The sequence below is a fragment of the Chlorocebus sabaeus genome, chromosome 11 (assembly GCF_047675955.1).
Source record: "Chlorocebus sabaeus isolate Y175 chromosome 11, mChlSab1.0.hap1, whole genome shotgun sequence".
NCBI lineage: Eukaryota > Metazoa > Chordata > Mammalia > Primates > Cercopithecidae > Chlorocebus > Chlorocebus sabaeus.
Window position 1 is genome coordinate 65,448,563 of NC_132914.1, and position 140,002 is coordinate 65,588,564.

The window sequence follows — 140,002 nt, forward strand, 5'->3', positions numbered from 1 at the left end:
ACAGGCAGATAATAAATAAACATAGTGGATATAAGTTATATGCCTTAAGTACGTTATAGACAGTTGGAAAATAATAGATGTTTTGAAAAAATAGACTAGAGTAAGAGAGGTGGAGGTGCTGAGATAGGAGAAGATTGTAAATAGATGGTCATACAAGGCCTCAATGCAAAGGGAACATTTAAGTAACATTATGAATGGAGTAAGGAAGCAAGCAATGGAGTTACCTGCTTCAGCCAAAAGCAATTGTCACTGCAATAGGCTAAGGCAAACAGCATGCTTAGCAGGTTCGCTGCAGCTAGAAAGGTTGTGTGGGTTGTCCTAGAGGAAGGGAAGAGGATGGGGAGGATATCAGGCCAGGAAAGAAATGGATGGAGATCATGCAGAGCCTTTTAGGCTGTTGGTAGGACTTTAGCTTCTACTCATGTTATATGGGAATTTTGAGTAGAGGAGTTCTATTATTTGACTCATATTCTTTAAAAAAGAAAATAGGACTCAAACATCCATTAATGAATGAATGGACAAACCAGTTGTGGTGTATATATATATTTATATATATGAAGATTTTTCAACCATTTTTTAAATGAAGTACTGATACAGGCTATAACATGGATAAATCCTGAAAACAGTATACTAAGTGAAGAACACTAGCCTCAATAGGTCACATATGTGATTCCACTTGTATGAAATATCCAGAATAAATGAGTACACAGAGACAGATAACAGGAAGATGGTTGCCCAGGGCTGGGAGGAGTGCAGAATGGGGAGTAACTGCTTAATGGTATGGGATTTTCTTTGAGGGTAGTGAAAATATTTTGGAACTAGATAAAGGTGATGGTTGCACAACATCATGAATGTACTAAATACCAATGAATTGTTCACTTTCAAATGGTTAATTTTATGTTATGTGAATTTCACCTCAACTGTCAAAAAAGGAAGAGGAGAGGAGGAAGGGAAGGAGGGAAGGAAGAAAGAAGGAAAGAGAGAGCAAGCAAGCAAGCAAGAAAGAAAGAAAACAAAAGAAAAGAAGAGCCCCGCCACAGATGCAGCAGTAGAGAAAGAAGCCACATCTGAGTCAGATCTCTACCAAGTCTTATCTGGTACTTCGCTTCTTCTATAATCCAGAAGAATACTTTTTCAACTATGTTGTCAATGTAAGCTTTTTAGTAGCTCTAGAAAAACATGCTTAAGAAGCAGAGACTCATACCTCATCCAGCTTTTAAAACATATTTAGATCCATTTAAATGCTTTTTGAAAAGGTGAAATCATGACCTAGTCACTTGTTTGTTGAACCAGAAATTAGTGGAATTAAGAGCCACCTTGAATGTCATGAGTGACAACTTAATATTCCACAGGCAGTTGGGGGGAGACAATTTTTGTTTACTAAAATACAGGCATAACCAAAGATTTCCTATTACATTTGAGAATGTTGTTAGCTCTTAAAGCAGCTGGCAATGCTCCATTTTAGAGGAAACATCTGAGCTGCAGGGAAGTCTCATCATACGCCCAGTGGCACACAGCTCAAAAGTGGCAGAGGATTCCAATCCATGTTCATGGAACTCCAAAGCCCATGTGTTTCCCACTGTCTGTGCAGCCTCCCACCACACTAGAGCAGTTCCCAAGGAATGTCTGAGGCTGTGGTAGACACTACAGAAAATAAGAGATGGGACAGTAACCTAAGAAAAAAGGAAGAAATTGAAATAGGAAATACCTAAGGAATAGTAAAACGTAAATGTTTATGATATTTTAAAGCTCTTGCATATACATTGTAACAATATCTAATTTTATATAGTACTTCCCAAAGCCACCTCTTTACTTGGTCTTCCCAATACTGCTATCAGAAGTAGAGAGGATCTTGTTTTCTCCAGTTTATAGGTGGGAAACCTGATACTGACATAGGTTATGTGACCTGCCTGAAGGCACAAAGCCAGGAAGTAGCAAACCTGGGCCTTGACCCTTGTCTTTGAACAACAAACCCAGTGGTATTCCCATAGTACCATCTTGCCTCTGGATTAATAAATAAACATTACATATGTATCATTCTGAAATATCCTTATAGGTAGTGTGAGAATAAACCTACCTTTGAGGAACATTCTGTATGCTCTAATAGCTCTCTAATATGCTCTAATAACTAGAAGCTACTCTTCATAGCTCTATAAGTTTGGGGTTATTTTAGCATTTTCAGATTTGACAAACTGGCATTATACATACTGGCTACTCCTTCTCTGACAATGAAAAGTACGTCATCTACATAGTCTGCAAAGAACATGGTACCCTAACTATATTTCAAAAATAAGTCAGAAGCAGATTGCCCATCATCGCCCCCACCAAAGGTGATGGAAAATAGATTCTCTGCTGTTTTCATCTTCACTCTTCGCCCAGCAAAAGCAAAAGGAGAAAAGAATGCACAGTGCACAGATTCTCTCAAGTTTTATCAAAGCACAGGCGACATCAAAATAACCTTTCCGTTTCATTTTCTAAGTACATCAACAAGAAGGTTCACAGTAATGACATCAAGAATTGAGGCGATGTTTACAAGTCACAATTGTGAGAGCTCTAGAAATAGATGTATCTTTTCTGCCAAAACATATTAATTATTGCTTCAGCTCTTTGACCTGTGTCCCTGAGGCAGTCAACATGAGCATGTGATAGACTCTGCTTGAGCTGAGCAATGAATTTGAGTTTGGACTTTAAGGGCACCAGGAATGCTATTTCTCCCTTAAGCATCCCCCTCCAACCCAGAGTGAAAGCCAATGTCCCTTCTGCAGCCTGAGGACCTATCCTATCTTGCCTATGCTCCTTACCCCTAACCCTCCCCGCTCCCCAACCTCTATTCCTGTTCCTCCCCCTGGCTCACCTAGTCCAGCATAATAGGCTCCTCACTGTTTCTCAAACCCATGGAGCAGGCCTGTGTCTCAGAGCCTTTGCACCTGCTGCTCCCTCTGTGTGAAATGCTTTTCTGTATAGATAGCTGGCTCTTTCAACTCTTTCAAGTCCTTGCTGAAATATCACCTTCCCAGCAAGGTTTTTCCTGGATGCCTGTTATAGGCCAAAGGAGGCATGGGGGGCATGTGTTGTCCTCCATGCCCTCAAATTCTTATGTTGAGGTCCTAACCCTCAGCATCTCAGAATGTGACTGTGACTAGACTTGAAGATAGGATCTTTAAAGAGGTGATAAAGTTAAAAATAAGGTCACTAGGGTGTGCCCTAGTGCAGTATGATGGGAGTCCTTATAAGAAGAGGAGATGAGGACACAGGTAGAGAGGGAAGACCAACTGAAGACACAAGGAGGGGCCATCTACAAGCCAAGTAGAGATGACTCAGAAGGAACCAACCCTGCCGACACCGTGATGTCAGACTTCTAGCCTCCAGAACTGTGAGAAGAAAACTTCTGTTATTTTAACCACCCAGTGCATGGGGCTTTGTGGTGGCAGCCCTAGCAAACTAATACAATGCCCTAATTAGGATTCACCCCACTCCCACTCCCTCTATCTCTTTTTTCTGTTTTATTTTTTCCAAAGCCCTTATCATTATCTAACATATGATATATTTCATTTGTGCGTTTTGTTTGCTATTTAACTCCCTTTGCTAAAATCTAAGCTCTATCAGAGCAAGCGTTTTTGTCTGCTTGTTCATTGCTGTTACCTCAGTTCCAAACAGTGACTGGTCCATGGTATGTGCCCAATAAATACCGTCGGGTTACCGGAGACACCTCCCTTCCATCACCACAGAATGCCCTGTGGGACGAAACAGACTATAGGGCTGTTGGGGCTATAAGGAGGAGGAAGAAGAAATATGGGAACGTTTGGCATAAAATGATAAACTCTGCTTTGGAAGGGCTTCTCTGGAAGCTTTTTCTTGATCCACTTCTGAGATTGGGCAGCCACAAGCAGCTCTTTATCTCCTAATTTTGCCTTAGACATCTACAGAGCCCACAATGGGCATCCCCTCCCTTGCCTTCATCATTGTTTCCTGTCTCTCCTCTGCATTTCAAACCAAAGCAGAGGGTAGGAGGGCAGATGAGCTGAGCGTCTGGGCTAGATAGGAGCCTCTAGTGCAGCCCTGCATTGGCTGACTTTTTTTTCTCTCTCTCTCTTTCTCTGTATCTTTTCTCTCATAACTTCCTACACACCATCTGTTCTCTTAACCGCAGTTAAATATGTCTGGGTTTCTTTGTATTACAGACCTAGGTGCTCTCTGATGGTGGGAATCCACTAATAAGAGGTGTCCAGTTCTAGCAAACTTCCAGCTCGTGTCTTCCATGGGTTGTGGCCTGAATCAATGCATTTATTAATTCTTTCAAAATGCAAAATAAAAATTATGTGTTGAGCCTCTACTAGGTGCCAAAAGATATCTTGTCTACACCCCTTACCCCCATCCCTTGCCGCCCCCCCCCCCCCCCCACAAATTCTTACCCTCATGGAGCTTAGATTCATATAGGAAATTGGCTCAGCCCAGGTTCCCCAGAAAATAGAGCATAAGGATAAGTTTGTGTGCTGAAGCTCTATTAGGGAAGAGTGAGAGTGAACAAAAAGAGAAATAAGGTCAACCAGGATGGGGAGCAAGTTCATGGCAATGCATGAGTTAGCTAGCCAGTGCTTTATGAAGAGAGACAGCCAGCCTCTCGGCCATGTAGGACGTCTCCACAAAGGCTATGCAGAAGCTTGCCTTGGGTCAGACCAGGGGAAGGAGAGAGGGGAAAGAAAGTTAGATGCCAGCTTCCTCGCCTGCTCCAGGAGGAGTTAACTTCTTCAACCTCTGGATGGTACCTGGTCTCTTTAGCAGCCAAGGGGAAGGTAAATTCCACAACCTGTTCCATGGCACTTTATCCAACTCCAGAGTGGAAGAAAGAGCCAGAGTTGATCACTGCAGTGGCAACAGTGGAGCAATAGAGACCAAGAGAATCCGAGATGGTTCCCATGATGATACAGAGATTTATTGTCCATTGTAATAAAGAAAAACTTACTGTTATCAAAAATGGCTAACAGCAATGTGGGTTCATCAATATAACAAACATATCACTCTGGTGGGAGATGTTGATCGTGGGGGAGTCTATGCATCCATGGGGCAGAGGGTATATATGGGAAATCTCTGTGCCTTCTGTTCAGTTTTGCTGTAAACCTAACACTGCCCTATTTTTAAAATGGCTAACAAGATAAAATGCTACGATAGTCACGATTTTATTAGATTGTTCTGCAATAACCACTGTGGTTGATATGGAAATTTAATGCAATTTTTGTTAACTCAGGGTCACACCCAATGCTGAATACATCTGCCATCTGCCACTCATAACAGATCTTAATAGTTGCCCACAAAACCAATGTCTTTTAATCTTGGTCACGGAATTTTGTTTGGGTGTCAGTGTGTCTAGTGCCAGGAGATGAACTGTGGGTGATCTAAGCCTGAAGTCAGCAAATGATGACCCAAATCTGGCCCGAAGCTGGTTTGTGTAAGGCTCATGAGCTAAGAAGGGTATTTACACTTTTAAGGGGCTGAGAAGAAGGAGAAGGATGAAGGAAGATAAGGCAGAAGGAGAAGGAGTAGGAAGAGAAGAAGGGGTAGGGGAAAAGAAGAGGAGGAGAAGGAGGAAGAAGAGAAAGACAAGGAGGGGAAGAAGAAGAAATATACAACAGAGACCATATGTGGCCCACAAAGCCTAAAATGTTTACTCTTTTTCTCTTTACAAAAAAGAATTTTGTCCATTCCTTATCTAAGTTAATGATTGTCATGAACATATGAGACATATCTGACCAAGCAGATTATGAGGGGATTTCTGCCTATAGGGCAGGTCCATTTGGAGGGAGGGCAAATCGGCATCTCCCTGGGCTCTCCACCTCGGGCAAGGGAGAGGAACTTGGTGGTGGTGCACCTTATTTTTCACATCTGAACATCATTAGAATTCCATTTAAACAATTATCCTTCCAGCCAAGATGGAAGTGATTTAATTTCTCCATGAGGATTGGTGTACTTCTCATTTTAAGGACAAGGAATTTTCCATTCAAAGGTTCTGGGGTGGTGAAGAGCAGATCACATGCACTCTGTAGACAAGCCCCATTGGAACAACCTTCTGAAGATGAGAGCCTGGAGAGTTTGGCAAAACCATGAGAAGAAAGCTCAAGATGATTCTACTATGGCTTTAAACCACAGGATTCCTAGCAGCCTTCACACGGCAGCAATTATCAACAAAAGCAATCCAAGTAGGTTGTGGTTGGGCCTCCTACAGTTTGAGTGTTCCCTTTGAGGGAACACCTCTTGTCTGGCTGTGTCAGAAACAACTTAATTGCTGTGTATTTAGTCTTTTGAATGGATTTCACTCCATACCATCAGTGGCACAAGCTTTCCCATCGTTCTTGTGAGCACCTGGTGGTGGGAAGTTTTTGGGAGTATCAGCTGCCTAAACTCACCAAAGAGAAAGTGGAAGTACACAGCGTTGATGCAATTGTTTTATCAGCCTGTAGCAGGTTGCAGGTTAGGGGCTGAGGCCTGGTATGAAGTCCAAATCCTGTTAGCCCACCGAGCTCCCTTTGCATAAGTCCCATGAAGATTGAGTTTCCAGGGACTAGAAATAGAAAACCGAAGAGAATTCATGTTACCAGCTGCTGGCCATTTCCCACTGTATTGCCCACACAAAAGCTGTGCTCCAGCCACATGGACCTGTGGCCCTCACCTGAGCACTCTGTCTACTTTCACATCCCCAACTCTTTGCTCATCTCGGTCCTGGGGTCCAGAAAGCCATTCAGTCATTTGTGCATCCATCTCAGGCATTTACTGGGCACCTATAAAGCACCAGGCATTTTCAGGTTGTGGGCGTTTAAATGTAGGCAACAGTCTCTGTCCTTGAAAATTCTCAAGATAGACACATGACAAGGGATTAAACTACAGTGTGATAAATGCTAAGAGAGATGTAAATTATACCTTGGGAGCCCTGAAGATGGAGCAATTAGCTATGGCTGGATTGCAAAGGGGAAGAAAAAAGGGAAATTTCAGAGAGTTGTCATTTGAACCCATTTAAATCCTCTTGTCCTCCAAAAGATCAGCTTAAATGCAACCTTTGGTGCCTTCCTGGTGATGATTGTCATCTTGTTGGTGCCTTACCTGTAGCACATGTCAGCTCACTTGTGCTCTAGGCTGTTGCATACCTGTCTTCCTCGCAAGACAACTGCACACTCCTTCAAGGCAGCATCCAAATAAATCTGACCTTGTGTTTTCAAAGCCCATCCCACAGGATCTTGCATACCCTATGATCTAAAAAATCATTTAGGAACTAAATTGAATTGAAATTTCTAAGGATTTCATTGAGACAAGCAGCAATGTAAGAGTTCTAAAATTCCTGGGCAGTTACTGTGCTTAAAAATAGCATCTGCAGCGACGGCAAGATGAAAATGTCACAGATGGAAGAACAGCTCACAAAAGCACCTCACAGCATGTGAATTTCCAAAAGAAACAGTGCCTACTGGTAAGGACTCAGCTGGTCAATTTCTAGGTGTTATAGAGATTAAGCTCCACACACATGGCTAACATAAGATTCAAGATCACAGAATGAACCCAGATGGTTAAGTCCCATCAAAACAATGAAGGGACTGTGACTAATAGAAACACATCAGGTCACCCTGAATATTTTTAGTAGCTGCAACAAGAAAAGAGGGGGAAGATGGGCCACACACAAGAGAATCAGCCAAAATGCAAGGTTAAGGGGAGTCAGAATTATTCCAGTGAAAGAATCTCTCATCCTGTAGCTTGCATAGTAGCCCAAGTTAAACAAAGGTTCCTGTGAATGTCCCTGGATGCTGCAGAGAAGGAAGAGCCAACACAGAAAGGAGCAAGGGCACTCCTGGGACTGAGGGGGAGAAGCGAATTCTAGGCTCCTGTAGGCGATAGTGCACATTGGCTTCAGCACCTCTACTTCTTTGTGGAGAAAACTGTTGGAGAAACAGGAAAACAAAATATTAAACATTATTTAAATTTTAGAAATCAAAATACTATTGTTTCCAAGTTTGTTTTGTTACGGGATCAAAAATTTACACACAACTCAGACATACCCAAAATTGGTTTTATTTATTGCCCATAAATGATTTCACCTAAATTCCCAGACTCCATCCTGCTGCTGCGTGGGAGTTGGGGAGGGGCGGGAAATGGAAGGGGGAAGAAGAGTAAATAGGGCAGAGTCCCAGTAGAAAATGTATGCTACATTCAAACTGGGGAATGGATAAGAGTTTAATAATAGATTGATTTTTTTAAGGCATTGTGTTAGTGTGTTTGTGCTGCTATAACAAAATACCACAGACTAGATAATTTATAAAAAGAACAGACATTTAGTTCTCACAGTTCTGGAGGCTGGGAAGTCCAAGATCAGGGTGCCAGCAGATTTGGTGTCTGGTGAGGGCTGGCTCTCTCTGCTTCCAAGATGGTGCCTTGTTGTTCATTCTCCAGAGGAGATGAATGCTGTGTCCTCACAGGGTGAAGGTGGAGTGGAAAAAAGAGGGCCTAACGCTGTGCGGAATTTCTTTTAAAAGGCCCTGAATCCCACTCGTGAGGGAGAACCCCTCATGACTTAATCACCTCCTAAAGGCCCCCACATCTTAATACTATTGTGTTGGAGATAAAGTTTCAACATGAATCTTGGAGGGAACACAAACATTCAAACCATAACAGGTGTGGAAAGAGCTCAAGGAAATCAACAAGAAATAGTGCAATTCCCTGAGATGAACAATAGCTAGCTGGCCGTTGAGGTCAGCGTTGAGAGCAGTTTTCAGAACTAAGAAAGATATCTATATGGAAAAGAGCTGTCTACAAGAGCTGAGGCTTTTGGTAGAAGTACATAGCCAACCAGCATGGCAGCCTGGCAGGAGAGCTCCAGGGTCGTAGATACTCTGACCTTATCCCCCCCACCTCCCAGCCCACCCTTCAATCTCCTGGTACTTCTTCCATTAGCCAAATGCAATCAAAAGCCCAAGAGCATGCATGTATATGAACCAATCCGTCTATGTCAGCCTCTTTGGGCACCGAGTAGAATGGAAAAGTACAGAATAAGGATCTGGAGGGCCACATGGACACCTTGCATCTCTTGTGTCTTCAGCATCCACTCATATCTTTATCTGGGTGAAAAATGTGTATTGGCAGCATAGGAAACATATAGAATCTCATCAGCTACCATATCATTAAAGGATGATGTCATTGTGGTCATGTTCCCACCTGAAAACAAAAATATTAACCACTGCAAGTACTCTTCAAATAAAAGGGAGGAAAGGAGAGGAGAAGACAAACAATGAACAGAAATCCTATCTGCTACAGTTCCTGCTTTTATAGCAATTCGCAAGACCCAAGTTAACAAGTGTGGATTCTTTCTGCCACCACCGCTTTATTTTTCCCTTATCCTCTGCCTGTACCTCAGTTGAATGGGGTCCTTTGCCTAGTAAAGTGACTTAAACCCTCATTCCCATAGAAACGGAACGCTTAATGATTCTGTCTCTTCTGAGTTGATGCGATTTTCCAGTGAAAGTTCTCCTGAACAAGGGACTATTACAAGAAAATCCAGTGAATCTCCTTGGTTCAGGCAGAAGATAAATCCACTGAGGCTGTGTTTGCCTCCGAGACAAGAGGACTTCAGCCTCCAACCCTTGGTATTACTTCATTCTTCTCATCTAAGGGTCTTCACTCAAATCTTAAAAACTTCCTTTCAGAACAAAATCATCTGTCTTTCCTTCAATTCCTACATGGAGCACTTTCTGCTAGTGACTAATATAGTATAAATGAAGAACCAGAAGAAACACTAAAGAATTACTTTTCCTGTTAGTGAATGTGATCCATACATACATAACTCCTATTTCCCAGGCAACCCATGCTGAGTGTCACAGTAAGAGTAACATGCCAGATTTCTCTGGCTCTGCTCCCTTCCACTCCAATGCAATCATTGCTTCTTTCCTAGACTCTCATCCTGGCCTTGCCTCCTTACTTCTCCTAGATTTACTCTGCATTATCAACCAGAGTGATCTTTACAAAACATGAGTCATACCAAGCCTTTCCCATGCTTGAAACCATCTGGTGGCTTTTCCTCAGCCTTAGAACAAAATCTAAAGTCCTGCTCTCGCTTGCAAAGATGCACATACCTGGTGTTAGTCAAATCTTGGGCTCATCTTCAGCTTTGCTCTTCACCCAGGCTTCTCCAGTCCCAACCTTCTTGCTACTTCTTGAATATGCCAAACTTGCCTCATCTCAAGGTGATATCCCCAGATATTGCACATGGCCTATGTCCCCACGTCATTTAGATATCTGCCCTCCAAGAGGCCTTCCCTGATTTCCTTATCTAAATTAATCCCTATTAAATTAATCTACCCCCACGCCCTACTTTGTTTTTCTTCGTAGCAGATATCCATGCTTGTTATTATACTATATGTCCTCTGTTACATTTACATTAGAATGCAAGTTCCATGAGGACAGGGGCTCTGTGTGTATGATGTTTACCACCACATCCTATGGCATCAAGTTAACACCCAATAAGTACATACTGAAAATTAAATCAATGGCCAAAGTAAGTAAATAACTAATTTCATGTGTGCTAAGTACAACAAAGAAAAATGAAGTGGGGTAATGGGAGGGGAGGGGAGGGTGTGGAGGGTGGTGAAGAGGCTGTGTTTGATAGGGTGGCCAGTGTAGATCTTTCTGAGGCAGTAACATTTGAGGAGTACCTGAATGAAGGGAGGGAATGATCATGAAATATTACTGGGAAGATTGCTCTGGGCTTAGGAAAACAGCCAGTGCAAAGACTTCTAGTCAGGAGCTAGACTGGTGCGTGTGAGGACCAGCCGGTGGGCCTTGTGACTGCAGCAGATTGCTCAGGGGAAGGGTGATAGCAGATGAGATTGCAGAGGTGGGGTGATGATATGAACTTTTAGTTTCATTCTCACTGTGAAGGGAAGCCCTTAGGGGAAGCCAGGATGTGCCCAATCTACTGTTTTTAATTTGTAAGTTTACTTTGGCTCCTGAGTTAAAAACAGACAGTAGGAGGAACTTTAGAAACTGCAATACTACAGTAATTTAGAGGAGAGATGATCGTGGCATTGATGGGCTTTAGCCAGAATGAGAAGTGAACAGATTCAGCCATTATTTTGGAATTAGAGGAAACAGGACTTCTGACCCATTTAATGTGCAGGGTTAGGGAAGGAAAAAACAAGGTCGACTCTAGCTACTTCTGAATTATATCTGAATACAAAGTCAGTTTCTTACCTTCCAATTTTAGGGGTAAATATTCTTCCACTTATGGTTCAGTTTCCAGAAGACTGGCCAAAAACAAGTATGCTATCAACTTTTGCTCTAGTCATTACACAGAGACTCATCTGGAAAAGGAAAGACTCCTTAACCTCAGCTAATCACAGAAAAAAAAAAATTATAATTCCATCATCCCTGAAAGGGAACATCGGTGCCTCTCAGCATTTGGAACCTGCTGTGGGTGAGCAGCGACTATCTGAGGTCTGCAGTGCAGGTGGTAAAATTTAACTTACCAAGACAGTTGTAGGTAAAGAAAGGCAGATTTATTAGAGAAAGTATGATAATACGTTGCAAGAGTGCAATGGGCAAGTTAGTAAAAGGGGCTAACTGCCGGAAAACAAAGGCTTGCTGGGGATTTTGTAGACTGGTACGTGGGCTGAAGAGTGCTGCGTGCTGTGCTGATAACGCCAAGGCTGCAGGGAGCTAACTCGCTGGTGTCTGGTGATAAACTGGGCACAGGAGGGCTTTATGTCCTGGACCACAAAGAAAAGCAGACTTTACAGCTTATCTACTTTCTCTTTTTGCTTTCCATCTGTCCCACCAGCCTAACTCCTTTTCCCTAATTAGGACTCCACATTCCCCCGCTAACAGAGCAAGAATGACAGATCTTTGGCATGTGGGTGAAGGTCTCATCTTCCAACTGCTTCCTGCTGACCAGAAGTGGAGAGTTGGCCTTACCTAGGATTGCTGGTCAGTTAGGAGGTTCTATGGGTCTAAATCCCTGAGTTGAAACTTAAATTGGGCAGGGTTGCTGTGAGACTATGGGGAAACTGCATCTGCAGCCTAAAATTTCGTTCTGCTGCATCCAAAGGAGAGTCATGGAATTCTTTTAGGAGCTGATATCCCTCTCTGCAACAACATTTTGGTTTGAGATTGTTATATTCTAGAAGACACAACATGAGATATTGCATTAAAAATACGTGGTGCAAGTAAATAAACTAATATGAACATTATCATAGGGGGAAGAAGTTGGGCAACCCATGGCCAAACCCAGTTGAAGAAGTTTTGAAATAGTTGTGCCAAAAATATATGTGTATATATATATAGAGAGAGAGAGGAACTCTTTTTTGAAGGCCCTCTGATACTTTGATATTCTCTTTATCTTTTTTAAACTTTCTTCTACTTGACCTGAAGTATTGATGTAAAAGCAACAGGTTTCATTTCACAGTGCGCAAGTGCCTCCTGGCTTGGTGGTAAGCACATCTAAAGCATGTTGATTCTGTAGGACAACCCCTGACAATGAAATTAGGACCTGTTGCTGGGCCTCAGTGGCTGTGACTTCGGGTTTCCAAGATTGCTGGACTAAGATGGTGAGTGTATTGGTCTGTTTTCCTGCTTCTGATAAAGACATACCTGAGACTGGGCAATTAACAAAAGAAAGAGGTTTATTGGACTCACAGTTCCATGTGGCTGGGGAGGCCTCATAATCATGTCAGAAGGTGAAAGCCATGCCTCACATGGCAGCAGACAAGAGAAGAGAGCTTTTGTAGGGAAACTCCCCCTTTTAAAACCATCAGATCTTGTGAGACTTATTCTACTATCATGAGAACAGCCCCCAAGACTCAATTACCTCCCACTGGGTCCCTCCCACAACATGTGGGAATTCAAGATGAGATTTTGGTAGGGACATAGCCAAACCATATCAGTGAGATTACAAATGCTGTGTACCAGCATGAGTATACCTGCAAACCAAGAGTCCACTGGCTATAGAATATTCTAGACCATTTCTCTCCATAATGTGGTTATCAGTGGCAAGGATGCCAAATGGTGGGAGGTTAAGTTCCACTTTTGTTTTCTTTCTTTGATGACCTTTAGAGGGCTCCACTTAGGAAGAACACCAAATTTGAAATTTGGCCAGAGGTTATGAAGTTCGAGGAGTTATATATATGCTCTGCAGGTATGGCTGCAGCTGTACTGCAGGTGCCCATCCACTTAATGGATGTTTCTAGGCAAGGCTAGAAACATGTTGGATACACATAAAAAGAAGAACCCAATTCCTTCTAATGAAACTCCCAAGGAGGGACTTTGCAACCAGGCATAGGTGTGATTAGTTTGGATTCCAGTATAATTTGCATAAATAGGGGGATTTCATGGTCCCCGGGGATTAAATGTGAACGGGCAGTGACTGAAAAAGTAGTTATCCACACATAAGGAAGTAAAAGTTTGACTTGTTTGTTGTGTAAATATGGGGTCTGACAGATAAGATTTCTAAATATTAATTGATTAAGGGAAAATCTAGGAAAAGCCATATTAGTGAGGTTAAGAAGTTGTCCAGTTTCAACCCCTATTCCTCTATATTCCATCCCAGTTGCTAAGCTATTTATAGGCTTAAAGGAATCGTTTTAAATTTTGCTGGCATTAACTTGGTTGTTTTCCCACCACAGAAAAAAACCTGTGGAGGTCCACGGTGAACTCGTCAGTCATCATACGGCTCCCATTCCTGGTGTGTCTCTTTATAGTTGAGGGTGTAATTACAATGGGCTGTGTTAAAGCCCCTAGGAAAGGACCAGGCCCTTACAAGTTTCTGATGCAAAGGCTCACTTTACAGGCCATTTCTGGTACCTTCCCTATTCACTCGGTCACAGTGGATAATTGCCATGAGAGATCAATTGGCCTAGGTCCCCCTCCTAAACCTGTGTTTTTGGTGTGCGTGTACATAGTGTAGTCAAATCCAGAGTATCAAGTATTGGGCTTGTGTGTTAGCCATTTCTTCTATAGATAGTGGGACGGCTAGGAATGCAATGTTATTCTCAAGTATCTGCCTATGTGGGCATATCTAGCAGTTATTACAGTGTGTTATGTTAGTAACCTGAGATATTACTGGGTAGAGTGTGTGCCTGGTTGCAGCCATTGAGGCAATAGTTAGTCATGATAAAAAAAAAACAGAGCCATATTTAAGGAAAGTGACAATATATGGTAAACTTAGAAAAGAAGAAGGGCTGCAAAGAGTATAAGAAAAACAGCTAAATGAATACCTAGTATCTTAGCACATCAATGTTGTGGTTCACGGGTAAATAACATTACTAGGACAAGTATAAAGAAACTTCGGGCCCGACACCTGTAATCCCAGCACTTTGGGAGGCTGAGGCAGGCCAATCACTTGAGGTCAGGAGTTCAAGACCAGCTTGGCCAACATGGTGAAACCCCATTTCTATTAAAAATACAAAAATTAGCCGGGCATGGTGGCAAGTGACTGTAGTCCCAGCTACTCAGGAGGCTGAGGTGGGAGAATCGCTTGAACCCGGGAGGCAGAGGTTGCAGTGAACCCAGATTGCACCACTGTGCTCCAGGCTAGGTGACAGAGCAAGACTCCGTCTCAAAAAAGAAAAAAAGAAAAAAGAAATTTCATCTGGGTAGTAGTTTTGGAGGTCTCCCTGCAAACAGCAATTTTGTACTATTTCCCTTATAAAAGCATTAATATCAAGAGCATGAAGCTGCTCAAGGGAGGCAGATGGATAATCACTGAGAGCTTGTAGTAAAATTGAATAAAAAGAGCTGCTTTAAGAACAACATTTAAAAGAGGTATTGGATTTATTTTCATTAACTTTTAGGGAGGTTAAAAATTCTAGGCTGCTTGGTTTAACAAAACCTCTTTTACCTTTTTTCTTTAAATGAGTTTTCAATGTTTATATTCTAGTTAGACCACAAATAATGAGTCTTATCTCAGCACTAGCAGCTTAGTCACAGCAGATTTAAAGCAGGCAGAAAAAAGAGGGGAAGACAGAGCTTCAGAAGACTCTAGTGAATTCTATAGTGCAGATTGACCATTTGAGCTCTGAAGCTTTCCTGTTGTAATTTGCCCATTAGTTTAAAATGTGCACAGAAACGGGCCATAATATGTAACCAGCTGGAGATTTAAAGAGAATGACAAAATCAGGGGTTAGGATGTTAGAAACTGTCTTTCCCTTTTAAGGCTAGACCCCTAGAATGAACAGAAAAAGAGAAAAAGAAAAGCAAAGAATGCAGAGGAAAAGGTTAAGCTTTACAAGCGGGCTTGTGAGCCTGTGGTGCAGGGCCAGCACCTCTACCACTTTCACTTGTCTTCCATCGGGGAAAGCCTTAGCACCCCAGACCTACACGGTATGAGATGAACTTCTCCCACTTCCACCAGTCACCAGTTAAGGTGACCTGTTCCAGCCAGAGCAGGGAGCCCCTTCAGCTTAAGGCCATTAGAAGTTGAGATTTTGTTCCAGGGGCCTTCGGCTCTCAGGGCAATCCCGTTTCCAGTGGCAGAGCTTGTGGCAGAGGGGGCAAGCCGTGTGGGGCTTTTTTCCTTTTATTTCATTGGAGCAGTTCGCCTTTCTTCTTGCCTGCCCTTCTGCCCCAGTGGTGGTGATCTGGAGGAGAGTGCTTAGGGCAACTCGGAGGGGGCTGGGGACTTATACAGCAGCCAACAGTTAAGCCTGCCTCTTCTCTCTGTCTTTTTCTTTATTCTTAGCTTTGTTTTCTTTATTCTGCTTTTGGTTATAAAGACTAAGGAGGCTAATTGGAGGATTTTCTGCATAGGAGCCATGCTGTATTACACAAGAAAATTAGACGCTTCTTTTTGAGAGTCTGAGGGTTAAGTTTGTTCTAATGCTTTAGAATGCAGCCTAGACGTGAGTGAAAGAATAGATGGGGTTATCCCATGGTAGGACTGGAAAACACACCACTCAGGGCCTCATGAACTGCATTTTTAGAGTCCCGAGTACTCACCACTGCATCACGGAACCTCACACTGAACTGCATTTTCTCTTGTGGCATCCCACCAAGATGAAAAGGGTCCACCTGCACCCACTAAGGGACTTGGGTGCACTTTCTAAAGGGGCATCCTACCTATTAGTAAAGACTTTTCAGCCACTCGGGGGCCTTAGCTGGATAATTAGTCCAGACACGAGGAAGGTAAAGGAAGAACTTGACCTGGCGCCAGCCCAGGGAAGGGAAGACTCACTGTTCTGAGGCTGAGTTTGCCTGATTCAGCCATGTCGGAACAGAATGGCTGGCTGACTCCATGGGGGAATTCAGAATCAGAAAGAGAGGGTCTGAGTCACCCAAAACATGTGCGAATTCGCTCTGAATGAGCCTCCACTACCAGTCATGCCACACTTAGGGATTAGGGACTTCTGAGCAGAGAAGAGAGGAAAAAGCCTTCCTGCCTAATGGGAGAGGCAGCTAACCCTGTTCACCCTCTGACGTTTAGGCAACACCAGAGAACAGCCCTGGCCAGTTACCATCAATTGCCAGAGAGGTACTAGAAGCTGGCTGCTGAAAGACTGAAAAGAGAAAACAAACTTAGGTGCCTCTCGAACGGTCATGGCAGTTAGATGCTTCCACGGGGACACCTTTCAGCCCACCAGAGTATAGCTGTGGCCAGAGACCTACAATTATCTCTGTGCTTAAATGCTATCCACTGAGGGTTCCAAGTTGGGAAAGAGAGAGAGGCGAGAGGGTTCCCTATGAGGAGAGAGAGCCCCCGTATGGAGAGAGATCCCCATAAGGAGAGAGAGCACCCCATACGGGCCACCAAAATGTTGTGGGTGAGTGACAACTATCTGAGGCTGGTGGCACAGGTGGTAAAAGAGTTTACCAAGACCGTTGTGGGTAAAGAAAGGCAGATTTACTAGAGAAAGTATGAAAATATGTTGCAAGAGTGCAACGGGCAAGTTAGCAAAAGAGGGGCTGACTGCCAGGAATAGACAAAGGCTTGCTGGGAATTTATTCTATGTGCTCCCCTCTCACCACCAGGCTGGACCTAATCCTGCAGGAACTTGGCCAACAACTGGCAAGTGACCTGCAAAGTTGGTTCCTGATTGGTTGGAGAAGAAAATACCTTAGCAGATGACGACTTACTTCCTATCATTGACTTTGACCTTGTATGAAAAGACCTACACAATCTTTCAAAGCCCTTCCCCCAGGAACGGCTCTTCATTGCTGGCATCCTTTGTCCATTCTTCTTGGTAGAACAAATCCAACCTTTATCTCTACCTCTTCTCTCTCTTCTCTGTAGCATTGTACAAATTTTGAAGATGAAACCCTTTCCCTCTCTCTGTGTGTTTCATAGTATCTTGCCCATCTTCCACCTATGAGACTTCCCTATCAGTGCTAAATTTACTAGTAGGAAAGACTCCCCAAAACACAGCTTTCCTGTTCCTTTAGTGTCTCACTTTCAGGGAGACTGGAGAGTGCACCTTTCAGTAGGCTTGAACTAGAAATAAAACAGCTTATCCATAGCAATAGAGGCGACATGTATTTCTCTCCAGCATAATCACTCCTTTCTTTTATCCATAAATGGCTTATGATAAGTTCTTTTCAATTTCTTACCTTTTTTCTTTTCAAAGGTACATGCTGAGTCAACCTAATAAACCAATATAGGCACTATAGCAGAGAGCCTTGAAATCAGATAGACCTGGCTCAATAAGGGTCAACTACTTATAGTTATAAAATGTTTCTTAACGTGTCTCTAATGCAGCTTTCTCATTTGTAAAATTGGAATAATACTAGTAGCTACCTCATTTTCTTAGAGTCAAGAATAAAGTTATGGGAATGGTAACATGACAATGATGATGATGATGATGATAGTAAAGGAGAAAAATCACAAAGCCACGAGACTTAGGATATTCAAGTGTTTATTGAGGTCAAATAAACATGTTATAGTTCTATAATTATTGTCATAAATATCAATATTAGCCTTACACTCAAGTAGCAATATCAAATAATGTTTCTATAAATAAATTCATATTAATAAAATGATATAAATAAGATGCATTCTTATAATAATAATAATAATAAATACATTTATAAATATGAAGTACTAATTATGGAAACATGAAATTATTTAGGGATTTTTTCCCCTAAAGGAATGGGAAGTAATCTTCTTTACGGAAAAAGACAATTGTTTAAAAAATAAATTATTTTCTGTGTCTAGAACACCAGTTACAATAAAATGTTATCAATAAATGTCTATACTTAGAAAGTCTACCTTCTGATCTTACAAACAAAAGTGGCATTGGTTTCCTTTGTAACTAAAGCAGGGGTTCATTTGGAATCCACCAATCATGATGGAGTTTGGCTTCCCATCTTCTTTTTGGTTAAAAAAAAAATTGCTTTGGGGGATCTAACTGTTATTTCTAGCAGGGAAAAAGGGTTAGTTATTCATTTTTCAGCTTTGTTCTGGTCAAATGCAGGCATTTCTCAGAGACATAAACAGCAAATCCAGTTCTCCAATTGCTTTGATCTCTCCACTCTCTCCAAGCTGTGAAAATAAGAATGCAAAAGTATTTGAACATTTATGCCACGTTTTCTAAAGTGAACAAATTAGAAATTGCAAGATTAGGTTGATGGAGACAGAAACCGAGTTTTAAGCATTTGTAAAACATTCATCGTAATACCCCTTTAGCAAGAGTATTGTATGATTTGCCAAAGAGCTTAAAATGACAGCTCTCTGGACTGAGAGGCCACCAGCAGGCATCAACTTCAGGTGCACCTCACACTAATGAAGCTGTTTAAAAGCTGGGCAGAGGGTTGACCACCCCTTCTTAACCAGTGCGAGCAGACTGAAGTGAGGCTGGGATCTGGGGGATCCTGAGTGCCACCCATTATGCCTTGGCCTGTTTTGCAACTCCAAAACTATCTATGACAGATGGCTTATAAAGAGCTTGTCCAACCCACAACCCACGGGCTGCACGTGGCCCAGGACAGTTTTGAATGCACCATAACACAAATTCATAAACTTTCTAAAAACATTATGAGATGTATGCATGGACTTTTTTTTTTTTTTTAGCTCATCAGCTATTGTTAGTGTTAGTGGATTTTATGTGTGTCCCAAGACAATTCTTTCAAGGTGGCCCAAGGAAGCCAAATGATTGGACACTCCTGATTTAAAACATCTCAGCTCAGAAGACTTCAAACCATATATTTACCAATACATTGAGGCTTTTTCTGTTTCCACCTTTTTGACAAAATGTCAAATAGGTCTTTTCCACTTGCTTTAGTTAATAGAAAACCAGATACAGGTCCTAACATTCATTCTTTCTCCCTCTAAGTCAAATGCAGATGAGGCTCCCAAACTTAATCGAAGAGGAAACCCAAATTCAAGTGAAAAGCATTCCCTGTTGAAATTCCTCTAATCTATCATATTTGCATTATTTCAAGAAAAACCTTGTCACCATTATCCTCCATACAGTACATTGTTCTTTCTTTTCCTGCTTTCTTCTGCCCTTTCACCTTTCCATACTTCTTTTGACATAAAGCCAAAAAGATATTCTTTTCTATCTCAAAGACTCCAAGACTATAAAGAATTTTAAAGTTTATCTTCCCCTACTGTCTGTCATGCGTTTTACTACCAGCCTGTGCTCTGCTTTTACCCCCAGCAAGAGGGAATTAATGCCTCCCTAGACCACCCTATTTCAGACAGCTCTGGCAGTTTCTCCTCCTGTTGATCTTTCTCTGAACAACATTCCTCTCCCGCCTGTGCTTTCTGAAGGTACCAGCAAAAAAGCATAATCACTCTCCCATGTGGCAAATCATTGCAAATAGGAAATTGATTCTTTCAAAATGGATTAAAGGCCTTGAAAATCACCCAGATCACCATGAGATTTTCCTCTCTCACACTACACTTTTCTAAAGACAACAAGCAAGCTGAAATCAGGAATTTTTTAAGCAAGATGTGTAAAGCACATCTTGTCTGTGACATGCTAACATTCAGCCCTCCATGTCTAGATAATAGTTCCATAACAACAGAACTGAGCTTCACAATATAAAACTACAAAGCCTTCAATTATCAAGGAAGAAACAGTTACGTTCATTAAATGATGCTCAGAAAGAAATGCTTTTTTAAAAAGTCAAGAGGAAAAAAGGGGGAATTAAGGTTAAGCTTATTACTGAAAATTCCATCAACTGGAGCCTTCATGTTTCTGAGTATTTACTTGTACCTGCTTGTAAAAGCACCACTTTCACTGCTCCTAATCATTCCTCCGGTTTTGGGGTGAGTCACTATTGTTAGTCTAAGCCTTCCATTGTTGTTCTTTTCACCAAATAGGCCACATGATGGTATCATTCACTATAGAAATGTACACCAGTCCACCGTGGATAAATGCTCACTAGGGGTTTATTGAGGGAATGAAGGAAGAAACTAGAATGGAAGGTCTTGAAGGGAGAGAAGAAGAAAAAAAGGCTTACCAATTCAGACTTCCATTTAACTATAATAAATCTCTTACTAACATTTTTAGTCTATTTGAACCTGTATAAAAGAGATCAGGTGTTATCTGCTCTTGATTTTAAACTAAAATCAATAGTTGTTAGATATTATGATAATTAAAAATAAGCATCGATTACTCCAGAAATTAGCCTTATATGCAAGTCCAGCTCTTTCGTTGTTCTGAGTTTATTCCTCCAAGTTTCAAAGCAATGCATGAATGCCTTCAAAAATGACTTCAAATAAATTTGCCCATAGACATTTTTCTGTTTTTAAACAAGTGCTTCTTCAGATTACATGAGTCAATAGGAATCTGAAATTTCCCTAAGAATTAATGAAACTAATCTGTATCACTGCCGGGAAAAGTGTTAGCTTGGGATTCGGGAGACCTGTATTCAGCCCTGTCTCTGCCACTTGCCTTCCCCAGAACGTGAGGTAATGTGACTGGACAACCTAAGATTCCAGCCAGTTCTAGAATTCTACAATTTGCAAAATTTGGAAACTGACTTCTAGATATATAGATATCTCTACATACACAGACACCAAAGTAATCACCCTGGTGGTAGGAGAATCAAGTGAAAAATCACAAAGTGGTGGGAAGAAAGAAAGGAAAGAAAAACAGCATTTGTCTCTCCTGTTGCATGACTTAGCATTGACAGTTATCAGTCCTACCTTTTTCACTGTGTCCTTCAGCTTTTGCACATTCTTCTGGATATGCAGGTCATCACCTTCAATGTGCTATAAAACAAAAACAAGAATAACTATCTTAAAGTTGTGCTGAAACTTCATGAACCTCCACACCCATGGAGGTACGGTACAATTCACCTGGAATTAAAACTCTTAGTAATTTTGCCCACAATGACCTAGATTTCAACGGTGACCTAGATTTCCTGAGCTCTTGAATTCCCTTGGACACCAGAATCCAGTCACTTCCCTTACAAGAGACCTCTCTTCATCTTTGGGAAATCCTACTGAGGTTTGTGTTTGTGGAAACAGCGGAGTGGTTTATGCAAATTCTGTAAGGAATAAAACCTCAATCATACCTCCACAAAACAGCATGCTCAGAACAAGAAATGTACATAAAACATCTCATGTGAAAATTAAGCCCTCTTCAGTAAGTCCTAGGGCCTTTTACTGGGCCCACTCCACTCAAACTTTTTTTCATAGTTTCATATGTTCAGCAGCATCAAGTTCACACGCCTCCAATTTTGTCACTTCCCATGACATCAACAGGGCAACAGTCTGCTGACGCACCGCTGACATTAAGCCTTCCCATTTCCCACTTTCTCTTCTACTTTCTCTCCATGCCATCCTCTCCCCTCAACAACTTAGACTCAGTGGATCCATTTCCACATCTAGATGTCTTTCCCAACACTTTTCTCATCTTACGCAACCTGAGTTGCCTTTTTTCCAGAGACAAACCAATGCAGCTTCTATACACTTAAGTTCCAGACCCCCTTCACCACTATAAACTCAAGATGTGACTCAATCAAAGCAAAAACAAACACTCTGTGATCCTAAATGACTCCTGATAATACTGCTGCCAAGACGCTTCTTCTTGCTAGCTTAGGGGTAGAGGGGAGAAGAGAGAGTTGGGGTAAAGGGGTCTCTGTGGAAGAAGGAGGGAAGGAGGGGTAGGTGGACATAGGATGAGAGCTGAACTTACACATGTGCTTAGACTGTTGCTGAGCCTGGCCAGGAAGGGCACCACCTCCTGCATATAAGGCTGGAACCTATCCGATTGAGGGAGCAGCACTTCTTCAAGGGTGAAGTTCAGCACCTGCTTCATCAGATAGCAGCGCTCACTCATCTACAGGTGTAAGGGAAACAGCAAGGGTCATAAGGGATAAGACCTAAATCATCATTACCACCAATCCAAGTACCCATGGACGGCACACGGCCCTGTTCGTCACAACTGTAGCTTACACTGACTCCGCGGAACAGTTTTTCCCCAATGAGACGAACGTCTGTGTTGTTATCAGCCAAGCTAGCCTGGAAGAGAAGAAAAGACTAAGTGCCTGGACATTGAGCAGATAGAAAAAAAATCTGTATGTAGACATGTGCCCCATCCCCTCTCCCCAGAGCAACCCCATAAGGACTAGAAACAGAATTCAGATGTGTGCATAAGTTTAGAACAATGCACAAAGGCATAAAGGAAAAAAAAAATCATCAGATGGGTTACTGAATGGCCGAGTTTAACTAAAACATGAATGGAAAAATTCATCACATGTATCATAAAGGCCAAAATGGAAGGAAGGAGTTCAAGTTAAAAAAAAAAAAAAAAAAAAAGGCCAGATTCCCAAAGAGTCTCTAAAAAAACAGAAAATTTATCTGCCAGCAGAGATAAACAATAGGTTCCTAAAGCTCTTAGAGGTGCTCTGAAGAAAAGTTTAAGAATTTGGGTTCCAAGTAGATCCAATGAGAAAGCGCAGGATTGAGATGCATACCTCCTTAGCCAGCATGAAGGTGCGGTTGGTGATATAGGGCTGCTGGAAGTTGGACTTGTCAAGCCTGCAGTGGGAGCTGATGGGCGCAGCTGCTCCTCCCTGCACCCAGAGGGCCAAGAGAAGGAGGCAGCTGGTGGCCAGAGTCCCCATAAGGAAAGGGCTCACAGATTTCTGCAGGGCGGCCATTGCAGACAACTCTTACTCGAGCAATTGGTGACTGGGGACGGAGAACCTGGTCGAAAACAACGTGAAGGAACAAAATTAGTCAAGAAGTATTTCATCAAACTAACCAATTGTACCAAGTTTGCCGAAACGCTTACCTGTTCTGAAGATTCTGCTTGTGATGGGGAAGGTAGAAGCGGCTGCTTTTATAGCCCCCAGGATACCGACTTTTTTTTAATTGTGCAAAATGTGACATCAGCAATTATCTAATTTCCAGTACTGTCTTCTGAGAACGACCTAACCACCACAGGAGCCCACAAAACACCACCTCTATTCTTCCCACCTTGAGATGTAAGTGTTTCCCTAAAACGTCACTATTAGAGCCCAGAGGTATTTTACAGACAAATCCCAGAAATTTTCTAAACCCTACATATTTTTCAAAGAAAACAATTGTTTTGTCTTAGTAGAGTTCAGATTTAGTATAAAATTTTTTGATCTCCTATAGTGGCTGAGTAAGCATTTTGGTCACGGACTCATTTTCCTACCCGCTTTATAGATTCTTATCTCATTGGTGATGATCAGAAAAAAAGGACCCGTGTCCTATATCCTCTGCTTTAAAGTAAATGGTAATGACAGCTTACAGATCATTCCATTATTAAAATAATTTTATCTCATTTGTAAACGTGCTGAATTCTAAACCAGACTTCTGTTTCAAAAATAACAGTCTTGGCTAATCTAGTTATTGTTTTCTTCCCTTTCTGGGACTATTTTTAAGTGATCCTAACAAGGCAGAAGCAAATATATCTTAAAATTGTATTAATTGAATTACAATTAATGTCCACTTAAGTTTGTAAATACTAATGCTGAACAATCTGGTCACCATTTTTCTTAACATGTAAACTTTTTTTAAAAGAAAAGAATACCATGGATATAGTTCATCTTAAAATTTTACCTAATTCTAAACTTCACACAGGTCTCAACATAGTATTTCCAAATAACCTTATAACAATTATATAAGTGTGTATATATGTATATATTGTATATGTATATGTATATATTGTATATATATGTGTATATATATTGTGTATATATACACAATATATATTTATATATGTAGTGTGTGTGTGTATATATGTATATATATATGCACACATACATGGATGTCTGAGGAAGGGAATATAGGAATATAGAGGTTCCACATTACCTTTAAATTATTTAAAAATACACCTAAAACTAGACTGGAAATTCTCCCGCAGAGCAAGAGAAGGAAGCAAGTGCAACTATCAGAATGCAAGTACCTATTGATGAGGGAAGGAATGTGAATTAGTGCAAATTTGTATGATCAGATTTTTCTCCTCACAACTAGTTAAGATCAGGAGTGTTGAAGAACTGGGAGAAGGGACGTAAATAATTGTAAAACCTAGACCACTTTTTGTGATGGCACAGACCTCAAGGTGCCATTGGGAAGAGTCGGAACCACCTGAGGACACTGAGCATTTGTGAAGGTGGCCAGAGGAGAAAGAAGCAAAAAGGAAGATTAGTGAGAGTAAATAACACCACATGATCACATTTGCATGTGGAATCTAAAACACTTGAACTCATAGAAAGAAAGAATAGAATGGTGGTTGCCAGGGGCTGGGTGGGCAAGGGGCAGCAAGCTGGGGAGATGTTACCCAAAGGATACAACATTTCAGTTAAAGAAGAGGAATAAGTTGAAGAGCTCTATTGTCCATTGTGGCAACAATAGTTAAGAACAATATATGTTATGCTTAAAAATCACAAAAAGCATAGATTGTAAATGTTCTCATTAAAAAAAAAAAAATTCCAAGTATGTGAGGTAATGCATATATGTTAATTCGCTCACTTTAGCCATTCCACAATGTATGCATATATCAAAACATACATGAAATCAACCTAAGTATCCACAATGGATAAAGAAAATGTGGTATATATACACAATGGTATAGTATTAAGCCATAAAAGAAATGAAATCCTGTCATTTGCAATAACATGGATGAACCTGAAGGACATCATGTTAAGTGAAATAAATCAGATGCAGAAAAACAAATACTGCATGATCTCACTCATATGTGGAATCTAAAAAAAAAAAAAAGAAAGAAAAAGTTGATATAGAAGCAGAGAATATAACAGTGGTTACCAGAGACTGGGGAAGTAAGTGGGGAAAGCGGGATGGGGAGAGGATGGTCAACGGGTACAAAGACACAATTAGGAGGAATAATTTCGGTGTTCTATTACACAGTAGAATGACTATATTTAACAGGAAAATATTGTATTTTTCAAAATAGCTTTTGAAGATTCTCACCACAAAGTAATGATAAATGCATGAGGTGATGGATACTAACCTAATTGTGTCATTATACAGCATACACTTATATCAAAACATCAAATTATACTCCATAAATATGTACAATTGTAATGTGTCAATTTAAAAAATAAGTAATTTTTAAAACATCATATTGTGTAACATAAATACTGTATATACAATTCTTATTTGTCAAATAAAAATGAGATAATTTTTGTTAAACTGAAAAAAAAATAGGTATGTTCCAAATGTTTCCTTGGGTTGACCATGAGCCCGAGAAAAGATGATGAAATTCTTCCTTATTCAATTTCCTATTATATAGGGCCACTTTTGCCCAGAACTCTGTATAATTCTATTAGCACTAGATTTAAGCTATTCATGGATTAAATAGGCTTTTGTTGGTTTGCCTGGGAAACTGACCAGCATACATAATTTTGTTTCCACGGGAAAATAAGTTTTGACATTGTTGAATTACGTGATTTCAAGGGAAGAGTCTCTGTGTCTTTCGTCTTTGTAACTCCAACACTTAGAACAGTGCTACACACATAGGAAGGACTCAATAAAAGCATATGACTGCCTTTATGATATTTCTAAAGTTGGTGTTTGACCCAGTCCTGCTTACCAGCTTATTGTTCCTGAATGGAAAATAAATCACTGTGAAACAGAAAGAGAATGCCAGAAAATTGCAAAGCCGTCCTTAAGAGCAGCAGCGTGCCTCTTATTCATTGTATGTCCCTGATGGACCAAGCATCAATAAGTTAGTGTTAATGGAGCCTAGATCTTAAGTTTCAGTGAGTTTAACTAAAACTCACTAAAGGGAAAATCTGCTCTGGTGTTGTATGGGGGTTTCTGAACAGTCATACTAGGAGTCTCAGAAATATTTGCTGTTAGAAGAGATTGTGAGGCTGGGCGCGGGGCTCCTGCCTATAATCCCAGCACTTTGGGAGGCTGAGGCGGGCAGATCTCCTGAGGTCAGGAGTTTGAGACCAGTCTGGTCAACATGGTGAAACCCCGTCTCTACTAAAAATACAAAAATTAGCCAGGCATGTTGGTGCGCCTGTAGTCCCAGCTACTCCGGAGGCTGAGGTGGGAGAATCGCTTGAACCCGGGAGACTGAGGTTGCAGTGAGACAAGATCGCCCCACTGCGCTATAATCTGGGTAATGAAGCAAGATTCTGTCTCAAAAAAAAAAAAAAAGAAGAAGAGATTGTGGATATAACAAAAAGGTGCTCCTGTGAAAACAATAACCAAAGACATATGTATGCTAAATATTTTCAGATTATAATGGGCCTTTTCTGTAGTCATTTCCTTGTGAATTTTCAAGTCTCTCCCAAAGCCACTGCAGATGAAAAGCGACCCCAATGCGCACCTCCCAGGTCCCAGACAGACCATACACGTGGTTGATTTGGAATATGTGACAATTTACTTGATCTAATGCCAAGAAGGACTAATCAGAATCCTCAACCAGAAGCTGGCTTTGACTGCCTCATTCACTATACTGTGCCTAGCACCTAGAATAGTGCCTGGCATATAGCGGCAAAATAAATATTCATTGACCACATACATAAAATAATTTCCAAACTCATTGACTCGTGCTTGAAAATCCATGACTGGAAATGCATTCTTTAAGACACAAATCTCCCTAGAAGAAAGAAGACTTTTGGTATCACGGGTAAAAAGATTTGTACTCATCATATTCCTCAGCCCAATGCACATGATCATTGTTCCATACAAGTTCTGTGTGTGTGTGTGTGTGTGTGTGCACGTGCGTGGGTGTGATCCTGCCCTCATCTTCTCCTTCCCTCCCCACTGAACACTTACCGCCATCTCTACCATTGCCATAGGTCGTGGCTCTAATGTTTCACATGTATTTCTGAATATCGACGCATCCCTGTGCAAAAAGAAGTATTGTTTAGTGTGTGTAGGCATTTTTATTTTATAGGAATGGCTCTCTTTCTTACCTTTTTACTGAGCGTGATGGTCTTACCATCCGTCTATGTTTCTGCGTGTAGCCTCTGCTCGCAACGTGACATTCCAGAGTGCATACCCACCACAATTTGTGTATTCATTCTCCAATGGTGGGTACCTGAACTGCCTCCAATTGCCCAGACCACAGACATTATAGCTCTGAACACCCTCATCCAAGTCATTTTTATGGTATTTTTGAGAGTATTTTTGACATAATTTTTGAAGTATGTCCTCTAGGTCATAAGGATAAGTTTATTAGTATTTACTAAATATTGCCAGATTGCTCTCCAGAAAGACAGTGTTAATCTACTCTCACACCAGCAAATAAAGCTTCCTCTGCTTCCTTAAATCCCCCTCCACACTTGGTATTATCCAGCTTTAACTTGGCCAGGCTTTGGAGGTTTAAAATGGTATCTATCTCATTACTGTTTTAATTTGCATTTTTTTCATATACTTGTAGCCACTCGGGTTTCCACCTTTTATACATCGGTTACTTACATTAGTCACTCATTTTTCTAGTGGACGTTGCTCTTTTTCTGTTGTTGATTTGTAAGAGTTCCCTGTATATTTTTGGTTGTAGTCAAAACAAACTCTCCTCCTTTTTTTTTTTTTTTTTGAGACGGAGTTTTGCTCTGTCACCCAGGCTGGAGTGCAGTGCTGCAATCTCGGCTCACTGCAACCTCCATCTCCTGGGTTCAAACGACTCTCCCGCCTCAGCCTGCCAAGTAGCTGGGATTACAGGCATCAGCCACCATGCCCGGCTAATTTTTTAGTAGAGATGGGGTTTCATTTTACTGGCCAGGCTGGTCTCGAATTCCTGACCTCAAGTGATCCATCCACCTCAGCCTCCCAAAGTGCTGGATTACAGGCATGAGCTACCACACCAGGCCTCCTCCCAATTTTTTATCTGTCTATTCACTTGGTTTATTTGGCCTTTGTTGAACAGCAAAACTTAATTTGGATGTCATCTAAGACATTATTTATAATTATATGATTTGTACTTTTCAAGGTTTGTTTGGAAAGCCTCTCTCCCTCCCAAGGTCACAAAGACATTCTTCTATCTCGTCTTCTATTTATTCTATGGCTTAACCTTTCACAATCAGGTCTTTAATGCATTTTTGTATATGATGAAAGGTAAGAAATTCAATTTTATTCTTCTCCACATAGTGAGCCAGTTTTCCCAAGATAGTCCACTAAACCATGAGTCTTTTATCATATGTGAATTTCCCATACATAGAAATACTATATCTGAGTCCTCTTTTTTGTTCCATTGGTTTATTTATTTTTCTTTTTGTTCTTAAGCCAGTTTCACATGATTATATTACTGAAGAGTGTCTTTATAACTGAACAGGATATTTTACCTTCTTTGCTCTACTTTTTCAGGGCTGACTTAGCTATTCGTGGACTTTTCATATATATTTTATATAAAGCTTATGATAAATTCGTCAAGTTCCTGGAAAAATACAGCAGAAATTTTTACTAGGTTTTTATTTAACATAAAGACCAGTTTAAGGAGAATTAACATCTTTATAATGTGAACTCATTACATCCAAAAGCATCAACGATGTCTCTGCCAAAGACCTTCTTTTATACCCTTTTGATAGTCTTTCAAAATTTTTTCCACTGAGGTCTTGTGCATGAGATTTAATTCCTAGTTACTTTATGGGAGAAGTAAGATGCGAAGCTGTTATTAGTCACATTTACCTTGGTGTGAATAAGTACCAAGCTGGCTTGGAGAAAGGGACTATTCAATTACTCATCTCCTGAGAACACGAAGAGTAAGTGATTCACAGCCAGCTAGGAGAAGAGGTTAGAGGTACAGCAAAGAACAAAAGCTAAAGACTGGGGTTTTCAAACATAAACTGCATTTACTTCCCACTTCTGCTCTAAGGTAACCCTGGTGGTGCCCAGAATAACTTCCTACCAGTCCCACCTCACCTGCCACAATCTGCCCACAAAGACACTTGTCAACCATAGCCACCTTTCCCTTCTTCCTGGAGACCGAGTCTTCTCAGTCAGTATTATATCTCATCTTAAAGAGAAGACTCTATCCACAGGAAGGTGTCATAATGTAAACGAGGGTGTTTTTCTCCCTACTAATGCTAAGTACTGAAATCAACTTAAAAGACAGAAGAAAGCAACATTTATGGAAATTCTTCACTACTCTAATGCAAACAGAATTTGATATTAGCTTCCTAACATCTGCCATCTACTGTCATCGATTTTTTGAAGGCCACAGGTACATCCCAATCTCTCTTTTCATTTTTTGTTTTGACAAGTAAACAGGTGTGAAGAGTCATAACCCACACTTGCTTCTGTCACCAGAAATTCAAAACACAATTAATTTACTAGTATCAGTGAATATTTTATCCCAGTTCTCTAATCAGTTTTAGAGTTATTAACATTTTTCACAATCATTTTGCAGAGGCTACATATTATTTTAAAACATAACTTTTGAAAATTCATATTCAAAACTCTGTGATTCTTGGTGGTGTCTTACCAGATCCGCTCAGCCTTTGATGAGAACATTGTGGGCCAAGTAAACTAAACATTTTCTACCCCTTCACGACCCTGTTAAACTTTTAAAAATATGAATCACAGGGTATGCATTTGTTCAGTCTTAGCAGATACTGCAGAACAGTTTTCTAAAATGGTTTTTCCAATTTATACTCTTTAGAGTAGCATATGAGAGTTTCATTTTCTATAAATGCTTGCCAACAATTGGTATTGCCTGTCCAAACACAGTTCCAAAGCCTAGGTGATTTGGTTTTAAAATATCACAAATGTCAATCCTGAGAGAATGCCTCTTTTTCCTTTTCTTTGTCACTGTTCTAATTCAGCAGCTGCATTTGTACTATAAATAGGGTAAATTATCCCACATTTGGGCTAGTTGGACAAGATGTCACTCTGAATTAGGACAGATCTGACATGTAGCCTGTTGCAAAAGAGGTGCAATCTTGTTATTACTTTCATATTCTTACAATCAAGTAAATGAAGATAATAATATTTCAACCTGCTTAACAAATATCTGTTTTGTTGCTGCTGGAATATTTTGCCAAATAAGGAATCTTGGCTCCACATTTCTTACTTTTAAAAAAAATACAAAAATAGTCAGCATTAATTATATTGTAGTAACCTCAGGATTAATCTGAAATGGACTTGCTTTTAAAAGAAAAGATTAAAAGTACATAAATGCTGATTAGAGAATTAGAATTTAAACTGTACTCATATTAGTTAATTAACATGCCTTTAGAGAAAGTAAAAGTACTCAAATGAGTTGGCAGGGGCAAGCAATTAAATATAAGAACCAAATAGAAATAGTGCTTAGAATATTTGACAGGCTGGAAAAGGAAAGAGTTACAATGCATAATATAGTCATAGACAAGAGGAATCATCCATTAAAGGCACAGTTTGTGAACGCATGAGTATGACAGGAAATACCTGAGTGAGGTCTGCCTAGGAAACAGAGCAGAGACAAAAAGCTACACACAAGGTGCTGCACGAGAGAAAGGGGGCAATGTGCTTTATTCCTTCATTTTCTCATTCATTCATTCACTGTAACATCAGCTCCATAAAAGCAAAGAGTTTGTATACCCTGAACAGTCCTTGGCACATCATAGACCCTCAGTAAGTTCTAGTTGGATAACTGAATGAATTATAAGCACAGATGACCAAATGATTGTTTCAGCAAATATCTCTGACTATTCCATTTACTAAGCTCCTACCATTCAGCAGGCATGGAATATAGTAAGTGTTCAGGAAACACCAGCTATTAAGCACAAGCAGCTTCTTCATGAACAACATACGTAGCAACTGAGAGAAAGACATGGAAATAGTAATGAGCAAACCACAAGTCAGGAAATAGAGATTCTGCAACTTAACTAGATGTTTTACCTTGCACAAGTCAAATCTGTTGAATAAATTAATGAGTCTTGTTCTTGACTTAAAATCTTAGCATGAGTCTCTCTTTGCCTTCATCCTGTATGGTCAAACTGTCCTAAACCCTCTTGCTTCTTCCTTTGAAATATCTCTTTATGTAGAATCTTTTCCTCTTTCAATCAATAAACATCTACTGAACTCTATTTTTTGGAGCCACTACGAGTGAGTTGTTGTCAAAAATAATCCCAGAAAGATATTTGTAATACAACTAATAAAGGACTCAAATCCAGAATTTATGAAGAGTTCTTGCAAATCCATAAGAAAAAGACCACCCAGGAGGAAAAAAAAATGGACAAAAGCTTGAACAGGCACTTTGCAAAAGTGACCCAATAAACACATGAAAAGCGTTTGACTTTACTAGGCAAAGGGAAATGCAAAATTAAAACCACACACCCACCAGAATGACTAAAATGAAAAAGACAGACAATACCAATTGTTGGCAAGCATTTAGAGCAAATGAAACTGTCATATGCTACTCTAAAGAGTATAAATTAGAAAAATCATTTTAGAAAATTGTTCTGCATTATCTACTAAGACTGAACAAACACATACCCTGTGATTCAGCTATTCAGTTTCTAGCCACATACCCAACAGAAATGAGCTTGTTTACCAAGAGACATGTACGGAAATATGCGTGACAGCATTATTCATAATTGCCCCACACTGAAAACTTCAGAATGGATGAAGTGTAATATAGTTATATGTTGGAATACTATACAGTAATAACAGTATACATTATATTGCTACATGTAACTACAAAGGAATAAATCCCACGAAAAAATGCCAAACAAAAGAAACCAAATATAGAAAAATACAAGTAATATCATTTCCTTCATATACAATTCAAAAAACAGGCAAAACTGTTGTATTACATTGGAAGTCAGAAAAGTAGTTACTTTAAGGGGTGCTGAGATGCTGGAATGGGACTTTAGGGATGCTGGTAATGTTTTTCTCTATGTGGCTGATTATATGGGTGTGTTTATATGGTGAAAATTTATTGAATTATGCATTTATGATTTATTCACTTTTCCATATGTATTTTGTAATTTACTGAAAAGGTTCTTAAAGTCATTATTCCTCAGAATCAGTTAAATCTTTTCAATTCTCACCCTATCCCCATTTTCTCAAATTTGGGTAATAACTTTCAAGTCTTCCTTCCTCTGCTCAGTTCTGTACCTCCCAGGAGGTGGCCGCATTGGCCTTTGCTATCTGTTCAGTCCTCTCCTCTTAGTTTATGGACAAAACCCAGGGCATACTTGCTGATTCCTAGAACTGACCATTCACCTTCTAGATTTAATCTCTGTCCTTCTTTAATGTTAACAAGCATGACAGTTCCTACTTTTCTATTCTGAATGCTCAATACAATAAAGATTGTCGAATATCTGCCATGGGCCTAGTACTGTCTTTGGCTTTGGGGGATATAAAATGACTGAGACATAGCCCTGTCCTCAAGGAACTTCAGAATACAATTCATACTGTAACAGTTTCCATTCAAATGCTATGTCTCAGGAACTGGGCTGGACACTAGGGATGCAAGATGAAAAAGACATGTTTCTTGCTCTTGGAACACTCAGAGTGTAGTAGAGTTGACAATTATTCAAAGAGGAAAAATAACAATTCTATGTAGTATTTATTGTCCCACAAATAAGAATTAACTTTAAATGAACAAAGCATCTTTACAATGAAATTACAATCACTGCAACAGAGATGGTTGATACTGAAAACTCATTCAAGACTTTAAGAAGGATGCTGGATTTGAATAACATTTTAAATATTATTAGTACTTGGGCCAGTTGAAAGAATGGAAGAAGGACTTTCCAAGAAGAGGAAGCAGCAGAAAAATAAAACTTGAAAATGGGACTAGTTCAAGATAAAGAAATGACTCCTTGGATGAGAATGGAATGTACATGTTGTGAAGTGATGACAAAGAAGGGAAGGGAGGGAGGATGGAAACAGCTTATGAGCTTCTTTGAATACCAGCCAGATAGTCTACACTTGATATGAAGGGCAATAGAGACCTGTTGTGGGCAGTTGACCGTGGAAGGAACCTGCAAAAAGCAACAATCTAAGCAGAGAGCGAGAGAGTAATGAATTGGGGAGGCAGAAATTGGCATCAGTGAGACCTGTTAGGAGGCTGCTGACACCAGTGGTGGGGGTAATTTAGTACCATTAGTGAGATAAGATGCAATGATAACAATGATCAGTAATCCAAAAACACTTGAGCCACCAGTGGCTAAGATTTAGACTGAAAGCTAGTTTAAGACTATGACAAAATATTTTCTCAAAACTTTCATTCAGGCAATTCAGTAGGAAAACAAAGTCAACCAATTTTAAACGTTTTAAGGACTAGTGATTCTTAAAGAGTGGTCCCATACAGTACTGGTGATCAGTCAGAAAGATCTGGCAAATAATTGGCATATCCAGAATGGAAAGCTGGCACATGGAGGTCCCCGAGAAAGGTGCAGCCACTTAGGAGAAAAAGACAAATGGAATAAGAACTGCCTACTTTGAGGGAAATTTAAGCCATATTCAAAGACCTCAGGCAGAATCACCTAACTGCTGTTGCCACTGCAGTTGCCCAAATGCTTCTCAATGACTTTCTCCTCTTCATTGATTCATGGGCCCAAGAGAAATGAAGCAGTGGCCCAAAGGTCCTATCCTGTCCCCAGGTGTGACTGCTCCTGCCCTATTCCAGTTGAAATAATAGGCAGGGGAACCAACTGAAGCAGAGGTCAAATACTACTTCCCCTACAAGGGGTAGAGTAGGGATGAGAATGGGAGTGTGGGGTGGGTGACTGTGGGGTAGAGTGTAAGGTGTCTGTGAAGAGACAAAGGGAGTTGGTGGCACATCGATCTTTGCTTTCATACAGACAGCTGAGGCACCTAATCAAGAAAACTGCTAGTGAAAATAAAACAATAAGTGGGTTGGCCAAGATTTTTGCTTTCAGCTAGTTATTTTGATGACTTCTCGACACAGCCTGAGCAAAATCATGCGTTGAGTAAGACCAAAAATTTTCTATTCCTCATCAGAAACTCAGACAACAAGGGAGGTCAGTGAGTAATGAGAACTCATTTCTTTGGCTTCAGTGCCTGATCCTCGCACCTCCATACACTGCCTACAGAGAGAGGAACATGGAAAGGTGATTTATGCTGAATTTTACAAGGTAAGACTTTATCCAAAAAGCTCAAGGAAATGACCAGAGATGTTCTTGCTTGGGGAAGATTTTCGGCATGATCTCTCTCTCTCTCTCTCTCTCTCTAATAGCCCACCATTAGTCTCTTCTCCCAATTCCCAATCCTCCAGCCTCACTAGAATGTCTCTTTTCAGGTTCTCTATGAGTTGAGTAAAAATTCTTCATGCTTGGCATCATCTTGGTCTCTGAATCTGGTTTGTTCTTATCACCACTTAAAACTTTTCAGGCTCTTGTCAGCCGGTTATGAAAACATACTCCTGCTGAGCTTTCTGGAACTGCATCAGTTCTTCAGTACTGAAAAAAAGAGACAGAAGTTAGGTGATGTCATTATACTTTCTGTTGGAAGAAAATGAGATGGTTTACCTATGGGCACAGCTATGACTGGCTGCATCGCACACTTTCTAGTCTTCCCTACCTTTTCTCCACTATAACCAAGGTCGATTATCTGCATTCTAAATAACTATTACCCGCAATTAGGACTGCCTTGAAGCCAGCCGCAGTGGCTCACGTCTGTAATCCCAGCACTTTGGAAGGCCAAGGTGGGCGGATTGCTTGAACTCAGGAGATCAAGACCAGCCTGGGCAACATGGTGAGACCCTATCTCTACAAAAAATACAAAAAAATTAACTGAGTGTGATGGCTCACTCCTGTAGTCCCAGCTACTCAGGAGGCTGGGGTGGGAGGATTGCTTGAGCCCAGAATGCAGAGGTGGCAGTGAGCCAAGATCACACCCCTACACTCCAGCCTGGGCGACAGAGCGAGACCCTGTCTTGGAAAAAATAATAATAATAAGACAGAAAAACAACAACAAAACTACCTTGGAGCAAGCATGCCTTGGGGACCTTCATCTCTTCCTTTCTACCTTCTTTCACTCACCCTTGTCTCTCTCTTTCTTCTCTCACCCTCCACCTTCTACCCCAGTCTGTTTTATATTCACACTGTCAGAAACCATAAAACTAATACATCCATAATTTTCAAGCTGTTCCCCTAGATTTTATCTCATTTCATCTTCATAGTAACCCATCAAACGCTGTTATTCCAATTCTACCGATAAGAAATATGAGACTCAGAAAGATGAAATAACTTTCTCCAAGTCACTTGGCCATAAAATGACAAATCCAGGACGAATACAGGCCTTTTTCCATTCACCATGCTATCTCAGAGTGAAGTGTCAAGCTAAATGCATCTCTACTTGCTGGATTTTGGCTATTAGGGATCCAGGCAAGGGATATACTTAGTCATTAAAGGAGACTTTTCTGGGCCGGGCGCAGTGGCTCACTCCCGTAATCCGAGCACTTTGGGAGGCCGAGGCAGGCAGATCACTTGAGGTCAGGAGTTGGAGACCAGCCTGGGCAACATGGTGAAACTCCATCTCTACTAAAAATACAAAAATTTGCTGGTCATGGTGGCAGGTGCCTGTAATCCCAGCTACTTGGGAGGCTGAGGAAGGAGAATCGCTTGAACCCAGGAGATGGAGGTTGCAGTGAACCAAGATCATGCTACCACACTCCAGCCTAGGCAATGGAGAGAGACTCCATCTCAAAAAAAAAAAAAAAAAAAAAAAAGACTTTGCTGGAATCCATAAAACTATACCACTTCCTAACTAAAGCACATAGGACCTTGTGCTTGCTCCTATTGTGGTCATGTAAATCTGAATTAAAATACCCGGGATACTTTTCTATCTCCCGGACTAGATGGCCAGTTCCATTAGGGCAGGAAACAAGAACAGGTCAGATTTTCCTGGCTTCTTTCTGTAATTCCAGTAAATACCACTGTTTCTCTCTCTCTTTCTCTCTCTCTCTCTCTTACTTTCTCTCTCTCTCTCTCTCTCTCTCTCACACACACACACACACACACACAACACCAATTTATATTTGACCTGGGGATGGCCTGGAGTAAAATAAAAAGAATAGGAAGTAAGAATAGGGCTACCCTACAAAACTTCCCATAAATTACATGATTATTCAAGCAGAACATAGGGAGGAGGCATATAGAAAATATCCCCCTCACTTTAGAAACCGAGGTTGGGAGAATTATTGAAAGGGTGTCAAGAAAGAAGAAAGAGAGTACATGTGGGACCAAGGGAAAAGGAGGGGCAAACTGCCCACTTCCTCATGTTGTGAAGGATAAAGCCTGCCCTCATGACCCCGGCAGCCTCTTTGTACCTTATTCTTTAGGCTAAAGTCAGGACTGGGAGACCCACTCAAGGAAGGCTGGGTCATGAAGGCGGATGCTCTGTGTCTCAAGAGAGTTGTCCAGTTCTCCCTACCACAGCTGGCATAGACGCCTCAGGGTGACCCAATGACAACGACTACCAACTTCACCACCGAGCAGCTCCATCCAGCTCAGTTGCAGGTCCATCTTGAGGGCACTCTAGATGCAAAACCATGCCCATCTTCTTTATTAGACCTGTTCTCCTCTTGTTTCACCAGCCCTGGTTGCCCTTATTTGACCCCCAAGCTATCCAGGGTCTCCAATGTTTCTTCCATGGAGGCACAACCTCCAAAGAAGCACTCCATGCTCTGAATCATACTTCCTGCCCAAACTTATAAAATATTTACCTGGCCTGTGTTGCAACTACCCAAGGTGGCACCAGATCACTGAGACTATAATGGCCAACTAATGCATGAGTAGGCATTAATCACTAGAAAAGCTTAAATGCAGACAGGTATTTCTGCAAGATCCTTTAACATCTTAGCCCAAAAAAATAACTAATAAAAATGTAGACAAAATGACTGTAAAGATTTTGGATAAGGCTGGGCGCGGTGGCTCACATCTGTAATCCCAGCACTTTGGGAGGCTGAGGCAGGCAGATCACGAGGTCAAGAGATCGAGACCATCCTGGCCAACATGCTGAAATCCCGTCTCTACTAAAAATACAAAAAATTAGCTGGGAGTGGTGGTGCGCACCCGTAGTCCCAGCTATTCTCCTGAAGCAGGAGAATCGTTTGAACCCGGGAGGTGGAGGTTGCAGTGAGCCAAGATCGTGCCATTGCACTCCAGCCTGGGCAACAGAGTAAGACTCTGTCTCAAAAAAAAAAAAAAAAAAAGATTTTGGATAAGTGTCTCTTAGCAACTTCCTGTGCCTCTAACACATATGCATTAGGCTTAACCCTATCCTGACCCTCTGACTTTCTCATGCCATTAAAATTTCTGTAACGTCTTTGGAAATATTTGTGGTTAATTGTATTCATTGCTATTGAGAAAGAGCAGAAAGTGTTCTTGATATTTTCGTATATGACCCAAGAATAGTAAATTGCAGTAAAATTGCAGCAGGTTGATTTCTGAGACGTTACTACTTACTTACTGCCAGGTATCCATGAGCTCCCCCGAGATGTCCAGAAAACCTCTTTCAGAGACCCTCTCCGAAAGCATGTTCTAATGTCGTATTCACCTATGGGATTCCCCTGTATCGCCCTGGTGGTTTAGTATTCTCGACAATGACTTATAAACTGAGGAGGATTGGGGGAAAGAAGTGGACGCTAGCATCACTTTACCTCAAGAGCCACAAAGGCTTCCTTCTTTCATTTCTTTGTACCCACAGATGGAACCTAAACTTTACCTTGATCTTTTGAGATAACCCACCTTCCTAGATGTCTCCATTTATTACACTGTATTGCTAGGCAACTTATTTCATAATTTATGAGGGAAACCACAGTTAATCTGGCGAAAACTTTATTCATCATGATAAATTAAAAGATCTGACTTTCTAAATGGAAGTTCTGTTCAAAAATCCTGATCTATAGGCAAAGAACCTTCCCATGAATTTACCAAAAGCCACCTCTCCCTACAAGTTAGTCTCTCAAAAGAACATTTATTGGGTTTTAACTGTGTACCCAGTCCTGTGCTCATCCTCGGTATGTAGGAGGAAAGAAACAGGGAAAAGCTCCTCATCTTGTAATCAAATTAATGGTGACAAACACAAAGGAGTGGCAATTAGGGAGAATTAAAGTGACAAACAGTGTTGACAACAATTATAATAGAGATTCGGAGCAGGGGAGAAACATGCATGTGTGCAAATTTCTTGTTAGAAACCCTTCTTTGTTTCAAAATCTTCCTTTTTCTATTTTTATTACACAAGAGAAATAATTTTGCTCTTCAGGGTCCCAAATGAAGCTAAAGAGTTATCATTGCCCATTCACAATTTCTGCTCTGAGAGATGGTAATAAAAGGAATAAGAATAAATGTAATAATATTTTGGTTAATGGTTGGTTACACTTTGGAATAACAACCCTTCTGGCTGGCAGAGATTCAGACAAAAACACAGGCACCCCCAGAGATCCAAGCACCAAACAATGAGTGAACAAGCCACGATCGTTTAAAATTGGAGAATTCATTTTGGCAGAGAATGGATGCAGTACTAAGAAAGAACTGTACACTACTTGGAGCTGTCAACAGAGAATTAATAAAAAGTGAAAACCTGTTGACTGGTGACGGTAGTAAAACTGCATGCATTTGTCAAAACTCATAGAACTGCACTCCTAAAAAGGGTGAATTTTACCATAGCAAATTAAACCTCAATAAACCTGATGAATAGGAGGAAGGAAAGATTTGACTAGAATTGTTCTTTTGTGTCTTAAAATATCCATCTAATTGTGAATGAAAAATCAAAATGGGCCCTATCAGAGAAGGTATTTATCCTCAATTTTTCCAGTTTCAAGATAACAGTTTCCTCCTAATTAGAACTGCTGAGCAATGGAATGAAAGGGACTGTCTTATAAGGGAACAGACTTCCTGCACTAGAATTTGACTATTGCTTCTATAGAACTTACTCTGCTGGGTGACTTACACAGTGCATTTGTTATCCTCACCATAATCCTGGAAGGGGGGTATTTTAGAGATGAGGAAACTGAGACGGTGAGGGTGTGTGTGACTGCCATGCGATAATGGAACAGGATGTCTTCATGCACTTAGGAGCTATTGACTGAGTTCCTGCCAGGTGTCGATTACTCTGCTGGCTATGGCAGTTACAACTGCAAAAGATTTGGCCCTGTCCTCACAGAGAATATAATCCATGTAACGGCCAAAAAAATAAAAAATAAAAATCCCAAAAGGCCATCATCCTACACTGTGTCAAATGCTATGACTGGGAACACAAGGAAGCACGCAGAAGGGGTACTTACCCGAGGGTAGGCAGATATGAATGGCTTTCTGGAAAAAGCGGCATCTAAGCTGAGACCTGATGGATAAATGAGGAGTTAATGAGGTGGCCAGCATTGGAAGTGAGGTGGGGTGACAGGGAAGGGTGAGGAGGTGTGAGTTGTGAGTAGAAGAGATAACATATGGGAAGGCCTGGAGTTAAGAAGGAAAATGGTATGTTCCAACGACTGAGGAGAGTTCTGTATGACCACAGTGTAACAGGAAGAGTGGCGAGAAATCTTCTCCAGACGTACTCATGGCTCACTCCCTCACCTACTTCAAGAGTTAGCTGCAAGGCTCCTTCTCGGTGAGGCCTCCTCTAATTACCCTGGAAACAGCCAGCACCACCCACATATACCTTCCCTATTTTCTTTTCTTATTAGTTATCTGTCACTGTATAACAAATTGTCCCAAAACTCAGCAGATTAAAACAATGAATGTTTGTCATCTCATATCATTTCTAAGAATTCTGGCTCAGGGTCACCCATGACATTGTAGTCAAGAGTTGGCCAAGGATGCAGTCATCTGCAGGCTTGACAGGGGCTGGGGAATCCACTTCCGAGAAGGTTCACTTAGATGGCTGCTGTCTGCGGCCTCAATTCCTCGTCACATAGGCTGTCTCTAAAGGCTGTTCACAACGTGGCAGCCAACATCTCCCAGAGAGTGTAATCTAAGAGAGAGAAGGGGAAGGCACAGTGCCTTCTGAGGCCTGGCTCCAGAGTCACACATCGTTGCTTCTGATTTATTTCATTTATTTGAAGTGAGCCACTAAGTCCAGTCCAAACTAGAGGGAAAAGGAATTAGGCTCAACCTCTTGGAGGGAGGAGTATCAAAGAGTGTGTGCCTGTATTTAAAATCACTACATTTTCCATGCTTTATTTTTCCTCGTGGCATTCATTACTACCTGACACAACATCTTTTATTTATTTGTTAATTGTGTTTTTGTTTGTTTGTTTGTTTGTTTTTGAGACGGAATCTCCCTCTGTTGCTCAGGCTGGAATGCAGTGGCACAATCTGAGCTCACTGCAACCTCTGCCTCCTGGGTTGAAGCAATTCTCCTGCCTCAGCCTCCCAAGTAGCTGAGACTACAGGCATGTGCCACCATGCCCGGCTAATTTTTTTTGTATATTTAGTAGAGACGGGGTTTCACCATGTTAACCAGGCTAGTCACAAACTCCTGACTTCAGGCAATCCACCCGCCTCGGCCTCCCAAAGTGCTGGGATTACAGGCATGAGCCACTGTGCCCGGCCTGTTTACTGTGTTTCTTAGACCACTGGAACATAAGCTCCAAGAGGATTTTGTCTGTTTCATTTATTGTTGTGTATTTTCAATTCCTAAAATAGTGCCTGGTACACTGGAAGCACTCAGTAAATATTTGATGCATGAGTTGATAAAGGAATTAGTAAGCAAATTGATGAATACTTAAAAACAAAATTGGAGATGTAAGTAGAGGCCAGACTGCGCAAGGCCTCCTGAAGCACGTCAAGGAGTTTGAACTTTGCCCTGTGAGCGTGGGAAGCTGTCAGAAAGTTTTAAGCAGGAGTCTGGCATGTCTTGGATGTTGCAGAGGGATTCTTGCATCAATTGGGCATTTGAACTCCTTTCCTCTGATGTCCTTTCTGACTCAGAGTGTGGCCCCTATGGTAGTGGCACAAGCCTACATCAGCTTCACTGCCGGAGGCATTCCCCATAGCAACTCCCAGAGTCTCACCCTTTGTCGAAGTAGCCTCACAACCTGGAAATTACTAGCTGCAAGTAACTGACAAATTTTAGCTTTTGGGAAATCATTACTCACGGAATTATAAAGGTCTAAGATTTTACAGTGTAATCATATTATTATAGAATAACTTATCCCCCCACATTTAAACAAAAGATACACGCTAAACTTGACTACTTCTGAGGATGGTGCAGAGATCTCTTTTTAAAAAATTGGTAACATTTGCTTGGACAAGGGACCAAGCTAGAAAACCTTCTCCCAGTGTCACAGGAAAGCAAAATGATGGCAGTAACAATAGTTAAGCAAATTGTTAATTTATTGGTTAAGACAGCATTTCCACTCTGAAGATGCAGAAAAGCAAAACAGCCCCCAGGATAAAGCTATAAATAAAATTTTTCCTGGAGTTTTCTGCACTTTTTTTGCATAGCAAAACCAGAAATAAGTAATGTTAAAAGTGAGGCTCCACTATAATCATGATTTCCAGAAAAAAACAAACAAAAAAAAACACTATTAAACAGCCAGGTGCCTATTCTTTCCATTTTTTCTCAGCTATGCTAACTGGATTATTCTTGTTTTACAAAAATGAGGTCATGCTATGCATATTATTTTGTAGTTGTCTTTTTGTGTTTTATTTTTCAAGTTTCTACTTAAACCAACATATGCTTTAAAATAAAAAGTCCTACTTAAACCTGCTTTCAACCATGTTTTAAACAATTGTACCACAAAGAAGAAACATTTTCTTTCCTTGGTGGCTTCGGATTGTCACCAGATGTCACTGGGCATTCAAGTCCTCTGACCCTATAGTTAACTTTGCCTGGAGGAAAGAAGAATACCTAGAAATTAAAACATAAGTCAAAAAGATATAGCACAGTTTTTTTCCCTGGGAAAAAAAAAAAAATCAGTGATCTAGGAACATTTTGCATCATGCATTATGCAAACATTATGCAAAAGGTAATTTGTTACCTAACTTTAAGCAATGTGCAATTGTCTTAACTGCTATGGATGGTTGTTGCTGAAACTCAGAGGATGAAAGAAAGCATGGCTAAGCTTAGATATGTCTCTGAAGGCATAGGAAAGGGAGAACATCTCTAAGATCCCAGTAATTTGTTTCTTCCTGGGAATGCAGCCCTTGATGGCATCAGAAGATGCCATCACTTGTGATCCTGTCCAATGGTCAATGGTATGACTTGCGATCCTGTCCATTGGTCAATCAAATATTACCAGGTCAGCAATGTCCATGGTTAACACCTTCAAAATTGTGAGTTCATACAGTCATTCAACAAACATCTGTACCTTACCCCCTCCATGCTGGCCCCTAGGCCATGCTCTGAGTATTATACACAGTTCCTGCCTTTAAGGTGTTTAAAGTGCACAGTGTGCAAAGTTAGAGGCAGACTTCTCTGAAAGTAGAGGACACAATCCAAACTAGAAATTCTCTGAGCCAAGTCATAAAGAAAATATACAATTCGGCCAGGTGCAGTGGCTCATGCCTGTAATCCCAGCGCTTTGGGAGGCCGAGGCAGGCGGATCACCTGAGGTCAGGAGTTTGAGACCAGCCTGGTCAACATGGCGAAATCTCATCTCTACCAAAAATATGAAATATTAGCCAGGCATGGTGGCTTGTACCTGTAGTCCCAGCTACTTGGGAGGCTGAGACATGAGAATCACTTGAACCCAGAAGGCGGAGGTTGCAGTGTGCCAACATCATGCCACTGCACTCCAGCCTGGGTGACAGAGTGAGACTCCATCCCCCCCCAAAAAAAAAAAAAAAGAAAAGAAAGAAAAAAATGTATATACAATTCACCCAGCCCAAAAAGAAAGAACATACACAAATCTCCCTTTGAAGATCTGTGAATAGTTAGATGACGCTGAAAGACTTATATGAAAGGGAGAAGTAGAGAGAGAGACAAAGCTAGAGAGAAAAGCATGAAGGGTTCTGTAATGCTTATGAGTTTACACTATCCTACTGGCCATGGCAAGACACTGAAGGATTATGATGGAATGAACTGGGGAGATCCCATTTGTTCCTTATAAGCAGCACTCTGATGATAATAAGGAGAATCATTTTGGCAAGATTGGAGGTAGAGAAACAAGTTAGGAGCTGGGTGCACTGATGGGAAGATAGTGATCTGATATGGCCAATTGGAGTGGGGAGAAAAGTGATGGGTACAAAATGTATTAATAGGATAGCTCTAGGGTAAATAGAATTTAAAGATAGACACTATGTGAAGATAGAAGCGTGGCGAAATTGACAATTCCAAATTTTCTTGCTTGAACAGCAGACAGATGGAGTTTCATTCATTGTGCATCCAGAAGTAGTGCAAATTAGAGAAACATAATTAATTTGGCTTGGACCATTCTGGTACAAAGGTCTAACCAGATATTAGGATAGGCAGCTGAGTAGAGGCAATTGAGCCATAATATTGATTAGAAACTCATGATCTTATTGACCTTTATATAAGTAATAAGCAAAAATTAGTTTGCCCAGAGAAAAGGTGTCACATCTAAAGAGAAGAATCTACATAGAGAAAGACATTTAAGCAGTAAATGTGGTAAGGTGACACTGCAATAGAAGTTTCTACAGAGTATAGTGGGAACAGAAAAGACTGTGTGGCCTGCTCTACTTGGGAAGCTCTAGAAGTTTTATTAAAGCCAGTTTTTGTTAAGCTGAGTATAGTAAGTTCAGTAGGCGCTCATAGACAAGGAAAGAAAGATCATGATGAGCAGAGGGCATAGCTAAAGAATGGCATGGAAATGTGAAGCAGCACAAAATGTTTGGGAAACCCGCATGTAGTTTTAAACTGCTAGAGGGTAGGATACACAGAGAGGTAAGAAAAAATTTGTCAACACATGAAATTAATGAAGTGGCCAGAGACTAAATCATAAAGGCTCCTGTGTTCTAGTGCTTAGGAGTTAGGGTTTTATCACCTGTGATCTCAGTTCCTTTGATGGAAAATGGGTATAACTGTGTTCATCTGCAGCCTGAGGATTACAGATAGTATGTGTCAAGTCTCTAGCATGATGCCTGGGACACAGGCCCATGAAGTCAATGTCAGCTATTACACTGCTATTAAATAGAACTCTCATTTGGGCCCCAATGTGGAAGATGGATTGAAGGTGTAGAAATGGGGGTACAATACTGACTGTAGGTAGAGGACTTGAGAAACCAGTTCATCACTCTAGGCCACAACCATGGGGCCCGATCTAAGGAGTAGCCATGGGAGCAGAAAGGAAGAGAGTGAGCTGAGAGACATTAAGGAGCTGGAGTCAACCACCTGGGAGCGAGGGGGAGTGGGGAAGGAATCAGAGAAGTCACGAAGGATTCTCCATGATCTGGCCTACCTACTTGGGTGGTATCATTTATTAAACTGGGACTATTCAAGAAAGAACACATCAATGAGGTAGTAAGCATAGTTTGGGATTTTTTTTTTCTTGTTTTTTTGAGACGGAGTTTTGCTCTTGTTGTCCAGGCTGGAGTGCGGTGGTGTGATCTCGGCTCACTGCAATCTCCACCTCCTGGGTTCAAGTGATTCTCTTGCCTTAGCCTCCTGAGTAGCTGGGATTACAGGCGTGCGCCACCCCACCCAGATAATTTTTTGTATTTTTAGTAGAGATGGGGTTTCATCATGTTGGCCAAGATGGTCTCGAACTCCTAGTTTGGGATTTTTATTTGGGACCAGGAATATGGAATACACATATACAGCAGTTGGATATGCATGTCTGGAGTCCTTTCTAGGAGAGAAGGGGGTAGTCTTGGAGAATTCACCAGATGAGAAGAGCAATGGGACCAAGAGAGACCCAAGGAATGCCAACATTTAAGGAATAGTAAAGAAAGAGAAGTTGGATTTAAAAATACATTGATTTTCATTATTCATGGCAGTTAAGTTCTCTGAAGCCACTGTGAACCCTGAATTAGAAAACGCTGAACCATTTCTTATAGGGGAAATACACGGTTAGGTTCCTGCAAGCCTCTGGTCATGACATTTTCACCAACTTTTCAGTGGTAACCTTGTTTTATGTGTGTTTCTGTTTAAAAATAACGTATTTCATCTACATTGTCAATTTATTAATGTTGAACTCATGCCCAAAGTTTATCTAACACTTATTTTCTTCATAAGGCATAGTACAGCTTTCTTGTGCTTGGAAACACTAAACAGCACTTCAGTACTAGGCCTGGGGCTATTTTAAACAGTAAAGTCATCAACAAAAAGCACAAATGTGTGAAAAATGCGCACTACATAGGCCACAATAAGGAAACTTCTTCATAGTATGGGAACTGAAACAGGAAAGCAAAGCATCACCTTGGTCAGCCTCAGCTGAGGGCATGCCCATTGGGAAGCTCAAATTTTGTGCTCCTCTGCACACATTTGTGAGTGGCCTCAAAAACCCTATCAGGATCACTTTTGGAGTTACAAATAAATTTTAGCATAGGCAAATTTGCAAAGACAGATTCCATAAGTCATAAATGTTGACTACATGTATATTCAGGGAAAGGAAGGGTCATTCTTGAGAGAAATCAGTGCTGAAAGAGACGATCAGTCTAAGAAGAAAACAAATAATAGTGTCACCTTCCACCTAGAGCTTAAGTAAAACGTAAACTAGAAGACTCCATTGGATGTTGTGAATAGAAGGTTAATTGCTGACATTTGTTAGAGGACTGCCATGGGAGGGTTTGAAGCAAGAGCTTAAGTAAAATGTAGACTGGAAGAACCCATTGGGTGTTGTGAATAGAAGGTTAATTGCTGACATTTGTTAGAGGACTGCCATGGGAGGGTTTGAAGCAAGAGTTCAGTTGCTGAATTGGAGAATAATTGGGGGGTAAAGAAATGGAGGGAGAAGAGGCACTTGTTTTCGGATGCTTTGTGGTGCTATTCAGAGGGGAATACATTCAACATTGAAATGAAAGCTCTATGAGGATAGGGGTTTTCTTCTACATTCATTGCTGCTTTCTTAGTACCTAGAACAGTTCCTGGAACACAGCAGGTGCCCAACACATACTATTACCAATGGGCCTGATCTGACAGAGCTAGGAGGGGCTTTTAAGATCATATTCCCCACCCTTAACAACGAAAACTGAAATGAATGAGGTTGAGCAATTTGTCTATAGCCACACAGCTGGCTAGTGGCAAAACTATGCTAGAAACCCAAGGCTCCTCACTTTTACTTCAGTGTACTTTTTTAATTTATGATGGGACCAAAGATGAGATAAATGGAAATGGAGCAAAAATATGTTGCTGCACCATTACAACAGCGATTGCCACATATGGACAGGCTGGATAGGCTTCTGAAGTGAAGAAAGCAAAATGAAAAGCCATGTGTGTACTGTGACACCATTTTTGTAAAATAAGAATAATCTGACCTGGTGCTGTGGCTCATGCCTATAGTCCCAGCACTTTGGGAGGCCGAGACAGGTGGATCATCTGAGGTCAGGAGGTCGAGACCAGCTTGGCCAACCTAGTGAAACCTCGTCACTACTAAAAATACAAAAATTAGCCAGGCATGGTGGCAGGTGCCTGTAATCCCAGCTACTCAGGAGGCTGAGGCAGGAGAATCGCTTGAACCCAGGAGGTGGAGGCTGCAGTGACCCAAGATTGTGCCACTGCACTCCACCTGTAGTGAGGGGGTTTCACTAGGTTGGCCAGGCTGGTTTTGACAGAGCCGGACTGTCAAAAAGGAAGAAGAAGAGGAAGAAAAAGAAGAGGAAGAAGAGGAGGAGAAGAAGAGGAGAAGAAGAAGAAGAAAAAGAAGAAGAAGAAGAAGAAGAAGAAGAAGAAGAAGAAGAAGAAGAAGAAGAAGAAGAAGAAGAAGAAGAAGGAGGAGGAGGAGGAGGAGGAGGAGGAGGAGGAGGAGGAGGAGGAGGAGAGAGGAGGAGGAGGAAGAAGAGGAAGAAGAGGAAGAGGAAGAAGAAGAAGAAGAGGAGGAGGAGGAGAAGGAGGAGGAGGAGGAAGAGGAAGAGGAATCTAGCTGGCATACCTATTGAAAAAAATTGAGGATCACTAGACTATTAAAGTGGTTTTCTCTGCAGGTAGAAATACAAGGCACCTTCACTTTTTACAATACACATTTCTTCAGTGTTTAAATTTTATTTAATATATATATTACTTTTGTTGAGAAAAATAAATTTTAAAAACACTTTAAGTGTTTCTAGAGAAAATTCCATTACTGTTAGAACTGGATTGTACAATGTTGGCTATGCAGGAAATTAGCGGATCCTTGGCCAACATGTAGAACAAGTTTTGTGAGGTCGCCTGCCACACCCCGGAACAGCCATTGAAGGTTCCTTCAAACATCAGAGCAATCTAGAAGGAGAATAGGAGAAGATACAATTGCTACTGTAACGTAGGAGAAAGGGAAGGTGATGGGAAGAAAGAATGAGACATTCCCACTGTGAGAGGCTGAGGTGTGCTAAAAACAAACCGCAGAGAATCGAGGGATTGATAACAAAGGCTCCTACTGAGAAAGAAAATGACTCAGAGATTTGTAGTATCAAGAATAGAGGTTTCCTGCCCACTCCTACTCCCACCTCCTTGCCCAGCTCACAGTCACCCAAGCACGCACGCACAGCTCTGCCATGCTCCTGTGTGCAGTTTGCAAGGTATTAAAGCCTCAGAGCCAACTCCATCAGGGCTGCTTGAGGATTCACAGAAATAGTTAAGCCAGCAGCGGGCTCATAATAAGTTACTATCATGGTAGTTGAGTCAAAAGGCAACCTCAGTTTGCATACACCTTGGGGAAAGTCACAGAATTATTTTATGCTACATATACATTTTCTTTTAATTAAACATTTTTCTATAGCGTTATTGGAAGTGCAAATCTTTGAGTGTACAATTGTCCCGCTTGAAGACAATCCAGAGAGCTTCTCACATGGTGGTTATGTTTTTTGAGAACACAGTTTAGGGGGATAAAAGATGGTTTAGGGGGCTTATTAGCCAAAGTCAGAGCTCTAAATTCATAGTATCTCTTTTAAAGTCAGTGAGCAAAACTCCAAGATAGGCATCGAGCATAACGTTTTCAATTTAGATATCATTTGGTAGCAATTAGACATTCCCAGCATTAGTTTCTCAGTGCTCCTCCAATGAGGCTCCTTCCCTGGGATCATTTCAAGCATCCAAGTAGAAGAGAAGGCCTCCACCCCTCTCACTCCCAAACTCACACTCTCTTCATGCCTCCTGGCAAATTCGGGGGTGAAAAGGAGCATTGTGTATCATCCAGCTCCAAGCACGTAAGGGCCCTCTGCTGCTTCCCTTGCAAAGTGATTCATGGTAGAGATACCTAGTCCTACTATATATTGATGTGTAAAAATGTGAAACTGTTCTACTCAAGATAATTGACAGGGGACACTTTCTCATTGAAAGCACTAAAGGATTTTCTCTCTTCCCTAAAAGAAATATCACAAGGTCCCAAATATTATTGAGGCTATAAAGACTTAATAATTAAAGCAGAGTGTCACTGCTAAACGAATTCACAAATAGACCAATGGAAAAGATGCAGAGTCAGAATGATAAGCAAATGCCTATGGGGATTTGGTATATGATAAAGGCAGCATCTCAAATCAGTCAAGATAATTTTTAAATAAAACAGTGGTGGGGCGATTGGGTAGTCAGGGGCAAAAGGACAAAGTTAGATCCATAACTAACATAATACTCATCAGAATAAATTCCAAATAATTCAAAGATTTAAACATGAGGGGGAAAGGAATTGTCAAAATATGATAAAACGCAGACAAATCCCTTTGTAACATCAGTGTAGGGAAGGCCTTTCTAACTATGGCTGAAAATCCAGAGATCATGAGAGAGCAATGATGCTTAACTACATAAACAAACAAAAGCCCTCTGAGCGCAGAAGAGTAGTAATAATAATAACACGCCAAGGCAAAGTCAAAAGATAAGTGGCAAACCCGCAAAAATATTTGTAACTCATCTCAGGCATAGGCTCCTCTGCACATATTTTTTACAGAAAGGAAATATACCCTTAAGCAAATGAAAATATTCTCAACCTCAGTCATAAAAAAAAAAAAAAAAAAAAAAAAAAAAAAAAAAAAAAAAAAAAAACCAACTATTAAGTCAGATCTGCTCTAGGAAACCATTTCTCGCCTATCAGATTGGCAAAAATCCAGTGTGACAACACACTCTATTGTCAGGGCAGTGAAGGAGACTCTCTTATCTAATGCTAGTGGCAAAGTCCTGTGAAGGACAATTTGGCAACAACCATCTAAAGCGCATTTACTCTTCGACCCAGCAATCCCCCTTCTGGGAGTTGATCCTATAGATACCACTGCATAAGCAAATTCATTGCAATGTTTTTTGTAATTACAAGACTGCAAAAAACCAAAATGCCCATTCATGGAGGCTGGTTAGATACGCTGTAGGACAGGTACATAAGGAATACTATGCAGATGTAAAGAGTAAAAAGTGCATGTTCTCTATGTATTGTTAAAATACTTAGAGTGAAAAAGGTGAGGACAGAGTGCAGCTTTTGTGTAAAAAAAAAGAATAAGCATGTATTTATATTTGCATTTAAGAAGGATGAGAGGAATACGCAAGAAACTAATAAAAATGCCTACTAATTTAGAGGGAGAATCAGGGTGAATGGGGACAAGGGTAGAAATAAAATATGTTTTTATATGTAATTGCTTTATATTGTTTTGATTTTGAACTATATATGTATATATTATTTATTGAATGAATGAATTTAAAGTTTAAAGAACTGTAATGTTGGCATAGAATAAGATATAAAGACTGAAAAACACCCCATGCTGTTGCCTTCTCCTTTCATTGTAACATGTAAATCACATCCTCAGGTAAGGATTTGTCCAAGCCTTGCAGAACTATGCTTTCCTAGGGACGTTTTTTGAGCTGCTCTTTTTCCCGCTGAAGGAAGGTTTATTACATGACAGATGGACAGGAGCCTCTACTTGCAGAATGGCACAGGAATAGGAGCTCTACCTGCTCAGACACGGGAATGAGATCACAGGCAGACTTCATATTTGAAGGGAAGGCAGGACATGAGAGCACTGGCCTGTGGTTGGAGATAAACAGTCATTATAATCCCTTACCCAAGACAGAGAATCTAGAATATACTGTGCAGGAGAGCTGAAGAAAGCAGGACTCTATAGTCAGGGGACTAAAGCTTGCAGATTCAGTCTGCCTGTGTATGGGCTACGTTTTCTATGAGAAGCAATATACCACGGTGCTCAAGACCAGCAATATACCTGGTCTCCAAGGTCAGTTAGGCATGGCTTGTAGCCCCAACTACACCATTTATGAAGGATGCGGACTTGGCGAAGTTACTCAGTTTCTGTAAACCTCAGTTTCCTCAACTGTAAAATACAGATAATAATAGGCAAAATTACATAAGATTATCCACATTCAGGCATTTGGTATAATGTCTGACACACAGTAAGTACCTAGTAAATAGGAACCATTCATTTGATTTGTCCTGTACTAAAGGGGGGCCTGTTCATTATCTCATCAAGGCTGTACATCATTGCAAGGTTTTGTTATTGTTTGTTTGTTTGAGATGGGGCCTCACCATGTTGCCCAGGCTGGTCTCAAACTCCTGGGCTCAAGCAATCCTCTTGCCTTGGTGTCCTGTTGTATTTTGAAGGAGGGATCTCAGATACTTGCACTATCTACCTCTTATTTTATTTTCCATTTCAACTCATATTTTAAGTTAAAGAGTAAAACCCCCATTTTCATAGCTCCTGATGGAGCCATGTGAGTGAAGGTGTGCATGTGAGTGAGGCTAGTCTCCCAAGGGAACCTACTCTTCCTATGCAAACCTGGAGGGGGACCCTGCACAGCAGGAAACAGGCCACTTACAGCAATTTAATCCCGGGTGGGAGAAAATGTAAACTAAGGTTGGACATCTTTGATTGAACTCAGCACATCCTTTACAACCAGTTAAATCATCAGACTTCAGAAAATCTTTTCAATGTGGGTGCCAAATAGCCAGTTTGCCTTTAGCTGTTTTGTAATCACCTTGGTTCCTCAATTTTCTCATCTCATTGTTCGTGATAACAGTAATATCTGTACCTGAGGGAAGATTCCGTAAATACTTTACTTGGTGACTAAGAAATGAGCCACTACCAGAGAAATCATTTCACTGCCACATCAGTGCCGGGGTGTTTAGCTGTTATTTTCTCAGATATTGTAAGCTCTAAGAGGCTGATGCTTATCTGAGAATCCAATTTAAGGAAATTGCGCATACTTAACTCTAGTGGTGTTTCTATGACCATTTCACAATTTTACAAGGAGGAATCAAATTTAGTAAGAACTTTATTGGAATCAATACATTTGATTGGCCTAGTTTCACAAGCACCTTGGCAATGTTACATTCTCAAAAATCAGCCGCATGTGAAATCAGTGTGCATGCAAGGATGTTTATTAAGTACTTAGTGAAACTCGCTAAATTATGAGAGAAGATGGGGGAGGCTGCTAAGACTTGGAAAGGCCAGATGGAAAAAGCATAGACTGAAATAGAGTAGCTTCATAGTTACACACTGAGGCCCAGAAGTAGATGAATCTCATTTTAAATTTCTCCTCTGCCCCCTACTAATTTTGTGAACCTCAGAAAATTTCTGAACTTCTCACCTCAGGGTCCTGCTCTGAAGAATAAGGAAAATCGTAGTAATGAGAAGTAATGAGGTCATTTGTGCATCTCAGAGGTAAAGAGATCATTTATGAAGGGCATTTAGTACAACACTTAATATATTATGAGCACCCAAAACTACAGATATTATTTATAAAGCTGCCACATGTAGCCTGATAAATATGTTAAATAGAAATAATAATTGTTTTATTTCCTGTGGTTATTGTGGTACTGAGTTAATGTATATAAACAGACTAGAAGTGAGATATTCATAAGAGCTAAGTAAGTGTAAGGAGTATGATAACAAAGAATCCTCCTCCTCTTATTACTATAATTATTATCCAGTACTTCTTTAGGGAAGAAGAAAAATTAGCCTGGAATTGAAGTTTTAATTTAATCAATAGCTTGAGCCACCTCAATTGCTGATATTTTACCACTTTTTACTTGTAAAAACCTAGCAATTTCTTTCTCTCTCTCTCTCTTTTTTTTTTTTTTTGAGACAGTCTTGCTCTGTCACCCAGGCTGGACTACAGTGGCTTGATCTCGGCTCACTGCAACCTCCACCTCCCAGTTTCAAAAGATTCTTGTGCGTCAGCCTCCTGAGTAGCTGGGATTACAGGCGTGAGCCATCACTTCTAGCTAACTTTTGTATTTTTAGTAGAGATGGGGTTTCACCGTGTTGGCCAGGCTGTTCTCGAACTCCTGACCTCAAGTGTCCGCCCACCTTGGCCTCCCAAAGTACTGGGATTACAGGTGTGAGCCACTACACCCAGCCAAAAATGGCAATTTCTTATGGTTCAATTTAATAATTGCGTTTAATGTTCATTTAATTTAAACCTGCTGTCTCAAAGAAGCAAGTGCAACTTTTCTCAGTACAACTTAATTTCATATGTGACGTCTTAAGGTTGTACTTTTAAGGACTAGCCCCTTAGACTGGGTATTTTCATCTAGGTCGCCACTTTTTTTTTTTTTTTTCTTTTTCAAGTCAGGATCTCACTCTGTTGCCCAGACTAGAGTACTGTGGAGCGCCATCACAGCTCACTGTAGCCTTGACCTCTTGGGCTCAAGTGATCCTCCTACCTCAGCCTGCCTAGTAGATAGGGTAGTTGGAACTACAAGTACATACCACCATGGACAGCTAATTTTTTTCATTATTTGTAGAGATGGGGTCTCCAGAGATTGCCTAGGCTGGTCTTGAACCCCTGGACTTCAAGCAGTTCTTCCACCTTGGCCTCCCAAAGTCCCAGAATCACAGGTGTGAGCCACCGCATTTGGTCTTAGGTCACCACTTTTGACATTTACGTAGCTGCCACCAGGTGCATGGTGGTGCCCCAGCCTCAGGTTCCGTGGGACAGCCAGCTGAGCTCTCCCAGCCGTGCCCAAAATACAGTTTCATTAACTATCTAGTGAAATTATTTTTACCAAACTCTAATTGCTTAGTAAAAACAAAGTAATATGCAATTTAGACTAAGGTATTTTTTATAAATAAAAATAAATACGTGGGTCCACTGTGACACCATTCTTATACTGACATAGTTGAATGGCTGTCTTTGCGTATTTAGAATAAACTTGACATTCTTTATTCTTCTCTAATGAAAACCCTTTCATTTTTCATTTATACCTCAAATGTCAAAAAAATTGTATGAGGCTCCTCATAGATCTAGAGTCAGAATCTCTCGCTGTCAGTTGAACTTTGGCATGTGACTCTCAGCTGGCTACTATTTCAGAGGAAGCTGGAGGTGTCCCCTTATTCACCTCTCCAAAACAGTAGAGGTGAATGTAACATGGCTTTGAAGGCAAAAGACCTGAGTTTGGATTTCAGCTTATCCTCAACTTTCTTACTGGCAGAAGAAAGACAGTACTCACAAGATCATTCAAAAGCTTGAATTAAATAATGTAGACTCTTCATAGATCGAGAGTCAGAATCTCTTGTTTTCAGTCGAACTTTGGCATCTAACTAACTCTCAGCTGGTCACTGATTTGAGAGGAAGCTGGAGGTGCCCCTCATCCGCTTATTACTGATGACTATTACCTCCCTTCTAGTAATAGCTAATGTGTAGTGAGTGTTTGCTGTGTACAGGTGGCTATGTAAGAATCCTATGTGGACCTGCTTGTTTAATTCTTATGTGAGGAATTCAACAGAGGCTTAGAAAAGCCCAGTAACTTGCCTAAGACGACATAGTACCTGTCAAAGCAGAGATCTGAATCCAGTCAAAGCCCACAGCCCGTGTGTTTAATCACTGCACTTCTCATAGAGATGCTTTTCTGAAAAAAATCACAAGCTGATGAACACTTTGTATTTTCACTTATCAAATGTATAGAACTTGTACAACTAAGGGGCTTGGAGAACTGGTTCTTGCAGAGACACCCCAGATGGTATTACAACTTTCTGAAGAGCTAAAGCAGTGCCCACAAAGTGCAGACTACAAGCTCGGGTGTACCAGAAACACAGTTTTATTTATTTTTCACTGTAATACTTCTCTTCAAAGTCTCATTTAGGTGGGTGGTAGAATGGGGCCAACTTCAGGCACTTGTCATCAGGAATCTTTCTAACTTTTGCATTATCTCTATGGCTGCCACTACTTTTCTGCCCACCAGAGTGGGCACAGTATATTCTAGATTCTCTGTCTTGGGTAAGGGATTATAATGACTGTTTATCTCCAACCACATGCCAGTGCTCTCATGTCCTGCCTTCCCTTCAAATATGAAGTCTGCCTGTGATCTCATTCCCGTGTCTGAGCAGGTAGAGCTCCTATTCCTGTGCCATTCTGCAAGTAGAGGCTCCTGTCCATCTGTCATGTAATAAACCTTCCTTCAGCGGGAAAAAGAGCAGCTCAACAAACGTCCCTAGGAAAGCATAGTTCTGCAAGGCTTGGACAAATCCTTACCTGAGGATGTGATTTACATGTTACAATGAAAGGAGAAGGCAACAGCATGGGGTGTTTTTCAGTCTTTATATCTTATTCTATGTCAACATTATAGTTCTTTAAAATTTAAATTTAAATTTTTTTGTAGAGACGGTGTTTCACCATGTTGCCCGGGCTGGCTGTGAACTCCTGGGCTCAAGAAATCCATCCACATCGACCTCTCAAAGTGCTGGGATTACAGGCATGAGCCACAGCCCCTAGCCCCACCTGTTCATTCTCTCATCCACTGAGATGTGCACCTTCCTGAATGATCTTTGACTGTCCATGCACACAGGCATGGCTCCATTTTAATCACTTTTGAGCCTCTCTCCAAAGTACAGAACAAATTGAAGTGGTCTCCCATAACCCTCTACGGCCATGGGAAATTCTGGATGCGTCGTACAACCTTTCTGCCAAGATAGGTCACAGGCCACATGGCCATTTCTACTTTTTGCCAGACATAGGGCAAGGAGGAGGCAGATTTCCAAAAGTTTGCCATCTTTCTGGACTGCACCAGGGAAGTAAGACAGAGGTCCCAAACCAGTGGTGTGAGGGGCAAATGCTTAACAATCAGCTCTCCAAAGAGAAAAGTTCTGATTTGTAGCAGTTGCCAATTTCTGCAGTGTAAATATTCCCACCATGGCCAATTTCAAGCAAGCAACATGAGAGCACCAAATGAGGAGCTGGAAAGAAATGCCCCAGTGAGTCCTGAGGGTGAAGCTGTCTCCAACACACCATTGCCCCAAACGAACCAAAATGTCTACAGTCCTCACTCAGCCAACCCAGGGCTCCATTTAGGAGAGTCTCAGGGAATAGGCCCTCCTTAGGAACACACCAATATTTACCCCTTCACTTTCCCATTTTCATTCCCAGCTGGAAGCTGGAAACATTGGCTTTGCCTGCCCACGTTGTCATTCAATTTTTATCTTTCAAAAACAAAACCAAAAGCCAGGCTCTACTTCTCCCTTTATGCAGTGACAACCGTCTGCTTGTAATGACTTACGTACTATAATAGACAATCATGGCTTCTTGCCTAGTGCTGAACTGAGAGAGAAAAAATAGTTTAACAGAAAATATCAGATTTGGGAAAAAGAGGTGGGAAGAATCTATATTCACTACATCAAAATAGTATCTCACTACATTACAGAGAATTCACTCCCTCTCCCATCTCCCAAAGCCCCTGCCAGCACTGTTGGCCAAGGATTAGACCACTTGTTTCCAGTCCTCGCCCAATTCCTTAGGAGGTGAAGACCCAGCATGTGCTTCAGTGAATGCCTCAAGAGTGGATGGAGGGCTCAGACCAAAAGATACAAACGTACTGTAGTGCCTGTTCGGGTTGACCCTCCTGGCCCTTAGGCCACTGCCCTAACTACCCATGTTTCACTTGCTAGTTACGTTTTTTTAAACACCAAGTTGAAATAATTTCTATCCCTTTCAGATCTCTCACCTCCCACAAAATAGAGCTATGTGTAGGAAATAAGATAGGAAAGAGCAATCATAGTTAGCAATTATTGAGCTCTAACTACATGCCAGTGTTATGTACTTCAATGCATAAGATGATTTATTCTCACAAAAATCATTTCAGAAAATGTATAATTATTATTCCTATTTACTCAGCAACTGGAGCTCAGAGTTTGGCAACTTGCCCAGGATCACAGAGCTAACGAGTGGCAGAACATGCTCTTGTCTGACCCAATAGTATAAGTTTCATTTAAAATTAACATTTGTGGGCCGGGTGTGGTGGTTCACACCTGTAAGCCCATCACTTTGGGAGGCTGAGGTGGGCAGATCACCTGAGACAGTTCAGCCTGGCCAACATGACGAAACCCCATCTCTACTAAAAAAATACAAAAACTAGCCTGGCTTGGTGCCACACCCCTGTAATCCCAGCTACTTGGGTGACTGTGAGGCAAAAGAGTCACTTGAACTCGGGAGGCAGAGGTTTCAGTGAGCCAAGATAGCACCACTGCACTCCAGCCTGGGTGACAGAGCAAGACTCCGTCCAAAAAAAAAAAAAAAAATTAACATTTGTGGCTGATTTTTTTTTTCTAGCTCATTGGTGGTCTTGTTAAGATTATTAACAAAAATCTATTGTACAGAGACTTGTGGACATTGAATCATTTACTCAGAAAAATATGGTGAGTGAATATATTCTAAACACATCTGAGTTGGTGTCATGCCATGTCTAGATTTGAGATGCCCTACAAAGGCCAAGGAAAAGGTGAATTCTGGAGTCCTAAAGTAACCAGTGCCTTAGACACAAAAGGGAATGTGCTCCATGCTTGTTATGGAAAACCGGAAGGGCAAAGACAAGGCAAATATTCTTTAAAGCAGGTTGGTTTGGCAGAAGGAAAAATTCGTTACGTTTTTATCTTTTAGTGCACACAAAGGAACAGCGGTAAATGACACAATGGTAGTGTGTTGGTGTTGTCATTAACACACATGGGAACATGTACTCATGCACACACGGAAGCCACGCAACTCATATATTTTACTGTGGCTTAGATGGGCTTTTTTTTTTATTAGCAACTAGGAAATAGAGTTTACTGAAGGGAACCTAGCATGGGAAAAAGTAAGACTCGCTGGCTATGCTGTTGTTCAGAGAGAAGAGGAAATGGAAATTACTTGTCACAGAAAATCTAAAATTTCCTGAAGTATCAATAGAAGCTAATCCTTCTCCTTATATGGAATTAAATAAAAAAAACTGGTTGTCTAGTAAATTATTTTGTAATTTGTGACTGTGACTTTTTAAGATTAAACAGATTTCTACTTAGATACTAAGATTAATGTGTTGTACATAGCAGAAAATGTCTGGAATTTTTGTGGGCAGTTTTAATTAGTGAATGAAAATAATCACTAAATCTGTATAATAAGGAGGGTCATCAGATATTTTTCTAGAAGACTCTAATAAAAAATATTCACCATTTCCAAGTTTTATTTTTATTAAGTAGTGACTGAAGAACTATATATATTTATATATTGATCTATGTCTCTACTATTCTGTATTTTTATATGTCTTCAATTATTAAAATAAATTGAATACAATTTTTTGAGTCCCCACATTTTGATTCTGACAAAAGAAACTGACATGTTTAGTGTATTGATCCATAATGTTTTTAAAGTCTTGGCAACAACGATTCATGGTAATTTATCTATTTTATTTATTATTTACTTATTTATTTTTGAGACGGAGTCTTGTCCTGTCGCCCAGGCTGGAGTACAGTGGTGCTATCTCGGCTCACTGCAACCTCCACCTCCCAGGTTCAAACAATTCTCCTGCCTCAGCCTCTCGAGTAGCTGGGATTACAGGTCCCCACCACCACACCCAGCTAATTTTTGTATTTTTAGTAGAGATGGGGTTTCATCATGTTGGCCAGGCTGGTCTCGAACTCCTGATCTCGTGATCCACCCACCTAGGCCTCCCAAAGTGCTGGGATTACAGGTGTGAGCCACCGCATCTGGCCAGTAATTGATTTAAATGATCATGCTAGGGTATTTGTTAGTGCCAGGTATATGTTTTCAAATTAGTAAAGCACTTCGGATGTTTCATCTTTGCAACATTACAAGTTAAACTTTATAATATTACTCGTTCCTTGTGGAACCAAAATTTAGTATTGCCATACAACCTATTTTCAATTTTCTTTCGGTTTCCCCAGAACCTTAACTGTTTTGACCTGAATAATTTTTTGACAGGAACCTGAATACTAAGGTACTCACTGTGGGCAAAATTTTCCTGGGATGCCCAAACTGACTATTGTTGAAGTTATGAGTGTAAAGCGCCTACATCTTCCCATAATGTGTGGCATTTGGGTTAGTTTATATTTTCTTCTTAAAATTACAAAACTGAGTTTTATTTAATTCATCTTATTCAAAAAAAACTGGCAGCAAACATAGGAAATCTTTGATATTGGGCACGCATTCATTCAGGGACCAACCTTGACTATCTTTCCTTTCATCAGTAATCATCGTGGGTACTTTATCTCTGCATTTCCTGACTCAAACCTGATAACATCTCCAATTCATGGTTACGCTAATATCGTCTGCAAATATCAGGTAATTAGTTCCACCTTCTAGAGTCGCTGAGTCACAACACTGTAGTCAGACTTTTTTCGCTTTACCACATAACGGAAATAGACAAATCATTTCGGCACCCCTACCTGAAACTGCCTCTGGGTAAGCTGAATGTAGGTCACAACTGATAGGTCTGTGATGAGAGGCCACGATTTCAGGGTACCCTGTCACCTGCTTGTTAGATTTAACCTTAGCCTCTCTAAAACAAGGCTTTTTTTCTTGTTGTTTTAATGAAAATTTGCCAACACAATAAAACTAAACATTTTGAAGTAACATTTAAATAGCATATATGAAAACTTTACAGACCTTATGCCATTTAATCTGAAAACTAAATTGGTGAGTTATCCCCATCTGCAAGATGAGGAATACAAGCTCAAAATTCAATTGGCTTGCTCAAGGTGGAGTTAGGATTAGAACATAGGCTACTACAACCCCAAAGCCAGTTGTTCCCAAACTACCTATGAGAATCATCTGGAAGATGACACATATAGATTTCTAGGCCGTCTCTGCATAGTCTCCCTCTGTAAGTCTATTGTTATTTGTGGCTTGTTTTTATTTTCTAGATGGACTTCAGCCAAGGAAAGAAACTAAACCAAACCATTTTTATAAGCCAAGGAATGCGTAAGTGGTATAATAAATATTAAAGCCATTTATCTTGAGCTGGTTTTCTGAAGTAGATTGTTTTCTCTGTCAGGCAAGTGATATGGAAAGAATAGAAGAGACTAAGGTAGTAACTAGTGGTGGGCTTGTAAACCACCTCGCAGTAAATGGGAGAAGCCCTAATTCATGGCATCGGTTGATTTCAGTGGTGTAAATACTCCCACCATGGCCAATTTCAAACTAGTGATAACTTTAACAACTTGCTCACAACATTCTTGAAAATTTAATGATTGGCCATGAGTCAGCTCCAGCATAATACTGGCATGTAGACTGTAAAGGGGAGAAACTGAACAATTTCCCAGCATTATCTAAATTGTCCATTACGTGGTTTGAATTGGTATAAACTCCCCAAACATTACCCTACCTGTTGGCCTCATGCTCTGATTTCCAAAGGTGGCTTAGTGTCCCCCAAATCCTCATTTCTCAATTTCCAGATATGCTTTATATGGATATAGGGCAGAATGAAACCACGGATGGAGACTAGCGGGTAGAGCACTTCGTAGAAGAGAAATGGATGCCATCTTTAAGATGACTGTTCCTTTGCTCTTACCTGCCACGTGGCAGGAGTCGCAGGATGGGGAGCTGCCTCCTGTATGAGAGCTGTAGGGTGGGAATGAAACATGACATAGGATTTAAAGAAGCTTGGCTCTAAGCCTGACAGCAAAGGGCTGGGTCTTTCTGTGCCTCCACTTGCCATAGTAGAAAGACACATATGGTTAGATTGCAGAGTCAACATTAGCAAGAAAGTTCATCAGCACGGAGCTGAAGAGATCAGTAGCCTGCTTTTAGTCCATGAGTTAAGCTCATGGGGCAAGTTGGCTTCTCAGAGACCCCATGTGACCAGACCCATTGGTGCACAACCCTAGCTAGTCCAATGACACAGACTGTTGTTTGGCCTGGAGTAGTCTCTGTCAGCAGAATCACCTTGGGAAACTGAGTGATGGTGGTTTGACAGACTGGGCTCTGAGCACCCTAACATGACTACCACCATCAGATGTAAAAGTACCAAAAACATATTCCAAAACCATTCTGGGATCATCTACCACTTTACATTATTTGTTCCTTTGGTAAACTTCTAGAAGTCAGGATATTTTCTGGATGTCTGATATGTGCATGCACAATTATAACAAAAATATATAATCCATCCTTGAGCTCCCTAAGTAGCCAACCTCACCGCTGCTCTACATAAGAACAAGCTTGTTTTGAATATTAATTTGCTTTCATTCTGGTTGAATCCATTTGTACAAAAATTCAATGCTCACATACTCTCTTTCCCGACTAGAAAAGGTAGACCTTTATCTTCCAAGAAGGCAAAGTGGAAAATTAACTCGCAAATGAATCAACCAGAGAGAGAACTGAATCACAGAGGGACGTGCAATTTTAGCATACACACTTCAAAGGAGTTAGTGTGGGTGGATTTCGAGTAAGGAGACCTAGATTTAATTCACCAGCCTTGAGATCTTGGGCCAGTTATTTCAGCTAAGTCTGTTTTCCCATCTGTAAAATGAGGATATTTATACTAAATCTCTCGGCAACATTTCCTCCTATGCACCAAGCATATTTATCATGTTATTTATCCTTAATCGTCAAAACCATCCTTCAAGGGTTAACTTGAAGTTCAGAATTCCATGGGGATCCAGAGATGAGACCAGAAGTTAACGTGCGAAACCTCCCATGTATGTGTTTTGGTGCATTTTTACAAGGGCTCTCAAACATGGATACACTGAGAATCTCAATACCTGGGGTGAAGACCGGGAGGGGCAGGGAAAAGAGCAGGTAGGTATATGCACTTTAGAAAAACTTCCCATTGCAGTTCTGCAGTTGGCTCCCCAGTGTGGCTTGTGAGATATTAATTTAGACAAAAAGATCAAGCTACCAGTTTATATTTATTTGGGTATATACTGTATACTCAAACCAGCAGTTATATTCAAGGTGAATAAAAATTGAATTACCTGGATATTCTGCAGAGAAATAAAAGCACATATCTACACAAAGATTTGCACACCAATACTGATAGCAGTTTTATTCATTACAATCCCAAACTGAAAACAACCCCAAAGTCCACCAGCAAGTGAATAAGTTAAGAGGCAACATGCACACCAAAACATGGATGACTCTCAAAAATATTATGCTGAATAAAAGTCAGGCATAAAGGATGGCTCCATTTATATAAAATTCCTGTAAACTAATTTATACCAACGGAAAGCAGATTATTGGTTGCCTTGGGGACCAGGGGTGGAAGGACAGACTGACTGCAAAAGAACATGAAGAAACTTTTGGGGTGATAATGTATCATGATTGTGGTGTTAGTTTCACAGATGTGTACATCTATTCAAACTCATTAAGCTCTAATTTTTTTTAACAATTGCAGTTTATTATAAAGTATGCCTTAATAAAACTAATAAAAATTTGAATTCGCAATCCCAGCTCCTGAATACTAGCAAATCTCAAGAGGCAGTTATCATGTAACAAAGACTACTCACCAACTCAAATGCATGTCTTCTGAGTTGCCCTTAGTGTGAGCAATAAAACTCTACTGGGCCCTCAACACTGTTCTCTCCCCTGGGCCACTGAATAGGGTTTTTAACAGAAGCAATCAATAACTGCAGAGCTAAATTGTTGCATGGAGACTGGGGTCATGACCTTGTCCCCATGAGAACTATATCCTAATCCATCTAACACCTGATAGATCAAGTTCATGTGGTTTGATCACTCTAATGGGTATACCCAGATTTTACGTCTATAGCTTAGATAAAATAGACTGAGTTATGCAAAATCCCCTGCAAGCTAGCTCTAATTTCGAACTTCTTTACCATACATCAGTGGTCAGCCATTGAAAACTCTGTCCTAACCAATTAATCAACCTTTGAGGAAGAGGACAATGATATATCTATCATCTAGAGAGATAAGTTCCAAACCTATTTTACAATTAACATGCCTCAGTGCACATATGTATAGAAGCCAATTTGTGTTCTAAAGTCCAGTTATACTCTAATTTCAAACTTTTATTTTCATATTTAATGCCTTAGTAGCCTTTAATGAACAAACTAGTTTAAAGGTCAGTGGAAGATAGGCAAATATTCGTACGCCTACAGTTCTTTAAAACCTCATGATAATGTAGGATCTTTAACAAACTTATTGTGAACCAATGATTTGCAAATGCACTTTTGACCAAATTATCACTTTAGAACAGATTGTTCACTTGTTTTCTAATCAATAAGCATGAATATTCTGTATATTTTAGCTTCAGTACTTTCTATGTATTATGTAAAAATTTTACGTAACATAGTTGTAAAATCCGTATTTTTAGAAACTTAAATTTATCATGATTTGCAGGATAAACAGTAAGACAACAGGACATGTCCTGTGAGTGAAGAAATACAGTAAAAAAGTTTTGTGTTAAATTTCTGTAAATGAGTCTGCCTTGGAAATTCTTTGTCCTACATTTGTGTGAAAATATCATAGACTTGGCTCCATTCCATTCTGACAGCTGCAAAACAAGTATATCTTTTCATTAACCTGTTATGAGTAGAATTCTTCTAAAAGATAATTATTTGTTCCATGTAATAACTTTCTGGAGAAGCCAAACACACTTGATCAATTTTTATTTCAAAATGTCTACCGAGTTTTAATTCTCCATTATACAGGTAATTTTTCAAAATCTAGACATTATTCAAATGTAAGCCAAAGTCCTTACACAAATAGAATATACTCAAAGATCAAAAATATACATATATTTCAGCCAACTTTGTTACATAAGAAAAATATATACAGCTGGTGTTTTCAAAGTACAATTATCTTAACACTGCAAACACATATAGAAGGAACTAAAATAAAAAGAAACACTACAGCAAAGGTTAAAGGAACAACAAATTCATTTTACAACATCATCAATTATAAAGATATATATATCAAATCTTAGGGAAATACATACTTCACACTGGGATCTTAACTTTTACTTCACTTTGTTTATCTTTTTAGAATATTCTCTGGATAGGTGAAAATCTATCCATGACATCTATTACAAAAGTTACAACATGTAAAGAATTCAATAATCTATGTCTTTGTACTCTGGGATAGATGTAAAAAGAATTCGTTAAAAGTTAAATTTGTATAAGCCTATGTTAAAAATTTCCAAGTAAACCGTTCTATTGGAAATTAAATATTTCAAACTAGAAAATGTTAGGAAAAATTTCAAATACTCAAAAGTTTTAACACAGTAAGCAATAAAGAAAAATTATACCAATGTTTCCTTAGATAAAGGCAACTCAACTAGGTTTATGTTTTACCCCAGAAATCCTCCTTCCTTTTCTTAGCTCGTGCCAGAGTCTGAAAAGCCCGGAGACTAGAAGCTGCAGAGCGAGCAGAAATCTCAGACAATCTGTCCTCATCTGCAATGAAAAAATCCCAAGATTATATTCAGTGTCAAAAATATCTATTAAATAAATATTATGTTTTATATAACAGAAAATTAAAAGCATCAAACTGTATCAATGTCAAGTCAGTCAGAAAAAAAAGCAATCTACTGAAATGTAAGATATTAATATTCTCATGATACCTGACAGTAGTTTTACAGGTTTATCATGAATAGAAATCAAACCTTTTAATGTTAAAATTTAACGTTAAATTTTTTTCCTTCCTGAAATCCTGTCATTAACAAAGCACATGGCCTATGATTTCAGTATTACTTGAAAATAATTCATCATAATACCGTTTTATCCTACTTTAAAAAGCACAGCTATTCAGAGCAAAAAGCTTTTCTAAACTTTTTAAAAACAAAATGCCATACCTTAACATGGTATTTACATCACATTTCTAAAATAATCTCACTAAATGTAGAAATAATGTTTGACTTTAATATGCTACCCTTCATTAGTACTGAAATTCCTCATTCTGAGTAAGCAAGTGTTTTATAAGGTTATATATAGACACTATTCTTCCATTAGAAAGAAAACAGGACTGGATTCAAAGTTGCCAGACATTTGCATTTCAAAACATACAACTTGATTTCTAGCTCAATGAATTATAACAAAAAGTCCTAAACCTGCTAAACGCAAAGTCTTTAATATATGACACAGAGTATGAAATTTAAATTTACTTCCAATTCAAAATTTATAAGTTCAATAATTCCATACTACTTAGGATGAATTAAAATAGTGATTCAATTATTCATATTGAATTCAAGTTCCTCCTGCCACTATTATAAGCAAATAAATGTCAGAATAAAAACTACAAAAGGCCAAGCGTGGTGGCTCATGTCTGTAATCCCAGCACTTTGGGAGGCCAAGGCAGGCGATCACGAGGTCAGGAGTTTGAGACCATCCTGGCCAACATGGTGAAAACCCATCTCTAGTAAAAATACAAAAATTAGCCACGTGTGGTGACAGGTGCCTGTAATCCCAGCTACTTGGGAGGGCTGAGGCAGGAGAATTGCTTGAACCTGGGAGGCAGAGTGAGCCGAGATCGCGCCACGCACTCCAGCCTGGCGACAGAGCGAGACTCTGTCTCAAAAAAAAAAAACAAAACAAAACTACAAAGAAGAAAAATGTCAATTTTCTCTAATCATGTATTTGTTTGACCATTGAAAATTGACAAAAATATATAAGCTTTTTTTTTTTGAGATGGAGTCTCGCTCTGTCGCCCAGGCTGGAGTGCAGCGGCGCGATCTCAGCTCACTGCAAGTTCCGCCTCCTGGGTTCACACCATTTTCCTGCCTCAGCCTCCCAAGTAGCTGGGACTACAGGCGCCCGCCACCACGCCCGGCTAATTTTTTTGTATTTTTTAGTAGAGACAGGGTTTCACCATGTTAGCCAGGATGGTCTTGATCTCCTGACCTCGTGATCTACCCGCCTCGGCCTCCCAAGGCATTTTTTTAAAAGATGGATGTAACGCTACCCCAAATTCCTGAGCCCCCAGCTAGACAAGGTGGAAAAAGAGAAAGAACACTGACCTCAGCTGTGACGCTGGGCACAATGTTTTCCCTAGAACAATATTTTACCAGTTTACTCTCAGCTTATTCATTTGTAAATGGGGGTAATTTCACCCCCTCCCCCGCACAGGGTTTCAAGGATCTAAGGAAAAATCTGTGGAAGTACTTCATAAGCTGTATCATAGACTAGAACTCAAACTTTTATGTTATGTGACTATTGAAATACCTTCATCATTAAAGGCTTCATGCTGAGGTAACTGCGAATTGTTCATCCTTGCTTTTCCCACTTAAAAAAAAAAGGCAGAAGAAATTATCCTTCAAAAGCCACTGAACAGCTTATCTCAATTATATTCTACACTGTTAGCAAAAGTAGGCTGTCAGAAATTTTATTAATTTTCAAACCTACATGTGAGTAAAGGTTGAAGAAATTACCATAAAAGGGCCATTCATAATTCATTCTGCACTTAGCAAGCATGTAAACAAACTATGGATAACTTCCTAATATTCTTTCCAATGATAATATTGATCTATTCTAACTTTAAAGAAATGTAGTAGGCTTCTGATTAGAGATGGTAAACTAAATACACACATTTACAAGAACAACAAACTCATAGGACAAAGAGAATGGGAGCAAATAAGACACCAAGAAACTTTTTGGAACACGGAAAGCAAATGGAAGGGCAGTGAGTGTATGTATAACTATACCCAAGTAAGTGGAATTTTAAGCCAGCAGAAGAGTGAAACCAAGAAACAACCAACTTGTTCCCCGATGGCTCTGGGTTTGGGAGTATTGAGTACCACTGAAAGTTGGAGTGAAGGGAAGACTGAACTAGGAAACTGACTAAAAATCCTTTTACAAAAATAGTTAATATGCTAGGTCCTCCTTTAAACTTGCACAGCTGGGTAGTTCCCTCTTTCCCAAAAGAGACACAGAAGATTCGTCTCTAAAAGTTTACCAGAGCTACTTTGACTAAAGGATACCAGGTTCAACTGTGGGCAGGGGTACTATAGTCAAAACAGGCATTATATATATCATTTACCTCTTCAAAGAGATAAAATATTCCATTCATGAAATAAGAATGGGATGCTGTATAAAAGGAATATGCAATGTTTAAAAATTCTTAGAAATTAAAAAAAGTAAAAATCTTTTTAAAAAACTAACAGATGGCACGTGGAGAGTCAAAGAGCAGACCCAGTTAACCCATCCCCTGCCTGGCTGTACCCCTCCACAGCTTAACACAAAGGACATAAACTTTGGGGAGTTTTATAACCCTGCCCAGGTGTGAGAAACCAGAATACCTCCCCTGGGCAACATAGGGCAAGCTCAAATACCACTGCTACTACTGCAGCTGGTGCTCTTTCGCAAGCAGCACCTCCTGTTTAGAGGCCAACTGACACAGGCCATTATACCATCTCTAGGTAGAATAATGCTGTGCCCAGAATGGAGAAAACCAGGGCCTGACCTCAGCTATCAAGACTGCCTGCAACACCCTAGCTAACCAGTGGTCCTGAATCTGTCTCCATGACAGGTTCACTACTATTATAACCAACACGCAAGAAAGCCAGCACCCTAAGCCTATCTACAACCAAGGAATCTCAGGAGTTCCAGATCTTTCCACTGGTGGGAAGTTTCTTTCAGCAGAGACACAACTACACTGCTAGGCTCAGTAGGGAGTCTACCCCATCACCCCAACAGTCAGACAGCCTTAGTGCTCATGAAGGGTCTTGGAGAAGGAGTCTTCTTTCCCCTTGTCCACCACCGCAGACACAGCTGGGGCTTCTCCCACAGGACTCGGTATTGGGTGTGCCTATAGACAGCCTTCCTGGAACACTTTAGGGTGACTGCTCGCCTACAGGAGAAGCACTCCCCAGATGCAGGCTTGCATGAGAGGAAGAGTCACAATTCCTATCCACTTGGAACATCAACATTCCTACAGACAAAAAGAGGTGCCTGTCTGATCTGAATTGCTGGGACACTGGGACATGAGTGAGGCTACGAGGTGGGTCGCTTTCCTGCTGGCCTGGCAGGGAAGCTGAGGTGGCTCTCACCCTTCACCCTGATAAGACCTCCTTGCATCTGAGTGCTCCACCAGCCACCTTCGTCAAGGCTGGAACCGGTGCCCACCAGTGGGTATTGCATTCACCCACCTGCCTCAGCTACAATAAGTTCCTACCCAGGGACACCTCCCCTAATGGCCTGAAGCCTGAACTATCAACTCAGTAAAGAAAATACTGGAGAAAAATTAAATAAAGAAAGAAGTACAAACCACAGGGGAATGAGATAAGCTTCAAGAGATCTCTGCCATTCCAGCCCCACAGGAGACAGTGAACTCGCCCACACACTGAGTACACAGCTACTACAACCAGCATCTGAGGAAGCCATCATACAAAGACTCTCTATAACCAAAGAACTTACAAAGACTCTTTACCCGTAAAAGCACCAAGAACCAAATTAAACTATAACAAATTATAACCATTAAAGTCACATTCTTAAGAGGGGAAAAAATTTTTTAAAAAACACACATAGTCAAATAAAAAATAAATTTGAGGACAATTAGAATAGTGCACCCAAAAAAGGAACCAGAAAGTAATTCTAGTAATATGACAAAACAGGGTTCTGTAGTACCCTCAAAAGATCACACTCGCCCTCCAGTAATTGATTCAAACCAAGATGAAATCTTTGAAATACCAGATAACAAATTCAGAAGGTTGATTATTAAGCTACCCAAGGAGCTACCAGAGAAAGGTGAAAACCAACATAAATAAATTTTTAAAAAGTCAGGATATGAATGAAAAATTTTCCAGAGAGATATCATAAAGAAAACCCAATCAGAACATCTGAAAATAAAAAACACACTTAGAGAAATACAAAATGCAGTGGAAAGTTTCAAAAATAGACTAGAACAAGTAGAAGATAGCTACATGCCAGGTCCAAGGGGGAAAAAAAGCAGAAAAAATAATTTCAGAGTTCAAAGACAGGGCTTTCAAATTAACCCAATCAAACAAAAATAAAGAAAAAAGAATCAAATGAAATGAACAAAGTCTCCAAGAAATATGGGATTATGTAAACAACCAAACTTAAGAATAAATGGTGATACTGAGGGAGAAGAAAAGGCTAAAATTTGGAAAATTCATTTGAGAGAATAATTGAGGACAACTTCCCTGGCCTTGCTAGAGATTTAAATATCCAAATATAAGAAGCTCAATGAACTCTTAGGAACTTCACTGCAAAAAGATCACCACCAAGGCACATATTTATCAGGTCATCTAAAGTCAACATGAAGGAAAGAATTCTAACAGTTGTGAGGCAAAAAGCATCAGGCAACTTACAAAAGAAAAACTATCAGACTAACAACAGACTTCTCAGCAGAAACCTTACAAGGCAGAAGGCATTGGGGTCCTATCTTTAGCCTCCTTAAACAGAATACCTATCAGTCAAGAATTTTGTTAGTTTGGCAAAACTAAGTTTCATAAATGAAGGAGAAATAAAGTATTTTTCAGACAAACAAATGCGGAGGAATTTGTCACTACCAGACCAGCACTACAAGAAATGCTAAGCAGGAGTTCTAAATTTTGAAACAAAAGCTTGACATGCAACAAAACAGAACCTCCTGAAAGCTTAAAACTCACAGGGCCTATAAAACAATACAACGGAAAAAACAAAGTATCTAAGTAACAACTAACATAGTGAATAGAACAGAACCTCACATCTCAGTATTAACATGAACGTAAATAGCCTAAATGCTCCACTTAAAAGATATGGAATGGCAGAGTGGATTAAAAACCACAAACCAAATATCTAACGCACAAAGATTCATATAAACTCAAGGTAAAGGGGTAGGAAAAGATACTCCATGCAAATGGAAACCAAAAGCAAGCAGGAGTCTTATATCAGGCAAAACAGACTTTAAAGCAACAACTATCTAAAAAAAGACAAAGGTCATCATATAACGATAAAAAGGTCAATCCTATAAGAAGATATTACAGTCAGTCCTAAATTTATATGCACCTAACACTGAAGTTCCCACGTTCATAAAACAATTACTACTAGACCTAAGAAATGAAGTAGACAGCAACACAATAATAGAGAGGGACTTCAATACTCCACTGACAGCACTAGACAGATCATTAAGACAGAAAGTCAACAAAGAAACAATGGACTTAAACAATACTGTAGAACAAATGGACTTAACAGATATTTACAAAACATTCTACCCAACAATTGTAGAATATACATTCTTCTCATCATTTCACATGGAACATTTTCCAGAATAGACCACATGACAGGCCACAAAACTAGTCTCAATAAATTTAAGAAAATCATACCAACTATCTTCTCAGACCATAGTGGAATGAAACTAGAAATCAACTCCAAAAGGAACCCTCAAAACTATACAAATACATGGAAATTAAATAATCTGCTCTTGAATAATTTGGGGGTTAACAATGAAATCAAGATGGAAATTCAAAAATTCTTTGAAATGAATAACAGTGACACAAGTTATCAAAACCTCTGGGATACAGCAAAAGCAATGCTAAGTGGAAAGTTTATAGCATTAAATGCCTACCTTAAAAAGTCTGAAAGAGCACAAAGTGACAACCTAGTATCACACGTCAAGGAACTAGAGAAACAGGAACAAACACCATGAAATACTAATCCACCATTAAAAGGAATGGAATAATGTCTTTTGCAGCAATTAAGATGGAGGTGGAGGTCATTATTCTAAATGAAGTAACTCAGGAATGAAAAACTAAATACTGCATGTTCTCACTTATAAGTGGGAGCTAAGCTATAAGGACACAAAGACATAGAAAGTGATATAACAGACTGTGGGGACTTGGGGTGAGGGGAGGGATAAAAGTCTACATATTGGGTACAGTGTACACTGCTTGGGTAACAGTTGCATTAAAATCCAGAATTCACCACTACAGAATACATCCATGTAACCAAAACTACCTGTACCCCAAAAGCAATTGAAATAAAAATTTTTTAAAGCAGAAAAGATAGAAGATAAAAATTAGTAACCTTTCAAATTTAAAGACAGAGATGGAAAATAGGAGAGGTAAGATAAAAAATAAAATCATGTCCAATATCTGAATAGGAGCCCTAGAAAGAGGAAACAGAGAAAGGAGAGAATTTTTTTTTTTTTTGCCTCCCAGACTTAAGCAATTCTCATGCCTCAGCCTCCCAAGGAGCTGGAATTACAGGCATGCACCATCACACCCAGCTAATTTTTTTGTAGTAGAGACAGGGTTTCATCATGTCACCCAGGTTGGTCTCAAATTCCTGGCCTCAAGTGATCCGCCTGCCTTGGCTTCCCAAAGTGCTGGGATTACAAACGTTAGCCACTGTGCCTGGCCAGGAAAGGAAATTTTTGACTGAATAATTCAAGAAAATGTTCCAGAAGTAAGAATTTTCCAGATTGAAAGGTCTATGGAGTACCAGAAAAATGATTTTAAAAAAATACTCTCTCAGAGGCACATCACAAAATTTCAGAACATTAGATATGAAGAGAAGATCTCAAAAGCTGCCAGAAAGAAAACACCAAATATAGAAGATCTGGAATAAAAGCAGCATCTGACTTCTTAACATTAACGATGACAGCTAGAAAAGAGCTGAGCAATGCCTACTAAAACTGAAGGAAAGTCATTTCTGACCGTGAATTCTACACCCAGGCAACATTTGGCAATGTCTGGAGACATTTTTGGTTGTCACATCCAGAGAAGAGGTGCTACTGGCATCTATCTAGTGGATTCCCTCTGTGTATGAATAAGAACTTGAGAGATATCTCACACATATACAACAGCAAAAAGTGAACTTAGGTGCAGCACAATTGGTCCCAAAGAGGGATTTTTCCTATTTAAAGAAATCTTATTAATACATTAACCAAAAATACTAAATAACTGATTTATTAATATAAAGTGCATTCTTAGCCTTTGTACCTATCAGTATAACATTTTATTTTAAAAGACAAAAAATTAAAACCAAAATAATTACCATTGTGCTGAAACTCTGGATCTCTAAGAGAGCCCTGAATTCGACGAGAGGGATGCCAGTAGGATGGAACATGCGGTGGAGAAGGCGACTGTCCAGGGGGATTTGTTGGGTATTCTGGGATTTTTGAAACTGGAAGAGTTGCCTCAGTAAATCTGGGGATATTGTCTTCAGAATCTTCCCGCAAAGGCAGAGGATCAACTGTTTTTATACCAGCAGCTGGAGAAGTCAGTAGGGATACAGCGCGACTTTCTTTCTAAACGACAAAAAAGAAAAAAAAAAAAAAGATGCCTATGTGTAGATATGTAAATAAATGAGCCAAACATTTAAATGCAAAAAAAATAACCAAAAAGCAGAAGGAAAAATATGAGAGAATTTATGCAACCTCTATATGGGGAAAATATGATACAGACGAACAGACTTGGCTATATAAACAAAATACGTAGACGTTTTATAAATTAAAAGAAAAACGCAGAACTTGGAAAAATATACAACTTTTATGATTGACAATGAATTATCATTGCTACATAAGTATTTCTTTAAAAGCAGCAAGAAAAATATAAACCCAATTAAAAGTAGAAAAAGGGTATGAATAAGCAATTCATATACTGTACACACAAATCACAAACAGCAAACATATTCTGCCTTACTAAATATCAACTATGAAATGAAAGCATTGAGATATTAATTTTTCACGTACCAAATTTCAAAAATTAATTTTTAAAAGAACAATGATACCAGAGCTGACAAGGATGTAGAGAAATTGGCAATCTCATAGACTGCTATTGGGAGTACAATCTTTCTGGGGGGGCTGGCAAAACATAGCAGAAGCCTTACAATTTTGTGTTCTTTGACTACACAATAATACTTGGGGAGTAGTCACAAACACAAAATAATATAAAGAAAAATGTAGCTATGGATGGATTTCTTTACAGTATTTCTTCAAACAGATTAAGAAATAACAATAGAAATCTGAATAAAAATTAGATTTTAACAATAAGCATCCGGTTTTTAAAAACTATGGTGTAACTATAGATTGCACACCTCCATAAAAATAAGATTATGAATATTTCATGATGTGAAAATATGTTCACAACAGCACTAAAAATAGATTATAAAACCTTTCTACAGTATGATAAATAAATAACCAAATATTCTAACACATATATACCTAAATACCTCAAAAATTTAACAGTGGATGTCCCTGAACAGTACATTGAGATACTTACCTACTTTTTTAGTTTGGTCACTATTTGCTGTTTTCCACAATGACTATGTATCACTCTTCTAAAAGTCACTAACAATTTTACTTTTTAAAAAAAGGCAGCTAGCTGGACACAATGGCTCACACCTGTAATCCTAGCAATTTGGGAGGCCAAGGTAAGAGGATCATTTCAGGCCACGAGTTCAAGATCAGCCTGGCCAACAGGGTGAAACTCATCTCTACTAAGAATACAAAAATTAGCCAGGTATGGTGGCGCACACCTGTAATCCCAGATACTTGGGTGGCTGAGGCACAAGAATTGCTTGAGCTGGTGAGGCAGAGATTGCAGTGAGCCATGATCGCATCACTGTATTAAACAGAGAGAGACTATCTCAAAAAATAAAAATAAAAATAGTCCAGATGCAGTGGCTCATGCCTGTAATCCTAGCACTTTGGGAGGCTGAGATGGGAGGATCACTTTAGGCCAGGAGTTTAAGACAAGCCTGGTTAACATAGCAAGACCCCATCTCTATTTATTTTTTTAAAAAAATTAAATTAAATTAAATTAAAAGCAAAAGAAGGCAAACCAGTAAAATCAAATACAGTTCCAAACTTTCCTGATTATTTCTTGTAATTGTTGCCTTCACTTATTATCTTTGATTCTATCAATGTAACATTCAAAACATTGCTTTCTAAACTTAGATATCGTTGTCTGTGATTGTAGAGCTTATGGCTTCAAAGTGGCCTAGGGCTGCTGGTCTCAACTAATAAACATATTTCAAATCAATATCTAGGATAAAACCACAAATCTTCCACTTGCTTTCTTTTTCAAACAAGAATCACTTAGGACAATACAAATAATTCCAAAGACAAATTGTTCTTTTTTTTTTTTTCCTTTTTCTATATATATGAACAAAATTTGTGATCTTTGTCAAATTGGTTTTACGATTGCTGAAAATACCTGAAAGAAACCTGTAAAATAAAAGACATGGGGTTCCCAGGTTTAACATAACTGATTCTGTGATCTGTTTTTGAGCCTAAAGCCTCAAAAGGCCAATAGGTCTCACGGCTGTACTCAGCCCTGTGTACGGCAGTTCTCCACTGAGGAGCCACAGTGATTGGATTTACCCTGTGAAGCATATCCTATTTGCTTTGTTGCTTCTGATATTCCAGAGGTTTCCCAGTGACATCAGAGTAACATCCAAGAGAATAAACCCCACTTGATAGTGATGAATTATCTTTTTGATGTGCTGCTGGATTCAGTTTGATTGGATTTTGTTGAGGATTTTTATGTCTACGTTCATCAGGAATATTGGTCTACAGTTTTCTTTTTGTTGTTGTTGTTGTGGCCTTGCCAGATTTTGTTACCAAGATGATACTGGTTTCATAGAATGTGTTAAGGAGAAATCCTTTCTCCTTGATTTTGGGGAATAGTTTTAGCACATAAACAGAATTAAAAACAAAAACCATATGATCATCTCAATACATGTGGAAAAAGCATCTGACAAAGTCCAATATCCCTTCATGATAAAAATCCTCAACAAACTAGGCAATGAAGGAACATACCTCTCAAAATAATAAAGCCATCTATGAAAAACCCACAGCCAGTATCATACTAAATAGGCAAAAGCTGGAAGCATCCCCCCTAAGAACAAGACAAGGATGCCCACTCTCACCACCTCTACTCAACATAGTACTGAAAGTCCTACCCAGAGCAATCGGGCAATAAAAAGAAACAAAAGGCATCTAAATAGAAAAAGAGGAAGTCAAATTATCTCTGTTCACTCACGGTATGATTCTAAACCTAAAGAAACCCTAACAATCCCTCCAAAAGACCTGATAAATGACTTCAGTAAAGTTTCAGGATACAAATATTAACGTGCAAAAATCAGTAGCATTTCTACACACCAATAATTCAAGCTGAGAACAAAATCAAGGATACAGGCCTGCTACAATGGCCCCCCAAAAATAAAGTACCTAGGAGCACAGCTAACCAAGGAGGTTATCTCCTTGAGTTCATCTCCACATGAACTACAAAACATTGCCGAATGAAATTATAGATGACATAAACAAATGGATAACCATTCCATGCTCATGGATTGGAAGAATCGATATTGTTAAAATTGCCACACTGTCCCAAAGTAACTTACAGATTCAATGCAATTCCTATCAAATTACCAATGTCATTTTTCACAGAATTAGAGAAAGCAGTTCTAAAATTCATATGGAAGCAAAAAAAAGGGCCCAAAGCAATCCTAAGGAAAAAACAAAACAAAACAAAACAAAGCTGGAGGCATTACATTACTTGACTTCAAACTATACTATAAGGTTACAGTAACCAAAACATCACGGTACTAGTAAACAAACAGACACATAGACTAATGGAACAGAAAAGAGAACTCAGAAATAAAGCTATACACCTACAGCTATCTGATCTTTAACAAAGATGACCAAAAAAATGAACAATGGAAAAAGGACGCCCTATTCAATAAATAGTGCTGGGAAAACTGGCTGGCCGTATGTAGAAGAATGAAATTGGACCCCTACCTCTCACCATATATAAAAATTAACTCAGGATGGATTAAAGACTTAAATGTAAGACCTCAAAGTACAAAAATCCTAGAAGAAACCCTAGAAAAATCTCTTCTGGACATTGGCTAAGGCAAGGAATTTATGACTAAGTACTCAAAAACAAATGTAACAAAAACAAATTGGCAATTGGGACTTAATTAAACTACAGAGCATTTGCACAGCAAAAGAAACTATCAACAGAGTAAACAGACATCTTACAGAATGGGAGAAAATAAGTGCAAACTATATATCTGACAAAGGACTAATATCCAGAATCTACAAGGAATTTAACAAGAAAAAAACAACTCCATTAAAAAGTGGGCAAAGGACATGAACAGACACTTCTTAAGACAAAGCAGCCAACAAACATGAAAAAATGCTCAACATCACTAATCACCAGAGAGTTGTAAATCAAAACCATGAGATATCACCTCACACCAGTCAGAATGGTTATTATCAAAAAGTCAAAAAACAACAGATGTTGGCAAGGCTGCAGAGAAAAGGAAATGCAACCCCTGTGGAAAGCAATATGAAAATTTCTCAAACAACTAAAACTAGAACTACCATTCAACCCAGCAATCTCACTACTGGGTATCTACCCAAAGGAAATCATTCTGTGAAAAAGATCTGCACTTATAGGTTTATTCCAGCACTATTCACATTAGCAAACTCATGGAATCAGCCTAGGTGCCCATCAACAGTGGATTGGGTAAAGAAAATGTGGTACATATACACACCATAGAATACTGTGCAACCATAAAAAAGAATGAAATCATGTCCACTGCAACAACATGGATGCAGCTGGAGGTCATTATTCTAAGTGAATTAACACAGAAACATAAAGTCAAATACTAAGCATTCTAATTTGTAAGTGGGAGCTAAACAATAGGTACACACAACATAAAGATGGAAACAGACACTAGGAACTACAAAAGCGGGAAGAGAGGGAAGGGTACAAGGGCTGAAAACCTACCTATTGGGTACAAGGTTCACTATTTGGGTGATGGGTTCAATACAGCCCAAACCCCAGCATTATACAATATATCAATGTAACAAACCTGCACATGAACCCTCTGAATCTAAAATAAAATTCAGGGTGGGCACAGTGGCTCAAGCCTGTAATCCTACCACTTTGGGAGGCCAAGAAGGGAGAACTGCTTGAGCCCAGGAGTTTGAGAACAGTGTGACAACACAGTGAGACCCCAAGTCTACAAAAACTTTTTTTCAAAAATTAGCCAGGCATAGTGGCACATATCTGTGGTCCCAGCTACTCAGGAGGCTGAGGTGCGAGGATTGCCTAAGCCCAGGAAGTTGAGGCTACAATGAGCAATGATCGCACCACTGCACTCTGGCCTGGGCAACACAGCAAGACCTTGTCTCCAAAAGCAAAAAATGGGCCAGATGTGGTGGCTGTAACCTGTAATCCCAGCATTCTGGGAGGCCAAGGCAGGTGGATCACTTGAGGCCAGGAGTTCAAGACCAGCCTGGCCAACATGGCAAAACCACATCTCTACTAAAAACACAAAAATTAGTCAGATGTGGCGGCAGGTGCCTGCAGTCTCAGCTACTTGGCAGGCTGAGGCATGAGAACTGCTTGAGCCTGGAAAGCAGAGGTTGCAATGAGCCAAGATCACGCCACTATACTCCAGCCTGGTCAACAGAGCGAGACCCTGTTTCCAAAAAGAAAAAAAAGAAAAAAAGTGAATATAAAATTAAACTTAAAAAAATAAGAAGAACTACTAAGATCCTTACTTGGCCTCCCTTTCTAATCTCATTTCTTGCCCTCTCCCCTTCCCTCTCCAGGCTCCAGCCACATTCTTAACCTCTCTGGGTTCTTGCCCTAGGGAAGAACACTTGCACTTCCTGTTCTTTCTTTCTTTCTTTTTTTTGAGACAGAGTCTCACTCTGTCGCCCAGGCTGGACTGTAGTGGCGCGATCTCGGCTCACTACAACCTCAGCCTCCCAGGTTCAGGTAATTCTCATGCCTCAGCTTCCCAAGTAGCTGGGACTACAGGCACGCGCCACCATGTCCAGCTAATTTTTGTAATTTTAGTAGAGACAGGGTTTCACTATGTTGGCCAGGCTGATGTCGAACTCCTGACCTCAAGTGATCCGCCTGCCTTGGCCTCCCAAAGTGCTGGGATTACAGGCGTGAGCCACTGCACCCAGCCTCTGTTCTAACTGGAAAACATTCTCTGCCCCAGGTATCTGCATGGGCACCTTCCTCATCAGTCAGGTCTCAGTTAAAATGTCATCTCCTTAGAGGTGCCTGTCCTGATGGCCCAAACTAAAGCTGTCTTACCCATCCCTTAGAGATCTGTAGTTTTATTTAATTCACAGTGCTTACTACTATGTTAAATTATTTTCTTTAAAAATTGTCTATTCCTCCCAATGAAAATGTAAGCTTCATGAAGGCAGGGATTTTGACTTATTAATGAATCCCCAGATCCTAGAACAGTGCCTGGCACTTGTGAAGAGCCTATTAAATATTGAATTGAATGAATGAAAATAAAACTCCCCTCCAAAGAGGTTCCTTGTCCACAGTTCTCTTGCTCAGTGCATGGTACCTCCATCAATCTTGTTGGGCAAGCCAGAAACTTAGCAGGCATCCCTGTCTCTCATCCCCCATTATCCAACCCAGCATCAAGCCTTAACATTGTTCCCCTTACACAATTGTGCAGTTTCATCCACTTCTATTTCTTCCCTCCTTCATCCAAGCTACCAACAGCTCCTACGAGGACTACTACAATGGCCTTTTAAGGGCATTCAGTCTACTCTTGCCTCCTATGGCAGCCAGACAGATTTTGAAAACATACATCCATCACAATTCCCATACTTAAAATATTTCAATGGCTTCCCATTGCTCTTGATATAATGACAGAAATCCCTATGGTGCTATGTTTTCCAGCCTCATGTTGCACTAGACTCCCTGCCACACACTGTATTGGTCTTTGTTTCCTCAAACTCTGCCTTCTTTCTCTCCACAAGATCTTGGCATATGCTATGCTCCCTATCCTCTTTTCCTGGTTAATGCTTCCTCTTCTCCTTTATCTTAGCTCAGTTATGACTTTTTCAAAGGAGCATCATTGACTTCCAAGAAGGTTTCTCATCTCCATGATTAGGCCAATTCCTTCCAGAATAGCGCTAAATACTTTTATTCTGAAACTCTTATTAGTTTTAATTTCACTTTTTTTGTGTGTGATTAACATGTATCTCCCTTACCAGACTGTAGGCTTCCTAAGATTATGTACCACATCTGTTTCTATCCATTATCATTGCCACAGCATATGGGTAAATCTGCTAAATGAATGAAGTGAGCAAATCCACACTTGGGTTTTTAATATAATTTTAAGATTTGAAAATGATTCCTGATGATCAAACCAATATGAGAATTCTACCCTAAAGTTTTGGTACATACTGATAATTTATTGGAAATTGAATGACCTACAGGTTTAATTTTATACATAATAATGTAATTTCTTATCAATGCTTCTATAAGAGAATATAAGGGGAAAAACTGATGGTATATATCAAAGTTTAGTGACTCCTCTGCCTACCAGTAACTAAGGGGTAGACACTGGGAAATAACCAAATCTAGCCAGCTCCAGGTATAGTCCCTGGTAGTGCTGGTCACGGAAAATTCACATGGAAGGATATCCAATCAAGTTGTCAATAATAAACTTGTGTACGTATGTACATATGTATGTATTTATTGGTTTGGAGACAGTCTCACTCTGTCTCCCAGGCTGGAGTGCAGTGGTGTGATCTCAGCTCACTTCAACCTCCGCCTCCTGGGTTGAAGTGATTCTTGTGCCTCAGTCTCCCAAGTGGCTGGGATTACAGGAGTCTGCCACCACACCCAGCTAATTTTTGTATTTTTAGTAAGGACAAGGTTTCCCCATGTTGGCCAGGCTGGTCTTGAACTCCTGGCTTCATGTGATCCGCCCACCTCGGCCTCCCAAAGTGCTGGGATTACAAGCATGAGCTACCATGCCAGGCCAGAAACTTGCTTATTTTAGAGGAGTTGGTAATTAAAATGTTAAAAGTGTACAGTACGCACAGTGCGAGAGAGATTGGCATTAACATTCTGAGGAATGATATTATTCTACTTAGATTACTCAATAAATTAATTCCACAGTAAGTGAAAATAATACATATAAATCCAATTGCAAATATGGATTAGTCACTCATTTTGGCTGAATCAGCTGTGTGTATACAGCTGCCTAAAAGCTCACACCTTCCAGATGGCAGCCTGGATTTCTCAGGAGGAGTATAACAGTCCACTAAGATCTGATTCTCATGAGTCCTCTGACTGTATTCCTAATGTCACATTTCCTTTAATAAACCAATGTATACATAAGCAACAGAAAATAGTTTACATATTCTGTCACTCCAATAACATTCATTCCATCTGTTACATGTTATGAGCTGGGCTCTGTTCTAAGCACTGGGGATTAAGAGGTAGAGGGTACTCTGATCCCATCTCCCACCTGTTCCCAAACCCTGAAAACTCCTACTTTGTACTCAAATTCACAAACAGCCATCAGCAACATTCCCTATAGATTTTCAACCTTTTCTCTGAATGTTCTCTATTCTACTCCAACCACTTACACCTATGATTATATGTTAAGCCTTGTCATTACTGGTAAATGCAACCTCTCCATAATCTAAATTTCTGACCACCATTTCCTAACTTTAAGACTAATCCCCAAGGGTGCCCCAATTCCAACAAGTCTTTTATTTTACCTAGACCATCCATCCACCGATCCTATCACCTCTGCACTGTTCTCAAGTCCCAGTGTCCTTCCCTCACCAACTCATTATAATCCCTTCTTCATATATACCTTAACTCCATTCCCCTTTTTCTCACTTTGTCTTAATCTCATGACAAGCTGAAAACCCTAGGTAAATGCAACACTCTGACTCTATCAAGTTCAAAACCCTAGGTAAATCCAACTCTCTATCTGATAAAAGTATGCTGCACCTCTGCAGCCAAACATTGCTGGAGAAAGGCACACAACCCTTCCTGACTGGTCTTCCGCCAACTTTGTGACCACCAACCTAAAACGGCCCCTTAACACTGGCCTAAAATATCCCATATTCCCCTGGCCCACTCACTCTCCCACTCTCTGAGAAGACTACTCCATGCCTTCACTTTCCTCAAATCTCCAACATCTTCCCCAGCCTTATTCTCAGCAAGGATTTTTCTTCACACGTCACCAAGAAGCAATAAGAAGAGGTTTTACAAAAGCTGCCATCGCATCTTCCTACATTCATCAGCAGTGCCCATGAGTTCAGCTTTCCCTCTTGTAAAAATAAACAGTCAGTGTCTAAAGCCAACCCTTCCATATCTCCGCCAGATCCTAAGCCCTTTCTCCTACTCAAGAGCATCTTTCCAACAACTTTCCCCTCACTCCTGCATCATCAACTTTTCTCTCTCCAAAATTATTCTTGTCCACATACAAACATGCTGTTATGTCTTCCATCTTGATCTCACTTCTCCCAACTACACCTGCATTACTCTGCTTCCCCTCTTGGAAAAGAAACACTTCAAAGAATTATCTGTGGCAGCTTTCTCCAATTCTTCTCCTCTTTTTCCTCTTGAATTCACTTGCACTTAGGCTTTTGTTCCTCCTTTCCACCAAAACTGCCCTTTATCAAGGTCACCAATGACCTCCGTGTTGCTAAATCCAATAAGCAACTGTCCTATCTTACTGACCTATCTGTAGCATTGACTCTCCCTCCCCTTGACACCTCCAGGATACCAGTCTCCTGTTTGTCACCACCTCACTGGCTGCTCTCCTTCAGTCTCCTTTGCTGACTAGTCCTCAACTTCCCAATATCAAAAAACTGGGGCTTAGACCTGTCTGCAACTATTCTTCTCCGTCTACACCCACTCCCTTGATGATTTCCTCCAGTCTCAATACTTTAAATACCTGACTCACCTAAGCTGTAAAGAGCCTCAAATCTGTACCGATAGCCCAACTTCTCCTCTACACTCCAAACCTATATAGTCAGTTCCCTATTCAACAGGTCTACTTGTACGTCTAATAAGCTTCTCAAATTTAGTGTGTCCAGAATGGAATTCTTGATCATCCCCAACTCAGTTAAATGGTAACTCCATCCTTATTGCTAAGGCCAAAAATCTTGAGTCACCCTTGATTTTTCTCTTTCTCCCACCCCAGATCTTACCCATCAGCAAATCTTGTTGGCTGTACCTTCCATGTATATCCAGAATTGAACTTTATCATATGACCTTGACTGCCACCACCAAGGTCCAAACAACCATCACCTCTTGCCTGGATAGAGTAAGTGACTCCCAACTGTTTTTATGCACTAGCTCTTGCTCTACTACTATCTATTCTCAACACAGCTGCCAGAAAGACCTTGGGAAAAAACTAAGTAAAATTATGCCTTTCCAATAAGTTTCGCACTGCAAACAAAAAAATTCAGTATCTTTGCTATGATTTACAAAGCCCTACACAATTTAGCACCCCATTATGTCTCTGAACCCATTATCAACACTGCTATCCCTCTCATTCTCTCTCTTCCAGCTACAGTGATCTCCTAGCTGTTCCTCAGAGAGGCAGATACCCCCTTCACCTGAGGGATCTGCACTTGCTGTTCTTGCCACCTAGACCTTCCCAGATCCGCATACAGGTCAATCCCTTACCTTTATCAGATCCTGCTTAAATGCCACTCTCGCACTGAGGACTTCCCTGGCCACTTCCTGTTCACTTCAGTGGCTTTATTTTTCTCCTTAGTACTAATCAATATCTAAAATACTGTGTATTTTACCTGGTTATTTTGTTTGTCTCTCTCCTCCACTAGAACGTAAGTTCAATGACGACCATGATTTTTGTCTGTTTGTTCTCTGCTATATCCCCAGCACTAAAACAATGCCTGGAACATAGCTGGAATACAACTGCCACACAGGAGATGCTCAATAAAAGTATTGTTTTCTTTCTCTTCCTGTTGAGTCACTACTGACAAAGTTGAAAATGTATCAACAGAAACGCAATGCTTCTAACAGAAAAAAAGTCAAGACTTTTGCCTTACTAAAAGCAGGTTAACAGTATCATCCCCTCGTATGATAGCCACAATTCTCTAAATTCTTAACCTATCATTCATTTATTACATGTCTACAATAATTAGTCACAGATGAGATGATTTTTTTCCCCAAAATATATTTACCTTAGTAAAATCATTCTTTGAAGTTTCTAAACAATCCTGAGAGGTCATTCTTTTCCTCTGTTCTGGGGCTGGAGGCTTCATCTTAGATGGAGACACTAAAACAGCACCACCTGGAAAAATAAAGAAGATGATAGTTTCAATTACACTAAATTATCATGTAGAAAAAGCAGGTTAAATAAGAACTGCACGGTGTTTGCTGATTACCAACAGCTGGAGTAGTGAGATCATGATGAGTCCTCTGGATTCCACCAAGTTCTCTCAGCTTAGGAGTAGGAAGCCGGCCTCCTTTTTCTGAGGATACAGAAGAAGAATCCGACCTATAAATTGAAACAATCTATGAATCTATACAGCATTTCCTTCAGAAAATATGATAAAAAAAATACTTTGTCATCATTGTGCAATAAAGTATAAAACTTGTAAGAGAATGCCATTTTGTTTCTGAAAAAATAACCACCAAATCCACATGCAGTTAAAAGAGACTAAAATTTTCAATAATGAATAGAACTAAGCACAAGATCAAAAATAAAACTGAACACTGAAAAAATACTATAAGCTATATGGACTATATCAATAGAATAAAAATAACCCACAAAGAAAAAAGTGACTGAATACTGGATAAGGGGGAAAATCACTGCACGTCAGCACCAGCACAGCAGAGAATCCTTCCTTACATCAAGGCTCAAGTTCCATAACATCCATGAATGAATAAGGGATTTAGATTATAGACAAAAGGCACTATTATCATAGGTGGAGAAGAGCAACTCCCCAAAGCATTTTACACATAAAACAACAGGAATTAGCTATTTTCAGAAATCACTTTTTAAAAAATATCATAAAACATCTTTTTTGGTAGAATCATCTGATATTAAAGAGTACCAGCTTTTTTCTTTAAAGTCATTCTTCCAGACACGTTTGCAAATCTGGCACACCACAAATTATAGGACATAAATGAAAATAATCCTAACTACTTCTTCCCAAAGTAGCCCAGAATTCAAGTATTCAATTACCAATCAGTAGTGACTTAAATACCTGAATCAAATTATTCACCCCATAGCAGTGCCTTTGTGACACTGAAATAAAATCTGCACTTTATTAGTCATAAAATCAAAAGTGTAAACCACTATATTTAGTGACAAAACAAAGTACATATCGACTATGTAAATAACGCTTCTCCATACTGAGTAATTTAAAACTCTCACCCTTCTTTCATCTTGTCTGCCTTAGATTTCTCATGTACATCCAACTTCTCTTGCTCTCCCATAAATGCCTGCTTGCCTGTTTTCCTGTCCCCTTTCTCCTCATTGTCATCCTCCTCCTCCTCCTCCTCTTTCTCCCTGGGCTGTTTCTGTATGTCTTCACTAGTGTTCTCTGTATCCCAAGCCAGCCGCCTTCTAACAGGTAGAGTGGGAGCTGACACGCCCAATTTCTCCGTGGTATTTTTCTGGGGCTGTTCTTCCACGATCTTTCTTTTTTCTTCTGGTTCTGTAGAAGGACATTTCTGCAAAGTCTTATGGCTTGTAGTATCTCTGTGTTAACAAAATCAGTTTTATTTTAAACATGAATAGTCTGCACTTTCCTAATCTACACCAATTTTAATGAGTCCATCGTTTCCTTCTTCTGTTCACAACTACACGTTTTCCATAGATATTGCCTTGCTCAGGTATTGAAGAAGGAAATCTAATTTGTTTTATAGTAAAATAAATCAAAGTTATAATGTGGAGTTTATATTAAAATATTCCAAAATGCATTTATCTTCTTTTACTCCTACCTTCACATATGCTTGTGTACATCTAATCTGCTGACACAAGTCATACCCAGCCCTAAACTGGCATTTACACACATAAACTAGGATCTCATGGTCTAAGTTCTTCAATTACTTTCGCTTACAAATAGTTAAATCATGTTCATTTAAACCCAAAACAGCAAAGCGCTCTTCCATAAAATCAGTAGTCAAGTTCTGAATCAGCCACAAAATCCATCAATGAATGATAATAGGTATGCATTAATAGCTTACAGTCTCCACGTTTTTATTGTTGTTGACTTTCTTTTCACCTTCTAAAGGTCTTTTTACATATACCATATAATCATCCCTACTCTGCTATTAATTGTCAACAAAAAATATTATAAAAATCTAGCCTTCCAGATTTACATTATGTGGTATTTATACACAAATAAAGCAATCTATCTTGCTTTATTTTTCACAGAGAATAAAAATGAAATAAATGGCTGCCACATTTCCATTTGACTGGAGACAAATTTTGAGTAGTCAGGTCATTTTCCTATGACATTCTATGATCTATATAAGTGTCAACAAACTTTTTTTGCCATCCACAAAGAATATCTCACCCAGCAAGATCTAATGCTCTGATGTTGTTACTAACGGTTCCTTCTGAGCTTGTAGTTGAGGAGACATCCCAACAGCAGTTGCTATCAGACAGAATCTGATTCAGGTGGTCCCGAGAAAAATGTGTCCCCTGAACTCGCTTCCTATAAAACTCAGCCTTTTCTCGGAGTTCTTTAACCTATACAGGAGAGTTCAGACATCATATACTATTGTAAATGCTTCTTTACAAATAGCACCAAGTAGCATATCAAAGACATTGAACAAATACAGCCAGGGACCAAGGACAAAGGCAGGCAAAATTAGCCACATACAGTCATCAGACTTTGTGCATTTAAGCAAAAATGAAAACAATCAAGCTAAAGCACGATGCAGCTGTTTTATTTCAGACCAGCAGGCAGGGAGAAATTTATAGCAGCTAAGGAAAATAATGACATCTACTTTTTATTCCAACAGAAATTACACAAGTAATCTATGCATTATAGTTTTTAAAAACTCAAAAGCAACCAACCTCGGCATACCACATGGCATTTAGAGAACCCTAGAGAAGGAATACAGAAACACACTTAATGATAGGTTAATGCCATAACTGAATATTAATGGGAACCAATGAAACACATTATTCTCCCTTCTAAATATCTACCAAACTTGTCAATCAATATTTCTTAGTATATTAAGTAATTAGTTCAGTAACCAAGATAACTTATTATTATCTTGAAAACGAGCCACATTCTTGCATGGCTAGGATGCTGCTGATGACAGATAAATTAGGCAATCTAATTATTATTCCTATTTCCCCACCTCTGGAAGGGTGCTTACATGCCAGAAATCCCTAACCCAGCTTTATTTCATGGCTTTGCATACAGCTACTACTGCTACAGAAGCCCTTACTGGGAGAGTTATGAGGTTATGAGGCTTCCCTCTCTAAACTCCTCAATGTTCCCTTGGAATCAGCAAAATCTCTACTTAAAAAAAAAAAAAGTACTAAATATATAATTTAAAATAATGGCCCATAAAATCATAATAGAAATATGTTCAACAAAGTGACAGTATAAAAAAAGTTCTGATGAATAATAAAGTGATACGAATTCTTTAATATGCAAGTAACATTTTCTGATGAAAAGGAGCCTTTATACCCATTTGAAACCTTTCACTTTATACATCATACTGCCACCTCCTGGCTTCCCCAAGTACAATTCCACAATGTAAAAAAATTAAGTTGAAGTTTTACCCTTAAAATTCTGTTCAATAGCTTTATTTATTCTCGAAAAACACTAATTTTTTTTATCATCAAGACAGAAAATCTTTATTCTAGAACTGCTTTTCTTTCAGGGCAAAAAAAGCAAACAATGAAACAGCAATGTAAAAGTAATTGTAGAAACATATTCTCAGCTCCTTAACAAGGTACGATTTTGAATGCAGAGATGAAAGTGTTACAACTCTAGGGAACTGGCAAAAGCAAAAGACAGCACCTACATGGCATAAGAAACCATATAATGCCAACAGAGTCCTACTCTAATGAACCATACCTGAAAAAAAAATCCTAAAGGATACTTTGAAATATTTTCTTCACTGCCAACAACAACAAAAAAAGCTTTGTTCATCTATCATTTCTATCAACTCCTATAACTTTAAAGAAAATTTCTAGCAGTAGTTTTTGCATTTAACAGGTAGAAGTGAGGTACATGAACTAACTCTACTGAACTTCTAACCAGGGTATTCTGAATGCACAGGAACCTTGTTATAAAGTGCCTCCATATACTCCAGATTTTATTGCCAATAAGTGCCCCCATGTTTCAAATGTTTCATAGCCACTCCATCACCTACGTGCTTTAGCATCACTTCCTCCTCTGTGTTCTCAGAATTCTTTGTGTACATTCCCATTAATACATATTCAGTTTTACTGGAATTAATTGCACATGGCGTCCTCGTCCATCAACCTATGAACTTCTTGAGGTGAGGTAAAATGTAGCACTTAAGCACTGAGTCCACAACCTGTCCTGAGTGCAGACTAAGTGGTATGCCTGAGCTAACCATGGCAGCCAAAGATAAGCAAGAAACTCCCTGCCCTCAGTGAGCTCACAGTCTGAGACAGGAGGTTAACCTGTACATAAATTATCATAATATTGATGGGGTCTATGGCATAATAAACAAATGAAATGAAATGTAAATTGAAGGAGTGGTTCAAAAGGGGGACCAATTGGTCCTGCACTGTGTTGGGCAGAGTGGCGGGACTGTGTAGGTGGAGGGGGCAGCAGAGGCAGCTGCATCTATCCATGCATGATGAATGAAAGAATGGATGAATACTCTCCATGTACACAGTCATCCAGTTTTATTTGACATCAACTTTACTTAGAAAGGAGGGGGGGAGGATACTTCATAAAAATTCTGTAGAACTTTGATTTATTCAGTTCCATTTGTTACTGACATTTAAAACTAAGTGCTTTAAATTTACTATATCAACAATCTTTATTAATAATCTTAGTGCTATTATATTTTACAAATATATGATTTTAAATATCTATAACCCTAAACTAAGATGAAAAATTAGAAGGCTGACATTTTCCAAGGTAGTATGTTTTACTAAAAAGAAGAGGAAAAAAATCAATGGCATGAAGTCAATGTTAAATAGAACAATCCCTACAGCCAACAACCAGAGCCACTAAAAAGGATAGAAATAAACCATTCCCATCTCAAAACAACATACACGCACCTTTCTGGGTCAAGTAATGTCATCATATTATATGATATGATATAATTATAAGTAAAAATGTTTTCTTTTCTGAATTTCTTTGTGCAAATTAAGAGTTCAACTAAATTATTTAAAACATACGCAGAAAATTCAAACTCAAGAAACTGGGGATAAAAACTCTTTTTACTCAAAAATCATCCCCCCAAAATGAGGGGTCACTTTATACCTAGTCTTTACAATGTCTGTCAACTCATAGGACAGCTCTCAAATGCAGGACTTTATCTTGAAACACAGTCCTATTTGTGGAAGACACATTAGAATAAAATCACCTCAACCAATCGATGATGAAAAGATTACTTAACAATTAAGAAAAAAAGAAATTTAACATAGATTAAGTAGTTATTCTGAGGATAGAACCTAAAACATTGTAATTGCTGACTATTAAGAAAAAATCCCTTAAGTGAGCATTTTAAAAAGCAATAGTCAAGTGGTTATTGTAATGGAGATGACAAATACACAACCACTGGGCAAATAAAACCAACCACCCTAATGCTCTATGAGAGGTAACTGGGACTTAGCATAGAATTTCCAGTGACGATAGACTATTAACATATTCAAAAAGTACATCTCAAACATAGAAAGAAATGAAGATGATATATGGACTCAAAAACTAATGTGACTCAAAAAGTGCATTAATATTCCAACAACAAAGTCACTTATGACTTTGTTAGTCGTAAGTGTTGGAATGTTAGGAGTGGGAAAATGAAGGAGTACTGTACCTTATATTTAGGAACCTCATAATCAGCTGCCTATAGTAAATGACTTTTGAGAGATCTAAGTAAAACATGGCCCATATTAAATGCCTATAACCTGGCCAACTAAAACTGTTATCATCAATGATCACTGACTTCTTAGCTAAAAATTCTTATTCTTTTCTAACTTCAATTTACTTTCTGAATTATTTTTCTCAAAGAAATTAAGGCAAACTATACCACTAATTTAAATATTTACAACCACTAATATAGTCTTTAATAAGCAAAAAAAGCAACATTACCAAGATATAATAGGAAACCTTGAAAAGTCTATTGACAACAACAATGTTCTTGTCCATCAAGGCAGGATAAGGAATCTCATCTTACTATTACTTCAGTTTTAACAAATCTTCTCAAGTAGATGTTTAGTTCTGACGCCTAAACTCATCTTAAAGAAATTGCTTCTCAGTCTTTTGGCTAAGATTGAGGGTAGAAATCTCAGAGAAAACAGTCTTCCAAAACAAAGAGTTTCTCATAACCTCAACCTAGTGTCATGCCTAAACACAACAGGCCAGCAGCTGACACCGATTTACTGGCCACACACTGTTCTGCCTCTGTCCTGCTTTTCCTCACTCCCACTATCAGATTCCTCAGTCAGGGAGATCTTTGCCAAGACTTGGGATGGTCACAAACTGCTCAAGAGTTTAGCTGACTCACTGCCTTTCTTCCATCATGGGTGCTTTCGCTGCTCCTAGTTTTAACTTGATTTCACTAAGGGGAATATATGAACATTGCCCCAGATAATATCTGGGACAGCTTTGAGCTTGTCTTTTACTTGCCTGTGCTATCTTCAAGATATGCTCAAATAGAGAAGTAGAAAGCAAAAGAGTGGCCACGGTGGAAGAAATCAAGTGACATCCTGAAACAATATGCAGACAGCATGACAGTCACTAGGACATGTGTCCGGGAGCTGCAGTTCAAAGAACCAGCAGCTCAGAGCACTGAGCACCGAGCACCGAGCACCGAGCACCGAGCACCAAGCACCAGCCCTTTCCCCCAGAGGCTGATTATACATAATTGTGGGCCATGGTTTTAAATAATGAGCTAAATAAAAGACCCATTCCCCATCCAAATTATCCTTCTGTTTACAATGACAGGGGGGAAGTGGGATGTTTACTAATGTCTAATCTAAACAGAAACATTTTAATGTAGCTTGTTCTCTCAGAAAAGTTAAAAAAAGTCAAGATACGATTTGAAAGATGCTAATACAATAACAAAAATGTTCCATTCTCTATCCTTTGAGTGTAAGAAGCTAGTACTAAAGTAGCACTTCTCAACTCTAGAATTACCCTTCCCCTCAAACCTATCTTCAGATCCCCAGTTTCTCCCACATTAGAGTACCCCAACACTGTAGCTCACACCTCTAACCACACAAGCTGCACCTTTCTTTTGCCTACAAACTGTAAGAGTACACACTGACAATGGGCATCACTATCAGACAAATTAATTTTTTTTTTTTTTTTTTTTTTTGAGACGGAGTCTCGCTCTGTCGCCCAGGCTGGAGTGCAGTGGCGCGATCTCACTGCAAGCTCCGCCTTCCGGGTTCACGCCATTCTCCTGCCTCAGCCTCCCGAGTAGCTGGGACTACAGGCGCCCGCCACTGCGCCCAGCTAATTTTTTCTATTTTTAGTAGAGACGGGGTTTCACCATGGTCTCGATCTCCTGACCTTGTGATCCGCCCGCCTCGGCCTCCCAAAGTGCTGGGATTACAGGCGTGAGCCACCGCGCCCGGCTCAGACAAATTATTTAATCTTCAGTTGAGAGAGTGGAGGTCTGAAACTTATGAAATAATCAAATCTATAATGATACAATTCTATAAATTCAATCTATTAACACAATCAAATGTTTGATGGTAAAAAGCGCTAACTTAAAAGACCTCAATGAATAGTAATTGCTGAAGAGCCAGTGGCATTAAAAAAAACACACTGATAATTTACATCCTAATACATAAGTTACTGATACTATTAGTGCTATTATTATATCATACTTCTTTAAATTGTGGTCTCTATTACCAAATGGAACTCATTGTGAAATTAAAGTGTTAATAGAGGCTGAAAGAACATGTGGGCTTATTGAGCTCACGTACACTCACCTGATTTGGCATGTTTCCCTTCACACGTGTCCAAGCCCCAGCTTTATATAAATACTGAGCTGGGCTCAGAAATTTTGCTCTATATTCGGAATTCACCTTCCTGATAGAAATGAAATGAAAGTAAATATTTCACCATGTTGATCACTGAAATACTATATTTTCCTATTAAAATACATACCCAAGTCTTTGATGTTTCCAAGGAGTAAGCTTCTTTTTAGGCTGGTGTAAGTCTTTTAATTCCATCTCTGCTTCCAATTTTAAAGGATCATCTATTTCATTACTCTGAAATGGAAATAATTTAAGCTTTTTATGCTTAAAATGTTACACATTAAAGTGAAAACATGGATTTTATAAAGTTAGACTTGAATATTTAATGACATTTCTATTTTTAGAAGCTTTAGATACTAAAGAAAACAAAAATAAGAAATCAACAAACAAGTTTTGAAATTTTTATTATATTTGGTTAGTTATTTTTGAAGTTTAGCTGAGGATATAGTTTCATTTTCTAACAATAAAGATTTTAGATCTTTGGCTAAGGAAGAAAATTTTTAAGTTAACAAATACATATCTAAATAATGTTACCACACAATGAACTTGATATTCTAAATTTACAATTGCATTACAGTAATTACACATAAGATCCTGATGAATTAGTTACCAAATCACTTTACTGAATAACAATTCTGTTTTTTTCTCCGATAATATCATAGGTCTAATATATGTGTGTGTATAAATCATTTTACTTTTAGTCATATTTACTTATAGCTTTATACTATTTTTAGGACCCATAAAATATCAGGTATCAACATTCCAGGAGACTAAAAAATAGTATTTATACCCCAATTACCTGTAATTTATAATCATGTTAGCCTGATTCTGCAACTTAAATGGCTGTAATATCACACAGAAGCTGTTGTTTGTATATTCTGAGGTAGATCATATGAATTATACTGGCTATAATCTGGCATGCTAACCCTTTGGTTTAAACTACTTGTGACGGCCAGGCGTGGCAGCTCACGCCTGTAATCCCAGCACTTTGGGAGGCCAAGGTGGGCAGATCACCTGAGGCTAGCAGTTCGAGACCAGCCTGGCCAACATAGTGAAACCCCGATTCTACTAAAAATACAAAAATTCGCCAGGCATGGTGGCATGCACCTGTAGTCCCAGGTACTCAGGAGGCTGAGGCAGGAGAATTGCTTGAACCTGGGAGGCAGAGGTTGCAGTGAGCCAAGATCATGCCACCACACTCCAGCCTGGGTGACAGAGCAAGACTCCATCTTGAAAAAATAAATAAAAATAAAATACATGTGAGTATGTATGTGTTTAATTTCCATAACTTAAAACAAGTATTTCTAGCACTACTGTTACCCCGGGAAGTTACTATAAATCCAGTCATTTGATATTAAACTTACTAGACTTTGATATTAACCGTATTAGACTTACCTCCTGCATTGTTAAGTACTCAACATGCTGTATCATTTTTATTTATGTCTGTCTCCCCACTAGCCCAAGAGCTGCTTGGGGCTATTTGCCAGCCTTGTATTCTCAGTACCAACCCATGTCTGCTCCTAGTAGCTGGCTCAGTGAACATTTGATGAACAAATGAATTAATGAACTAGTGAAAACCAAAAACTCCCAGGTGGTAGTAAGTAAAAGAAAATGTGGAGAATCTAAAATAATCGGGATTTTGTTTGGTAAGGTTAAAAGTTGATGAATACCTTCTTTTCAGGAGATACTGTTTCAAGATTTCTGTTTTCTCTCAAATCATTTCTTAATTTTGGTTCTTTCACTGGAGATAAACCCTTGAAATTTCTTTTGTATTCAGTTTCATGGATGACTGAGTTACCTTTGAATGGTGGAGCAAACTGGCTTTTATTGTGGAAAACCTTAAAACAAAAATTATCTTAGTTTAGTTTTGTTCATTAAATATGCAGAACTTCGGTCTTCAATTACTTAACAAAACATACACCAAGTTGCATTACAGGACAAAAAAACAGCAAAGTTATATATGATTTTAATTTCATTTCACATATATTATTAACATCCAAAGGTCAACTTTATATATACTCATTACCATGTTTTGAATAATAGTTTTATAATCAAAATATAGCTTATAACCAAAATAAATATTGGCATATTTTCATATGACATAGACATTAGCTTTAAGGCAACTCTGTTGTCAGTTCTACAGGTTTTTTTTTCCTCCCTGACATGATTTTTTTTATTCCTGCCTTAATAGAAAGTTCTTGACATTTTCGAACACCCAATATGTTGAATTTGTTTAGCTTTTCTTCCCTTGGCTTATTTTCAGCACATTTTATTAAGGCAAAGAAAATGTTCTCAGCAATTACTACACTTGTATTGTTAAATGTTTCCTTTTATCCTATTTCACAGTATGGTTTCTATTTCACAGCATATTACCACTGATTACAAGGAAAGCAAATGGAAAAGATAGGGAACTCAAACAAGTTATATTACTGCTTTGTAATGCTGAATAGAGTATCTTCATACAGATCAGATCTAAACAGTTTATCTATTTTAGTACAGTATAACCTCAAGGACTCTCCTGCCAAAAACTGTTCTGACTCCTTTACGTATTAATATAAGACATCCTTTACAGAAAGCAGGTGTCTGATAAAATAGAAATGAACAACCTTTTTAGAGGTTTCCTATCAACAAGATTGAAAGCTGTCTCAAAGCTCTTCAATCCATAGACTCTGAATTCAATATGCTTTGAACAATGAGCAATTCCTTCTTAAAAAAAAGCTTGTGAAACACATTAAAGAAAGCAGTAAAACTACCAGTGAATATATCGCTAGTGATTTCTCTTATAAAAGTAACATTTCTACACAACGCTTTCACTGACATGTAAAAGCCCTATTTGTTGACGATATGATTTGATTTGAATCAGCTCTATCTTCAAGGTCAAATACTCTATAAAAAACCGAATAATTACAATTTTCATGTTGTAAAAAATGTTTTAGATACACTTAATCTCCAAAAAACCCTGTAGGTAAGCAAAAGAAGTACTGATCCTATTCTCTATGTTAATAACGGGTACTTATCATTTTGTTACTTCGTAGGTTCTTAAGATGTTATACAAATTTCAAAGGTATTTTAAAAATTGAATAAGCCCAAAGCTGCCACGATTTATAGGATCATTGGTGTTTTTTTCATCTTAATGTAAGATGACTAGATGTTATTGTCTTGCTGAATCTAATTATCCTGTCAGTTCTTAGGGCTATACACAATACATAAGTGAATGCTGACGTACAGGAGAAATGAATGTAAGGGTGTGTGAAAGTGTGTATATTTATAAAGAAAAACACAAAGACCAGAAGAAAAAACAGACTAAGCCATTATAGGTCTCTGGGGATATTACAAGTGGAGGTATTTCCTGTCTCTGCCTAGAAGTACTGTTAAGAACATAAATGAGAGTTTATAGCCTAAGAACTGCCTAAAGGATGAAGGTAGTAAAACAACAGACTATTTACTAGTAATAGTATCTCAACACTAAAACTGTGCAGGAGTATAATGAAATCTAAAACCAGCTTCTGAATTTTACAAATATAGTTATACCGACAATGCCTATTACTATTTGTCTAATATAAGGACAAAATTACATATCTTGTGTTATTGTCAACATATTTTGTATTTATTAAAATAAATATTCAAAGCAGTTATGCTTTTCTTTTAATACAGGAAACATGCAATATATTAGTCAACAAAACACAACATTTTAGAATAAAATCAATTTAATAATTTTTTATTAAGTAAAAAAATCTTATAACATGCAAAAACTTACCAGTTCCCCAAGTTTTCATTACCCTGTCTCATATTTAGTATATGTGCTGCATCTGGCAACAATGATCATCAGTAGCCTAGGACAGTATAATATTACTACCATAAATCATAAGTAACAGGACGATTTTAGCAAAATTCTCACTTCGGTTTTCTAGAACCTACCTCCAGGCTACTTAAGTACCTAATTTCTTGCAACTCTTAATTCTATGTAAATCTACATTACTAGATAAGATAATGGTACTCAGAAATGTATTACATCCATTAAACTACCTGATTGGCTGCAAAAGCTGGAGCAGTTTCTTTAGAAGTCTTCCAAACAAACTGCCTTTGATATTCAGAATTTCTCAAGGCATTACAGGAAGGAACAACAGTCAATCCAGCTTTCTTACGCAGAAGTCTATCCAACTGTTCAAAACAAAAATCCACTCAAAGACATTAAAAATTTCTATTCAAACTTTTTAAAAATTGTGGTAAAAAAATGCATAACACAAAAATCTATCCTCTTAACAAAATGTTCAGTCTACAGTACAGAATTGTAAACTACATGCGCATTGTGGTACAGCAAACTTTAACTTATGAATAGTATCTTTTTTCAAGTGTCAAACCATTTAAAATTCCTTTCTATCAAAGGACTATTAGGCATCCCAGGAAAAATACAATACTCTCAGTCCTTTCCTACTAATCATTCATAATTAAATCTATTACCAAAAAGTCCCACTACTTTGCCTCATCTGCACACTGCTTCTGTGAACACCCCTTCTCCTGCCTGCCAGACTCACACATCACCTTCCTTGTTCCCTTTTACCCCCAGCTTTTCCAACAAGCTATGGATTCTTCTCCAACACTCTGAAATGCCTCTTCAAGGTCCCAGTCAGCGGTGGACATGAACCAGAGAAGAGCAGTGGAACAGAATGGAGAAAGAAACGTGGAAGGCATTGAGATCCCCATGCAAGTTCCGGTAGCCTCTGCTTATGTGCTCACAAGGACCTGCTGCAGGCCAGCTGTGACATAAGAGAGCAAAAATGCAAGATCTCTGAGAGACAGCCAGAGCTCTCCTTCCTTTTGCATTTCATCAATTGAGTTTCTGTCTGTCTTCTTATACAGATAAGAAACTGACAAGGGGCTAGATAGAAGTCAGCTCAGCACCCTGCCAGAAGTAAGGGCCTACTTCCCTTCTCTGTCTCAACTTGATCTCTCCCTTGGGACTCAGGTGCTAATACATGATGAATAAAATCCAGACACAGGAGGTCCATCCAATAAAGGGATATCATAGCATAACTACTACAAAATAGCGAGTAGTAAGAATAGAACTAATTCACAACAACTAAAGTCAATAGCCTGTTATCGACTATTCTTATAGACATTAGACAAGAAAACAACAATGGAAAATTCTGAAACACAAAATGTAACATTACAGAAATGACAATGAAACCAACAAAGAATTCTATGTTTCTGAAAAGAAATGCAGTGAATATGCCTACCCCAGTATCTACATTTTCTGAAAGAACCTTGGTAGAATGTTCCAGTTCCACATTTTCATTAACTGGTATATGGTTTGTTACACCCTCATTTTCCACAACATCTGAAGCCCCTTCAGCTCTGGAGTCTGCAGAGTGAGATCTGGTTCTTTTGGGAACCCTGGAAGCTTCTAGTGAGTCAACTCTTTCTTGAGTAACATCCTTTTGTTCTGCTTCTTGTGATTTTGGTGTTTCCGGGGCTTCTGGTTCTGGCAATGCGACCACATTGTTCTCTGAGATAGCTCCATTCCACTCCAGAGATTTTGCAATCTGTGGGTCATGGTAAGGGACTCTTCTTTTTGAAATAAAACTTGGCTCCTTCGTGATCCCTACAAAACACGGTATACAAAACTAGTAGCTACCAAAGCAAAAAGTTACGAAGACAACTTTTAAGAACACTTGTGAAGGAGAAATGAAATTTAAAATTTAGTTCAGATATATGTACCTATATATACACACAATATCCTTCAGAATATAGGATTTTAAAAGTACAACTTTTCAACATAAAATATTTAATTTTGCTTTTAAAAGCATTAAAAATTTAACCATAACAAAAAATTAAAAATCAGTGGGTCACAATGTTCCAGTTATCCTAACAAAAGTCACTAGAATTGCAACATGATAGACCTGGCAAGCCAGGCAGTACATGCTGCCTCGTTTATAATTACTTTCCTGTGCTACTTAACGGAACAATGGGCCCTGGTACTGTCAAAATTTGGAACTTTTCACAAAGCTTCTCTTAAGTGGAGCAGACCAAGATGAGAAGGGATGAGATGTCATTGTGCTGGATCTTGGTTCTACATCTGCCTTGATTTCCTGAGAATTAAAAAAGAATAGGCCGGGCGCAGTGGCTCATGCCTGTAATTCCAGCACTTTGAGAGGCCAAGGCAGGCAGATCACGAAGTCAAGAGATCGAGACCATCCTGGCTAACACAGTGAAACCCCATCCCTTCTAAAAAATACCAAAAAAAAAAATAGCCAGGCATGGTGGCGGGCGCGTAGTCCCAGCTACTCGGGTGGCTGAGGCAGGAGAATGGCGTGAACCGAGGAGGCGGAGCTTGCAGTGAGCCAAGACTGTGCCACTGCACTCCAGCCTGGGCGACAGAGCAAGACACTGTCTCAAAAAAAAAAAAAAAGAATAAGCCCTTTTAACAACAGCTAAGATACAATTTCTCTATATTTCTGTATGGAAAGCAAAGGTCCAAAAACTTAACCTTCTACGGAGGTAAAAGCAGCTCTGCAGAATGACAGCCACTGAGAGACTGCCCTAGTTTAGGGCCATCTTTAAGACGGCTGCAGAGTGGAGAAGGAAGATTAAGACCAGAACGGAAAAGGAAGGTGGAAAGAAAATTGGGCATGAGGTAGAACCCAGGACTCCTTAGCCTCTGTTGTAGATGTGCTGGCCATGTCACCCCGGGTCCCTACCCTTTTAAAAGGCTTCCCTAGACCACAGGTCTTCACACTGGCTGGTTATCTGTCTGGAGGCACACAAAGATGTGGAGGGTAAACAGAAGTGGGTGGCTTAAGGGAATCATTTTCCAGATCCTCAACTCCATATGTGTGTGCTCTCTTGCCTGACGCTGATCTGTCTGCCTGAGAGCTGCATCTGCCATCTGCAGTTCCATCTCCCACCACCCCTTTCATAATCTCCCTTTTCCCACTTTACAGAAGACAGACACACCTCTTAACCAGCCTGAAACTTACTCCAGCGCATCCCCTCAAGGTAGAACAAAACCTCAGGGGTAGGAAGCCAAACAAAGGGACAATTCAAGAAAGCATATCCCTGAGGGAGAATATTTAACAGCAAAGCAAAGCAAACAGAGATTAGAAATAACAAAGGAACAGTATCTTATTTCACATAGCTCCATGGATTTTCCATCTCCTTCTTAGTATTAAAATTCAGGTATGAGAGGGATATCATGTGAAATGTACATATGCATATTAACATTTACCTTAATTAAAGATAAACAGACTTTTTTCTCACAGAAAATAATTCTAATTTGGCCGGTTAGTTTGCCAATGAATACTGACTTTGCCAGTTGCATGATAAACATTTTCCATAAATTGAATGGGCTAAACTGGCAGTTCCAGAGTTTTTGCAAAATATATGTAAAACATACAAGCACTATGCAATATACCAGAAATTCTATTATTCAAAACTATTCATAAAAATTTATGATAAAAAATAGCAATTTAGAAAAACATTGTGATGAGGCACAATGTTTTTCTAAATTTTTCTAGGAAGTATAAAAGCTAAAAAGCTTGAAGATCACCAATTAGACTCCTCTCTGCTTTAACACAGAGGCAGGTTTTTGGTAGAAGAGCAAAATGAAAGAAAATTCTCAAGTGGTCTGCTGTTGCCTCTCAGCACCAGCAAATCCCCAGGGTAAAAATACACTACTCTAAAAGAAGGGACAGCCATCCTGGGTAACACTGCTGTTGTTTTTTGCTAACCTCCCACCTCCCGTTCTGAGCATTCTGGAGTTCTTGCTCAGTCCCTCCCCATGACCTAAAATTCTCCACTAACGTTCCTCCCCTAGTCCACTCCTTCCTTCATTATATACTATGCTCTAAGGTGGCTTTGCTCTCATGGTCTCATTTCATCACCTTCCCCTCAAATGCAGCTGATCTAAGCTGAAATGTTATTGGACAACTACCCAGTTTAATGAATTTTCCAGTGTCATAATAGCCTTGTAGGCGCTCAGCAGGGTGGGATATCTATGCTTAAACAGAGATTTATTTGGATTCTTAATCTAATGGAAGCTCAAATATGTGGAATTTCTAGTCATTTGTAAAAAGAGGATTATGAGCAGAGGGATTTTCCTAGCACCCTGCCAGAGAAGCAGGGACACCCAGTCTCTGAAGTTTGGCGCTGGGTCAGATCATGATGCTTCAGAGGAACCCTAAAAGAGACACCCACTCTTGCCCACTCTTCCCTTTGTACTCCAAACCTAATTCTGAAAATACCTCCTCATCTTACTAACTTCCCAGGCTTGGTACCCTACCCATAAGTCTTTTCCTGGCTTCAAACATCTAACATTTATGTGACTTATCTGCCATGCTCGCACACATCACATGTGGGGCACCAAGCACTGATCTGTGTACATGAACCAGGCCCTTAATAGGCAACATCTCATTTAAACCCTCCCAGCAATCCTATTTAACAGGCTTCCTAAAATCTCACTTGGTGAAACTAGCTCAATTTGCCCAACAGCTATTGTGGATTCAAATTTCGGGTTATTCATTCATTCAAAAATTAGTTTCAAGAAGCAATAGATTGTTCCAAGACCTGTATTAGGTACTGGGTAGGAACAAGGTGGTGGATAAGACAGAGCCTTACTCTCAGAGATCTGATATACTAGTAAGGAAGAATTAAACAAGCAGGTATAATGAAGTCAGTCTGTCTCCTTTCTGTTCTGTCACCCTCTGGGAAACCCTGGCCCACGAACCTGACTTCCCCGGGACACAGGGAGGAGGCATGTGTGATAACAAGAACATGACCTCTGAAATCGCGTGCTTTGCACAAAACAGACTTGATTTCAAATCATGGTTCTACCACTTACTAGCTGTAAAGCTGGGGCAGCGACCTAACCTCCCTAAGCTTCCATTTCTCAAGACCTTGGGAGCACTCTTCCCCAGCACTTTCCCCTCAGCTTTCAGGTCTCAGCTCAAATATCACCTCCTCAAAATGAGCCTTTCCCAACCATCTAATCTAAAGCGTTTTCCCTCCAGTCTCCCCCTCCTGCATGTTATCTATCAAACTTCCCTACAATTTTATAGAAAAACCTGAAATTCCCTTATTTATTGAGTGACTTGCTTACTGTTTCTCTCCACAGTTAAGGTACTTTGGTTCAGGGCTATATCCCTAGTGTTCCCAGACCAAACTGAGGGTTGGGCTGCTATTTCTCTCCGCCAATAACGAGATGCAGATGAACTAGGGAGAAAGAAAGTTTTTACTTCTATAACCAGTTACGGGGAGAAGGCCTGAAAATTATCACCAGACCAACCCCAAATTACAAAGTTTTTCAGAGCTTATATACCTTCTAAGCTGTAAGTCTACGTGTAAGTGTGCATTCATCTAAGGATGTAAGTGATTACCTTCTTTTAATCTATAAGTAAGGTCTGAGTCCTGAAGACCTTCTTCTGGAGCATCAGTAAACTTACTTTATCTAAATGCATCTAGGTGCTGGGCTGATTACCCTTATCTTGTCTCCTGCTGAATCACGGAGGTTTGAGGAGTTCTTTCAGACCGCCAATAAATTTGTTTGTGGAGGCCTGGGGAGTTTCTGCAGACCCCCATTAAAACTTGTTTAATCCTAAATGGATCCTGTTAAGAATTCCTTATTTTGTCATGCTTTACGGCCCAGGAAAGGCCTAGGCAAAACTCTTGATGGGCTTTTGTTACATCCCAGCCTCTGTGTAAGGGCACTGGCTTTTCTTAGCTTTTAATATTTAACTTAACCACTCAGTCAGTACTGAAACAGTTGTGATGGAGGCCTCCATTAGTGAAACCTGGACGGCCACACTAGCTGCTGGGAATAGTCCTGGCTCATAGTAAACCTTCAATAAATATTTGATTAATAAATGAATAAATCAACCAGGCCAACTGAACTTTTAATATATCATTTGGTAAACTTAGCCCAAGGTTTACTTAGCCCAAGTTATAATGGCTTAGCCCAAGTTATAAACTTAGCCCAGGTTAGAATGGCTATTAGCTTGCTCAACTTACCTAATTGATCTGATCTAAGTCCAGCCCATGGGTACTTTCGCACCACGGAGGAATTACAAGACTCTGACAAATAAGACTTTTTCCACAGGAAGTTCCTCTGGTATTCACTCAGCCCCTGTAAAGAAAGTACACTTTGAGTACAGTGCAATTAATGAATGATGTTTTAAAGCAGACATCAGTGAAAAATAATTTCTGAACCTCCAAAGAGACTTAAGACTGAAAATTAAACACAGACGAGCTCCTTAGTAAGAGCTAATATTCACCCAGCCCTGTGCTAAGCAGTTCACACGAGTTACATCCTTTAAGCCTCAACACCACTTGAGGCAGATGCTACCAGGAATACCAGGCTCAGAGGTTACCCTTTCACTGATTATCTGATTCCAAAGCATGAGTTCTTGTCGGATAACTAGTGACAATCTAAATTCTGATCACTCCACTAGATTTATCCCAGGTTTTCACCGAGTACACAATATTATGTATTATGCCTAGGACCTTTTGCTATTTGGTAAAGTCAACAAAAGGCAAACTCCCCTTCCATTCTGAATACACGCCTTTAAGATAAATGAGTCAGGAGGTGTGGGACGCTGTGGCCACCTGTTAAGTTGCAGGGTGCTAGTCCCTGACAGCTACCAGCTACCTGGAACTTTTAACATACCCTAAGAATGCACAACGATGAAAAATGTGTATTTCTTTATACCCTATCTTTACTAAGAACCCATTTCTCAAGCCTTTAAAAGCCACATACACTAAAGTTGTAAAGGTAATGGGGGTTAAATGCTAAGCTAAATGGGCCACAGGTGTCCCAAACGTAAGTCGCCTTTAGTTCTCTTCGCAAAGTGGCCTCCTCCCATCTACACTCCTCTCGAGTCCCCTTAAGTAAATCTGTCTCGCATCACCTGACTCTTCGGCACACGGCAACTTGCAAATGTGAGTGAGCGGAGAGAGAGCTAGGTAAGAGGTGGCGGGCAGATTCTGGGGCCCCTCAGGCAGGCCCTGGGGTTGGCAGCTTCTGCCGGGCCGAGGGCTGCAGAGCTGAAAAGCAGCGTGACCTCGACGCTCCGCACCTCCCCCGCCGTGGCTCCCCCCAGCCACCTTCCGGCCCGGGGACCCCAGCCTCACCTTGAAGCGCACCGGCATGTCGCCCGGCGCCGGAGCCCCCGCCACTCCGACAGTTAACGGGACAAAAAGCTCCGAGGGGGCGGGGCGATAACTGTCTGTTCCCTAGCAAACCCTCGGCACGGCGTCCCCGACTACGCGCCGGCGCACTCCGCGCTTCCCTCCTAGAGCCCTGTCGCTCTGTTTTTCCCCGCCCATTTTGGAGCCTAGGGACCAATAGAAACTCGTAGAGTGCCTTACCTCCATTAGGACTTGACCAATGAGTGACCGAAAGGGAGCCGCCTACGGCTTGTGCCAAATCCCGGGGGCTGATAGAGATGGCGGGCGGAAGGCCGGCCAATAAGGCTCCCGGAACCGGGCTGGGCGGGACCCCGGGGATGCCTTCCTGGGTTGGGTAGACCGGTCCCTGGTTCGCGGGCTCCAGCGCAGCAATGCGTCTACTTGCTGGTGGAATTCGCCAGCTGCCAGCCTCGCTGGCCCAGTGTGTTCTTCATTCTAAAATCTATGACAGAACCGAACGCTTCTTTTTCTGAAAGGAAGGTGTTCAGATCTATTCTGCTGAATACCGGTTCGTACAACCGACAGCCCCATTACAGTTTATTGTCACATCAAAGGGGAAAGGCCAAAAAATAAATATAGCTTAGGCAGGATTTTTGAAACTTTATTGAAACTCGAAAGACAAACTGCTGTCTCTTCCTCCAGTGATGTTCTTCCTCCCTCAATCTCTACCCTCCCCCAAATGATGTACATACAGCGCTTAGATGAGAAAACGTTTATTAAAGATGCTTGTGAGTCTCAACTTCCAAACCTTCAGCCTTGTCTCTCCTCTCAACCATTTTTTTAAAATGAAACTTCATCTGATTATAATCGACTATTGCCATCATCGTCGATAAATATTTCCTGACAGAACACTGCTGATTCTGAGAATTGGGAAAGAAACAAATTGTCCAGATAGTTCTCTGATACACTTGGGAAGGATATATATTTATTCAATAATGGTGTAATGTGACATGTGCTAAATTTCGAAGTGAAAGGTGTGAATGATAAAGGCTACAGGAACTGGGAGCAGGGAGTCATTTCTGAGGGCAGAAAAATGCCTCAGGAGGAAATATTCAGACTGAAAGGACTGCAATAAGTAAAAAGTGGGACGATGAAAGGGCAGATGTCTAAATGGAATGCTGCCAAGCTTGTTCCAGGAACAACAAATGAGTGCCTTTTACATTTGTCATGTGTTGACTGAATAAAAGTATACCTCTCTTAAACTTTCAAATATCAACACCAATGCTTGATGCTTCCCTTTAAGCATTTTCTGCAAAAGCTGTCTTCCTGAATCCTGATTGATGTATCCGTTCTTCTTCATCATCACTGAGATACTTTAAAATGCATTTGAAGAAGCCACCTGATATCTGGAACAAAGAGCATATTAAATTAGTCCCAATGCCGCCATGCATCCAGGGGGCCCTTGATTAATGTTAATTGGTGATGACAGCATCTCTGTCGTGTAAATTAAGAATGGCACAAACAAGACACAGTGGAACATAAAACAAAAGTCATCTGCAGGAAGACAGCCCATCTTATAGAGTAAGAAAGGCACAACTCTGGTTGTGCACACAGCTTTGTTACCACAAAATGCTAAGGTGAAATCAGCAAGAGCAAGTGTGTAGAATGTAGCCTGTCTGCAAAACAAGGGCAGTGATCACTGCAGAAGAGCTCTGCTGAACAGGGAGTAAATGACAGAAAGCCAAACAGCAGATGGTAAAAATAACTCAGTCACGTCCCAGACTTGCTGGAGAAGTATCATAAAGACTTAAGGAAGAAGATTTTACTTTACTGTTGTTAAACAAAAGCCTCCCCAAGTTTAAGAGGCAAACATATAGAAATGGAAAAAAAAAAAAAAGGTGACAACCTTAGTAAATGAGTTTTGTAGCCTGTGTTTTACCAGCTCTTATCTTGTCTGCTACTACAGGAAACAGTACCCAGTACACTATAAAGTTCCATCCATTTTTTGGGGAGTCCCTAGGAGGTGTTTCACATGTGCTGGCAGCAACCACATAGCATATGCTGGGCAGCACTGCCGCTTGTTCCAATAACCATGCATCTGTAGGTGTCACTCTTGCTGCTGGCTATCACAGTCACTTTAGCTTGGTACTGAGTCTGGGCATAGCAACTGGGCACAGCCACTCCTCAAATTGCCTGGCATTGGTGGTAATCTCTGGCAAAGCACCTCTCCTTTTTGTGTTACCCTCTTTGAAGTGAGTAACACTATATCTTACAGAACCTTCTTTTCATTTGTATTTTAGCCTTTCTCATCGCCAAAGGGCTCAAAATGAAGTTCATGGAGTCTAAGCCAAAAAGTAATTCCTCAAGTGACAGATCTCATGCTGTGCTTCTCCTTTCCACTAGCTAAGGCCCTCTTACTGGGACAATGGTATGACACCTGGCTCACTCTTCCCTTCGTTGATTTCTCTGTTTCTCATATGAATAGATTTCTGTCTATTGCTTGTGAGAGACTGAATTTGCACAACCTCTATGAAGGGCATTTTGGCAATTTGATTCAGGAGTCCTTGTTCTATAAATTTATCTTACAGATAATCTCACATATATGTGAAAAAAATATTCATTTAAGGTTGTTTAATGTACTGTTTCTAGTTACAAAAGTTACAATTTAGAGAGAACTAGTCAAATAGATTACGGTTCATCCAAATCCAAAGAGTAGCGCAGACTGTTCTGCTCCTTTGGGCCTTCTGATCCTGCATGGATATGTTAGGTCCAGCTAGGAAAATAGATCCTACACTAGGCATTTCAACAAAGAGAACTTAATATAAGCTATTGGTTCATTAGTTATTGGAGAACTTAAAGCCAAAAGGAGAAAGAAGAGGAACTCCAGGAAGCAGCTCATACTGTAAGACTGAGAGAACAAAAGGAAAATGTTGAGGTTACTAGAATGAGGAGGTTTGTAGGAGAGGCCTCCTGGAGTTGGTCAGACCACTGAGAAAGGGCCATTGCCCCACGGATGGAGTGCCTCTGAGGGGACAAAATGAGACTGCCTCTGGGAACGTCTGGAAAAGAGAAAAGCTGGAGACTGCCACTGTGGGATAGAAGATCACTGTTCAGGTGCTGCGGGGAGGAACAGCAAGCAAAACAGAGCATCCCAGTCTTTCCCTAGCCTCCTTTCTTGGCAAACAGAACAAGGAGCTGGCCATGTGATTTTCAGAGTCTGAAGGGTGAGACTGGAACTGACATGCAACAGCTTATTAACTTGCACATTTCCATACAACCCCTAACAAGCAAGAGGCACCTCTTTATGAACTAACATAGAAGACTCTCAAAGAAAAAAAGCAAGGCTTAGAAGACTGTGTATGGTATACCATCAGTTGAGATAAAAGAAAGACAAGTGAATAAAAGAAAGAAAAAAACTGTCGTATGATGTATAATGATGTCATTCACAGGCACTTTCTCCCTCACTCATGAGTCCAACTCCATTAGCAGCAGCTATAAAGAAAAGAGCATTTTATTCAGTTTACTGATAAGATATAGAAACTTTAAGGTATTGATAGTTACCACAGAGGCTATTCTCCTTAAATAAAATAACTCCATTGGCCCTTTCTAGATTTATCTTGACATGTACATCACAAAAAGGCTGTTGCTCCTTTTAGAGACAAAAACATATCAAAATCCTTTGAGGCAAATTTTATCTGCACTTGAAATATAAATATCCTCATCTACTACTCATTCTATTAAAAAAGGAAGTTGACTGCTTCACAAATTAATACTCCTATAATTTTCTCAGTAGCAGTTAAAACAGTGGAGAATTTGTATTTGCCTCTAACTCTATTTATTTTTCTTTAACAAAAGAAAAGTGTATATGTGCAAACACATCAGACGAGGGTTGAAGAAGGGACGTACAAAGATGAATAAGACATAGGCCCTGTCTTCAAATGTAATTATAATCTTCTAATGGGGATGGATACATACACAAAGAACACAGGAAGTAAAAAGAAAGGAGAAAGTGAGAAAGGGGCTAAATGTGAGCACCTTGATTCTAAAGATGCTTTTAAACCTGGAGCCAGAAAGTTTGATCTAAGATAGGTGATTAAAGAGCAGGCAGGATAAAGAAGCTGAATTTAAATTCCATCCTGGGAAACACCTGATCTAAAGGCCTTTCACTTATTTTGTTCTGCCCTGGGTAGCTGAATCCAAGCCAGATGTTCCTTGAGAAGATTCAACTAACATTTGCTCAAGATCACTTCCTAAAAAGGTAAATTACTTGCTTTCTGTTGTCTTTTCTTTTTTCTTGTGGCTTCAGAAATCAGAGTAAAGCTGTTTTAGAAACTACTGTTTTACCAATGTAGTGATACACAGCCTTGTGTTTACGTAGATGTAATTTTCTCTGAAATACCTTACAAGGTAACTGGAATGCCAGTCTTTGGGCTTGGTAATGCTCTTTAGCTCTGCTAACATTCTCTCAGGTGACACTTAATTGGGCTTTCATTGGTAAATCTTGAACTCAGCCTTTGCCAAAAAGCAATCAGTGTGACAATGGCTTTCTTTTGCATTTTTCCATAGGTATTAACTGATTTTTCCTCCTATGAATGAATTTCTGATTGCACAACTAAAAAAAATGACAAAATTAAATCCATGGATTCTGTCTGAGAAGCAAAATTGCTGATACTTCACATTAATGTCAGTAAGAATCGAATAAATAGGGTCTATGATTAAGACTTAGCAATGAGCCAAGTGCAATTTGCCCTCCAGACTTTTAGCCGTGAGATGCCTTTGTTGACAAGGGAGTGTCTGGCTTTTGAATCAGTGGGGCACCTTTTGGAGGGACTCCAGGTTCTCTTGACAACAGGACTTTTTTTTCTCTCTCTTTTTGGTGAGTCGAAAGGACTCCTCACCATACAAGGCCGCAGCTGAGTAAAGTAATTCTCAGTAAGGCATAAACCACTGGCAAGCCTCACATACCATAATAATAATGTTGTGCTGCAGTTGAACAAGGCCTAGGGAATACATTTGGGGCACAAAACTTCTTTCATTTTAATATCTTCACTGTATGATTCTGTTCTGAGAAATCCCTTTCCTTTTCTTCACTGATTATTCATTGTCCTAAATCACCATCTCTTTGAAAAGTCCTCACAGGGATGCAGATATTTTCTAGAACTGTTAACTGCTGATTTGAAAGCATGAATTCTCTCATCTCATCAAATCAGATTCTGTCTTAAGGTCAGATCAGCCTTTCTAAGAATCTTGTAAATCTCTACCTTTATGCCAAAATAAATTTTGAAATATTTCTTTTATCACAGATAATGTATATGCACCTATAATCCCAGCACTTTGAGAGGCCAAGGTGGGCAGATCACGAGGTCAGGAGTTCGAGACCAGCCTGGCTAATATGGTGAAACCCCGTCTGTACTAAAAATACAAAAATTAGCCGGGCATGGTGGCACATGCCTATAAGTTTCAGGGAGGCTGAGGCAAAAGAATCGCTTGAACCCAGGATGCAGAGGTTGCAATGAGCCGAGATTGTGCCACTGTACTCCAGCCTGGGCAACAGAGTGAGACTCCATCTCAAATAAATAAATTAAATAACTGCAGATTAAGCCCAGATTGCTTATTATTCTTTCTGAAATCACTGGTCTTTCTACTGATAATGGTATCTGAAGTATCAATAAGAGACCAAAAATTTTTCAGAACATAAAGTCAGTTTCCTCTCCTTTGTGGCTTTTAATTGTTGATTCTCTTAAAACATTTTTATGGCCTGGCACGGTGGCTCATGCCTGTAATCCCAGCACTTTGGGAGGCCAAAGTAGGCAGATCATGAGGTCAGGAGTTTGAGATCAGCCTGGCTAACATGGTGAAACTCTGTCTCTATTAAAAATACAAAAATTATCCAGGCATGGTGGTGCACACCTGTAATCCCAGCTATTCAGGAGGCTGAGGCAGGAGAATTCCTTAAACCCGGAAGGTGGAGATTGCAGTGAGTTGAAATTGCACCACTGCACTCCAGCCTGGGCGACAGAGTAAGACTCCATCTCAAAAAAAGATATATTTTGCTGGAGCAATTAGTTCATAAAATCTTAGTACCACGTTATTCATTTCATCCTTCAACCTCTCAACTTCTATTAATTGAATTAATGATGGTTTACAGTGTAGCATGATATGTCCAAATGTAAAATACTGCACAAATAAATATATTGTTTCAGTATCATTGAGCACTATCTATGGAATAAGTTTCAGGAATCATACATATTTTAGTTAATCATGCTGTGGTGACGCTGAGACTGAGTCATTCCAAATTCATGCCAAACTCCTTCTCCTACTGCAGAAGCTGGAAAACTAAAAATCCCTTTGACCTTAGACCTCTTTGCAACTGAAGTGTGGGCATAATTTACATTCTGCTGATCAGAAGCACTTGCATAAACTGAGTTAGATGGGAAAAAAGCAGAGCACAGGTTTGCTCTGCTTTTGACAGTAGCAGCAACAGCAGCATGGTTCTGGAGTTGGCAGCTCTACCAGCAGCTTCCTGGTCATAGCAGAGGTGAAGTTGGAGCTTGTAGCAAAGGCGTCTCAACTTAGCAGGCAGATTCTTGGTTCCACGACTTCCTGACTGTAGGCTCCTTTAGTGAGTCTGTTCTGTGGTGTGGCCCTAGAGTCTACTTCTTCAGCTCTCGTAATGATTCTTTAAGCCACTTGTATCAATCATTGGTTGCCACAATAATGCTGTATAACAAACACTCTCAAATGCAGCAACTTAAAATAATAACCATTTATTATTGCTTATGAATCTCTGGGTCAGTTGGCCAGTTCTGCTCATGTAGGCTGAGCTTGGCTAATCCCACTAAGCCTGCTTGTGGATTTGTGGCCAGCTGATGGGTTAGCTAGAAACTGACTGGTCTCAGTTGACTTCAGCTAGGACAACTCTTCATGGTTCCACATGGGCTCTCATCTTCTAGCAAGCTAGCCTGGATTGTTCTCATGGCAAAGGAAAGATTCCAAAAGGGATCCAAAGTACAGAGGATTCCAAAGGATTTCAAAGTATGTGAGGACTCTTGAGGACTTGGCTTAGAAATAGCATACCGTCACCTCTACCACATTCTGTTAGCCAAAGCAGGTTAAAAGGCCATCCCAGATTCAAGGGCCAGGGAAATAGACTCAACCCCTACATGGAAGGAGTGGCAAAGTCACGTCGTAAAGGAAGAATGAAGAATTGGTAGACTAGTATTGCAATAGGTCTTCCTCACTACTGAATACCCTGAAAATACCCTTTCTGTTTTGAATAGCTAGAATAAATCGCATTATCTGCAATTTAACTCTGACCAATACAATGCCAGGTCAGACACATATGTGCATCTTCATTCCCTCTTAAAAATCCATAAAATGACAGTAACTGAATGCCAGGGCAGACATGCATTCATCTAAATTTCCTCTTAAAACTTCATGAAATGACAGCAAATGAATAAAACAGGTATAAACCAGTGATGTCAAAGAGAATGGCAGAGGGGACAACTGTAAATTAGAAATATTAACAAATATTGAAGTTATAGAGAGCAGTCTGTTGCAGACAGGGTTCTCTGGAAAGCAGACTCGGAGATGAAGTTTAACGTGCTGAATGTCTGTTAATGAGGGTTCCTGAGATCAACACCTGTGGAAGGGAGGTCAACGGAGTAGAACTGGGTAGAAGGAGAAGTCAAGCTGCAAGGCAGGCCTGACAGCCTCAGCCAGCCCCATGAGAAATCATGAACTAAAATGGTTTGTCAGAGGTGTCCTGCCTTGGGCCAAAATGAGCCTCCTTAGGAAGCTGTAACCTTGGAAAAAGTGGCTATCTGCCGTGGAGGTAACCTCTAAAGGAGCTGACAGCAGAAAGCACTCTGAGTAAGGGCAGCAACACATCCTTCTTTGAAGTGGAATATGGACAGTGCCTCACTGAGAGCATGTTCCTGTTTAATCAGTCAGTATTCCTAACAAGCAGTACATACTTGAAGGCTTACACACAAAAAAAACCTCTGGTCCTATTGGGAGCTAGTTTCAATGCAGCTGTTAGACCCTTAGTCTTCAAACCTTCAGGAGTGAAGGCGAATACCTGTCAGCATGAGTTCCTTTTGCCACAGTGTAGAGTGCCAGATGGAACATTGCCTCATCCTGTCCAATTCCTGCCTTAGCAAAGAACTGACTCCTCCTATTGCCAGGATCCTAAAAAGAATCCTTTATCTTTTTCATAAGCTTTCCAGCCAACTTCTGGTTCAAAACTCTCCAAGACAAAACACTGGATCTGCATCTCCTCCTTTCCCTTCCCTAGGCTGGGCGCCCCTTCCTGGCTTTGTGGCAAAGTGGTTATGTTTTGCTCCGGGGGCAGATCATCCACAGCCTTGTGTTTCCAGACATTCTGGTAGCGTTGGTGCCATTCAAACAATGAGGAAAGCCAGATCCAGGAGCAAACAGGACATTCTGCTTATGATGTCCATAGCCAAAGGAAGGATGGGAATTGGGTACAGAGTCCAGCCCTAGAAGAGAGCAAGAAAAAAGGAACTGGATCTGAGGAGCTGTGCAGACTTGTATTTTTATCTATGAAACTACAAAACATGATATGAAGGAAAATTGTCTACATTTGTGAACCAAAAGAAAAAAAATTGGCTCCCTAAAATTAATTCCAATTGCAGTCATTTATAAACTGGCTACTACCACTTATGCCTAATTACCATGCAGCACAGTAACAACCATACATGTCATAAAGTAGGTGATCAATTCATTGATTGGAAAGCTAAACGCTGCAACTATAGGGAGAGACAATGTGCAAACATTTTGTGAATTGAAAAGTGTTACAGAAATGGGAGCAGTTCTTGTCATTAGGCTATGAAGAATATCTCCTTTTGTATCCTTCCTCATCTTTGCTGTTCCTAAACAGTGGGACTCACATAGTTTAACTTCAATCATCTCTTAGTCTCAGATTATTCTAAACAATACTTGTTCTGATTATTATGGGTATTGACTACAATTGGTTAAGTCCTTGCTACATGTCTTTAGATTGTCCATGCTGTACCATAACATTTCAGTCAGGAAATCAGAGCCACTACAGGTTGTACAGAAATAAGCGGCTTCATATAGAAATGCAAGCTTGCCCAGATGTGAGAGAAGGTAAAGTAGTGAAAGTCTAGACAGTGACGGCCCAAAGACTGGAAAAAAAAGTTGCTGATGACTTCAGCCTAAAGCCTGGAGTATAGGTAGAGAGCTGATGGGTGAAGACTGAGAATCCTGCCATCACTACAGAGTGAGAGCTCATAGAAAGGGCTGTGGACTCCCACATCTTGTGACCCTGTCTGATAATCCTCAGCAAGATTTACCCTGAGAACAATGGTTTCCCCTCACTTCTGCCTACCAAGTCTTGTACAGGTAGCAAACTCAAAGTCTCATTCACTAACTCCAACCTGGAATTACATAAGAAAGGAGATTCTGGGAAAGGTAGTTCCCAGCCTTAGACAGGCATGGCACTGATGGTGTGGAGTGACCAACAGGCTGTCCAGCATACAGATAAGTCTATTATGTAGGATGTAGGTGTTACAGTTAATATTTTTTGGCAGATAAAATTCTGAGACGTTTAATAACTTGCCTGAGGTCACATGCTAATCAGTGACAGAGCTAAAAGTCAAACCCAGGTTGGTCTGATGCTCATGATCCTATCTTAACAACTCTTCTCTAAGAGTCCTTCAAAATCTACATAAGTACTATTAATTGTCACAATATTTCTTCTCATATTATGTCCCTGTCTCTGTGACTACCAGAGGCATATATTTTGACTATTCTAAAACATTGTGGATAAGAGATATAGATCTTGGGATTACAGCGATGTGTCAGGGATGCATTCCTACTTTGGGGCCCAAGCTGGGACATTTCTGCTGCCCTCAGTAGCAGGTGAACTGTTAGGCAGCTTACAGAGCTGCCTTATTAGAAAGTCCTTTTTCCTCCTCTGGTTGAAGAAAAATTTATATCTACAGTCCTCAATTCTCCAGTCTTTTCCAAGTACTGTGCCCTACACAATGCTTCCTTAAACGTACGTTTGGAGGGAGGAAAGGACATGTGTTCTTTAACTTCAAATTGAATGTAAACAGCTTTAAGGGGAACATTTGGAGAACTTCCCATGTGCTCCTCTCACTTTGTGAGATAGAGTGGCTATTATCGAATTGTGGGAAATGCAATGGGGAAAGTTTGCAGCTGGAGTTGGTTTAACAGCAGAATGAAGAAAGGAGGGTGCATTAGGAACAATATGCATAAGGGGCAAGAATGTATGAGCTCTCGTGGGCCAAGCTGGACAGATGGAGAGGACCAACCTGGAGTCATGTTCAATCCCGCCTAACAGTACTCCCTGGAGGGGAAATGTGACCCAACTGTGGATTGCCAGAAGTCCAGGTGCTGAGAGTGAGATCAGTGTGGTCCCTGAAGTGCAGCCCTGCCCACAAAAAGGGAGCTGCAGTCAGAGGTCCTCACTGGGTAGGCCTCCAAAAACATCCCTCGAGGGAAAGAGCCAGCAATTGTGCACCTGCCACCTCAGAGGAAATCATTGGATTACAAACTGCACAAGCCACAAAAGGCCTTTTTTCATTAATCCTCTCTCCTTGTGAGCCCAGCTCTGAAAATGTCAGAAATAGCATCTAGAAAGCAGAGAGTAGTAGAAGGAGAAGCCGAGAAGTAGAAATGTCAAGTACGCATCTCTTCGAACACAGATATTCAAGTCCTAACCGGACACATGGTTGGGAAGGTAGAAAGACAGGAAGAAGGGAAAGGGGAACCAGATCAGAGTTTTATGCTGTATGAGAACTTTAAAAATCATGAAAAGGAGGCTGTTCTTCTGACTAAAAGTAACCAAAAGATTTTTTATTTCCTAACTAGGAGTAACTGAAGAAGTTTGGAACCTAGACGAGATTGCATCCGGGAATGGGATTTAGCAGGGAGAAATGGGAAATAATAAAGTATTTCGCCTATTCAGTCCAACTTGTAAATAAAATGATCATACCAATGTAATAGAAACAATGAGAGAACATAAAAGGATTCTTAGAAACTAAAAACATTATAGGAGAATTTTTAAATGGTGTATAAGAGTTAGAAAATAAAGCTGAGGAAATCTCTTGGAAACTAGAACAAAAAGAAAACAATCACATAAAAGACAATAAAAGTCAACAGTTATCAGGAAGACCCAGAAAATGATATCATAACACCTCTGTTTGAAGAAAGAGAAAACCAGAAAAAAAAAAAAAAAAAACGTAGAGAAGGAAATTACCAAAGAAACAATGCAAGAAATCTTCCCAGAATTGAAGACATAAGTTTCCAAATTAAAAGTGCTCACCCTGCACATGCATTAATTCATTCTGTAAATATGTGAATGCACCTTTTATGTGCTAGGTGCAGTTCTGGAACTACGGCAGACACTGAAACAGGAAAGTCTCTGCTATGGAGCTTGCATTCTACTGGAGGGAGACAAGTAAGAAAGAAAGAAAGAATTATATCATGTGTCAGATGGTGATAGGAATTATTAAGTAAAATAAACCTGCATAAAGGAATATGTGATGAGGGGGTGTGGGGGAGGCATCACTGTTTGAGATCGTATGGTTAAAGATCTCTCTGATAAGTGACATTTGAGCAGAGGGGGTGAGAGATGCAGATATGCTAGGAATGTAAGCATGGCAAGGGCAAGGTTCTTTGTCCACTTTGTTTACTGATGTATCCCAACTACCTGGAGCTTAGTTGGTACTCAACAAACATTTGTTGAATGAATGAATCTGTTCCATATGCTCTTGCATAAGGAAAAGCATATGCAAAAACCCTGAGACAAAAACAAGAAAGCTAATATGGCTGTAGCAGAGGAAGCTCTGGGGGTAATGGTAGGTGATGACCTTGGAGGCAGTGGCTAGAACTTTCGATTTTATTCCGAGACATGGAAATTCATTGCAGAGTTCTGAACATCATAGTGTCATGATACAATTTACATTGTTATAAAACTTACCCTTGCATCTGTGAAGAAAATAGATGGCAACAAGACAAGGATGGGAGCAGGAAGACCCTCCCAGTCCAGGCAAATATTACCAGTGGCTAAGAGTAAGGTAGTATCAGTGAAGAAGTGATCCTATTATTGATAGATCTTAAAGCAGAATAGACAAGGCTTGCTGATTAATTAAACGTTATGTGTGAGAGAAAGAGAAAAGTTAAGGATGAAGCCAAAGTTTTTAACCTAAACAACTAGGAGGATGGAGAGGGAAACAGAGGAACCAGTTGCAAGGTGAGAAGTTAAGGGTTATTTTGGATTTATTAACTTTGAGATGCCAAAATGACAAGTGGAGATGCCACATGGATTTCTTTGCTAAATAAATAAATTGGCAGAGAAATTGCATATTCAAGTTTATCCTCCTCAATATAGTGTATCTATCTCAAGGGCCACATGAGTGACCTGATTTTAAGGCTCATTTCCAATCTTGACAATGCAGAATTCCTTTTCTCACAGCTAGAGTAAAAGCTGTTGATTCTCTCCTTTCACGGTGCCTGCAGGATTTTTTCTTTCACATGTGCACCCTTCCTTTTCCACATTACATCCTCCCTCTTTCCTCTATATTCTTGGGGCATAGGTTCCTCTTATTTTGTGTGTGTTGCAGGGGAGGTAGAGGGAAAACAAGTAAACCCTTCATTTGGCCATTCTGTTCTTTCTTCTTCATTTCCCTGACTAAACTTTGTCACTTCCCCCTCCAATCATGGATAGAGTTTTCACTTCTTTTTTTTTTTTTTTTTTTTTTTTTTTTTTTTAAATATTGAGACAGAGTCTCACTCTTTTGCCCAGGCTGGAGTGCAGTGGTGCTATCTCAGCTCATGGCAACCTCTGCCTCCTAGGGTCAAGCAATTCTCCCACCTCAGCCTCCCAGGTAGCTGGGATTACAGGCACGTGCCACCACACCCGGCTAATTTTTTTTATTTTTAGTGAAGACAGAGTTTCTCTATGTGGCCAGGCTGGTCTTGAACTCCTGACCTCAAGTGATCTGCCCCCCTCGGCCTCCCAAAGTGCTGGGATTATAGGCATGAGCCACCGCACCCAGCCTGAGCTTTCACTTCCTAACCCTGACTTCCATCTTCAAACCCATCACCAAACCAGTCCTTTAAAGGCCAAGCCTTTGGGCTGTTCTCCAGTCTCCTTCACCCTCGGTGCAGCTCTGCACCCTTCCCTGTGTTGACTTCTCATTGTAGGCCTCCCCTGGGATTCATCCTTGGTCACCTGCTGTCCTATCTGCATGCTTCCTCCCTCAGAAAGCTCATCCATCCCCATAACTGCAGTGAGCACCTCTACACTGATGACTCTCAACCATAATGTTCAGTCTTGACTTCCTGTCAGAGCTTGGACTTCCTGAGAGGTAGTTAAGCAAAGTGGTGGTCTAGAATAAGCACTGGATTCAGATGGCTTGGGTTTAAATCCCAATTTAACTGTATAAACTTGGGGTCATCTTTAACTTCTCATCCTTCATAAAATGGGGATAATAAGAATATCTGTTTCAAACAGTTTCCTTGAGGATAAAATAAAGGATAAAATAAGTTTACATGTGTAAAACACCTAGTGCCTGGCACATAGTAAATAATAAAGGTTAGTTATCATTATTGGACATCACACTTTCACCAACCAACTCAATTTATACACCACCACACTCCTCATTTGTTTCTCTCCCCCTTTAATCAACTGTCCTCCTGTTTTTCCATGGCGTCTCTATTTCTCAGATCCACATAATAGAACATTTGTAATAATCTCTAACTTGCCTTTTACTTCAATTTCTTTATTCAGTCAGTTGACAAACAGATCTTGCTAATTTTCTTTCCTTTTTTTTTTTTTTTTTGAGATGGAGTCTCACCCTGTCACCCAGGCTGCTGCAATGGCACGATTCTCCTGCTTCAGCCTCCCAAGTAGCTGGGATTACAGGTGCACACCACCACACCCAGCTAACTTTTTGTATCTTTAGTAGAGACAAGGTTTCACCACATTGGCCAGGCTGGTTTCGAACTCCTGACTTCATGATCCACCCGCCGCAGCCACTCAAAGTGCTGGGATTACAGGCGTGAGCCACCGTGCCTGGCCAGGTCTTGCTAATTTTCTTAGAAATTTTTCCTTTGATATGTCACTTAAACCTTTTGCTTTCCTCTTCTGCCCTCTACTATGCCTCAGTCCAGCCCCAGCTCCTCATGCCAAGGCAGCCAGGGCTACAGCCTCTCCGTGAGTCTCCATGGACTCAGCTCTGCAGCCCCAATAATGGAAATCTTCTTTAGATTCCAAATATTGTTCTTTTCTTCACTCAGAAATGTTCAGTATTCCCAGTTTCCATTCCCATCAAGTGCAGAATCCTTTAGCTAGAGAGCACTTTCTAGAACTTACACAATATGGCTCCACTCCGTACAACCTTATTTCCTTCCACTTTGCCTGCCCTGTCTCCCTACTGCACCAAGACCACGTCACATTCTTTCTGGTCTCTGCTTCTTGCATTTTGTTCTCGCCTAAATTTCCCTCCTCGCTCTTCTCTACCAATCTCAATCTACTTGTTCTTCAGTCCGGCTCCATCTCAGCTTCCTCCCTGAGGTGCACAAACCCACTTGACCTCATTCTTACTATTACTACAGCACCTGAAACCAACATTTGACCCTGATGACACGTTGTGGCATATTATTCCATGTGGTTTCAAAATGTAAGTCATTTTTTGTGTGTATTAGATTATAAAATCTATTTTCTAAAGTTCAGTGTCCCTGCCCCACCCTTCCCTACTCCACACCTGGAAAAGCCATGAATCCATAGAAAAGACTCATAAATTGATAAAATATAAAAATACTACTATAATACACACTATACTATATGCCAAGGAGCTTTACATATATTAATTTGTTGAATCCTTACAATAATTCTATATTAGAAATAGTAGAAATATTATTATCGTCATTTTACAACTGAGAAAACTGAGGCACAGAGAGGCTAAGTAACTTGCCCATGATTGATCATGATTGATCACTGACTCAGAATAATCTTCACATGTGGAGATACGTGAAGGAATGCAAAAATACAATCTAAGAAGATTATACTGTAAAAAATACACCGAAGACCCAAGGAAGCGAAATCCAAAACCTCACCCTCACTTCAGTAATACAAAATTTCTGTACTTCTGAGTTGTGAAGGGAACGAATAAGTAGGAGTCACTGTGTTTTTTTTTAATCTTTTTGAGATAGTCTCACTCTGCTGCCCAGGCTGGAGTGCAGTGGCGTGATCTCAGTTCACTGCAACCTCCACCTCTCGGGTCCATGATTCTCATGCCTCAGATGCCCAAGAAGCTGGGATTACAGGTGCCCACCACCATGCCTAGCTAATTTTGTGTGTTTAGTAGAGATGGGTTTTCGCTATGTTGGCCAGGCTGGTCTTGAACTCCTGGCCTCAAGCCGTCTGCCCACCTCAGCCTCCCAAAGTGCTGGGATTACAGGGGTAAGCCACCATGCCCAGCTAGGAGTCACATTTTTTATGATGCAGTTTGTCAGTTTTTATTTACCTGATTCTAAATGAATCACAGAAGAAATCTAAAAAATACTGTTCCCCTTGTCCCCCATTTTTAGGTGAGGTCAATAGGATTGCTTTGAGAGCTCACTCAGGCCCAACCATCAGTCCGTTATGAAATAAGTATCCCCGTAAACTGGCAACTACCCAACTGCCCTATCCCGAAAGGGGACAAGTGTTATGTGGTGTGCTCTGAAAGCCACACTTTCTTTGCCTTGTTACAAAGGAACAGTTCTGGCTGTTCACAAATAATGTAGTGCTATATTAGCTTGCATCTGTTTGAAGATCAGTCAAATATCCCCCCAAACAGCAGCTAGTCTTTACCTACCTGAGCTTCAGGTGCTGTCCCTCCTCAGAAGGGAGTGCGAAGGGGCTGGGTGATCCCTTGATGTCTGGCTGAGCAGCCAACACCCTAACACTAAAGGCGACAGCCCCAAACGCTGGGTTCTTGCCCCAACACTCATCACCTCCCATGTGTGAAGGAAAGACTACAGCCCATCTCCAGACTGAGGTGGCAAGTTGCAGAGTTGGACTAATCAGTCATTTTCCTGTGACCTAATTAGGAAGTTGTACCTCTTGGCTTTTGGTTTGAGAAGAGAAAACCAGTGGCCTGTTACCTCAGAAAACTCTGCCAGGTGAGAGGCCAGCTCTTCTGCTCTGATTGCCACATGGAGATTTTGCAAATCTGACTAAAAAGTTATTAAAATGGTTATGTTTGCCTACAATAGTAGGCACTTTTAAAATGAAAAGGAATTAAGAAACCTTGTTATATAACGAACGTTTTATGCCACCTCATTGGTATTCAAACATATATTTTTCCTAAGCTCAGATGATTTCCATATGGGTGAAAGACTTCAGATTTAACTGTATCAAAGATAATTAACAGGACTCTGAAATGGTAGTTACCTACATGTCATTCTACCTCCAGCAAAATATTTGTGTGAGAGGATGTTTCAGCTGTCGCACACATTCTTGACTGACATTTAAATGGATTATTAGCTGTCTTGCCCTAGTATCTATTATGCTTTAGTGGCTTCTATCCTCCAACCCCGCTGAAAGTGACTCAAGGCACTACAGATTCCAAAGGCAGCCTGCCAGATTAAGCAGAGAAACTGCAGGAAGCATCCCTACATTGTGAGAGAAAAGTCAGTGCAGTTCCCCTGAGATAGGTGTGCGTTAACGTAACCATGGTTTTTAATCTCCTCGAATACTCTCTCTGTACCTATGCATACCATGTACAGTAGGCTCAAAAGAAACATGATAATGGCTAACAGCTGGATTCTTTCTAGCAGTTTCTTATCAAGTGCCTCATAGTTTGCAGCTTCCCAGAACAAAGAGTGTCTCTGAGGCTTAAGCCTAGAAGCTTAATTTATAAACTGAGTGTAATGAACCTTGTCAGAATTGTATTACCACTTGGCTTGTACCATAATATATGTGTGGAGTGGCTATTGTGTACAAGGATGACTTATTTTAACACACTGGAATTTTCCATTTGTTAACTGTCTCTCAGCCCTGGAATTGTCATTTTGCTTTTGTTTTTATTTCAATAGCTGCCATTTAGCCAGCTGCCATGAAGATAGCCATCACCATCAATTCATTTGGGGTTACAATTCATATATTAAGGTTAAATCCATATCTTTTATCCACCTTGGTTGAAGAACATGAAAGACCCTATACAACTGGTCTAACACCTGTGTGTTCTCTCTCCTAAAAGTTAATACCCAATTCAGCTTGGTGCAGGTTTTAAAATTTAAATTAAAAAAAGAAAGTTAACATCCAAGTTAAGCCTTGGTCCATATCTAATCATTACAATCCTTCTGGAATCCACAAATGCCAAAGCATTTGCCCCAAAAAAACAGCCTGGAACCAAGGTGTAATGAAGCCTTTCAGCGGTCCCAGTGGACAGGGCTGGGAATCATCTTCCTTTCTTACCCAGTTGGCACAGATACATAGCAACTGAACAGCATTTTGTCTCCGGAAGAGTATAATTTCCTTAAATTACCATTAGGTACTAGTGTTGTGTTCACGAGCAGCTTGTACACGGCCAGACATATCTCAGGGAGACCAAACAAATCAGAAGCAACCCACATGTGGAGAAACCATGTTGCAGAGTTTGAAACCTCTTAAGATGGAGTAAGCAAAATCATCCTCCCATCTCAGCTGCCTGAGAAACTTGAGCCCCTGGCACCTGAACATCACCACAGCTCCAAGCAATGACACCATCTTTTGTTCTCTGGTTTATTTTTCTGCCTAACTCCTTCTGTCACCTGCCCCTTCCCTAGGGACTGAGCTAATAGAAGATTGGTACTTCTCTCAGCAAGTCCATCTGGTTCAGTGAAATTTATCTCACAAAGAGTAGCAAGTCGAAAGATGGGAAGAGTGGCACAAACTGGTCTAGTTTCTGTAAGTCCTCCCCACCCCCCACCAACTTTGTGGGGGGGGAAAAAAAAGCAATAGCTTCCCTTTCACTGCAGCAGCAACCTGTAAGGTAACGGATCGTTTCAGGGCATTCAGATCTGGCCTACATTGGCGCTGATATTTATCTGGCTTATTCTGGTATTTTCTTCAGGTTAAACTTGTACTACTTCAGTGTCACACTGAGAGTGTTCACAACCTGGAGGGAGTGAACAAGGCATATACAAAAGGTAATAATGCATTCCCAATATAAACAATGAGCAAGGAAATCTTTATATTTCCCTGTAGATTCCTGCTATTTTAAGAAGCAGTGGTGGCTGTGCCACTTATTCATTTTTTTTAACTACGAGTCAGATTTGCAGCATTCTCCTCCCTAGTCTATGGCCAGAATAGCGTTTTCTGAACTATGGGCCTTAGTGCTAAAGAATGCACAATTTGCCTGGGTTTGAATCCTCGCTCTACTACACTAGCTGTGTGAGTTTAGGCAAGTTACTTAATCTCCATGTGCCTCAGTTTCCTCATCTGCAACATGGGGAAAATAATAGTGCCTATTTCTGTTTGTTTGTTTTTTGTTTTTGTTTTTGTCTTTTTGAGATGGAGTTTCGCTCCGTCTTGTTGCCCAGGCTGGAGTGCAATGGCACGATATCGGCTCACCACAACCTCTGCCTCCCGGGTTCAAGCAATTCTCCTGCCTCAGCCTCCCGAGTAGCTGAGATCACAGGCATGCGCCACCATGCCTGGATAATTTTTTTGTTGTTGTTGTATTTTTAGTAGAGATGGGGTTTTTCCATGTTGGTCAGGCTGGTTTCAAACTCCCGACCTCAGGTGATCCACCTGCCTCGGCCTCCCAAAGTGCTGGGATTACAGGCATGAGCCACTGCGCCCAGCCAATCGTGCCTATTTCGAGATGGTAGTGAGAATTAATTTAGTTAATACAGGTGAAAAACATGTAAATAGTGACTGACTAATTGTAAGTATTAAATATTATCATTATTCTATTCTACAGAACAGTAGTTCCAAGAGATGTTTCTAGGGAAACAAGAGCCTATGGTCAAGTAAGATTGAAAATGCTTCACACTAACATATGTCATCAAATCTACAAAGTTATTGATTACATACTGCTAGGAAAGAAAAAGCAATACCAGTTAAACTAGGACATAATGCTTTCCCCAGGGATTTGGCGATTTTCCTGGTTTCAGTTGCCCTGTAGCCTTGGTGAGTGGTAGCCACTCCTTGTGCACCGACCGCGGTAACAAAATACAGCCCTAGCTACTGGGTATGTTCCTTTCTTAAGGTCTATCAAGCACTTGGTTATTGCTTTGCAAGAATATAAGGAACTGTAGTGCTGTGGGCTGAATGCTTGTGTCCTCCTAAAATTCGTACATTGAAATCCTAACCCTTAAGGTGAAGGTAATAGGAGGTGGGGCCTTTGGGAGGTGATTAGGTCCTGAGGACAGGGCCCTTATGAATGGGATTAGTGCCCTTAAAAACATGCCTGAGACAGTAATATTCAGCCCCTATTCAGCCTGAAGAAGTTACAGAAGATGACTCTTCATCCCTCTGTGACTGTTAGGGTTAAGGGTCCCCTTGTAAAAAGGGAGGGAAAATATGTCAGAGGCATTTGAACCAAAGCAACTCCATCTTGAACAGGAGCTGGGTAAAACAAGGATGAGACCTACTGGGCACCATTCCCAGGAGGTTAGACAGTCTTAGTCACAGGATGAGATAGGAGGTTGGCACAAGATACAGGTCACAAAGACCCTGCTGATAAAACAGGATGAGGAAAAGAAGCTGGCCAAAACCCACTGAAACCAAGATAGGGATGGAAGTGACCTCCAGTCATCCTCACTGCTCATTATATGCTAATTATAATGCATTAGCAAGCCGAAAGACATTCCTCCAGTGCCATGAGAGTTTACAAATGCCATGGCAATGTCAGGAAGTTACCCTGTATGGCCTAAAAAGGGGAGGAACAGGAACCCTCAGTTCAGGGAATTGCCCACCCTCTTCCTAGAAAACTCATGATAACCCACCCTTTGTTTAGCATATAATCAAGAAATAACTACAAGCAGCCCATGTGGCTACTCTGCCTATAGAGCAGCCATTCTTTTGTTTCTTTACTTTCCTAATAAACTTGCTGTCACTTTAATAACAACAACAAAAAGGCCTGAGAGAATCTCATTGCCCCTTCCACGATGAGAGGACATGGTGAGAAAGCACCATCCATGAACCAGAAGGTGTGTGCCCTTACCAGACTCTGAATCTGCCAGCGCCTTCACCCTGGATGTTCTAGCCTCCAGAACTTTGAGAAATAAATTTCTGTTGCTTGTAAGCTACTTGGTCTGTGGCATTTTGTTATGGCAGCTCAAGTAGACTAAGACATGTAGTTAACCTGCAATGATGAGCTTCTGCTGCTCTAACATCTTATATACACCCGACTGCTCTGTTTCCACATCTTTTGACATATACAGTAACTTTTCATTTCAATACCAATTCATGGTGTGATCTTTATGAACATACTTTCAAAAGCAATGAAACATCATTCTATGCTGTGCTAGGAATATACCTAACTCAGCTGATGTGACAACGGAAATAGCTATGGCCAACATCGCATGTACCCAGGCAATGACCACCACAGCACAACTGCTGCCTCACCAACAACTGCTATAAGATACCACTGACTGTCAGAAGCATCCTACTTCAGAGATAATAAAATACAGAGGGAAGCGCTACTTAGAATTGATGAAATATTTATTCCCCCTTTAAGAGATCACCAATGCATATTAACATATTAAAGGTGCAAGGAAGCTCTGCAGTAACGAAACCCTCTTCCCTGCTTTAAGCCAATATTGGACCAGACAGCCCTCTTTACAAGTTATACCTATCAACATGTTGGCAAATTTATGTCAACATATTCTACTGAAACAGAATCTAATGAATCTGAGCATAATCAAGTAATCACAAGGAATTTTTTTAACCGCGTTATAGTCAAGCAGCTGTATAGTCAACCAGGAAGACTGGCCCAATTGTGGAATCAAAGACAGAACAGTAGCCCCCACAGAAATCCTAGAGACTAATGATGATAAGTCAATATCTCCATAGTCTTAAAGAAGACACTTGCCAACCGGGCACGGTGGCTCATGCCTGTAATCCCAGCACTTTGGGAGGCTGAGGCAGGTGGATCGCCTGAGGTCAAGAGTTTGAGACCAGCCTGGCCAGTATGGTGAAACCTCATCTCTACTAAAAATACAAAAATTAGCTGGGCATGGTGGTGCACACCTGTAGTCCCCGCTGCTTGGGAGGCTGAGACAGAAGAACTGCTTGAATCCAGGAGGTGAAAGTTGCAGTGAGCCAAGATCATGCCACTGCACTCTAGCCTGGGTGACAGAGCAAGACTCCATCTCAAAAAAAAAAAAAAAAAAAAATTATAAAACTTAGCCAGGTGTGGTGGTGTGCACCTGCAGAGTAGTCCTAGCTACTCAGGAGGCTGAGACAGGATAATTGCTTGAACCTGGGAGGTAGAAGTTGCAGTGAGCTGAGATCACACCACTGCACTCCAGTCTGGGAAATAGAGCGAGACTTCGTCTCAAAAAAAAAAAAAAGGCACTTGCCTTGTCCCCAGGTCCAGAGTTGTTATCATGATAAGATTAACTCCTTAGAACTGGTCAAATTCCAGTTTAATAAATACTATTGAGCCCTTGATATACATTAAGTCCTGAGCTCAGCACCAGAGCTACGAAATGCTTATAGGACCTTTGTTTCATCATCTGCAAAAATGCAATAGTAATAATAACACAATAATAATAGTATTACTATTATTATGTATGCAGTGAAGTACTGTACATACAGCACTTAATATAGTGCCTGGCTTGGAGGGTTGCAAGTGTCATTCCAGTGAGGAAGATGGAAGGGAAATGTAGGAAATGCTGAAGGAGCACAAGCCACTGGGAGCCATGGGGGCCACTGTCATTCCCCTGTCCCTTAGTCTATAAGGGTGATTGCTATAGAGGCCACCGAGCAAATGGCTTACTGTCCTCTGGTTTAGTTTTAACTTTAGATTCAACTCATTCAAGTTTCTTTGGGCCCGAAAAATCACAAGAATGAAGTGAGGCTTTAGCCGGCCTGGCATCAGTCATCTGCTGCCTGCATAGGCTGGGGTTCAGCAGAGCACAGCAATGACTTATTTCACCTTCAGGTTTGTATTTGGTGTGAGAACCCACAGTGAGAGGGAGATCATTTGGCAAGGGCAGGGAGGGGCATATAAGCATCGGGAGGTGAGCCAGAGTCAGAAGTCAGCTCAGGGGCCTTCACATCCAGCCCAGATCAGGAGCTAAGTAAAGGTGGCACCTTGAATACTGGGCCCTCTGAACTGGGGGCCATCCAGGACTTCATGAAACATCCAGCCCCACTTTAACTGGGCCCTGAACTGGAGTTAGAGCCACACTAGGTACACAGATTCTAAAGACAGGGATACTTGTCCCCAGGGTACCCACTTCACAGCCACACTCCTAGTTCTTTCTCCCTATCCAAGAGGCTTAGCCAGTCACTCCTACAGTACTGCAGTGCTTCTCACACTCATAGCCACTTGGCGGGAATATGTCAGGAGCTTAAACACTTAGACTCCTGCTAGGAAAGAGAAACTAATGTCAGAGAAAATGTTTAAAAGGAGAGTATTTGAAGGATGGGGAAACCATTAAATCAGAGCATGCTATTTTTCCCATTTTTCATTTTAAGTGACTCAAAAGTAGGGGAGGAAAAGGAAGAGACAATTCAACACTGCAGAAATGACCACTGACAGCTGTAAGCAAATGCCTGAATGTTCCCTTCTAGGCAAGATAGTACTGCTTTCTTTTACGCAGCATCAGATCTCATTATGTTCTTTTGATAACTGAACACTACTTGGTAACATGGAAAATATATTAAAAATATTCATTAGAGAATTAATATGCTTCATTTCTTCAGATTAAGTGTTGTAATAAAGATATATTGTCTTTATGTGCCAAATATCTCTCAAAAGAATGAAGACCATCAGAGTTTTAAAAATCTGATCGAATTCATTTACAAACTGCTAACTACTAGAAACAATCTGGTATAATATCCACCTGATGCCCCATAGATGGGTAACTAGTGTTACTGATTTGATTTCACTCATGCTCAGGGATTACAGCAATCTACTTATGGTGCCTTCTTGCTTGCTTGCTTTTCTTTTTCTCTTTCTTTTTCTCTCTCCCTTCCTTCCTTCCTTCCTTCCTTCCTTCCTTCCTTCCTTCCTTCCTTCCTTCCTTCCTTCCTTCCTTCCTTTTCTTTCTCTCTCTCTGTCTTTCTTGCTTTCCTTCTTTTTTTGACAGTCTTCCTCTGTCACCTAGGCTGGAGCACAGTGACAATCATAGCTCACTGTATCCTCAGAATCCTGAGCTCAAGTGACCCTCCCGCTTGAGCCTCTCAAGTAGCTAGGACTACAGGCATGTACTACCCTGCCCAGCTTTTATCTTTTTCTTTTTTTTTTTTTTTTTGTGAGACAGGGTGTTGCTGTTGCCCAGGCTGGTCTTGAGCTCCCGGCCTCAAGTGGTCCTCCTGCCTAGGCCTCCCAAAGTATTGGGATTATAGGTGGGAGCCACTGTGCCAAGCCAACTTCTTAATAATTGGAGCAAAACACTACACAGACGTTGAAACTTCAGTAATAAAGTTGATAACATTGAGTTGCCTTGGCTTCTCCATGTAGACATTAATAGGGATAAAGAACAACTTGTTGAATCAACAAAGATTATTCCCACACACAGGAGGAAAGGAAGAGCAAGGTAGAAGAGAACAAATGAATGGAAAGCTATGTATCCAGAATCACAGGAATGAGTACAGGATAATAAAAGAGAAGAAAGATGTAGGTGAAGGGATGGGGACATATTCAAGGAAAAGCTTAGTAGTAAAGGCATTTACTTAGCAGTAAAGGCATTTACAAACCAGTGAGGGAACTTAAAGATGATCAGAAATGGGAGCTAAGCATTTTTGTGGCAGCATCAGGAACTGCCTGGAGGATGGAGAAAGGCCCCAGAGAAAAAAGTGACATATATCATGGGTTTCCATGGTGATGATGACAGTGTCACTATCAGAGCATTATGACTTCAGAATAGAAACGAGGATATAATAATAGCATACACTAACATCTCCCTTTTAAATCCCTCCCAAAGCTCTTAGTATTTATTCATTAATTTTCACAACACCTATGAATTAGGTAGGGAGTATTACCTATTTTATACATCAAAAAATCAGAAGCAATTGAAACGGCCACAAGGTCTGAAAAAGTATATTGCTGCCAATCTCTCACCCTGCACTATAAACTTGTGGGATAATTGATAAAAGACTATTTCACTGGTGCTTAGGCTAAGTAATATGATGAGTTTTTTGAGGTAACCATTTTTGGGAAATGTACATTGGACCACTGGAGAAAAAACTTTCTAACAAGTGTTCTTAGATTTCTTCTTTACTTATAAAATATGAGAAAGCAGAAATTTCAACCTTTTCAACAGCTGAGCATTGTTTTCCAAATGTTTTGCATCAAAGACTGCCTGTCTGTCTTCCCCATAGCTTGCTTTCATTGCAACTGGCATTCTTTCAGGCTTGTTAAATTTTTGGGGGGACTTTGTTTCACTTTACTCTTCTTCCCCCTCCCTTCTTCCTACTTCATTCATCTGCTCCATAACCCCCCTTCAAACACACCCTGAAAACCAGGGGTGGGGCCGATGACTCTATCACTATAAAATTCTTATTACTACTCATTCTTAGAATGATTAGGACACTCATTTAACCTGGAGAGGACATTCATATTACAGTTGAAGAAGTTTTAGAATCAGACAAGGTGGGTTCTAATCCTGCCTCTGCCACCTGCCAGCAAAGTGGCCTTAGACCAACTACTTCTCTGATCTTAATTTTCTCCATCTATAAAGTAAAAATATATTTGTATATATTTCCTAGTGTTGTGAGCATAAAATTGTATAATGTACATAGAGCATTTAGCAAGAGTTATTCCTGAGGCTATGAAAACGCAGTTCCTATCTAGGTAGCTCTCCTTCCTCTTTCTCATACCCTATTTTGCAATCCCCACCTTGACTCTAAAGCCTTTTAATACTAATCTCCTTTCAGGGGTCTCTCTCTGTTCCCATCTTGAAGACAAAGAGCAACAATGCTCAGAAAAGCTATGTTCACATTCAGTATCTATTGGGACCTCGGGAAGTGGCTGAGGGACTGTAAATCCAGAGATCAAAATTTTATTGTGTTTCCTCCTTCCAAACGATGTGATCTTGGGTAAGCTGCTTCTCGGATCCTCAAGTTTCCTCTGTAAAATGACATCACAATGCCTACCTCATAGAAATTTTTTTTTTTTTTTTTTTTTTGAGACGAGTTTCACTCGTTGCCCAGGCTGTAGTGCAATGGCACAGTCTCAGCTCACCACAACCTCCGCCTCCCAGGTTCAAGCGATTCTCCTGCCTCAGCCTCTCGAGTAGCTGGGATTACAGGCATGTGCCAACACACCCAGTTAATTTTGTATTTTTAGTAGAGACGGGGGTTTTTCCATGTTGGTTAGGCTGGTCTTGAACTCCCAACCTCAGGTGATCTGCCCGCCTCAGCCTCCCAAAGTGCTGGGATTACAGGTGTGAGCCACTGCTCCCGGCCTTTATAGAGATCTTATGAAAGTTAAAAGTACTTATGAATATAAAAATGGCTTATACAGGAGCATAACACACAATCGATGTTCAATAAAGTGTGAACTGAACGTGACCGTGAATTAAAAATATTTCCTATCATTCTCTCTTTCCTAGAATTTAATAGTAATTAAGTAAATTCTGGTATATCCTGTGATGCAGTTACTAAAATCCTAGAGTAGAAGAATATTATTAACATGGGGAAAATGCTCATGATCTATTTCTAAGTGAATAGTATTTTGTATTATTTTTGTTTTTTAAACAACACTCAACACATACACACACACACATAGACACAAAAAGGGTTTTTACCAAACTTTTCTGTACTAAGCATGAATCCTTTTCTATTTAGGGACAGAAAATTAAAATAGAAATTTTAAAAGACGCTATGGCAAAAAAAAAAAAAAAAAGTATGTATGGTGGGTCCATCAAGCATGACAATGGAAGGAAGGCAATAAAAGCAGCGGGGAGTGTGGAGAGAGTAAGGAGAAGCTAAGAGTGGGGGAAGGGAGAGGGAGAAAAGAGGTCAGAGCAAGAACGCGGTAAGTCAGGGCTCAGAGTCAGAGGAGCCTTGTCTTCCAAGCATTTGTTGCTGAGATTGCCAAAATGCCTACAGAGATACAGGGCCTCGTCTCAACCATGCAGGCCACAAACATTCAAAGTTCACTGGGGAACTGGGAGCCGGATGAATTCTGAGCCCAGGAGGCTTTAGATGCCCTGCTTTTTCTGTCTCAGATCCACAGAAAGGGTGATTTACTTGCCTGCTTACGCAAAAGCTAACGGATGACCTAGATGGCCTCCCATGTGGCTTTCAAGTCTAGAAGACTGATTTACTAGGGTTTTGATTTATTCTCTTCCAATGAGCAATAAACCAAAAGCTATCGCCACTAGGTGGCATGCCCCAAATACTATTAAACTTTGAAACTGGCAGAAAAGTTGCTATCTCAGGGAATCACACACACCCTATAAGTCAAAAGCACTGTTAGAGGCAACCAGATGATCATAGAAGATTTTCAGTTTCTCACTATTAAAAACAAAAATCATCAAGCAAAACCACTGTAACAATAATAAACACTTCTTTCCCAAATAATATATTAAATGTGTTTCTCATGGACACATCCTGGAATCCCCTTGGGAAACATGGCCCCCATTCCCCCATCAGTGCCTATAACAATCTCCTCCTTTCCCAACCAAAATAAACAAGTGCCCCCTATCATATTCCAAAAGCAGAAGTAGGTCTCTGATGTCATCAAAGAATAATGTCCAACCATAGATACAAGATTTGCATGAGCTGAAGTAGGACAAAAAATTCCCCACACAGGATCTATTATGGTCGAGAAAGGACAAGAAAGGGACCCAGGCCAGAAAGAATATACTCCTTTTGACCTAATAATCTTCTCTTTCTAAATATCAGTGCTATTGTCAGGATCTCTATATTAAGCTAGAGCTGTTAGTCATTTACACCTTAATGTGGATTAGTTTTCTCTGCTGTCTTTTCCCCTGAACGTTACATGTTACTCGTTATTCTACAAGAACAAAATTTTAGTTGAATGGCTAAAGAGAGGGATGATTTTAGAGAACATGAAAGGAGTACCCAGAAAAGATAGGATGGGGTAGGGCCTTGAACTTGAGGACTCTGCATATGGCTGCAGAGGGTCACTAAGCTCTTGGTATTTCTGAATGAGGAGAGGAGAGTGTAGATGGAGAAATAATTAAAGGGAAGTGCTGAAAGAAAGGGATGTGGCAAGACACATTTTGCATAAGTCATAGATTTGCCTAGGACTATCTGGATGCCTAGTAATGAAATGTGAAGAAATACAGACAATTTGGTATTTTCCAACTATGTAACTCTAACAGGAAATTCCTGTGTTCTCCTATATTTAAATAAATTAAATATATGAGATGTGACAATAAATAGAAGGGCAGATTTTTTTAAGCAAACACACATGTATAGACACACAAATGAGTTATTATCCCTTTCAAAGTATTCACCCATTTTAATAATGCAAACCATTTTGGGAACTCCTCTTTTAAAATTGATTTTAGCAACTGACACATATCTTTTGAAAAGCCATTGCTAACAAAACAGCATTCTTTTTGAAAGTGGATTTCATTTGTCGAAAGAGTCAAAAGTTGGCTGGATGTAGCGGCTCACACCTATAATCCCAACACTATGGGAGGTAGAGGCAGGAGATTGCTTGAAACCAGGAGTTCAAGATCAGCCTTGGCGACGTAGTAAGACCCTATCTCCACAAAAAAAAAAAAAAAGAAAAAAGAAAAAGAAAAAAAAAAAGGTCATTTGATGCCCTGGCACAGTGGCTCACACCTGTAATCCCAGCACTTTGGGAGGCTGAAGTGGAAGGATTGCTTGAAGTCAGAAGTTCAACACCAGCCTAGGCAATGCAGTGGGACCCCATCTTAATAAAAAATATAAAATTTTTTAAAAGTCATTTGGAGCTAAATTTGGCAAACAGAAAGGATGATCAATAAGAATGTTCCATTTTTGGTCAAAAATGAAGCATGACTCAGAAGTATGTGCTCCAGTATCACACTGGGCCACAATCCCTCTTCCACCATTTTGTTAGCTCTGTGAACATAAGCAAGTTATGAAATCATTATTTGCCTCAGTTCTCTCATCTATAAAATGAAGATGATAATAATACCTGATAATGTTGCTACGAGATTAAAGGACATAATGCATATAAAATACTTACATGGTACTGGGGCAGATGCCAAATAAATAATAATGTTAGTAGTGGCAACAGCAATAACAGGAGAAGTGGCAGCAGCCACAGTAATACGTGGCTTGTAAACTCAAGGAGGCAATTTTTAAAATATATAACCTCCCAACTAGCAACATTCAATAACTGCACCAATTTGCATGTGTGTTCTGACATGTTTTTTAAACTTTTTTTGCTTCTTAACTCATTCTTATTTAAACTCAGATGGCACATATTTTCCAAAGAACTCCCTCCAGTCAGTGAAGAATATTCAGAGGCAGCTTCTGCACCAGTGGTTTTAAATTATTGTACCAATACATTAGAATTCATTAAGATGCTCTATTATCTAGACATGTCAAATTACATATCTTGTTAATTCACAATAAAGATGTATCAAGCAAATGCCAATCATTTTTTAAAAACTGCTAAAACAGATTAAATCAGTCACTGACTAAAATAGATCTACTCAATCAATATATAATTATTGACCATAAATTTTGGGCTGTATAGGCTGGCTTGTGGGGTAACAACCAGAGATATATAAATGAACCAAACAGATATAGCAGACCAACAGGAAGTTCCTGGATTCTCGAAACTACTTCCAGCTAAGGAACACACACACATACACACGCACACAAATACATAGGGCACCTCTGGAAGAACCCTCAAGACACTAGCAATAGTGATTGTCTCTGGGGAGTAATCATTTAATACTACTTTGTTCAAGTCACCTTATGTATGCATTACCTTTTCAAAAATAAACAGAAGTTTAAAAATTAAACTTTTATATATAGCAAAAAAAAATGTAGTTTCTTCAAACCTGCTATGCTGATTCACATCTGTTTTAATGATGTGAAATCTTTGTGCTTACCTCTTCACTTAGAAAGAAAATTAAATCATTCGCTTCAATATAATACTGTTAATTGATCCCAGTCCATTAATTACTCCTAATTTCCCTTGTAAGCACATAATAACAGCTGTGCAACCCGTCAGTCCACATGCCACGGTGATGGCCTGTTGAAATGCTCTGCTAAAGAATTTGGTTGTGGAGGGGCTATCAGGATATTGTCATCTGTCTGGGTAACACTTCCAAAGCTGGTGAGCAGAGTCTACAACCAACTCAGCATAGCCATCCAGCATCCATCAGCTGCATGTCTCCCCAAGGTGCTAAGCAATGACCTTCCTCCATGAACACTGAGGCTCATTTTCTTCTTTGAGGCTCATTGCTATGTTCTCAACTCCAGACAATAGTATGTCCTTCAGCTTTAAACTTGTCAAAAAAAATCAATAAATCAATCAGCAAACATTTATTAATCATCTCCCACATTCAAGGAACTGTGATGGATGTTTCAGGGATGTCAAGAAATATAAAATGTGGTTTCCAAACTCTAAGAGTTTATTGTCTAGTTAGAGAACTAAAACACATAAAAATTCAAAAGATGGAACCATACAAGTGGAATACTTAAAAGTACCAAATTAAGAGGTTAAGGGGGAAGAGACAATATTTATCAAATGGCTGTGCCCTGTGCTAGGTGCTTCACGTGTCCATTTCACTTAATCATCCTTCCGGTTCCACTTTGAACTCCATTTTATAGGCTTTGAGGTGAAGAAAGTTGCCTAAAATCACACAGATGGTCATGGCAGAGCCTGCATTTAAACCAAAGTAGTCTGATTCCAAGGCGCTGCTCTTCTGACTCAAGCTTTGTCTTCCCAATATATATGATGGTCCTCAAAGAAAGTAAGTGCTCTAAGGATTAATTGAAACAAGTTATCACTTTGAGTGGTAACATAAGGCATCATGAACAGGATATGAAATTTGAGAAAAGCTTTAATGGGTTTAAAAACCCAAGGATGAGTAGAATGTTCTAAGGTAAAAGGAAGGAAGAAAAATCTATTTCCATGTGTAAGAAAGCGCCTGTACTACAGTGTAGAGATGGAAGAGCCCAAGCCGGTGAGAAATTCATTCGGTATTGTGACTGATCCGGTTGCCTGCTCATCTCAGTGCAGGTATACAGCATGGTCCTGGAAGTGCAGAGGTGCTTCAGGGACCAGGCAACCCACGAATAAGTGGGCTCTTCTTGGGAGGCAGTATTCCTGCGCATACAATAGGAAAGGCATGGGCCAAACATCTCCAAGCCTTGTATCTCCTCAGGGATTCTTGGTGTATGTCAAGGCCCCATCATACAAGACCAACAATTTTACTTAATTATCAGTAATGAATATATCAAAATGAACATGTAGATATTCCGGAGCAGAATCCAGCATTAACATGGATTTTGTTAGTACAAGGTATTAATGTAATGCCATGCTTGTAATGGGCCCATGAGCTCTGGCCCAGACAGCTGGGATTCATAGTTTGTTCTCCTCTGCCATTGGGGGTTTCTCAGGGTGAGGATTGAGAGGTGCCGGTATGGAAGAGACACACATATGGCATAGCACATGATACTGTGGAGGCAAAAATAGAGGAAAAGAAGGTCTATAATGGCCCTCCGGATCTCCATGTTCCAATGTCTCTTGTCATCCATACTCTCAGGTTGTTTGTTTCTTGCATTGACTAATGAATAAAGCTCTCATTAGGAACATTCCATGCATTGCTAGGTCCTGATAGTCATCTTTGACTTTGCACTTTGTCTCATATCCCACATCTGTTCCATCAGCAAATCCTATTGTCTCTACCTTGTAAGTGTACCCAGAATCCAACAGCATCCCCACCTGTACTGCCAATGCCCCAGCCCAATGTTCACCATCACTCCTCTGCTTCATCACCACCATGGCCTCCCAGTTGGCATCCCTACCTCTGCCCTTGCCTGAGAGAGTCTACTCTCCACAGCAGCCGGGGTGCTCACGTGAAAACATGCATCACATCATGAGGCTGCCCTGCTCCATGCCGCCAGGAACAGGCTATCCCCCTCAGACTAAAAGCCCAGGACCTCCAAATTGCCTGCAAGGCCCCACCAGTCCTTTCCAACCACCCCATCTGTCCTCCCTTCTCTCACCATTACCCAGCCACATTGCCTGTTTACTGCTTCTGAGGAAGGCACCTCCCTCCTCAGGGCTCTTGTACATTCTGTTCATTTTCCCTGACACACCCTTCCTCAGATATCCATGTGACATTACCCCTTCCGTCTCCAGACCTTGGCTCAAGTGTCACTTTTTCAGGGAGACCTTCCCTAACCATCCCCAACATGCTCTGCTATCTGCTCTGCTATCAAGATCTGACAATCCACTTATTAAACATGTTTATTGCCTGCCTCCCTCCACCAAAATGTCAGTTCCATGAGGGTGAGGATTGTTATTTCATTCATTCCCAGCTCCTTGAGCAAAGCCTGATGCATCCTTGGCATGCAACAAACAATAGTCAAATGAATTCATCTACCTCGTAGTCCTTGGCTGGAAAAAGTTTTTGACTTTTTGTCTTTATGAAGCAAAGATGAAACTAAACTACCTGCCAAAAAGACAAAGAGAAATTGCATTTAAATAAAACTTAAAACAAGTTGCACAATTTGCATAGCATAATCTCATTTTCAGTTTTTAAATTATATGTGTGGGCATATATTATTGAACACTAACTGTATGCTAGCAGCATGATAAACAGACTATACATGGGTTATGTACTATACTCTTATATAAATGTTCATAATTGCATAATAAAAGCACTGGAAAACACACACCAAACTGTTAGCAAGTGGGAGTGAGGTTTGAGGGAGTGAGGGAAGACTAGCTTTTACTTTACACCATTCTTCATTAATTGAATGCTTTACAATGGAAATATTTTATAAATACAAAAAGAAAAACATCTGAAGAAACAATATCAGCACCGTCTCTATTGAACATTTTTCATCTTGCAGTTTTAACTTCTCACAGAATCCTTTCCTTCGGACTTGACGACTCTGGGCCTGTGCTAATTGCACTCTCTCAGGAATTCCTCCTTGGCGACCATAGAAAATATTACAGGTGTCTGTGCTACCCAGAAAGCAAAGGGTTGTGGTGCTTTCTTTTTTCCTTTGAGTTCCATTGCAGTTGGCACAGTGATGAAATGAGAAATATTACACACAAGATTGCCACAATCCCCATTTTTGGCCTATCTTTATGTCCCACACATTCTTTTAAGATTTCTATCGCCTCAGTATTGCCGATTTCCACACCCACAGCCTAACAACGTGGTGCAATCGCCCTTTGCCACGCCGCAGAGCAACAGAAGGATGCTGCCCTGCTGCAGTTTCACAGCACACAGGGTCTTTCCGCTTCAGCTGGACAGAGGCCCAGCCAGGCCGTAGGGAGGATTCCGAAGGTCTCTCTGCAGAGGCCCGGCCTCTCAGACCGAAAAGGCTCCACCCAGGCAGGAAAGGACACTGTATGTGGGGCAGTCGGCCTGGGCCCCATGGCTCGTGTTTGTTGCCGAGTTGGGCAATGTGGGCTGCGGTTCACAGGGCAACACAGACTTCACCACCTATCACATCGGGGCTGGTGCAGCTGAGAAGGGCTGCTTCTGCCTCTCGGTGACCACGCTCTCTCCCAGGCTGGGCCCACAGGAAGTCGGGCCGGGAAGGGAGGAGGCACTGCGAGCTGTGGGAACCACACCGGCTCCTTCACTGCTGACAAAGATCTACTCCACCCCCACTGAGAAACTAGCTCAGAACCAGCTTTCCTCCTCCGCCGCAGCCCTCATGCCCTGAATGACTGACTTGGGGGATGTTTACACTCATTTTTTTCATACTTAAGGGGGTGTGGGTGCCAGATCAACTTGTTCACCACTCAGACCGCATACAAGAAGCCTTATGTTGAAACTTGTTCAACCTCCAGTAATCAAGTCATGCAAGTGGAGAAAACTAGATAGCATTGCACATACACATATACATACACAGGCATATATAGACACATATATATCCATACATATGTGTGTATGTGTGTGTGTGTGATGTTATCTAGTTTTCTCTTTATATATATTTAAAAATTACGTATATATATACACACACACATATATATAATTTAATGCTAATAGTGCTTGCCAAATGCTTGGTTTCAGTTGACTGCTGGCGGAGTGTACAACCTTGGTACAACCTCTCTGAAAGGCACTTTGACAACAGGTATCAAAAGCCTTAAAGGTTTTCATATTCACAGTAATTCCACTTCAAGAATTTAATCTAAAGAAACGTAAAATGTGTATACAAGGTTGTTCCTTCTAAGGTTACATCTACAAGTATAGACTAAAGCCATTCAAAATAATCTTTTGGAAGGCTTTTAAGAGCATAAAAAAGTCACCATAATAAATGAAAAGCCCTACACTTATATAAAAATGGACATAGTCTCATATAAAAATATGTGTGTGCATATGTATATATGCATGTGAGTGTTTCTGTGTACAAAGAGAGAAGGAGCACTTCCTTTCTCTTGAACTAACCTCTGCCCTTGGCTTCCAATCACTGCATTCTTTCCTAGTTTTCTTCTAGTCCACTGGCTGCTCCTTTGTTCTCCCATGTTGCATCCTTCTCCTCTTTCCAACCAATCCATATTGGAGGGCTCAGTCTCCGTCCTCAGACCTCCTGGCCATCTACATGTCACTCTTGAGACCATCTCCTCTACATTCTCTCTATGCCGATAATCCACCAGAGAAAATCTTCCTGCCCATCCTCTTCCCCTAAGCTCCCGACTAGAAATCCTTGCTTAGGTGTGAAATTCTTACTTGGCCTTCTTATATCCAAAATGGAACTCTTGATTTCCATTACTGTCTCCTTCCCCTCACATACACACACACCTGCTTCCGTCTCATTGTTTCCCATCTCAGTAAATGGATCATCCTTTCACCAGAGATGGGACTAGAAACCAGGGCATCATATGCTTGATACCTTCCTTCTTCTCTCATACCTTACGTTCCAAACCATTAGTAGCAAGTCCTTTTGTCTCTATGTTCAAAATATGCACCAAATCCAGCCCCTCTCCTCATCAGCACTGCCCACTCCTCTGCCACCAGCATTTCTCCCCTAGACTTCTATGAGAGCCACCCTGTTAGTCTCCCTGAATTCACACTGCCCGCCTACAATCTGTTCTCCATAAAGCAACTAATGATCCTTTTATAAAATAAATTACATCAGAAGGCATGAAACCTATAAACAAAATGTTAAAAGTTATCCAGGAATGATGAGATTATGGGCTGTTCTTATTTTATTCTGTCTGCTTCTCTACTATTTGTCAAATTTCTAACAATAAACACATTTCACTTTTACCAGTAAGAAATCAAAATGTTGATTTGAAAAAAACAAAATTACAGGTTTCAGGCTGAAAGGGTAGGAGTTTACTCCCATGAATCAGCCCTGACAAACCAACACCAGGCAAGTTACAGAGTAGTAATGAGTTCTCAACCTCCAAAGGCAGCAGCAAGAAGCAGGGAAGAATGTCCTAAACCAAGGCAGCAAATACATGGCACTTGTGATGCCACTTCTGCCTCGTATACACATAGCAGACATCACTAAATGACTGGCACCATTGCCAGCTGAGCCTGGATGCAGTCTCACATCCTTCTCAACATAGAGGCAGCCACTATCATTCAATTAGGGTTGACACTTACATATTTACCATCTGTAATAAGCATTGTATCCCAGGATTGTGGACTTAAATTATTATGCTCCTTTACAAATGAATATAATGCACTCAATATTTTCAAATTACTTTTACATCTAAAATCTCATATACCTTCACAAAACCTCAGAAGGTAGGAAGAGCAGGTATTTTTTAATTTTTATTTTTACTTTAAGATCTGGGGTACATGTGCAGGATGTGCAGGTGTGTTGCATAGGTAAACGTGTATAATGGTGGTTTGCTGCATCTATCAACCTATCACCTAGGTATTAAGCCCAGCATGCGTTAGTCATTTTTCCTAATAAGAGCAGATATTTTTACCCCCCTTTTAACACAATTGAGGGCCACAACAGTTAAAGTCACACAGCAGAGCCCTGGATTCCTCATGGCCACACTCCCCAGTGCTTTTCTGTGGTTCCCATAAACCTCTGCAGGCTCTGAGAGAGGTCAGAACCTCACATCGCAGCAGAGATAAATGTCGGGGCCAAGGATTGCACCAAACCTGGACAGAGATGGGCCACAAGTGATGCAGAGTTCGTTACTATTGACAACTTTGAAAATAAATAGTGAAGAAACAGATGAAGGGACATTCACAAATTTCATAACAAAAGGCATCATCCTCTTCAGGGGCAGGGCCTCTAGAAGCCAAACATGTTTGTTGGTCACCATAGCAACCATGAACTGCCTGCCACCCGTCCATTTGACCTATTCTGAAGTAGCTTTTTTTCTAAGGACTCCCAAGCCTGCAAAGAACAGATTGCTCAATTGGCTTTAGCATCTTTTCACACTTTGCTGTTCCCTTCTCTGCAGTTGTACATAGGTTCAATGACCAAGAAAAATGAAGTATCCACATGACCGTCACGAAGCAGAATTCAAATTTCCACTGCTGTCCCATCTGTCTGAAGTAAGCCGCTTACTCTGTAGGCCACTAAGCAATTCTAATTGCTGTCAGAGATAGTTTGACCCTGTCCTTGGCAAGCCAACTCATGAAACTCCTAGGGCAGGAAATAAGTGGAGAAAACTCATATTCCCAAAGGAATGGGTGTGGTGCTCTCAAACAGAAAAGACTGTCATGAAGATTCCTCTTTCTGTAACATACAGGACCACATGGCAACATCAGCAATTGGAGAAGTTTGTCTTCTCTTCAGTCCCCGCTTTGACTTCCTTCCCCTCACACATACACCTCACCCTCCCATTGATTGCTCCACCTGCTCCCCACCCTCCTAAGGCATTCTCTGCCTCCCCTCTTCAGATATCCCCAAAGGCTGGATCGTTTATATTATTTTCTCACCTTTATGCCTTTTTTGTAATAAAACACTCTGTCTCTTTGGTGAATATGCAAGTGAGAGAGCCATCGTTTGACCAGTGAATTTTTCTGATATTACAATAAGACTAATCCTGATCCAAACTCATTCTACATGTTTTCTATTTTTTTTATTTATTTATTTTGAGACAGAGTTTCCCTGTTGTTGCCCAGGCTGGAGTGCGATGGCACGATCTCAGCTCACCGCAACCCCTGCCTCCCAGGGTCAAGTGATGCTTCTCCCTCAGTCTCCCAAGTAGCTGGGATTACAGGCATGTGCCACCATGCCCGGCTAATTTTGTATTTTTAGTAGAGATGGGGTTTCTCCATGTTGGTCAGGCTGGTCTCGAACTCCCAACCTCAGGTGATCCGCCCACCTCCACCTCCCAAAGTGCTGGCATTACAGGTGTGAGCCACCGCACCCTCCCCGCTATTTCTACATATTTTTGATGCAAGGGTGGAGAGGAGGTAAAGGAAATGTAGAGTCCCTGGATCCTGCTGCCAGCCCCGCTCCTTTAACCTTATCCTGCCCCCATCTGCCTTAAGACCACAGCCCCCAGGATCCAGTGAACTTTGCTGCAAGAATGTCTTTGCCCTGCCCCCAGCCACTCCACTCTTGGCAAAGGATAGCGTAAGACCTTCGGATGTGCGGGGTGACAGTGATTACACCATAGCGCATACCACTGCTGAATGAATGATGGGCTGAAGTCTGAATCCCAGGACTGGAACATCGTGCTGGTCTTCCCACTTGTTAATGATGTGAGTGGATTCTAATTTCCTCTTCAGGATAGTAATTGCTACCAGGTACTAGTTGCCCATATGATATTAATCTAGCACTGTCACGGAATAACCAGGAATGCCAATTATAGACGCTGGAGAGGCAAAGGGAGATGAGAGAAACAAAGTGTGGTTTGGTTGAATGAAAGCTATACTGTATCAATAAATTGTTTATAGGGTGTTACTTATTGCCATGCAACCCAATAATAATTAGGTGCTCTATTCAAAATGTGCCACACTAAGTTTGTTGTAAATTTAATTCAGTTATAACAATTGGATCTATGCTGGGCCATTTGCTCACAATCAAAACAAAACAAAACAAAAAAAAGACACCTTCATCCCCCTTCCAGGAAGAAGAGAAATGGTATCTCTCACATACCTCATGTTACAGTCTCCTGAGTTGTCCAGCTTCCCATTTGCACTTTTCTGTGTTACTCTGTGCTACTCACAAACCTCCTGGCTCCACGGATCCCATGAATTCCCAGGTTTGCTCAAGGGCCCGGACTGAGCAAAGGGAAATAGGTCCCTCTGGGCAGACAATGATGTGGCTTAACTGAGCTGACAAATGCGGATCAAATGGCTGGCATTCCCCAGTGGGAAAGGAAGGCAAAGAAAGGGAAGCAGGCAGCAAGCAGGTGGGTGAGAAGGAAGTTGTTTGCACTTGAAATGGTCAGTGACAAGATATTACCGTAAACCACCAGATGCCATCCAGATCTACTGTCATCCTAAAAATGGCAGCTCCGGAGCCTGCCTGTTTCAGGAGCAAGGTTTCCCATCTGGTCAGCCACTAGGCTGGATGTCAAAACACAAGGAAACATGATAACTCGGGGAGTGTAGTCATATGTTTGCTGCCTGATAATCACAGGGTCCCAAAACAACAGGCTTGGAAGGAGTCTAGTCCCCCACACCCAGTAGGGAGTATTTGGTCATAGGGTTAAGACAAAACCATGCACAAGAACTCACCATGTGGGTTCCCCACTCCCAGCTCCACTCCCACTCACAAATATTTTAGTCATACTCTGCCAGGGCAGGGAGGCGTATCTCAGTGTCCCATCGCAGCAAAATTATCGTGGGCTTCCCACTGCCCTAAGAGTGAAATCCAAACCCATGACCATGGCCTGCAAGGACTGGCAAACCTCTCCTGGTGCTACTGCCCCTTTGTTCACCCGACTCAGCCCCTCTGGGCTCCTTTCCACCTCTTTTCCCTTTCTCAGAGCCTCTGAACACTACGTTCCCTCCGCCTGTACCTCCAACACCACCTATCCTCATGAACAGCCCCAGTTCCACATACATGCTATGGAGGCCTGCAGTGGCCAGGCACAGCAGTGAACAGCAAAGCCCTGCCCTCGTGGAGCTTACATTCAAGCTGGAGGACACTGGCAATAAACAAATAAACCAGGAAAGTTTATTGTCAGCTGGT

General features: G+C 40.3%; 2 protein-coding genes across 6 annotated transcripts; both read right to left on the minus strand.

Moving 5' to 3' along the window:
• Positions 1-17,850: 17,850 nt before the first annotated feature.
• Positions 17,851-23,223, minus strand: IL22 (interleukin 22). The gene is made up of 6 exons (XM_037988382.2): positions 23,202-23,223; positions 22,882-23,113; positions 22,361-22,426; positions 22,101-22,244; positions 21,107-21,172; positions 17,851-18,493 (listed from the first exon to the last, which is right to left on the minus strand). Exons 2-6 carry the CDS (start codon positions 23,065-23,067, stop codon positions 18,416-18,418), a joined length of 540 nt encoding a protein of 179 aa, XP_037844310.1. The 5' UTR covers positions 23,068-23,113; positions 23,202-23,223; the 3' UTR covers positions 17,851-18,415.
• A 39,916-nt stretch (positions 23,224-63,139) lies between these two features.
• Positions 63,140-101,709, minus strand: MDM1 (Mdm1 nuclear protein). Of its 5 annotated transcripts, XM_008003953.3 has the most exons (15): positions 101,551-101,701; positions 100,432-100,546; positions 95,667-96,031; positions 94,456-94,590; positions 92,100-92,267; positions 90,560-90,663; positions 90,382-90,481; positions 85,297-85,326; positions 84,791-84,966; positions 83,644-83,970; positions 82,649-82,761; positions 82,445-82,554; positions 71,479-71,731; positions 65,707-65,766; positions 63,140-63,942 (listed from the first exon to the last, which is right to left on the minus strand). In XM_008003953.3, exons 1-15 carry the CDS (start codon positions 101,566-101,568, stop codon positions 63,830-63,832), a joined length of 2,187 nt encoding a protein of 728 aa, XP_008002144.3. In that variant the 5' UTR covers positions 101,569-101,701; the 3' UTR covers positions 63,140-63,829. The 5 variants fall into 5 exon arrangements, with proteins under 5 accessions (XP_008002144.3, XP_008002148.3, XP_008002146.3 ...); XM_008003957.3 differs by lacking the exon at positions 94,456-94,590; XM_008003955.3 differs by lacking the exon at positions 85,297-85,326.
• Between the last annotated feature and the right edge of the window lie 38,293 nt (positions 101,710-140,002).

What these genes read in the sequence shown, in the direction of transcription:
- MDM1 (XM_008003953.3), bottom strand. An exon ending in GCAGACAAGATGAAAGAAGG is followed by an intron (nt 82,762 to 83,643) that starts GTGAGAGTTTTA and finishes TTCAATTTATAG; the next exon opens with GTCGGATTCTTCTTCTGTAT. An exon ending in CAAAGAATGATTTTACTAAG is followed by an intron (nt 71,732 to 82,444) that starts GTAAATATATTT and finishes TTTGTCGTTTAG; the next exon opens with AAAGAAAGTCGCGCTGTATC.
- IL22 (XM_037988382.2), bottom strand. Translation starts at nt 23,067, where the DNA reads ATGGCCGCCCTGCAGAAATCTGTGAGCCCTTTCCTTATGGGGACTCTG. An exon ending in AACTGTTCCGCGGAGTCAGT is followed by an intron (nt 22,245 to 22,360) that starts GTAAGCTACAGT and finishes TTACACCTGTAG; the next exon opens with ATGAGTGAGCGCTGCTATCT. An exon ending in GCAACAGTCTAAGCACATGT is followed by an intron (nt 21,173 to 22,100) that starts GTAAGTTCAGCT and finishes TTTGTTTTATAG; the next exon opens with CACATTGAAGGTGATGACCT.